The sequence below is a fragment of the Prosopis cineraria genome, unplaced genomic scaffold, assembly GCF_029017545.1.
Source record: "Prosopis cineraria cultivar Desert tree isolate PC_DT_omini unplaced genomic scaffold, ASM2901754v1 PC9, whole genome shotgun sequence".
Taxonomy (NCBI): Eukaryota; Viridiplantae; Streptophyta; class Magnoliopsida; order Fabales; family Fabaceae; genus Prosopis; species Prosopis cineraria.
This window is the reverse complement of record NW_026555340.1, coordinates 32,142,375-32,280,514: the sequence shown is the minus strand read 5'-3', so window position 1 is coordinate 32,280,514 and position 138,140 is coordinate 32,142,375. Positions and strand designations below refer to the sequence as shown.

The following is a 138,140-nucleotide window of genomic DNA, read 5'->3' as shown; positions in this document are numbered from 1 at the left end:
ACAATAGAAGATTCCCCAAATACACCTTCGTACATCAAGACCAAGGACTCAGGTTAACGGTCGGGTCTGCGTGTAACGGCGCGGATTGATTATAGCCATGTGATGCGCGTCCATTTAATTATTAAAAACGACCCTCCTCAAAAGTCAAAATATCTCAATATTCACTTCCATAATATTGTTTTAATCTCTGAAATACAATTGCCTTGATTTACCCTTAAATTATTTTATTCTTTGAGGTCAGTCCTTCAATGCATGCTTGCTGCTCCCTCCGTCCCATTTTATCGTTTTAAAGGACCAATTTTTACTTGGGAAAAAAAAAACAGCTAGTCTAGGAGCTTTAATTGATAGATGGACGAATGATTGAAATTGAAAATTAACCCGAGGAACTTAAAGCTGAGGGGATTAAATTAAAATATACTAAATTACCAATATTTTGAAAACGGAAACAACAGCAAATTGCTTTGTTAATGAATATCCATATAAAATGCAGTCCATGTTTTGAGGAGCTCCTCTAATTAAATAATGTTTTGCCCAAATAAACAAAGCAATTACTGATGGGAAAACAAGTAAGCGGATCAAATAAAGTCAACGACTATATTTCAGTTGAACTGTTGAAAAATCGAAATAATAGGAGTTGGGGGACATCAGCGCAGGAAGCAACAAGAGTGTCTTAATTTCCGACCTTTGGTTTGGGAGGGGTCTGCCTGTATATATGTTCATAGGGAAAGGTGGGGGCTGAATCGGGAAGCAAGGCGTCCCCACGGCTCTGAACCTTAGTGACGACGAACAGAGTCCAACGCGTTGCATCGTCATTCTTTTCGTTTTTCTTGGCATCTCTTTCCAGAGAGCATCACGGGGAAAAAGATACGCCAGGAAAAAGAGAAGGAAATTGATTCAGGATGTCCGGCGACAATGGCGGCCAGCAGAGGAGGAAGAGGCTTGCCATCATGGGTTTATCTTCCATCCTTCTGGTGGCAATGGTAGCTGCCGTCGCCGTAAGCAATAATAATACAGGAAAAGACACCAACAACGCCACTGACATCTCTACGTCTCAGAGGAACGTCGACACGCTTTGCCTCTCCGCACAATACACAGAGACCTGCAAAAAGAGCGTCGAGGGTGCAGCGTCCGCCAATAACAACGACATGAAATCCCTCATCAAAGCCGCCTTTAACTCCACTGCCCAAGAGATCACCGCTCAGCTAAAGAACTCCACACTGTTCCTAGAGCTGGAGAAGGACCCCACAGCAAAAAAACGCCTTGGACGTGTGCAAGGAGGTGTTCGGTTACGCCTTGAAGAGCATCAATGACTCCATCGATAAGGTGGATAAGTTCGAGCTCGCAAATCTCGGAGAGTTCGCCTACGACCTCAAAGTGTGGCTGTCAGGAGCCATAACCATGCAGCACACCTGCCTGGATGGCTTTCAGAACTCTACCACCAAGGCCGGGCAGACCATGGCCCATGCATTGAAAACGGCGTTAGAGATGAGCAACAACGCGCTGGACATAGTGGAAGGGTTCTCGAGTGTCTTGGAGGATTTCAAATTGGAAGACGCAGCCGATGTCGAGAACACGAACGACGTCACAAACAAGAGCAGGAAGCTACTGTCGAGTCCCTTCTCATCGGCTACCTCGGCAGCGGCTGATGATATTCCAACGTGGGTGAACAGCCACCAGAGGAGGCTGTTGCAGGCGGGATCAAAAGCACTGAAGGCGGACGCTGTGGTTGCTCAGGACGGGACCGGCCAGTTCAAGACATTGACGGACGCGCTCAAGACAGTTCCCCCAGACAACAACAAGCCCTTTGTCATACACGTCAAGGCTGGGATATACAAGGAGGAAGTGATCGTAGCCGCAAACACCATGAACTTTGTGACCATCGTCGGAGATGGTCCCACAAAGACCAGGTTCACGGGAGGCAAGTCCCAGAAGGATGGGTTCCAAACTTTCCACACCTCATCTTTCTGTAAGTGTCTTTAAGTTGGAACGAATCTGAGACGAGACAAGAAAGAATTATATACTATTGGATTAAATGCTGTTTGCATGTGTGAGCGCAGCGGTGAATGCCAATAACTTCATGGCAATAGACGTAGGGTTCGAGAACACAGCAGGACCGAGTGCAGGGCCAGCGGTGGCGCTCAGGATAACCGGAGACAAGGCAGTGATATACAGGTGCTACATGGACGGACACCAAGACACGCTGTATCCGAGTGCGTATAGGCAGTTCTACAGGGACTGCACGGTGTGGGGGACCATCGACTTCATATTCGGCGATGCAGTGACAGTATTCCAGAACTGCACCATAATGGTGAAGAAGGGTGTGGACGGGCAGGAAGGCGTGGTGGCGGCCGGCGGCAAGAACCAGGAGGCAGGTCCGAGCGCTCTGGTGTTCCAGGGCTGCAAATTCCTTCCGGACCCATCCTATATGGATACCGCCGCCGTGAAGAAGGGGCTGCAGATATCGTATCTGGCAAGGCCATGGAAGCCGTACGCAAAGACGGTGATCATAGAGAGCTATATTCATGAAATCTTCAACCCCAAGGGGTATGTCCCATTCACGGGATCGAACTTTCAGGATACTTGCACGGCTCTGGAGTACGGCAACTTGGGTCCGGGCGGTGATGTTGCCCAGAGGGTGAAATGGCCAGGCGTCGACGCCCACCTGCCGCGTAGCAAGGCTGCTCAGTACTATCCGGGCAGATACTTCCAGCTTTCCAATAATCTGGAAGGCGATTCCTGGATTGTCTCCTCCGGGGTCCCCTACTCCACCGGACCCATGCTCGCCTCGCCCTAGACATTATTCATTCCTTCCTTCTACTTTCCGGCCTCTACTCCTGGTTCTTGCATTTCTTCGTTAGTTGATTTGTGCAATCATTTCCCGCCCCATTCACGCTCTTTTATCGCCCTATATTCCGCCTCATTGGGATTTAGGTTTCACATCATCAATTGTTGTGAATTTTTGGAACCCTGTGGCAACGAGAACAAGAAGAAATCCACATGACCCGTTTTACGTGTCTTTTTATCAGGGGAAAATATAATGGTAGCTGGAACATATTTATATCAGTTAAAAATCAAAAAATTATAAAAATTTCATTGCAGTCTTTTAGTTCTGGATTTTTATATAAAATGACTAAATTGTCTCTAAAATATAAGATAATAAAAAAAAGTCACTCTCACTGTCACTAGCGCTGGCCACCAGATTGCCACCAGAGACCTTGCTGCCAGCGAGTCAACGAAGCTCTAGCAACAAGCCACCAGACCTATTTAATTGCATATAACAATATATATATATATATATATATATGTATATGTATGTATGTATGTATGTGTGTGTGTGTGTGTTGCAATCCAAGATTCTAAACCACTTCAATGTTATAACATAATGATGTGTTGTTAATTTTAAAAAAGTACTTCTTATTTTAATAATATTATTTGTCAATTTGATATGATCAATTACAAATTAAGAGTTTTAAAACTTCATACATTTTACTTGTTAAAACTTAAATGTATTGTTGTTAATTTTAAAATAATTTTTATTAAAACTCTAGTGAATAGTTGTGAACACCATATTTTATCCGGACTCCTTTTTAATAATAAATAATCAAAAATATGATAAATATAAAAATAAAGGAAATCCTTTTTTAGGATTATATTTTCAAAAAAAAAAAGAGAATACAAAGATATTGAGAATCAATTTTTGAAACTCAACTATCTCTAAATTTCTCTCCTTAAATTTTTTGTTTTTTATTTAAAAATATATGTTTTAAAATTAGTTCTTTCATTCCCTCAATCTAATCAATAAAGAAAAAGGGAAAGAAAAAGAGTCATTAAAGAATAAAAAAAGAAAGAAAAGAAGAAGAAGGAACAGATACATGCAGCATCATCAGGACACATGAAATACACGTACACACACACTTTTGGCTAGGCAGCAAGAAAAGCAAAGAGACAGCAAACATAAAATGCAAAAGAAGCAAAACAGAGCAGAAAAAAAAAAGCAAGTGCAGAGCATACAAATGCAACACAGAAAAGAGAACACACACGCACGTACGCTTTCGGCTAGGCACAGAAGAAGCAAAACAAAGCAAAAAAAAAATAGCAAGCAATCGGAACACATACGCATATGCTTCGACTAGCAGGAAAAAAAACAGAACCAAGGACACAGCACGCACACAGGAGACGGCACAGAAAAATGAGAAGAAATAGAGACAGAAATGCAGAAAAAATAGAGACGGAACAACACAAAAAAGAAAGAAAAACAGAGTAGAGACTCCCGTGCACACAGCAAAACGCAGCAGAAAGGAAGAAGCAGAGCAAGAGAGCAATGATTCACCTCTTCCATCCCCTATATAAGACCGAGCGTGAAACAGAGGCAGGGCAGTTTTTTTTGGCTGGAGAAAAGAACGAGAAACATATACACAAAAGAAATAGAAAACAGAGCATGAAAAACTGAAGGAGAAGAGAGAGGTTGAGGGAGGAAGAAACAGACACCAAGAAGAGAGAGACCGAGAAGGAGAAACAGGAACGTGAAAACGGAGCAGAAATCCAGAGCAGGAGATCGAGGAGAAGAGCATGAGGATGGACGGAAGAGAAGAGAAGAAAGCTGGACGTGAAAGTTGAAAACCGAGACAGAGAGAAAGAGGAAATGAGATCAGGAAGGGAGGAGTCTACTGGACTGGTGAGACGGATTTGAGACGTGCTACACATAGGTTTATTAGTCTGTTTGTTTAAAAATTTAAAATACTCAGTTTATTAATTTCCAAACAAATTTCATGTTTAAATACCTGTCTCTTATTTTTTTTAGTTCTTAAGTAAAAATCAATGCAATTGTTTTTTTCTTAAAAAATAAAAAAAGAGAGAGTATGAAAAAGAAGGATAAAGAGATTGCAAATAATAATTTTGTTTGCTATCATAACTAAGCTTAATGCAATTTTAGGCATAATCTCATTTCAAATAAAGAAAGAGTTAGTGCAATTATTAGGCAGGGTCTTTAAATATGTGTATGAAAGGGCGTATTAATATGTATGAGTATGATTTTTTTTTTTATCTCCATTAGTCCTAAAGTCCTTTATTTGTCAATAATATTGCTATACTCATACCATACGGCATTCTTCATCACGATTACATGTACGATTTCATTTATTATGACAAGCCTATTGTCAATAAATTAATGTCAATTAAAGATCAAGGCACTGCAGTAAAATTTTAAAATTTATTAATGCTTAATTAATATAAATATGCTTCAATAGTCCTTGATTGATATTTTATTGGAGACTTTCATGTATGAACCATAACCAAAAGAAAACCAAATTAAATTATTTCGATGAGCTCTTAATTCTTATTGTACACAACAAAATAATAAGGGTAATTATATGCAGTTTTCTATAATCAGAACGCTAAAATATTTTTAAATAATAATATGGTAAATCTGTGAACACAAACAACAACATTTTAATTAGAAGATATATGACACATTTGTTTTAAATTATTTTTTTTGAAATAATCACTTATTTTTTTAAAAAAATTATTTTGTGAGTTTTTATAATATGTGCTTAAACTTTTGAAAATAATCATAATAAAAAAAATAAATTTTTGATTATTTTAAGAAGATACTTTAGGTAACTTTTAAAGATAATTTAATGCGGTAGATAATAGAGAGTACTTTAAAGATGTGAGATACACAAAAACATCATAAAAATTTTAAAATAATATAATAATAAATTATTTTTATAAAAAAATCAGGGAAAATATCATAAAATAGAAAAAATAACTAACTAATAATATTCTTTTTTATGAAATCTCTAGAAAAAATCTCTTTTTATAAAATATCTAAACTACTTAAAAATAACTTATTTTTTAAGCTTAAACAAACGAGCCCATAAACTCCTTTTATTTTAATTGATAAATTTGTTAAAAAGGAGAGGGAGAATAGAAACCAATATATCCTACTATTATTATCCATAGAATAGGGATAAGTTATGATTTAATTTTAAGAGTTAAGGTTTAATTCTAACCCTATATTTATTTTTTAAGAGCATTAGGCACTTTATACTCTTAAGTTGTGCAGTTTTTTTCCTAATCTTTTTTTGAGGTTTAAAAATGCCCTTATGTTAAGAGGCTGTTAACTTTTCTATTTTTTTATGTGGCGTGTGTGTGAGGCTCACTCACAATAATAAATAAGATTCTGACCATGTCATTTGGTGCTAATTTATCCTTATGCTTTTTTTTCAACAGCACTGGTGGTCACCCTAAAGTATTTTTCTATGAGTACCGAGTACTTTGGAGTCTTATTAAAATAAAATTTAATAATTATTAGCAAAATATCAAAAAAAATTATATTTAATAATTTAAATATTATTATTCATAAATATTCATTGAAAATTTATAAATTATATTTTAAATATTAACAACTCAAATTAGCATTTTATAAATTTATATATGAATTTTTATTTTTTATATATCGATCTTTAATTTTTTCTCCAAGACAGTGTTCAAATCATTATGTCTTTTGTGCGTGTTGAAACTTATTCATATTTTTAATATTGGTTAAGTTTTTTTTTAATTTTTAGGTTATTTTTTGTAATTTTTTTAGTCAACTAAAAATCTTCCTTCAAAATATTACACTACCTAAATTTAATAATTTCTATTCATTACAATATTAGGAGTAAAATCAAAAACATTACAAATCAAGATCAACAATATGCCAACAAAAGTGGTTATTTAAAAGATATCGCCTATTTTATTAAAGTGTTATAAAAAAAGTTATTTAATAAGAGAAAAATGAAGAGATAAAAAGAAAAAAATTGTGTGGTGTAATGTTTTAAATAATAATATTTAAATTATTAAATATTAAATACATAATATTTTAATAATATTTATTAAATTTTATTTTAGCAAGACTTTAAGGTGTTCACTGTTTCTAGAAAAAGAGTTCAAAAATAAATTAGTATTAAAAGGTATGATTATGATCTTACATACTGCGTGTTGGCTCTTTACACATATCATGTTAGTAAAAAATAAAAGAATTAATAGTTTACGAGTAAAAGCAGTATCTTGTTATTTGAGAAAATAGACAGTTGATTGGTATAAGTGATCTGGGCCTAATCTCATGGACAATCTCGGCCCAAATATTCTGTGTCTCTCTGAATTCTGGACCATATGCAAGAACCGAGTGAGCAGCCATTTAGCTCGAGTTGATATATAGCATTAATGTTGGTGTGGTTTCTGGCACAATATTGAGATTCATGACAAGTTATTACAATGTGCCAGAAGAATCAGGAATGGAATCAGTTGCAGTTGGTTTTTTTTTTTTTTTGGGGGGGGGTTCACCAACTATACATGCGTTCCATGTTTCTCGAAGCGAAGCAGACACTGAGAAACATTTTTGTATAATGAATAACTACTCCGTTCCCCGCGTATTAAGCCAATGATCATATGGTTACCAAATAAGTGATGAAGCCAAAGCGCGTGGGTGAGACCCGACACGAAGTTATTTTTAAATCAACTTGTTCATCTGAAGGATCGGTCTTCTACTTCTTTAGTTAGGTGTGACTTGCCCGGGCAGTTAGAGATAAGGTGTAGCAGACCCAAGTCAAGTGGAGTCATCTTCAGCGAACAGGTTAATGTGCCAACATTCTGAGACTAACCCAACCTTTTTTAATATTTTTTTAAAGGGTCGAATGATAAATTAAAACTAATAAAAGTTAAAACTCATAACTCACCGAATGTAAGTGAAATAAAAAATAAAAGAAACCAAGGGAGACAATGTTGACTAATCACCGACACTGGGCTAAAGGAACAAAGTATGTGCCAAATGTGTTGTAGAGTAACACTCTTCTTGGCGAGACGGTGAAAGGCAAAAATTTCCATCATGCATGACATTCTTCACATCTCTTAACCTCAACCCTATTTTAACAGATTAATTGCTCGAACTTAGCTATCACCCACTGTAAGGTATGCTGCGAAGACAAGCTTGCAAAAATTAGCACAAAGAAGAAGAAATTGAATCCTCTCAAAATTGAGATTTCTCAGCATCTCCCGGCAAAATTTGTGACAAACTATTATTATTTTAACTCAAAATGATATTGCTTCAGGCCCAATGAGCTAAGAAAAAACATATAAAATCCAATCCAACTAATTCGTCCAAAACTCTTAATTAGACTAGCCTAAAATTTAAATAGGTCAAGCTGTAGGCCTTTGCAGACTTGTTTACTTATTTTAATATTTTAATAAAATTTAATTTAATTTAATTATAATTTGTTATATGTAGATTTACTCGAGGAAGAAACAATATTTATTTATACAAGTATAATATAAAAACATGAACAAGTAGTTCTGATAAGCCTACAGGCTAGGTTTTGAGTAAATAGACATGACTTGTTTATTTAAATAAGCTTAGTTGTAAGCTTATATCTAACATTTTCATTAAATAGGTCAAGTTAGGTCAAACCCCTACTCGTATGTGACCTATAATAAAAAGAAATAGCAATGACCTTCCTCCTCCGTTTAAAAATATAAAATATTTTTAATTAAATTTTACCTATCAATAAAATAGTTACATACTTTTTAATTAACCTTATTTTTTTATATTTACCCTTATTAAATACCCTATTATAAATATAAAATTATTATTAATAGGGGCACTTTTAAAAAAAAGACAATGATTACACCTTAAAAAACTAAAAATATCTTATATTTTTAAACATTCAACTCTTCAAAAAATGCCTTATATTTTTATATTTTTAACAAAGGAAGTAACTTTTAATAATAAAAACTGGGCATAAGTTTATAATTAGGATAATTTATATAAATAAACTAGACTTGTTTAGCCAACATTTAGCATGTCCTAACTTACTTTCACCCCTACATATAATCATTCAAAATGTAATTTGTTTACTATTTAAAAACAAAATATTCACATGCATTTTTTAAAGCCATGTGATGTGTGCGTTGTGAGATTTTGATCACTTGGACGTTCAGGATTTGGCCGCTGGGAAATCTTGGTTATGAGAGAATGTGGTTTTGGAGAAGAAACTGAAAATTTTGTGATATGAAAACACTGCAACTCTTCTCCAAAATAGAGAACTGCTGCACAGAATATAAGGTTCCTTATTTTGAATTCTGAAATTTTGATAATCCAGTTACAATAGAACCACTTGCATAATCACTTTTTTTAATATATTATACTTTTAATTTACACGATCCTGAGAAGGAATTTTCTCCCTGAAATAAGCATATCCCCTGAACCCATTTCTCTCTCCCGCGTCCCCATAGCGGAAAGCGTGTGGAGATTCCGACTGAAACTCTTGATCACGTTAGCGGGAAAACGACAGTCAAGAGTCAAACTTCGCTTATTCCCGTCGCGGACTCTTCGGATGCACCAATCCCCCACGCGCTAAAATATTGATTAGAATTTAGAAACTCAAGCATAATTTTGAACCAATCATCAACTTTGCACACAACTAAAGTGAAGCTGTAATTTTGAATAGTGTGACTCCTGCTGGTCAAAAAAAAAAAAATATCATGATTCGGTTCCTGTGTGATTATAAAACTGGCTCGTGAGAATATAATTAATTATATATCCGTATCTTCTCTTTTTTGGGAGAAAATTATTAATACAATTTAATTATCAATATATTTTATAATAATTAATTTTTTTATACAAAATTTTTTGTAAAGAGCATTTTGATGTTAAACTATCCACTCCAAAGTTTCTGAGAACTGTTTGAAATTATTTTTATTTTATTATTTTAAATATTGATATTTTGTAAAATATATTCTGAGAATAAAAAAATAAAAAAAATAAATTTATTCTTCAGAACAATAATTACAAAACACCTAAAAGTTATTTTTATTTTTTATTTTTTAAAATAATATTTTATTTTTTAAATATTTTTTAAAAATATGTTATCAAATAAATTTTTTTATTTTTTTATTCTAAAAAGTAGAAAACTGTTTTGCGAACAAGTTTTCAGTCCTTAATGTCCTTGTGGTTGTTATTTTATCCACCATGTCTTCCATACTGTTCCCCGCGTCTGCACGTTCGGCTCTTTCTTCCGGTGGTTTACTCTTTTCACACACAATCCTCATAAAACTCTTGTCAATAATTTCAACAATGAGCTTTGCAATACCTAGGCATATGAAACGAGAACCCTTAACGAGACAAAATATTTAACAAACTAATAGAATTAGAGGTTTTTTTTCCCTTTAAAAAAAAATCAAGATAAGCATGAAGTTCAGGAGATGGGTTATAAGAATAAGAGGGTTACAAGCCCAAAGTTCTGGAAGGGAATATCAACGAGTGCTGGACAACAAAAGTGTTATTGAATTTTGGACATATTATAGGCAAAAATATTAACAGTATAATGCTAGTAAACATGGGATGTATGCACAAAACTTATAATCGTGTACGTATAGAAACTAATTATCCCGCAGAAAGTGGAGCGAATAATGAAATGGAATATTAGTGTCGGTGTCATGCTCGAGAATAATAAAATAAAATAAAAATACACCGTTCCAATTCCAATTCCATGAGGAGTGGACACGCCTCTTGCCGCCTCCTACATCACCAGAAGAGTCAACAATGAAAGAGGGATGCACAGTGTGTTTGTTTTGAATACGATCTTTGACTTTGTTGGGAAATGGCCACGTCAGTGGCCCTGAGTCAGCTCCTCCTAGTCCACACCAACCTCACTGGCACTCCTTTCGTTCTCCCCCATCCTTCTCTTTCTCAATCCCAGAGCTGCTGCCCCCCGCCGTACACCCTGCCGTTGGCGACAGGTTTGCTTTCCGGTCTCTGCTAAGCATTCTCTTGAACGAAAGCATACGACTCATCGGCGACCTGAGAGATGATTGAGTCGACGGCGACTCGCAAGCCGACTCCTCCCCGAAGCACTCGCTCCCCTTGGGCATCTCCAGGGTCACACCCGCAAGAGACGATGGCTTCCGCCCGAACCCAATCGAAGACGACGGAGAACAAACCGTGAGGCCACTTCGGGTTTCATCCCTGCCTTCGTTCTGACACTCCGAGCACAGCCCAGAAGTCGACCCTGGTTCAGGAATTTCCGGTTCGCTCACAGTTATCACCACTTCTGGCCTGTCGGCTTCAGTGGGCTCGGGTTCAACAGCAGCCCTGCAAATGGGGCACGTGGAGTGGGTCTTGAACCACATGTCGATGCAGTCAACGTGGAAGCTGTGACTGCATTTGGGCAAAACTCGACCCGTTTCACCCTCTTCGAACTCGGACAAGCAGACCGCGCATTCAACCTGCTCGGGACGGGTCTTGGAGGAGTATACAAAGATGGGGAGAGACGAGAGTAGAGACGAATCGAGACCGCGCGACGAGGCCACGGCGGGAGTGGCGGAGTCGACGTAGAATACGAGGTGAGTGCGGCGGCGCCGGCGATGTCGGCGGCGAGCTTGTAAATGAAACCATCGAGCATAAAGGTGAAGGCAAACCATTAGGATGACTATGAAGAATAAAATGAGGATGGCGCTGAGCATAATCCTGCCGCTGAGAGCATAGCTGCTGGCATCTTCTTCATTGAAATTGGGGTCGCCGTTACCCATGATGGGAGTTTAGATGTTTGTTTGATGAACCCTGAGTGTGGATGGAGAGAGGAAGGGGATTGGGTTGTATGAAAGATGAGAGATTGATAGAGAAGAAGGGAAGGTTCTTGGTGGTTTCCGAATTGTGAAGAGGCGTTGTCCAAAGGGCTTCTGCTGAATTAAGGGAAAGCCCTCCCAGTGCTGCTATTGGATTTGGATTTGATTGGTTATATATTAAAGTTAGAAGAGGCCACAGCTTACGCGGTTTGGTTCAAATGACGCCTCTGCCCTTCCCACTCCTTCATGAAAATGATGCGCGTTTACTTAATTATATTCAGGAAATTGGTTTGCAGTTTCCTTACTAGACCCACTAAAGTATTCCAAAGTTTCAAGTTTCAACTGTTAATAAACTCCGCAGATTGTATTTTTCTTTCAAGAAAAGAAAAGGCTTATTAAACTCTCCCTTATCTACACAACATCCATGCATGTTGTATGGAAAATTTAAATCATCTCTCAATACGTCTCTGCCTACTTAATTACATCCGTTTGTTATAATTATTTATTTGGTTTATGATGTAAGATTGTCAATTTGATATTAAAAATAAATATATTATTTATTACTATTATTATTATTTAAATGCTTTGGGAAGTAGATCATAATCTTCCTTTATAGTAGTTATTACATAAATACTATGTTTATTTTAATTTTATGATTAGTAATCTTACACCATCAAATTAAATAAATAATTAAATGAAGGAATGTGATTAAGTACAGAAACGAGAATTAAGAAAGCATACCAAGATGATCCAAATCCATGTTCGTGAGGCAGTGGTCAACTTCAGTAAGCCCCCGTTCCAACTGCCAAATAGTTTACTGCTTCCCGCGCTTACTTTTTTGTAAAGTAACCAATTAAAACAATAATCTTCACTAAGATTCCTGCTTCCTCGTTGATTCCCTCAACTAATTCCGTGGCAGTTTCAAGTCTGAAATGCATGTATTGGTACCGCAGACACAAAATTAAGAACGGAATCAAATTCTTGAAATTACCGTGTTTCATGATTCTCTATCTTTCCTTATTAGCCACGGATCTTGTTTCATGACAGGAGATTTTAGGTGAGTTATAGTTATGTGGCATTATAGTGTGCCTATTTATTTGACATCCATGCACAAAGTTTAAGTTGATTGTCGTATTTTTCAGACATTCCTAGAGTCAAGAATATGGGTAAGATTATATAGATTGGACTAATTTTAAAAAAAAAACCAAAATAAAAATGAGTTTTTCTTGAACCAAACCAAAATAATTTTTGAACTATATAGGCTAACTTTAATGGATTAGGGTTAGTCCATTTAACTCATATTATTTTTTAAAAATATAAAAATTAAAAAGGAAAATATTGTAAATTCGTGGCTTTTGATGAATAGATTGGCATGATTTGACCAGCTCAATTTATATGTTTTATGCAAATATTGTGTATCAACATTTTGATATATTTAAAATGAATCATTATGTGCAAGAATATTATATTGAAATTGATTATCATTTTCATTTACATGTATCTTAAAACAAAATTGACAAATAAATTGAAAAATAAAATGGATTGATAGGAACCCCAAGAGTTAGATTGAGTTAGGATTTTTTTAATCCATATAAAAATATGTTAAACTCAATCAAATTCATATTTTTTCTATGTAACACCCTCAAAATTTACAAATCAATTTTTCATAAATTATTAATTCAATAAATTATTTTTTTTTATTGAACCCTTATCACACCCTTATCATGGTAGAAAAATTTCTACCATGATACATCCAAGACAATATATCACAAGTCTTAAAATATCTCAAAAAAAGCAATTAGAACCATGAGGGACAGACATGATCCTCATAGCATGTTATTCAAATCAGGTCATGAATCAAAAGGGACAGACATAATTCTCTTGGACATATAAATGTATTTAATAAAAAGGATTAGAGTTTACATGCTCCACAAAGAAGATATGTCTTAAGTTGGCACAAGATATATTGTATAATTCAAAATAAGAGGCAACATAAAAGATGGTGTCTCATACACCATAATTACACCTCCGGTGCTTTCTCGGCCGGACTCGCTTTTGTAAAAATATTAACCACAGGGAATGAGACTTAAAAGTCCCAGTAACCAAAAATTAATATGTAATGATGCATGCGGATGTAACTAATCATGCGATTGCTAAGTGGACACACAAAACATTTAACCGAACAATATTTTCAAACAAACCGAACAAGTATTTAATTGCATGACTACACCTTATATCCTCCTTTCGCCATGCTCGGACGCCAAATCACCCGGCCAAAGGTGAGTTGGACCAAGCAACAGGCCACTCACTGCGTCCAATGAGGGCTTACCACATGGTAATAATTAACCAAACAGAAATTCTCATTAACACCATACATTAAAATACCCTGACAAGTCATGCATCATTCAAATATCCAAACAGGAATATATCCGAACAATAATATCTCATCGTGATAAAATAAAAATAAATTTTTGACCCACTTGGCAATAATTTCAAACAAATATATAACAGTATTTATTTTCAATAATTCATAATTTTTCCAAACAACAAGACAACACATAACCATTCACAAACACACTCATTACAACACATTAATAATGGTTACCTTGTATCTTGAATAATAAGTTCCTTTTCACAACTCCTTTTTCACCATTATCTTTGTCAATATAATCTACATAATTATTTCACAATACTATATATTAATTTTACATTAAAATAAATAACTCTAATTTAAAGAATTAGAAAGTCTTACATCTATAATCCATATTAACACTAATTTAAGATTTATGCCTCATTTAACTTTTCAAATTCTTTTCTAAAATTCTCGTACCCTAATAAATTATTTTTTTATCCTCAAATCACTTCTAGTATCACAATTTCATCCTTCTATATTCTAAAAATTCGTCCAAAAATAAATTAAAAATTTTAAAATTATCCTGAAGCCTCAAATCACCTTTCTATAACCTCAAAAATACCTATTCATACTTAAATAAATATTTAATAATCAGATGTTCATCTCTACATCTCAGATTCCACATAAATTCAACTATATAGATTTAGATTTTAACTCAAAAATTCTTAAACATGAGTTTCAACCTTAAAAAATTATTTTATAATATTTATTATATCCCTAAGAATTTTAACCTATATTTTTATTTCATCATATTATCAGATTAACTATCCTATAGAAAAATCCTAATCAGAATATTTACTCTATTCTACAAAATAATCATATTACTAGAAAGCTAATATTATTTAGAAAATAACTATAAAATTAATTTTGTACTTAAATAATTTTTTAAATGCTAATCTAAACAGGAAAGTTGGAGCATACCTGAAGAAAAAAAAATAATCCCCCCTTACGAGAAGACGCCGAGCAATGTGAGAGGAAGAAAGAAAAATAATATAAAAATGAGATTTTGGGTCCCATAATTATATAAAAAAAACTATAGGTTTGAATTTAATTATTCAAACTCTTGAGCCAAAAGTTGCAATTTTTTCTAAATTGTATCTTAGCCTCTCATGCTTCCTAATGCACACATCCCCTCCTTTTTATATATGAAGGCACCTCTTCTCTTCCCTCATCTAACCAATGTGGGACTTAGAAACAACAACCTTCCACCCCCTTTTTTTTTGTTCCTTCTACCTTCTCTTTTTTTTTAACACACACATAAAAAAATTATTTATGTATTATGTCTTAACTAAATATTGGTTATGTGATTTTAAATTTAAATTTTTAAATTCATAATTAAATATCTAACCATAATATTATTTCTAAATAACCTCAAATAATATAAATTCCTATTATTATCATTTTTTCCTCAAAACCTAAATTCCACAATTTCTTTATTATATAAAAATCAGGATGTTACATCCTAACCTACATGAGCCAACTGAGCTCATATTACTAACTCTAAACATCTTCATTCATTCATTCATTCTTTTTTTTGGATAAATTAGACATTCCAGTTTTGGTGAACAGAATGCAAACTCATACTTATGGGCCTAAGCAAAGCGCAAATTAGACCTGGGCCCATCATCATCGTTGTTGTCAAAACTGTAGGTCAAAGTCCACACAGAAAAATAAAAAAGGCATAGCCCAAATGAAAATCCTTTCCCCAATTTACGAGCAATGAATGTGTATTGGATGAGGTCAAGAAGTACCTCAAAGACATTACCAAAAAAACAAAAAAAAAGTACCTCTAAGCGCATCTTGAGTGAGAAAATATGCTCTAATTTTGGGAACCAATTCATTTAAACTTTTTAATATGTAAAAAATGTGTAAAAAAGACATGTATACAATTTTTTTTTTGTATACCAATATGCAGTAAACCAATACATGCCTTGAAGCAAAATACAATTGTGGTACAGTTGGTTTTCTTAAGGTTACCATGAGGAATAAAACATCTGTTATTTAGAACAGCATTGTCTCTATTTGGGATAACTTCAAGAAAAGAGGGGTAAGAAAATTAGTGACGGCAATACTACTAGTTGTTGGTGGGACCTATGGACTCCTCTTGATGAACCATTTATGCACTTCATTTCATGCAGCATAAGCTCTATTGACTCGGAAGCAAAGGTTAACCAATTTGTTTTGCCCAATAGGAAATGAGATGTGAGAGAGTAGGCTAAACATCTTTCCAATTAGGTCATTTAGAAAATCAAGATGGTAAATCCTTCTTATGAGAGATGGGAGGACTTATTTGTTTAGAGACCTTCCTCAAATGGTTGCTTTAGCATCAAAGCGGCTTATAATTTCTTACAAATTCTTAATATCAATCCCAAGGAACCTCTTTGAAAAAAATTATGGTGCTGGCCAAATTTTAAAGGAGTGAAGCATTTTTTCTAGCAAGTGTTTCTTAAGTGGCTCCCTACTAACCTACTCAGAGCAAGACGAGGCATTTCACACAATAATAGTTGTTCTTTTGAGTGTTCTAGTGAGGAGATCAAAATACACATCATTCACGAGTGCAAAACAACTAAAGAAGTTTGGTTGAATTTAACTAACCCTTTATATCTACCTTCCTTCTTTTCTTCTAACTTACAGGTTTGGTTAAATTACAACGCTTAACACCAATTGGGAAATACTCAATTTCATCAATGACCTTAGATTGAAGTGTTTTGTTTTACATACTGGCTCTTATGGAAGAATCAATGTAGGAGAGCAATAGAAGAAAATCAATTTAATGTTGGTGAAATTAGTCAAAGTGTTAAATTCTGCCTTATGAAAACACCAAATCCCATTAGTGGTGGATTCAAACACCAAATTTTCAAGTCTATGGATGTGATCGAAGACAAATGGCACCATTCCCCATCAAGATACTATAGTCTTGACACAGATGGCTCCGTAAACAAGAAGGGGCTTGCTACATGTGAAGGAGTTATTAGAAACGATTAAGAGGATTGGATTATTGGGTTTTAAAAGAAACTCAATTTTCTACCACCCACAGCGGATGAGCTACATGTACTTATAGAAGGCTTACAATTATGAAACCATTACATGAATAATCTGATTTAATGTCATGTTGATTACCTTAAATGATTAATCTTCTTTATTAGGGTTATAATGCAGATCATCCCCTATGTCAGGAGCTTTATCAAGCTAGATGCTTTCTTTCCTCTACTGGAAATGTTCAGCTTCACTTCTCTAATGGGGAAAGCATTTGTGTTGCAAACTACCTCACCAAGGAAGCTCACAGCATCACTATATAATTTTTTTTATTGCATAAATCTTTGTTAGAATGCATGAGTTTATACTAGACTTGAAAATTCGGGTAGGCTTGGCCTGAATAAGCCTGACTCAAATAGGTCTGACTCTATAAAAAGCCTGAATAGCTAAGCTCAGCCGGAATTTCTTCGGGCTTCGGGTGGCCTAAATATTTGAATTTTATTTTTAAAATCATTCTTAATTAAATTTTTACTTTAAAGTAATTATTTTATTTATAAAAAATATATTTTTGATACTTAAATTATGTATAAGACTTAAATATATGGTATTTTAATATAAAATGACCTAAAACTTAAATAATTAATTAATATTTATCATTTTTATATATTTTATAAAAATAAAAAAATTTATTCGGGTATTCGGGGCCAAGCCCAAACCAGATTGGGCTTGGCCTGAATTTTCTTGGTCCTATTTAGGCAATAGGCTCGAACATAAAAATATCATAATTTTTTTGAGTCCGACCTTAACATTTTTTAGGCGAGTTCGAGCTAATTCATCGGGTTCGGTCCAAATTATCAATTTTAGTTTATCCCTAGATGATAGGAAGGGTTAACTTTTTTCTTTTAAGTTTTGTAATTTCTATCCAAACGTAGGTTTGTCTTGTAATTAAAAAAAAAAAAACAAGAAGAAGCTAGACCTGGGCCAGGAGTGTTATTGTATTGCAAGGCTTATATCGTATGAAACTGAAGTCGAACAAGTTGAGGGGATATTTTATTTCAAGTTATGTTGGGTAAAATAGAACATAGTGAAAAAGGAAGAAAAATGAACAGGTGAGGCAGAGAAAAAGAAATTCCATGGAATTGTTAAGGTAAGATTAGAAGTTAAGATGTGTGTGTGTCTGTGTATAATGTTTGACCCCGAAGGAAGGTGCAAAACTGTCTCGGTTATTAATCCTTGCTCGTGAAGACCAGGTCTAAACTTATAATCCGTCAGACACAACAGAGATCAACAGTTATTCGTGGAAGTTAAATGTGGAACACACCTTTTGGGAAACACAAAGCTAGCGGCTTCTATGTTTGACCCTTCTTTCCCTCACCATTGTGAGGGTTAACTTGGCCACCCAATCCAAAACCCAACCATATTCATTCTATCTATAATCAATTCGATTTAAATTCACGTTCATTTTTTAAATAAAACTAAATATTCATACTATCACACATGTATACTCTCTAATTAACCTTATTGAAAAATTTAGAAATATTGAATTAAATCTCCAAGCATCAATATATCGAAATCTCAACGTATTTGTCTATTTAATTCGATTTGTAAAGATAATATAAATTTAAGCAGTATCAATTCTATGATAAATAACATGAGGAAAAATGACAATTAAAGGCTCCACAAGAATATTAATTATAATTACAGGCTTTGAATTATTAAAATTTTAATAACAAGTTATGGTCCTTAATTGTAATTTAAAAAAATGCAAATAGTTTCTTGGGATCAAAATACACGGAGGATATTTGTAATACCAGCTGGAAATTTACAAGAATAATCTCAACTTTTTGCTATCAAAATATAAATAAATCACTTAAAAAATTAATAAAATACACTGAAAATTATTTATAATGTTAATTGAGAATTTATGATAATTAGTTGTGAAATATAAGTCAATCACTTATAATTTTTTGCTGTCAATATATAAATAAATTGGTTGCTACAAAATACACTCAAGATATATTGATAAATCTTTTGGGAAATGAATAAAAGATATTTAAGATCTTTGTAGTGTCAGTTGAAAATCTCAAACTAATTAACAAAAATATTTTATTACAAATAAAAATCATAATTTATTTTTGAGATTTTAATAACTCAGGATATATAATTATAATTAATATTATTATGAGATCTCTAATTATTATTTTTTCTTGATAACTATAGTAGAGAAAACTTGAAGAGATTTCATGTATGTGGAACTGGGCCTGATGTTAGGAATTTACAAGTATAAAGCCGAAAATTAACGAAGAGGACGTGTTTGGTCTGATTCAAGTCGAAACAAATCAATGCCAAACGAAGTCTATCAATTTTGACATTATGAAATTATTATTATTATTTGCCCAGGACATTACGAAAATAAACACCATCGTTATTTGCAGTCGATTTTGTTCAGTTTAGATCAATTGATGTTGTTCAAACCGGAACAACGTTGCTAAACTCGCAGCATAAATTTCAGCCTGATCCATAAATAAAAGAAGGTTTACTTTCGCATACACAACAAAAGTGCAAGGATCGGCACCTTAAGATTGAAAGCGACTAAACAAACTCTATTCTCCATCCACGGAACACTTTGGTTCGTTCAAAAGAGCCTTTGAATGCTCACTCCACAGTGACGAGACCAATCGGCCGAAGGTGCCCAAATTCGCATAAAAAATTAACGAGAAAAAAAAGGGGGGGGGGGGGGATCCTAAAAGAGAGCAGATCGGGGAGGAGATGACGAGAACATGTCAGGAAAAGGCAACGTTACCCCTCACCACTAAGGTGGATCGGCGGATTAGAAGGTTTAAATAATTCCCGTTCACGCGTGAAGCTAGGTTGAAGTTGTCATCCAATCAACGAAAAAAGAAAGAAAAAGAATTTCACTTCTTTTATCACAACAACTTGACATGGGAGAAAAATAGCGAGTCAGTTAAGTTACATTGTCCCGCATCCATGACTGTTTCACTGACATTCAGATGCGTTTTCTCGTGACGAGTGTGTGAGGAGAGGACATAAATGTGATTTTCTTTTAATAAAAAAAAAAAGGAGTGGGAGGAAGTAAATAAATAAAAAGGGAGCATGGGGAAGTCTCAGAGACGTGAAAAGCATTTACTAGGGTCTACCAGCGGCAGCGGCAACGGCAACGGCTTCTCCCTGTTCGCTCCTGCCCTCAACCTCACTAGTTTCTCATCTCCTCGTCCGTTTCACCCCTTCCATAGCATCTATTCCCCGAAATACCGAGCAATTAGTCACGAATGTCCGCCAAATCCCCCGTCTTCCCAATGCCAGAGCCTCAGCACTTCAGTGACTATGGCTTTGACCCCCAGATTGATTATTTTCAGGTCCATCTCTTGATCCCTCCGTCTCTGCGTGTCTTTGTGTCCTTTTCTTCTTCCTTTAATGATCCGTTCATTGTTGTTGGCGAAAGCAGGTGCTGGAAGAAGCCATGAAGCACAAGCGCGAGACTGCAAGATCCATAGACTCCATACACTTCAAGCTGCAGAAACCCATCTCTAAGGACGAGTCCGGCAAGATTCACAAGCCCAAAAGGAAGCGCTGGTGGAAAACTGCTCTCCTCTTCTTCAAATGGAGGCGCGCTCATCAACAACGGCGAGATGTGGATGACGACGTCCACCGGGCCAGGGCTCGCGCTTTCAGGGCCTCCTTGTCGGGACCCGTGTACTTGACGGAGAGCAGGAGCGGGTCGACCACACCATACCTGCCCACCAGCAGGCCATCTTCGGGTCCGCTGGCCAAGGGCGAGCTGGATATACCTTATCTGAGTCTCCGGCAACTCACAATGGAGCAGCAGCAGAGGATGTCCACCTCGGCCGTGCCCTTATACTTGGTCACTTGAGCAACCGCTCGCCGCTTTCGAACTAGCTGTTTAACCGTGTCTACAGCAACTAATTGTAGCTATCTATTCAGGGGAAATGGGTTAAATTTATGATGTGGGCCGTGGATTTATTCTCTGTCTGGTTTTTTATTTTTTATTTTTGAAATTTCGATTTTGGCTTTTGGATCCACTGGAGAATGGATGGATCCTCCTCCTCGTCCCTGTGGGATTCAAGTGTTGGTTACTTGAATTTTTGAGGAGAGAGATGCTAGTAATATCGGGTTCTCTCTGATCAAAGTCTGGTGATGAGTATAAAAAAGGGGGAGAAATATTTGAGTATGGAAAACGGAAAATAAGGGAGATGGAAAAACAGGACAAAGACGATAGCAGGAGGGTGGGACCCCATGGGGGCATGTAAAACCACCAGGAAAGAAAGGCCACAGGACCCGACCAGTGCCCCACCCCGTCCCAACGGCGACGTTTCAAGATGGAGTAATAGAAGTGTCAAAACTCAAAAGGCGAGCGGCGAGCCATACTTCAGTTCAGTGTTCAGAATTCAGAGGGAGACGTGAAAGCAGAACGACAACGAGTGCTCAGGGACTGATGGAATTTCAGAGCGAGAGTCCCTGAACCCGGGACGGTCATAGGTCATAGCATAGGCACCCGATGACGATGTCGCAACGGAGGAGGGTAAACAACTAAACATGCAGTGTGGGCCAACTTTATTAATAATAGATTGTTAATATTGATATTAATTACTATCTCGGTCCTACTATACACTTTTTCTTAATCCAAGTTTGTTGATGAAATTTGATCAAATATTTATCACCCAATTTTAAAAGTATCCTTATGCTTTTCACTCTTAATTCATGTCTTTTTATTATCCATCTTCTCAACCAACCATGTCAATCATAGTTTTGAAATTTTCTTAAAAAGTTTAATTTAATTTTAATATTTAACTGATTTTATTTTTTAAAAGTTTTAGAAAAAAATAGTAAATATGGCTTATAAAAACTAAATTAAAAAAAAAAAAAACTGAAAGGAGTCGTATAAACAAATATCGTTTATTCCGCTGAGCTGTTAAATGCCCTTGCGGTCTGCAGCTGTCTTTTAGTGACAACTCGTGTGGCGTTGGACGCTCCTTGTGCTGCAATGGGTAGAGGGATCCCACATTGAACCATTGAATTTTTTTTTTTTGGTGTTCAACGATTCATTGAATTGAATTAAAATGGAAAGTAAAAAATATTGAATTAAATTATTTTTTCTTTCCAACTAACTTATTTTTACTGATGGATCTATTTTTTGTCTAAAAAAATTGCAGATATATTATTTTCAGATACATTGCATGGTTTTTATTTTTGATATTATGAGGAATAAACAACCTGCGTTGTTTTTACATGTTATGAAATACTAGTTAAACATTGTACATTTTATATAATGCTATTATACAGTGTTTCTTGAATTTTACCCTTGCATTGTTTTTTAAATTTTAAATACAGTAAATGCCATAACAAAGATTGCTTGAAATTGGTTTTCAAATGGAAGCAATTTTTTTCTAAATGAAGATTTTTATGTTTAGTTTTATATACTTAACATATTTTTATTCAATCAAATCAAGATAAATGAATTTTTATATATTAATAACAAGAGTTTGTTATGAAATAACATACAAAAAAATCAACATGCAGTGACTCGCTATCTTAGAACGATCTCGCTTCATGCCACGGAATTCCTACTTCATTCGACCGTTGGTCAAGTAGTGACTCGTGATGTATATTTCCTTATTAAGGAAAAAAAGTAATGAGGCGTGTTTGAAGAAAAATCTGGGTAGAAATATTTGAATTTTATTTTTGGACCAATCATTTTGATATCTTTGAAATCAAGCCACTCATGCAATTGGTATAACATTAACTTGAAGATCAATGATTGATGCGACAAATGAATGAAAATGCCCTCGCGTAGTTGATTTTATAGCTCAATTGCAAATCATGAAAATTTATTTGTAAATTTTGAAAGATCAACTGTGAAAATGTTGAAAGCTTCGGATGAACACCTCCCAACCTATCAAAGGTAGATCTTTTCGTCCCTGGCCTTGGATGAGAGTTTTTGGAAGGGACTGATTACACTACTGTGGACATCATCCAGGCACGCAGGAGGGGATTAGTGGAAGAAAGAGATTTGGATCATCTGCAAAATACATCATTTGGCATTGGCTAATACTCATCTTCTTAAATGGGTGGCTCCCTCCCAAAAACACGATACGAGTAGAGGTGGACACCTCTTTGAATTAACAGAACAATGCTACTTGCGGTGGCTTGGCTCAGAATTTAGAGGGTGAATGGATGAAAGGTTTTGTTACAAATCCGGGCAACCTTTCTATTGCTGTAGCCAAAGTCTATGCTATTAAACGTGGCCTGCAATGCTCAAGTCTCGACATTGAGAAGGCGCTCATATACTATGATTCATTGGACACGATTAACCTCATTCATAGAGGTGTAAAGACTGATCATCCTTTTGCTGAAGACATAACAGAGGCGCAAGAGAACATTTGTACAGACTAAAAGATCTCACATGTTGCTCCCAAGGCAAACGGATTCGGATCCCATGCATGGACTAGGTCCACGCGTGAAATGCAAGGCGGCATGTGGCAGTTTATTAGACATTGATTATATCAATGGCTAAAATTTTGCTGGTTCCATTTTTTTTTCCTAGTGTTTATTCCCTCTTCGATTCAAAGCCCCTGGTGCAATTCTTCAATAAATCATACTCTTTTTCAGCATAGACGCAAACATAATCATCCTCTTTCCAACATATGCATAAATAAAAACATCCTCTTTTCTCAACATAAATAAAAATAAATCTCAAACATTACAATAAATGGCAATCACTTCAATTTCTTATTTTTTCCTTTCCCTCAAACAGCGTGACAGAGAAAAACAATTATACATAGAAGGGTTTGTTAACAGGGGAAGTCAAAGGAAGTAAAAACTACTGGCGTCTTCAACACCCACAAAGGTCGATGACTAAAAAAACAATGAACAACAATTAACAAGCTTCTTGATGAAATAGAGAAATGGGTTTTACCCCTAAAATGTGCCGACTAAACAATGAAGGAAGATGAAAAAGTTACTATAGTCTATGCACCCACTGTTTTATTGAATATTGTTAGCAGCATAAAGATTTTTGAGTAGATTTAGTCTTACGCCTCTCATGCTACCACTTGTCGCCATATATGCATTCCACGCAAAGAATTCAAATACAAGACAAACAAGTGTGTTGATTTCTTAGCCAAAATGGCCCGTGATTGTTCACATGAACTAGATTCTTTTGTCTTTGTAAACTTTTTAGCTAATTGCTAGCCTAACTAATGAGGAAAAAATGTGTATTGCAAATAAATTGTAACTTGTAAAAGTTTTGTAAATTATGAAAATGTGTTTAAGAATCATCAAAGCTCATTATAAATCCCGGAAGCTTAGATATAAAAGTGCACTTTTATTTATTTTTTTGTTTTGAAACCTTGATCCTTTTGACCTAATTTCTATCACTTGACAATTTTTTTGCCCTTCAATATTAGTTTTTCCTCCTCTGATGGTGGTTAGTATAATTTTCGCCAACAGTTAAAATGTTCCTAGTGGGATCAATATTTGAATTCATGGATTCATCAACAATTATTAACCCAGAACAGATAAATGAAAATAAAATACGCACCGATGCACGACAAAAGGTACTTGCACGCTATTCAATCTCATATAACATGTTATTTCCAATAATTGAAAAAAATTCAATGAATGAGCGGATAGAAAAGAATGATAAAAGCATAAAACCTGTGGAGTTTGGACATGCCAGATGGCAATGGCGACATTATTACAAATATTTTTACAAAACTTGATGATTAGAGATGGTAAATTGAACAGGGTGAACACACATAAAAAGTTATATAGCCAAGTACAGTTGTAACAAATCGGACTTCTGTGTTTATTTGATAATTGTGTTGTATAATAACAATTTATTTTACAATGAAATTAAGAAGAAAAGAAAATGAGGAGTAAGAAACCAAAGTAGTAGTCTGTAATACATTTACAAGAAAAATATTTTAAAAAAATATGTACACGATAAGTAATACGGACCGTTAATTAATTAGGTTGATATTTTAAAAATATGGAGAGCGCCTTTCAAAGGTTGAGCGGCCAACACGCTTTCTGACTATTATTTGTTGATGGGACGAAACCAGAAGAATCATTTCAGTTCTCAGGTTGCCATTTTTTCATGCTGAGCGAGCGAAGGAGGTAGACTGAACGACGAAGACGAAGAAGAAAGGAGGAGGAAGCCGAGCGACTGAACTAATAAGAAGAAGACTGAACAGTGAATGGCCGGTGAAGATGAAAAAGAAGGAGACCGTGCTGCTGCAGCGTCTCTAAAGCGGGTGTCCGTGAAGCAAGTCACTGAACGAGCGAGAGTGGGGGGCAGCGATGGTGACTGGTGAGTCAGAGTCTCACCGAATCAAGATAATGGTTTACGAAGAAATCTGAATTTTTTTCAATATAAATAATATTTTGAGCTAATCCAGATTAACTCACGGGCTCTCTGTACAATGGCTTCTTCTCAAGTATGATCCGATCCTGAATGTGGGCCTCCGAAGTCGTAACCTGCTCGCTGCCGCTTCGATAATTTTCGCAGTGAACTGAAGTATCCTTCCCCATCGTCCAAAGTGACGCGCTTCCTTGTATGGCATAGTCTGAACCGCCGAAATTTAATCTAGACTAATATTTTTATTTTTTATTTTAAATTTATATTTTTAAAATATAAAAATTGTAAAAAATTATTAATAAATATACTTATCAATCTAACTTTAGATTTAATATAAATGCTCTAAATTTAATATTAATATTTTTTAATAAATTTATTGTTCTGTTTAAAATATATTTAAACTGTCTAAAATATGTTTGAAAAGTTAATTTAAATTTTTATATTAAATTTAGATTATTTATGTTAAATTTAGATTATCAGATTCATAAGTATACTTATTAAATTTTTTTTATATTTTTTATTTTAAAAATAAAAATTAAAAATTAAAAATTAAAAAATTAAATTTAAATTGTTTAGATTACCTCTGTTTTAAAGAAGAGATAAAGGAAGCTCCTCTTTCAAAGGAGGAAGCTCAGTCCTTCTGATGGGCACAATTTTGAATTTTCACAACACACGTGATTCACATAAAGATGCTCCCCGCTTGCTCTTTTGGGCCCTTGGGCCTCGGTCACATTTTTTTTTGGGCTGAAATTCACGCTTCCCAACTTAATCGATTAATTAATATGACGAAATAGAAAAGGCAGTGAGTCCTTTACTTATATTAATAATAATAACAACACTTCACATTTTTTAAATTAAGATTTCTCATGAAAATAAGATACTGTTGATTTTTAAACTAGTGGCATGACACGCACGGGGGGTAAAAAAAGAGACAATGATTTACGGCGGCAGATGGCTTTTGCTTTTACAACGAAAAAGAAGCAAAGAAAAGCGGGGGGCATCGTCTCACTTGATTTGTATAAAGCCAGGAAGCAACCTCCAACAGAGGATGGCCAGCAAAGCAAGCGATACCCACGCGTGCCGGAGCATGGAGGGGATAGAGCACAGAACAGTAAGCGTGAATGGAATCAACATGCACATAGCAGAGAAGGGTCAGGGCCCCTTGATCCTATTCATCCATGGCTTCCCTGATCTCTGGTTCTCGTGGCGCCACCAGATCGCAGCCCTTTCCTCCTTAGGCTACCGGTGCGTGGCTCCAGACCTCCGTGGCTTCGGTGACACAGACGCTCCGGCCGCACCCGCTGCCTACACCAGCCTCCACATCGTCGGCGACCTTATTGGCCTTCTGGACGTCATTGCGCCCGGTGAAGATAAGGTGTTTGTGGTCGGACATGACTGGGGAGCCATCACTGCCTGGTATCTCTGCCTCTATCGCCCTGAAAGAGTCAGGGCTTTGGTTAACTTGAGCGTCCCTTTCACCCCCAGGAACCCTAAAAGAAAGCCGCTTGACACCTTAAGAGCTGTGTATGGCACTGATTACTATATTTGCAGATTTCAGGTGTACTTCCGACTTCCGACTTGCTTCTGTTACAACTGTTAGCATTTCCGTGATAGTGATGTGTAGGAGAATTACAACATATTTAATTTTAGTTTAAATTAGTGGGTCAAGCGCTTTATGGCATCAATTCATCACATCCTCACTATGCCCTGCCTACATGCCTGGGTTCGGGAATTTTAATTTATTTGTCATGGAAGCTTTTGATCCGAGGGGGGACATGTTCTGTCTCAATAACTACATTTAATATATTATCTGATCGACTTCCATCAAGATTGGAAGCTTAAGCTAGGGGAAGAATTCAGTTTTACTTGCCGTGTTTTTGACTCGAAGCCCCCCTTCCTTTTCCCCCCAACAGGCAGGTATTCCATTAACTTCGCCCCGAAGACAAAGCTCTGGTTAATTAATCACAGAGGATGTTCACTGGTGTAGGTTTTGTGTAGCTAGTAATATAGTTGTTGGTTGTTGCTTCATCATTACAGGAGCCTGGAGACATTGAGTCTGAGTTTGGTCAAATTGGCACCGAGAGAGTTGTGAAGGAATTCCTGACATACCGCAACCCTGGCCCACTTTATCTGCCAAAGGGTAAAGGGTTTGGACATCCACGCGATGCTCCCATTGTGCTGCCCCCATGGCTATCCGAGGAAGAATGCAACTACTATGCCACCAAATATGACAAAACCGGCTTCACCGGGGGATTGAACTACTATAGAAATTTGGATCTGTATGTCATGTACAACTTTCCTTTTAAAAGAAAAGAAAGGGTTGTTTTTTAATCCATTCTAGAATAGAATTGATGATAGCTTCTGTTGAATATTGCAGGAATTGGGAACTGACGGCCCCGTGGACAGGTGCTCAAATAAAGGTGCCGGTGAAGTTTATAGTGGGTGATGTGGACTTGACCTATAATGCGCCGGGAATGAAAGATTACATTCACAAGGGAGGGATGAAGAGAGATGTGCCGCTTCTGGAGGATGTAGTTGTGATGCAAGGGGTGGCTCACTTTCTCCATCAAGAAAGGCCCCTTGATATCAACAAGCACATCTATGATTTCTTTCACAAGTTTTAATGTTATTTCTGTTTGCATCTTCGTCCTTCACTTCTGCTTGTGTTTTCATCCTTGTCCTTCAGTTTCTTGTTGAGTGTGGGTGGTTTATGCTGATCATTTGTGAACAACTCTTGTGCTTGCTGATTGTTACAACTAAATCATCCTAAGTGACTAATCTATTATTAACGAACCTTATAGTATTTAAATGCAGTGCGTGGGATCTCAAATTAATTCGCCCTTTCTTATGTTTTTTTTTTCTTGGAAAAAGATACGGGGAAAAGCAAAAGCATCTCCCCAAGCTGCAAAGCAAGCTTGGGATATGGCACTGTTATGTGGAATAATTAAGGACCCTTGGATAAACAATCCTGTTTCGTTTTGGATTTGACACAAGGAGAACAGTACTTCAAGGATCAATGCAATGCTATGACGAGCACAAATATAAAAATGAAACTGGTTAGAAATTGTTCAACAGTCTGGTCAGCGTAAAAACTAGCCTAACTTTGGAGATTAAGACCCGAATGCTGAACAAGTGCAGATTGGCAGTCTGGCAGGGGGTGAAGGGACGCGCGTCTATTAAATTAAAGTGTGCTATGAAATTTAAATATTGATATCTGATTTGTTCTCAAGCTGAGAAGAGGCTGCATTTTTTGAATCTCCAAAAGCCATCGTTGGAAATTTAGACTCGTTGACGGGTATATGTAAAATGGTTTCGCGTCCCTGCAATTTTACACGACAGATCAGATGCTCAAATATATCATTGCCATGCGTAGTTAAAAATGGGATTCAGATCATGAGAAGCATCTTCGACTCCTTTGTTCATTCTTCACTCTTGCATGAACCAACTCTCCCAAAATGGTTCACATTCTCTCAATCCTTCAAAACCTCAAAAGAACGAAACTTGTGTCAACTTCCCCTTCGAGGTCCCTCAATTACCGAGTTCACATTGATTTTCATGCGTTACAGTTCACACCAGCGAACTCAAACACTATCTGCAATTCTGCATGTAAAAGCATCGCCTTGGTTCAGAAGAAGCGAACATGCAACAGCCCATACGAGTATTTGATATAGGCATGATATTATCTTGCTCAGGATCGATCCTTCTTCTCTGGTTTTCCCTTTGAATTTGGATTTTCTAAATTTTGATTATTTATTTTTGTTGATTTAAACTGAAAAATGTATAGAATGAATAAAACTTTTTGAATGGGGCTCGTACAATCCTTTCACTCTATCCTTAATCCTCCTCTTTTGAAATTGACCATAAATGTAAGATAATTTTGCTTCCATCCTCCGATCCCCTGGAGGAGACTGAACAGAGTTTAGAATGAATTGATCTAGAGAGTGTTGTCCGGATGTTGGTGTCCAAACAAAGCTGAACAATCCTTTGTATTTTTTGTTATTAATTTCCAGATGATGTCGATTCTTCTTCATCTGTCAAATCCATCGTCGAGCAGTGCAAAATGATAATGATAACAACACCACCACCACCACCACCAAGCAAAGTAGGGCGCTCCACCAGGTTTTGGGCCTTGGAATACTAATGAACGGATCGAATACTAAACTTTGGATCAGTTGCAAAATCCTAGTCATAAATGCACTTATTTGTGGAAATATCAGCGCACGGCGTAGCTTTTCTATGGAGTTGTTGCGTGGGTATTTCTTTTTATAAGTTAGGAAAATCATCCAAGCACAGCCCAAAATTTAAGGAGTTTAAATTAGATGTAATTTAGCTTTTATCCATTATATATATAGCATTTTTCGAGCGAGTTATAGGATATGGATGCGTTTTGGCCAACCAGAAAAATAAAAAAGTACAATAGATGTGTTGAAGATAGGAAGGGAGTACAGAGGAGGCAGGAATGACATTTGTCGACGGGGAAGGCGGCTTTGGGCGTGGAATCTTTTGTACTACGCTGGGTGCAACCACGCATATCCACCCCTAAGGGTGGCCCTCCTTTTCCCCCTAGGTAACTTCTTTTACTTTAAAATCACTGCATTACTGTAAATTATAAAAACAGTTGCAAATCATATTGTTCACGACAATAATACCATTCACGCTAGGCTTCATGCCGGGCCATCTCCCCCACCCTACCAAATCATACTTTCACGTCATATTCACTTGTCCTTTTCACTCCTTCCAACCATTCTGTTCTTTTCTGCAACCTAATTGGTTTTACATCTCATGCGTCCCAAAATGCCCAACCTCAGATCGGTTAACCGCTTCATCTCCTTGACACACAAATAGACATACACGAAGCTAGAGCTTTGATGGCTCAATAACAAGGAAGCACCTCATGAATATAAAGGGAGAAGTTGAGAGTTCTGACCCTGGAGGGTTTGTGCAGTTTGCGTGAATTCTCTTACCATAGTAAAAGGTTGGTGTCTGTTTGCAAAATTAAATCTACACACATGAAATAAATGCTGGTCCTTCATCATTAGGGTGGGTTACGATGCAAGATTGGAAAGAATGCAACAAAGAAAGAAAACATGGATCATTTTTGCGGAAGAAGCCGATTGTGATAAAAATTCTGGCAGTTGAAGGGAAAGCTAAAAGATAAACGCGCAGTCAGTGTCTCATTAGTCTGTACTAAATGGACTAACTCTGCCAGCATGAATACTGTTCATCCACGTAGGACATACACGTATACCATATGTATTTTGAAGCAATACCATCCCATACAAGATTGCGAAGAAATGGAGGATTAAAAAGAGGCGTTATATTAATCGATAATGGCGGAACAGAGGGCAGGCGCTAGTACATGACGAAAAGGTTTAAATTATAGGGACGCATTCTTCCTGGTTCTTGGTGCACGCACTTGAACAGAAGGAGCTGCTCCTTCGTACCATGATACCTTTTCCCCTCAGCAACCGCATAAATGCAAACTAAACCCCGCTACGTGGCGCTCAACCGGCCCGCATCAGTCAAATCTTTCTTTCTCACTGCTGAATAGCTGTAACTACAGCGGAACCCACCCACCCCCTCTTCCGTACAGTCACCCCCCTTTCTCCCCTGCTCTTTATGCACTGTTTCCATCCAGATCCACCCAGCTCCCTCGGTCATCGGCAGGAACTATGGTGGGTTTGAGTATTGTGTTGGAATCCCAGAGAGGTGTTATTCCCACCAACACCCCTCAAGTCATCAACAAAACCGCCATCTCCATCCTCCACAACGAGACACCATGCTCTTCAAATTCCAACCGCTCCGCTTTCCTGGACCAATGCTTTCTCTGCAGGAACAGGCTCTCCCTCGAAAAAGACATCTACATGTACAAGTAAGTACTGTTCTCTCCTCGCAAACCCGGGATCTTTTATGGTTCATTGTGGATGTCCGCGAGCTTATTTTGCGGCCTTGCAGGGGAGACAAGGCCTTCTGTAGCCAGGAGTGCAGGTGCAAGCAGATGTTCATGGACGACGACGACGACGAAAGCATTGACATAGAAAATTGTTCTTTTGCTGCCATCAGACCCCGGTCTGCTTCTTCGCCCACTTCCCCGGCCCCACGCTATCACCGGAAACCACCAGAAAACCGAGCTGGCGGTGGCTTCGCTTACTGAGACTGGGAGAAGCCTTTTTGTCTTTTTTTCTGGCAATGACATTCCAGTTTTGCCCTCGCTTTATTTTGTAATGGCCCGTCCTTTTGCTTCCTAGTATGAAGCCAACACGCCCTTCCCACTTATCATCGTCATCATCAATTTCCTTTGGCTCAAAAGCTATGAAAAGTTGAAACGTGAAGCGCACTCTATTCTTGTGGCCTGAAAGTGAAACCGTAGGGTTACTGGAAATATATTGTGGGACAGCCAAAGGGAAGGGCACTCATGGGACCTTGAATAACAGAGAACGTGACTTTTGTTTAACCCTTCAGGGGGGGAGTATGCATGATGCGAGATGCGAGATGCGAGAAGCAATTTAATCCTTAACTAATAATGATAGAGATGGTTGGGAGGGGGGGTAGTCTTGTGGGAGGGAATGGTGTTTGTTTTTTAACCAAAACGACGATGCAGAATAGTGCTTTGGGTTTTCTGTCTCTGATGTGATGCCAACTCTACCTGTGTTTGTCGCCTTCATTCATTTGGCTCATTCCATATTTTCACAAGCTAAGTTATCATCTTTATTCGGCTTTTTTTTTTTTTGTCAATTTTCGGTTTTGCTCCATAACTGGTACATCTTCATGCAATAGGTATGTGTGTACCGTCGATCTTCCAAAATATTTGAATTTATGTTTAGTTGAGGACAAGGGCTTTAAACATAATAAAAGCAGGATATATGTAGACGCACACATATTACCACCTAAGATAAAAACTAGTCTCAGGTCGCTGATGGTTGGAAATCACCCTCTTGATCATTGCTAATAGAATAATCATTTTCACGTGATTACAGGCGGCAAATAGCAAGTTGAATCCCTCGTTATATTTACCCATGTATGGACTTTTTAAGAGAAAATGTTTGAATTATTGACAGTTTAACGTGTTGGAGAAATATTGGTAAATCACAACTGTAGAATCGTATATATGCAGATTTTTTACCGTTCTTTGCCTCAACCACCTCATTTTAGGTTGTACTATGGTATGTTTCATCAATTATAATCTTTTTTATGTTAAAAAAAAAAAAAGTTCGTCAGTACTCTGAACTGTTCATCATTTACAGGTATGCACCTCTCCCACTTTACCATGGTTTTTAATTTTTCAGCACATTGTGTAAAACGTTTTTCTTACCTTCACTACTCTGCATTTAGAGTCAATAATTCAAGATAATTTAAATAAGTTTAAAAAAATTTAGAATCCAGCTTAAAAAGATTAGGCAATTTGACCGTGATACTACCAAAAGGTCAAATTGCCAAAAAAAAATTGTGTTTTTTTTTTTTGTTTCCGCCTAGCCTAAATAGGGCAGAAAAAATTCAGGCTAACTTTGATTTTGAATAAAAAATTGAATATCAAAAAATATAATAAATATTAATTAAATTTTTAAGTTTTAGGTCATTTTATACTAAGATATTATATATTTGAATGCATTAGTATATATCTTTTTTAAAAAGGTAAAAATAATCATATTATCATATTTTTATTATTTTTAATCTACAAAATATTTTAGATTAATATCTAAAATTTATTTCAGTATTAATTTTTAAATTTTAAGAACTGGATATTTTTTTAAAAAACTTGAGGATTTTTACATCATTTAAGTATCTAAAAAAAGATATTTATATTTTTATAAAAAATATTTTTAAAATAAAAGTTAATTAAAAATAAAAAAAATGATAATTCAAATATTCAGGTCAATCAAAAACCTAAACAAGTTCAGGCTGAACTTAGTTATTCAAGCCACCACCCATTTAAATTACCAGCTCCAACGGCAGTAAGTGCTGTCGTTTTGAGGGAAGACATGGAGGCAAGGGATTAATTTGAGATTAACAGTGAAACCGTTGTTCATAACAGGCGTCTGCATGTAATGTAATGACGAAGAAGGTGCGCATGTGAATGAAGAAACAAATGGAGGAAGAAGACGGGGGAAGAATGAGAAACAAGGGAATATGATATCTTACCGATGCGCCAAAAATGAGATATCCAAAGTTGGAGCAGGGAACCACGTAAGCAGCACCGACCACAAATCCAGTTAATGATGGAACTTAAGGGAGAGGGGTCTCTCCATTTCTTTTCTCTCCATTTCCCTCCACTTCTCCCATCCCCATCATTCATTAATTTTGTCATTTAAAAAAATTATTTAATAAAATAATTTGAATGATGGGGATGGGGAAAGTGGAGGGAAATGGAGGGGAAAAAATGAAGAGACTACTCTCCCGAAACTTAGTAACTTGAATATATAAGTTTTGTCATCCAGTGTCAAAATTGTAAATACCTACTTTCAGCAGTGGAGCAAAAAATCTTTATTGAAAAAAATCAGGATAATAAAATATATATGATAATTAAAGAAAAGTTAAATCTATATATATCACCAACATAAGATAAATATTTTAACTTATATATTTATATTCAATTTCACACATATAAAACAAATAAATACATATTCATTTTTTTAAGTTTTGCTCATCAGTTTTTCACGTTATGAAAATCATTAGTTATTATATCTGTGATAAGCATTTTAATGATTTCATTCTCTATATAAATTATCATAAAATTAGTAAAAATTTTGTCTTCCTTGTGAGCATTAAATGATTTAAATGTATAATTAGAATTTAAAGTTTTATTTAATGTAATAAGCTTTATTACTTACTTGTTGAATTTATCATTTAATTCTTTCAATTGATAATTACTGTAAATAAATATATTAATACAGCAATGATGCTCAGTTATTACAAAATCTTTACATAGATGAAATCAAATTATATTAAAATAAAACTATTCATATCATAAATTTCAATAGCTTGATTATAAAAAAAAGTAATTTTGTTATAAAAACACCTTAACCATAACCTTTTAACTTTTAGATAGATGATTTTATGATACATATCAACCACATAACATTCAATATATTTTAAAATTTTTAAAAATTTGCTAATAATGATTCTCATAATTTTTTTATTAAATATTAAATGAAAGTAAAATAAAATGACATAAATATTTTAAGAGCATGTGTAATATTATTTTTTTTAAAAAAAATAAGTAGATCCCATAACAACTATATTTTTAAACTATTAAAACAGTTGCACTATATATACTGTAAAAGACTATATAATAATTAAAATAAGAATTTTAGTGTTTCAAAATTTATATAATGTGTCAACTTAGGATATTAAAAATATATAATCTCTATATTTTATTAAAAAAAATTAAAAAGTTAAGGAGAGTTGTGGTCCTTATGGATCCCTCCTCTCTCCACCTCTGCCTATCTTGATTTCTGTCATCACCATTAATTTTCTAGTTAATTGTTTCCTCTTTTGTTTATTATTGTTGCAATTCACTTGCACTGCCACACTTTGATCTATTTCAACGGCCATTACTCTTTCACTTGCTTCTCGTTCAATCCTGCCTGAAGATTTGAGGAGAGAGTGTACGCATTTGAAATGTTAATATTAGCAAATAAAACACCCGGGTTTAATCGTGAATAGAAGCATAAAGAATTCGATGATAAAATCAAATCAAGCTTGTCTAACATGTAAATTTATTTAGCAAATGGGCTGTAGCACAGAGGCGGTGTGTACAATTTTCTCTTTCAATTAAAGCAGAGGGACCCGTGATTCCTGTTTCCTGATGCAGGTCTTGTGTGTTTTAAGCAGACTGACCGACTAAAGAGTGACGGTCACAACGAAGCAGTATATCTGAATCGCCAACAAAAGAAAGATTCCTTCAATTCTCAATTTGTGTTCTGTCGATTCTCTTCCTTAACAGAGCAAATGGTAGCGTCAGCCTTTCACCTCACCTTCGCTTCATTATTAATGCTTCTCTACTTTTGCAGCCACATTTTGTACGCGTTCTGCAGAGTTTTTCTAAAAGGCTCTCGTGTTAAGCCGTAAAATCATTCTTTGGACCCTCGTGATCAATAATGTGCACTGGAAAGGAACAGAGACCTTCAAGACTTGAAAATTAAACCCACAGATTTGAGGCATCACTCGCATTGAACAAGTATCAACCTTCATCTCATAGCAAAGCAAGTTCCCAAAATATGATCGAAGTTTCAGAACCAGATGACATAAAAATAGATTAACGGCACTTGAATGTCCCCAAAGCATGCAAGCCAGCGGACGTAATATAATACAAACACGAGTTATAGCAGCATATATATTCACAACGCCTTTACAATTCCTACCAGCTTCTTTGTCGCCATAGCACGGTATGGCTTGCTGGATTTAAGCAACCACTAACTTGTTGGGGTAAGCCTTAAAAGTACCTTCAAACTACATCTGAAATATACTTTTGTAAAATTCAACAAATAGTTAGATTCTCCAAATGAATTTTTGTCAGATGTAGACTAAAAACTAAACACACACTAGATTGCATGTAATAATTAACATATAAGACTTGTATCTGACCGTATAACAAAATAGAAGGTGGCTTTGAACTTCACGGGAAATGTAAAGTGAGCTGTTGGTGATAACATGGCTTCAAATTAATTATATACAGCTTATTAAATTGGTGGAGGCTTTAATTTTTTTTTTCCCTCCCCGTTGAAGAAAGATCATATTGCTTGTTGGAGATAGAACTGGATTGGGCTGTATTTGACAATATTTGTCTAAAGGGCATCATTACTCGAGGCTAGGCCCAAAAACTTTGGGTATGTTTAACTGGGGAAAAAAACGCTGGGCTGCGGAACTCGGGCTTATCTTTGCACAACAACTATGATGACCCAAAAGAGCCCATGTCACTCGAAACAAGTCGAAATAATTACAATATCGGACCCAGGTTAGATGATTTGGGGGCAGTCTCTCTCCTGCAGTTATCAGCTTTTGCGCTGTTCAGCATTGTGTGTGTGTGTGTGTGAATCCCTCGAGTGCTAACAGCCTTTTTTGTCCATCCTTAAAAGAAGCTCTTGCAAAAAATGTATAGTTAAAAAATTACGGTGTTAATTGGGCAAAAACTGGGATTGTGGTTGGAATTTTAAACGTGGTCATGTTAGGAGTGGCCATCAAAACTACTGAAATAGCGTTGCGGTGAGAGGCGCGGATTAATGGCGTAGCAAAACCTGTCCATTGGGCAGATCCTATGCCAGTTTTCTCCCTCACTTCCCCGTTGCTGCTGATAGAGTATTTCACGAGCAACATGAAAGGTTGATTTCGTTGGTTTCTCTCCGACGATTCATCGTATCCAATGGAGAACGCTTGCTATGAGAGTGAAATTGATGAAGCTTGCTTGTGCCCACGCGCGCGCGCACACAAAAACAGAGATCAAGGCTTTCTTGGTGCTTTTTATATATTCTGAAGATAAAATAAAAAAAAAATCTATAATTTGAAGATGAGGTCCGACAGATAGGGATGATGTTTATGCAGAGGGTTGCCTTTTTGTCCATTATAAAATAATTTATTCGAATGATATATGAAGAGCTCCGCGTGTCAGACTCTTGAAAAATATAAAGCAGTGTCAACATGCAGAAATATAGTAAACGAAAAGGCACCGGAGTGAATAAAATAATGGAAAAATATCAATTGTGGACTGCTTGGAGTTTTTTTATACCAAAGGATGATCTTAAAATTTTAATTTTTTACCACACCCCATTGATTCTTAATTAAGAGTAAATTTTTATGAAAAATGATTTATTACCTCTCTTGACAAAAGAGAAACAATTAAATATAATCTAATTGTTCAAATGTGTTATTATCAATGATGAATTGTTTGCTATTTTTATAGGGTGAACACTTATTCATTAAATTCATGCTATCAATTTTTCAATTTTGTTGAAGTTTGAATGTGTTATTATCAATCATAAATTGATTGTTACCAAAATTTGGATGGCTTGTTGTTTATATAGACTGAACACTTGTTTCATTAAACCTGTATTATCAAATTTTTAATCTTGTTTAATTTGAAATGTGTAGCTATCAATCACAAATTGATTATTGTTAAAATTTGAATGACTTGTTATTTTTATATGATGAATAACTATTCCATTAAACATGTGCTATCAATTTTTCAATCGTGTTAAATTTCAAATATATTATTGTCAACCACAAAGTAATTACTATCAAAATTTGAATAATTTATTCATACAACATAGGTACTCATCTTGTATTGTCAGTTTTTAAATTTTATTAAATTTTAAATGTGTTGTTATTAATTATGAATTAGTTATTGTCAAAATTTAAATGATTTGTTGTTTATATAAGGTGATCATTTGTTATTTTAAATTTTAGGAGTTGTTTGGTTATTTTTTATAAAAACTCATTTTCAACAAGAGATTGAGGAGATGGAGTGACAAATACCTGTAATGGTTATTTGGTGATATTTGTCCTAAAATAATTCGAACGAGAGGATAAGTTAAATAGATGACATTTCAGGGCGGGACCGATGATGAACTTGAACGTGCAGCAACAGCGCCAGCAGAAACACTTTGTGGTTCAAACTGGTGATCTGAAGCTTCATGTCCCCTTGATCGCTCTCTCAACCCTTTGTTCATTTCTGCTCGTCAACGTCACTATCCAAACGCCTCATCCCATGTCTTGTGCTCTTGCTTCTTCCTTTCTACACAAACAGTATACAAGTTATCTATATATATATATATATATATACTTTTCCTCGAAATATACACAATTAGTTTAATTAAGATGAAAGAAAAGGATTCCTTTTACTCGGGTTGCACTTACATTCCACGTCTCCCGCCTCTTTAAGTTTCACCCAACCACGCGTCTCTCCTCTCCGTCGATACCTATGGCCAACGAGGCAGTGCTTGTACTCTCGCATACATAAATGCGAGTAATTATACGGAACATGGCTCCGACTCTTAGCCATACCTCTAGGTTGTTACTCACAAACTCATCCGGTTGTATTTATAAATAATTTTCATTAATTTCATTAATATTAATATAAAAAATATATAAAAAATAAAAGTATATAAAATTTTAATATATCGTTATATAATAAATTTAAAAAATAATGCTATGCTATTTTTTCTCTGTTATAAATGATAATTTTAAAAATATTTTTTAAATATTAATATTGTACTGTAATTTATAAATGAGATTCAATAAATCTTTTAAAATATGATTTATAACTCTGTGCCTATAGTTACGCACTGCCGCATTGATTAGGTGGAGGCTTAGGGCTGTTCCATTTTCTTGTTTTAGAATTTTATTTTCTAATATATTTCAAAACAAGTCAAAAAAAAAATGAACTCGATTATGTTTACTTGAAGACAGTTTAAGTTAAAAACATTTAGTGTGTGTTTGGAAAACTTTTCCAACCTAGGTTGATGGCTCCCAACCTAAGTTGGGAGGCAAAAAACCCATTGGCACATGTTTGGAATAAAAGAGAAGACTAACGCACGTTGAAGCAAAATGGACGTTTTGGGTGAAGCTCATCTAAGGAGCTTTTCACTTAGCGTTGGGCAGGGAAGACCACATTAGGGGTATTAAGTGCCTTTTAAAATTTTGTTCTTCCCTTTCTATCCTTATCTTCACGAGAGTTTGTTTATTTTTTAGAGTTCTTCTATCGTTTCCTTGGTTTGCCAGTCTTCAAAAATTCAAAAGCTTCATGGATTTTTTCTTGAGCTGGACCTACTCTTAAGGATTGAAACCTTGCTTGAACTTCTCCTTCAAAACTCAGCACTCATCTTGTTCCTAAAGTTGCTCTAACCTCAATGAGTACACCTCTGATGAAGAAGCAACAAGAGCCATTGTCGTGGTAGTCGCAAAGATCAGAGGGAATAATTGTCTATTATTATAATTTAATTATATAATATCTTGTTAGGATATTAGTACAATTATGTATATATATTGTTGGCAATTTATAATAAAAAAGACATTGAACATAATTAGTTTTTATTTTATCAAACAATTAATTAATATTTTAGATTAATTAACTAAATCACTTTATGCCACCTAAATCAAATTACTATATACACACACATATTTTGTTGGCAATGTTAAAAATTAAGATTTTTTATTTGTCAATGTATTTTTTATTTGTATTCTAATTATTTAAAAATTTATAATTTTAAGTTTAATATCTTTTCTTAAAAATATCAAATGAGTCACAAAAATATATATAAAAAATTTTATGTCTATTTTTGTTATTATACGTTTCAAATAACTTTTAAATTAAATCATCCAAACAAGTTTTAGTTTATTCAACTGACTTTTGAAAAAAAATATTCAAATATAAATCACGTTAAAGTCACAGACTTTTATTATAACCTCAGTTTACTAACCTCACTTGAATCTTAACTTTAATTATAAATTTTTTAATTCAGACACACAATTAAATTAGAAACGCTAGCTCAAATGATTTTTTTTATTGTTCTAAAAATAGTTTTCGAAAACAAAATCAAGTAGATAGTAAGTTTGACTGTAATTGTATGTATTTAGAATTTACTAAAATTTATAATTAAAAGGACTCAAGTGGAGGACTCGATATGTTAATATTGGAATAACCATACACTCCACCCACATTCTACGTCGGCTTCTGGCCACAGGGGACAGCCAAACTAGATTAGTCGATTCACTAATTATATTTCTTCCGCGCTTCTTCTTTTCTGTTTATGCCTATAATTACTGGCTCCCTCTACTAGCGCGCGCCGTTCACTATGAAACACGAAGCTGTTAGATTCAATTAAAAATTACATAAGCCAATACCCACATCAGCAGCAACATGGCATTGTCTCCTGCAATAAATTAAACCAGTTTCCCGTCACTACGTCAAGTCTCTCTCTATTAATTTTTTTATTACGTACACTTTATTTTGTCCTGGCTAGAGACAGGTGCAAGGAAATTTCAGATTTTGGAACAACAAAGCGAGGAAGAAATTTGAGGCTGCCGTGACCCGACTACATATAATATTAAACAGCAAAAGTGCGCGAAATGTCCGTTGAGCGGCAAAGCAGTGAAGTACGGTTTGATTATATATATATATATATATATAATGTTCATCATGTAGTGGATAGCGTATGAGCCCCTGCTGCCACGCACACAAAATTACTTTCCATGTCCCCTGCTCTCCATCAAACGCGTACGGCCACCTGCATTCCATACTCTTTCCTAGCCTTTTCCCCCATATATCAGTTCTCCACAAATAATCAAGCTGGCTTCTTAATATTACTGATAATTATTAATGATGATGGTGATCTGGATATCGTGACCTTTTCTTTTTCGTTTTCAAATTTTCTCATCTTCCTTAGCGTGAGACATTCGACCACCAGTGACAATACAACACGGCCCAAAATAATTTGAGAGATTGGAGACCTTTGGGTGACCCGGTTTTGGTGAGACTGAACATCAATTTCATCTGCAGATGTTGGATCGGTAAGAAAAAGAAAGAGGAAAAAAACAAAACAGAACAAAACAAACTTGTGGAGGTGTTGAGGTCTGCGGTTGTGATTGGCGAAGGAGTTGAACTTTTACGCGATGGAAGATTTGCTGCGTTGGTCTAGTTTGTTGGGCGCTTAACAGTGCAAGATTTGTTCTTTCCCATCACCAAAGCTCAAGGTCAGGTTATTATCGAGTCATCATTATCATCTCACAGTGAGCATAAAAGCCGAAAACACCATGGGTGGCGATCATCATCATCGTCTGCTCGCGCTTGTCTCGTCTCTTGATTTTTCGCTAGAATTTCAACCCCGGCACCCCATGCATGTACAGTCAGGAAAAAGACAGCACATACCTGATTGAATCTTAATTGCGTTTATCAACAGTTGATGATATTGCACTTGAATGAGAGCCATTCATTCGGAAAGGAGACGAGACGAGCTGGCGTAATATAATATAATAATTCATTAAACAGAGAGAAAGATGAAAACAGAGAAAGGGTGGGTGCGAGAGAATGCATTGTGCATGTAATTGGAAGGGAGCGAAAAAGGCCAAAAAAAAAAGCGTGGGGGGGAACTGGGAAGAGAGGAGTAGAGTCTTTTGGAGATTCTTCAGCTTGGGGGCTGTACACTTCCACACAAGTCTCACCGCTGCCACAATGCTATGTCTCTGAAATTATCATGATTATAATATATTTACTCCTCGCCCTGTCCCTTCTTTTCCCCTCTCTTGTCTCTTTCACTCTTTTTAATTCACTTCCCTCCCTCGCCTCTCTCCTCCACGTGCTCTGCCTCTCACTTCCTCTAATTCCAACGCCATTTCACTCCTTCCCTCCCTATCTCTCTTCTCTGCACCTGTGGCCCGTGCTTGTGGGGGTGGGACTGTGGAAACAAACACCTGCAAGAATGATCCCCGTGGAAGGAATCAAAGGTGGTGGAGCGAGAGTTGGCGCTGGCGAGGACGACATGGGCGATGGAATGCAATGCAGCGACCATCCTTACAAAAACAACCCCGGCGGGATCTGTGCCTTTTGCCTTCAGGAGAAGCTCGGCAGGCTTGTTTCCTCCTCCTTCCCTCTCGCCATTCGTCCCTCTTCCTCCTCCTCCTCTTCCCCTTCTTTCAGATCCGATATGGCTCCTTCTGCCTCAGCCACTTCCGCTGCCCCTTCCTCTTCTTCCCTCTCCTTCTCTGCTCGTCCGGCGTCGGCTCTCAAGAGTGGGGCAAAGGATTCTCGGTACCACCAGTATTACATCCGACGGGCCCGCCTTCCTTTTCATCTGGCCAAGAAAAAGAACAAAGCCTCCTCTAACAACTCCTCCTCCTTCTCATCGGCCGCGCCTTCTTCTGCCTCTGACATCATATTCAAGCGAAGCAAGTCCTCCGCTGCGCCCGGGACGGGGAGATTCTTGAACGATGCTGGGGACGGTGATATAGCCATCGAAAGCTTCAGGCCCAGAAAAAGAAATGGGTTTTGGTCCTTTCTTTATCTTCCGTCTAAATCCTCTGCCTCCGCAAAAAAGTTGGATACCAAGAGCTTCGGGGACAATCGTAACAGCCCACGCGTTTCAACAATCACACGGGCAATTGCGGGGTTGAGTTCTGTGAAGCAGAAGGACAAGTTCTTGTGTGCCGATTTAGGAAGAAAGACCGACGTTGGGGGGGAAGAGGATGACAGTCCCAATAGCCAGCCCACAGCCTCTGTTACGTCCTTGGAGCGCAAGGTCTCGAGATCCAGATCTGTTGGGTGTGGCAGCAGAAGCTTCTCCGGTGACTTCTTCGAGAGAATCTCTACCGGATTTGGAGATTGCACTCTCCGGAGGGTGGAATCCCAACGCGAAGGTAAGTCGAAGGCTGTGACGGCCACCGCCGTCATGAACCACCACCACCACCAATGCATGAAGGAAAGAGTGAAATGTGCTGGCATATTCAGTGGGCTCATGATGACTTCGTCCTCTTCATCGTCGTCGTCTTCCTCGTACTGGGTTTCATCCTCTGCGGATAATCATGTGAACGGCAAATCCGCGGCTGTGGCCATCTCCCACGGGCGGACAAGGAGTTGGGGTTGGGCATTTGCGAGTCCCATGAGAGCTTTCAGTACCAAAAACAAGAGGGATATCATCAGAGATGCTTCTGATCATAAGAACGCCGCGACGCCAAAACCAAATTTGTCCGATATTTCTTCATTGCTTTCCGTCGGAGGTTGAAACGCAGGGGAGATCATACGCGAAAAGGAAACAACACAATACACGAAATGGAGCGGTCTAATTTAAACAATACAAATTCCTCTGTTTATTACTCCGTTGTTTATCTTGTCCGTGACTTTCTTTGAAATGTAATACTTGGTAGAGGGTCGCATCTTATCGTTAATATTCAGGTTATGGAAGCTGTGTATGGCGCTGTGCGGAGGGTTTAGATTTAGAGAAAGGAAAACAGAAGTAAAGAAAACTCGCATTACAATTCGTTGGTGTCATGTGTCGTAGTTCTGCTTTCCTGTGACTCTGGTTGTATTATCATTATCTGGGGTGTTGTGTTGTGAAATTCATCAGTGTTGAGTGAAAGTTGAATGCGAGTACAGTTAGAGATCACATGCAGACACATGCTTGTTTGGGTGAAGGCGTGAAAGAAGAGAAGATGCAGAGATTCAAAATGGGAACGTTGTTGAAGGTGGGGATGGTGTAACGTTTTAAAAACCGAAATAACTTGCGATCGATGTGGGGGTGCCGGGATGCTGCGTTTGTTTTCAAAAACAATAGGATTGGATGGTCTCGTGGTCAAAGAGAACATGGTTGGAGCTGTGGTGGTCCCCTGGATCGCATTCAATGATAAGATCTTGCAGCGTATTGCATTTATATTAAAACCTTATAGGATCCACCTAACTGCAGTCCTCCTCATTTTTTATGACACTTCTTCGTTTGACTAATCCATCTGCTCGGCTTTGTATGGAACGCTAGCTGTTTATTGTCGTTTTGTGAAGAGCATGCAGCCAAGTTATACGCTGTAATTTCTGTTATATATATATATATATATATATAAAGTTATACGCTGTCATATGAATTTTTACACTTAAATGCAGAAGATAAATGATCTCTTTCCTTCGCCCCCCAACATTTGACGCTTATGGTTTCATAAAATCCCTTTTTTTTTTTGTATTCGGAGAAAATCTTTTTTAACATGTCAGTGATTTGTTTTCATTTTTCAAGTAAAAGCTAGGGTGGATCTACTGACAAAGAATTGTTTACTGATTTGCGAGAAAAATCTGTTTTGTTGCACGAGAGAGAATGGAGGAATTAATGATAATTTTAGTAGTGTTCTGTTCTGCATTTTGAAGTCACCAACTTCTTTTATTTCAAATTATTTGCCATGCAAGGCTTGTCGTTCTGGAATATTTGGTTGTCATTTTTCTAATTTTAATGAAATATTGCTTGTGGTTTTTTGTGTCTTATTTTGACATTCATCCATGTCATTCCATTTGATGAAGAAAGACAACATTCAGTGCTGGTATAGAATCCTCTGCGTAAAAGAAAAAATCAGCAAAGAATGATTACATTTTAATATAATTTAGGTCATTCAGTTATTTTGAGGCCGTGGGGAGGTATAATTAACAGAAATTGTATCGTTTTCTATTTCATGGAAGTGATGAATAATATATTTGTTATGGAAACAAAAGAAAAATGAGGGAGGAGGGGTAAGGAAAGCTCTTTTTTTTTTGCCCCTTCCATTTCTGCAATTTTCATCATTCAAATTACTTTATTATATAATTTTTTTTAATGATAAAATTAATAACTGGGGGATTAGGGAAATGGAGAGAAATAGAGGGAAGAAGAAGAAAAGATCTCCTGCCACGAGGAAAGCCGCACCTGAAGACAGGGATAGTCGGGATGATAATGAATGACTGCACCTCTTCAACAGTTCCCATGGGCAATGTCACGAAGATCGATTTACATTTTAATTCCCACAGCTCTCGCTTTTTCTTTTCTATTTTTTTTTTTTGCAAATATGAAATAATCCAACACTTACGAAATTATTTGATTAATAAAAATAAAAATAGCTATACTCATAAATTATCAACAAAAAAATATGCTCAATAGTAAATATTTTCTCAGTCCCAAATTATAACAAACTTCTATACAAAATTTACATATCTATAAACTTTATTAAATATATTTAACAAATTTTTTAAAAAAATATAAAATTTTAAAAATACTCTTAATTTAATATATTGAGAAGAGAGATGAATAAAAATTAAATATAAAAAAATATAATACTAAAATAAACTAATTTACTGAATCTTAATATTTTTAAAATGTCTTATATTTTAGGATGTTAAAATTTTTTTAAAAATATCTTGTAATTTAAAAAAAATACTTAATAATATGTATTTCTTTTTGGCATGAATATTGCGTCTCGATGTGCAAAGATACGGGTGAAAACAAGGGTGGGCAATAAGCTTGTTATTTTAAGTAGATATGACAATGCCTGGAGCCCTTACAAAGATTTGGTGTGTAGCTACAATTTTGTTTTGATCAATCGACCGGGCATTTTATAAAAAAAAATAATAAAATTTTTTGTACAAATAACCCATATTATAAGATTAAGTAAAATAAATAATTTATCCTTTCTTAAACTTCAAACATGACTTTTTTATATTTAGATTATAATTAATTTACAAAACTATCCTTTTTAATATATACTTTTTCAAATATTAGGAGATTTAAAATGCAAAAAATCTCTAAAACTATAGAGATGAACATGAGATAGCGGGCAGTGTGAGTGAACTACAATCACGACAGAGAGAGAAAAATGCAAAGTGAGATACATCAATGGTACTAAATGAAATGGAGCACGCTAGTAAGAAAACAGAGTTACATATTCATGATTTTTTATTTTATTAATTTAGGTATTTAATTCTCTATAATAAATTAAGAATTCAAATTTTTTTATGAAATATATTTGATCTATTTTGAATAAATAATTATGTATTTTTTATCTTTTTAATTTGCGACACTACATCATTAATATATGACTATATATCAATTATAAATAAATTTATATCTAATTATCTAATTATGTTTATCTACGATAGTATATCAATGGTATATTATATCATCGATATATAAGTCATATCAATAAAAACTTATCAATTTGTTTATCATTGGTATACAACCATATATCAATGATGCAGTATTGCAAATCAACAATAAAGTTTCTCCTTCAATATCTAATGTCCTTTTCATAATATTTGGGAAAAACAGAGAGGGAAAGAGAGGAAAAATTCTGTGATAAAGATGGTGATTCAATTAAATCAAAGCAAAAATTCTTATAAATAAAAGCACCATACGAGATATAAATATGATGATCTAAGAAAATTATATCAAAAAATTTGATAAAAAAATATTTAGAGATGATAAATTAAAGAGAGAGCATGCATAATACTATTTTTGATGATAAAAATGAAATATTCAGTCAGTTAAAGATTAGTTAAATCATATATATTATATTTTAATAATAAATTTATTTTGAGAATAGAAAAAAAATACACATCTAATTAATTTTATAAATGAGCCATATTCTAAAATATTTAAAAACTTCTTTCATAATTTATAAAAGTTGTATTTTTTAAGGTCATTAAATTAATTTTCTTTAATAATAATAATAATAAGAGAAACGGGGGCACATGCGCCTCTACCGCAAGCACATATATCGGATTTGGGCCTCGTCAACTTTTTAAATTATTGTCTTCAATTATTTTGTCCATTTCAGCTGCTCCCGGTTTTTCGCTTAGCAGACGATCTATGAGGAACCCGTACCTCAGTCTATTGCGCAGCCCATCTACTAAATATATCAAAGCCAGATTCAGGCTAATGTGTGATATTCTCCAATTATTTATACTAAATTTAATTTTATTTTTATACTTATTTTTTAAAAATATTAGGCATCTTATATTTTTAAGTGAAATAATTTTATCTTTAAAGTCTTTCGAGAAATAAAAAATTATTTCTTTTAATCAATTGTTAACTTTGCCGTTTTCTATTAATATAAGATGTGATTGGGATCCATGCAGTGATATATAGTATTGTAACCATAATTTTTAGTGTTAATTTGTTCTTGATTTTTTTTAAAGAGGTTAAGCATCCAAAAGTATTTTTCTAGAAGTGTTATGCACCCTGAAATCTTATTGAAATAAAATTTAATAAATATTGTTAAAATATTAAGTATTTTAATATTTAATAATTTAAATATTATTATTTAAAACATTGCACCACCCAATTAAATAATTTAATATTTTTGATATTTTGAAATTTTGAATTAAAAATGAAGGGAACGAATCTCTAAATTAATGAAGAAATTTTTTTCTTATATTTTCATTTTTTTCTTATTAAGTAACTCTTTTATAGCACATTAATGAAATAAGGGATATATTTCAAATAAATATCTTTGTTGGCATATTGTTGGTCTTGGTTTATCATTTTTTTTTATTTTACTCTTAACACTGCAACATACAGATTGCTAATTGATAAAAAAATTATAAAAAAATGACCTAAAAATTTAATAAACGTAATTGATATTAAAAATATAAGTTCTGACATGTATAAAAAATTTAACAATTTAGACGTCATTTCAGATGGAAGATCAAAGATTGATATATTAAAAATAAAAATTTCCCTATAAATTTATAAAATGTTAGTTTGAATTGTTAATGTTCAAAAAGTAATTTATAAATTTTCAATGAATATTTATAAATAATAATATTTAAATTATTAAATCTAAAAATATTTAATATTTTAACAATATTTATTAAATTTTATTTTAATAAGACTTCAATGTATTCAATGCTTATAGAAAATTTTTTTAGAGATAAATTAGAATCAAAAGGCATGTTAGAGTCTTATTTATCATTGTGTGTGGCTCCATGCACATGCCACATTAGTATAAAATGGCAAAGTTAATGGTCTTTGAACAAAAGGGCTTTTTGGAAACTTAAAAAATACTTCAAGGCAAAAATTGCCTTTTTTAAGAGTATATAGTGCCCTATACTCCTAAAAAATAAGAATATGAATAAAATTAAACTTAACTCTTATTTATAAGAAAAGATAAGAATTTTTTTGTTTATAAGCACTTTTAATTATAAATTTTTCTTCTTTAACTCCATTTAAAGTTAATAATAAAAATTGTATTATTAAAATATATATATTTAATATAGATTAAGTTATGAAGTATAAAATTGTCAGATAAAGTAAATAAGTTTTAATTTTTTTTTACTTTTATTAAGCACATTAGAAGTAATTTACAAATAAAATATCAGTATTTATCATCACGTAAATTTAAAAATTAAATTAATAAAAAGATTCATATATTTTTAGGCCAACGGGCTTTGTCTCCTTACTTTTAGGCTGTCTAAGGCTATTTGATTGGCCGATGAATCCACAAATTTCCCCCGTTTTCTTTTATTTTGATACAATAAAGTCTGGGTAAATTGAGTATCACCAAAATTAAAAGTACGCTTCCAACCTCAAAAAATATAAATTATTTATCAATAAAATTTTTTTATTAATAGCGACCTAACTTATACGTTATGGATCAAATTTCTTATAAGGTCTTTTATAACCGGCCCAATTCAAGAAGTTGTAATAACTAGATGGGGGTCATTAAATTAAAATAATTAATGTATATCCGTAATTATATGAATGAGCAACAAAAAGATATTATTTAAAGGGCAGGAATGTTATAAATTCTCCACCCTAAGGAAGAAAATGATCGACTCCGTATTTCTGTTTCTTTCTTTTTTTTTTTCCTTTTTAAGTTGGTCTGCATGCTGTACTCGTTTTATAGTTAATAATATTTGCCTTTGACCGGAAAACAAGAAAAAGAAAAAAATGATCCACCAAAGAGTTGTTTAAATATTTTTAACCTAAAAAATCTTTATCATATCCACAGTTATATCTTATGAAAACTTGTCAATTTTCATAATGAATGCTCGGAGTTTGATGTTGAATGTTTGTCAAGTGAATTATACACAGGGTTTAAAAATACCTACAAAAAGGACGGAGGGAATATTAAATTCCAATTTTTCTAATATGTCCAGAAATTGACACCCCACAGGGCACATCGATAGAATTTGCATCTAAATTATAGGCACACCGATACGCACTCTATCTGGTCCGGTTATTGTGGGTCACAATGAACCAGACAGATACGCATCCTTTGTGAATATAATTCTGTATTTGCTTGTTTAGAGAGCAGGAGTTATCATCGCGTTGTGAAGTTGTCAGCTAATACAGGAACGACATGTTGTCATGGAACGTAGACAAGCACGGAAATTAAATTTGAATCCAACCAGAACCAAAACACAGATAAAAGAATAAAATCTGCAAGCATTGAGGTGCAAACATTAGAACTCTTATACCGAAAAGTTGTTATATCGGTCATGTGTAACCTAAAAACAGTAACAGCGATGCAAACAAAGAAACAAGCATCATATAACATTGAAAGGATCGATCATTCCAAGGAGTTAAGCGGAGTTGGGGGATGATCTCATTTTGTGGTTCAAGAGCATGAGCCGGAGCTCGGCCGGGTCGATTTCAGGGGAGTAATTGATGGGCCTGTAATAACCAGTGACGGGATCCGGAATCCAAGCAGAGGATGCTTCCGATGAATTCTGTTCGGTCGCCGTCGCCGACGGGTCCTCGAGCTTGCCCAACCTGCCGCCGCCGCTCAGAGGGGCATGGGATGCCGATAAAGAAACCGCATAGCCTCGCCGGTGAAGAGCGGGGCAAAGAGCGTCGGAGACAAGGGACACCAGACGTGCCGAGTGAGAGAGAGAGCGAGCCATTGTGGTGGCAATAGCGGCAGCGTTACAACAGTCGCCACCGGCGTTCTCGCAGGTCTCGCTCCCTCTCTGTACGGGTAGGGTTTACATGTTCATTCCGTCTTTTATAGACAGCGTGAGGCGGCGGACGCGTTCCCACTATTTATTTCTTCATAACAAAGGGCCCAGTTACCTTGGTAGCCTCTTGTACCGAGTTATTAAATTAAAACAAGGCTTTAGAGGAATAATTTAAGGTAAAAATAATTATTGGAGCGAGGCTTGTCAATTAGTATCATTCAGATAATCAAGCCAGGCTACATCATGAATATTAAATTAATTCCTCAGCTAACGTTGATCCCCTGTCAAGAAGGTCCGTGTACAAGCTGGAAAACCGTGGCAATTAATTCTAAAGTTTTTAAATTTGTCATTATAAAATTTATAATAAGCTATTACGAATTATAAATCATGCGATTTATTCTCTGATTTTGTAGACATATCACAGAACATGACTAGTTTAGATATTAAAAGTTTCAAATACAGCATTTTCCTGTAAAAAATGTAAACACGGATCATATGATTACATGGCATGATAATTATATAAGTTTAATTTTAATCGATGTATGGAATATCAAATATATGAAAATTCAAAATTGCATTGTTTATGGACTGTAAATAGTTGAATGTAGCTCAGAATCTAGATACGTATATTCCGGCAAATAGAGACTGCGGACAACATATTGGAGATTGTATGGTGGCTTATCACCTTAAAATTAGAGATTGTCTTGGCGCTGTGATTTCACATCTCAATGTTTCTCCAACAGTGCTCGAGAACGAGAATAGCACCTAACAGAAAGTAAAAGCAGAGGAGGGAGCCAGGACTCTTAATCGAGAGTGCAGAATAATTTAATAAAAAATTAATATTTTTTAAAAATAATAATAATTATATTAGGATTAAAATTATAATAATATAAATAAATTCATCACCATTTTTTATTTTAAAAAATTATATTGAACAGGTTGATATAATTTTTTATTATAAATATGTTCTTCAAATTTTATTTGTATTATTAAAATATTATATGTTTATTAAGATTTTAAACTTAAATATTTTTTATTTAATTTTTTAAAAAATAAAACATTAAAAATAAGGAGTATAAAGTTATAAATTTTACATGTTTCACTTATATACGTTGGAGGACGGCATTTTGGGGCGTGTTGGGATTTGAAGGGCCATTGGAATATTGCAGATGGAGCACGTGATTTAGGGCACAACACAGGCGGCAAAGGCTGCTAAATACTTGTCCTTGCCATATTTCCCGAGCCCCGTCGCACATGTAATCGCTCGCTCCCAGCCACTCTTAAAAAGGAAGCCATGCTTCTTAAGTCTTAACGTAAACCATCTTTCATTGCTTTGTCCACTGTTCATTTCATCTTAAATTATAAAATATTTTTTAATAAAATTTTATATATTAATAAATTTTATTAAATACATTTAACAACTTTATCTTTCTCAAATAAAAATATAAATTTTTAAAAATATTAATCATTTAATATATTAAAAAAGAAATAAAAATTAATTTTAAAAAGAAAAAAAATAATATGAAAATTGATACATTTAATAAAACTTTAATCCATTCAAAATTTTTTATATCTTGAAATGAAATTTTTTTTAAAAGTGCTCTATAATTTAAAATAAAAAAATATTTAATGAACTATTTTAGAAATACTTCTTGATCACATTCCAAAACATTCATGATTTGCAAAGGCAAAAATAAAATAGCGATTCAATTTTAAAATAATTAACTTACTTTTAGTTGGACGAGGTAGGGAGAAATGATTTATATATAATTATACTTTCATATCTTAAATATTTCCACCTTGTGCAGGAAATCTCGCCAACCCAATGCCCACTGCCCACCCACCCCGATGGCTCCTGGCAAAGGTACGGTATGGGATGCGGGAACCAATGCAATCATGACGCTGATCGGCACTACTGGCCCGCTTTCTTGATTCACGCAACCTCTTTCTTTATTTTCAAGGATTCTTTGGGCTGGACATTTATTTATTTTTTTTAATTACAAGGACTGGAGTCACAGGACATTCTTCTCCATCTGCGTTTGGCAATTCGCAGCAAAAGGGGTGTACATTCTTTGAAATTGGCTGGAATTGGGTTCATGATATGTCCCAATTCCTTTTATTTGGGCCGTAGAGTAAACATTTTTTTCATTATTGTATTCCACGGCCATGACTTATTTTAGAAGCCACAAAAGATGATCCGTAAAAACACAGCAAAAAACCCGAGTGTCGGAAGTTGAGGCCTCTCCGCTCATAATGACGATTTTCCGGAAGCACTGAAAGAATGCTCAGCTCCTTTCCTTTCCCCACACACTTTTCTTTTCTACCCAAGGCCATGTAATCGTGACACTAATTATGAAAACAACGATCCACCATTAATATAATATATATGTGCGTGCGTGCGTGCTTGCCCAAAACAAAAGCGACATTTACTTTCAATTTCACGATATGGCTCTCTCCATCCAAATGTTGATGCAGCCAGCCAACAAGGCGGTCGACCTTATTCTATCGTCTTCCCTGCACTCAGCGATGGTACTAGCTTTTGCAGTGCTGGCAGTTTTATACTTGGCATACAGAAGAAAAGTTGAAATTTATTTGATAGACTATTCCTGCTACTGTCCGCCCAGTTCTTATAGGCTAACCAAGTCCATGTTCAAGGAGAGTATGGTTCATGACAATATGGATCCAGACTCTGTCGCGTTCCAGTGCAAGATCCTGGAAAAATCCGGTTACAGCGAGCAGACCTGCATTCCTCCGCCTCTTGCTTGCATTCCCAAAACAAAAGCTCTCTCCTCGGCCCTTGAGGAGGTCGAAACAATCATGTTTGCGGCAATTGCCCACCTGTATCAGCAAAGCAACATCAACCCGAAGGCCATAGACATACTAATCACTAATAGTAGCGTCTTCTCCCCTACTCCATCTCTCAGCGCCATGGTGGTCAACAAGTTCAGAATGCGAAGCGACATCATGAGCTTTAATCTCTCGGGCATGGGATGCAGTGCTGGCCTTATATCGGTCAGTTTGGCTAGAGACTTGTTAAGAGTTCATCGCAATTCTCTGGCTCTAATAGCAAGCACAGAATGCCTTAATCTAAATTGGTACACTGGTAAAGTCCCGTCCATGTTGCTAACTAATTGCCTCTTCAGAATGGGAGGAGCCGCCATATTGATGTCGAGCAGGGTCCAAGATAAGCATAGGGCCAAGTATAAGCTGAAGCACATCGTCAGAACAAGCAAAGCACGGAATGATCAATCTCATGGTTGCATCTACATGGACGTGGACCCAGACAACGAAGTAGGGGTGTCCATATCAAAGAACGTAGTCAATTTTGCTGGAGACGCACTGAAGACAAATATAGCTTCATTAGCACCTTTGGTTTTTTCGTACAGGGAGCGATTCATATACGCATTTTCCTTGATTTGTCATAAACTAGGGAGTAGGAGAGAGACGAGCATCTATGCACCGAATTTCAGCAAGGCTTTTGAGCATTTCTGCATACACGCAGGGGGCAGAGCTGTGATTGAAGCCATTAAGAGAAAGCTGAGGTTGAGGAAACAGGATGTCGAAGCATCAACCATGACTCTTCATAGGTTTGGGAATACGTCGTCATCTTCAATTTGGTACGAGCTGTGTTATATTGAAGCAAAGGGCAGAATGAAATGTGGGGACAGGGTATGGCAAATTGCCTTTGGCAGCGGGTTCAAATGTAATAGCGCGGTGTGGCAGTGTTTGCGTGATGTGAATCCAGACACAGCCAATGCATGGAGGTATACTATTCGCTCTTACCCTGTACAAGACCTGATATTCTGAGAATCAATTGGCCTCAACATTTGCTGCTCCCGGTCCATTTGACTTCTTTTATGGCCCTCCCTTGGTGTATTAGGCTGTTTTCTGTACCGCCAATACCTTATATTTTAATATCTTTGAAAATAAACACTGTTTTTCCCTTTATACACACACACACACACACACACAGAGATAACAGATGGAACTCTTCCAGTTCTTGTCGACTTTTTGATTGAGCAATAACCTCACGTCCGGACCGTAAGCCCTTCTCATCATAATGATATAAAAAAAAATTCAATTTAATGCAGTCGTACCAATAATCACGATTAAAAAGAGAGGGAGAAGGATGAAAAAAAAAATGGAGAAACTCCTCTCTCATAAAAACCCATCAACTCCGGCATATTGTATCTACAGCAGATTTGAAGTAAAAACATGGCATATCTTGTTCTTATCAATTATTTTCTTTTGTATCTGATTACCTTCTTCTTCTTCTTCTTCTTCTTTTTTGAATTAAGAGGCAGTCACTGACGTAATGAGATTGCTAAAAACTAAAAGGATTTGCTGATCAAATTTTCATTGACTTCATTCTAGCCCTCTAAATTGGTTATAGTGAGAGCTATCGCAGCTCAAAGGAGCTATATTTATTACAAGAGGAGCCTCGCTAAATGGGCCTGGAATCATTTGGGGCATTCAATATATTTACTCAGAAAAGACTTTTTTTTTTTTGGGGGGGGGGGGGGATCTGAACAGGAGGATATAATGGTCTTACCGGGATTGAACGCTTGTAATGTACAGGAGAAGCAGGGCAAACAAAGTGGTAGATTTGGTCGAGGTCCAAGAGAATGGGCTCGAGGAAGAGATTTGATCGCAGAGTCTAATCACTTACATTATCAAACTGATGTATTTGTTTCGTTCAAAGAAGCTAGCCTGAGATAAAGCTGGTAAGGGAAGGAAAATAGCCAATGCTGTGAGGGGGAGGACGAGATAGAAAGGAAGGGGTCTGAGAGATATGGGGGCAAAGCGAACTTGGGTGAAGAATGAAGAAGAGAGGGTGCAGAGGGCGCGCTGAAATCTGAGACCCTGCATGAAGTTTGGCCTTATATTCGCTCCAAGGTTCTTACTAATTTATTCCAAAGTCACGGCCAATTGGTCGTGCATACTTGGCGTCGTCCCAATCAGCTCGTGCAGTAAAGTGGCAAGATTGAGAATACAAGAGTTAAACATTAAGCAGTGGAATTTCTGGAATGATGTACAAAACCATCCCCACATTGAGAGGACTGGCAAGCATCTAATATTATAATCACAAAATTGTCCCCAACACTTTTAAACATATTTTACAAAAGCTGTCGTGTTGCCTTCCTACTCTTTTTCGCTGTGTTAAGATCCATGTCTCATCTATATTGTTGAAATGATTATCGCTTAAAAGTTTGTCATCGTATGCAATTCAGTGTTAGTGGACTTGCAAGTTTTTTGTTTAATCCCTTCCTGTAGGCTTATCGATCAATGGCCATAATATAATGATTTTTTATGATATTTTTTTAAATAAATGATCAACATTATAGAAAGCTTTCGTATTTATTATCACATTTTTGTTGTACACAACACACACACATTTTTTATTTATTTATTTTGATAAAAATATGGGACAAAGCCCTTTATTTAACCAACTCAAAAATATCGCTAGCGGCATGAGCACCCACTAAGTCACTGTATAATTGTTCGTGGTTGAACAATAAATATCAGGCGTGTCAAAGACATTGGATCTCAATAAATAATGAAAGAGGTCCCGAGTTTTCTTACTACAGTTCGCTCGAATGTAAAAAGATAGTAGGTTTTGGTAAAACAAGTGTGTAATTTTATTGAAGTGTTTGAAAATTACAGAATAAAAACTAAGAACTAAAAAGGGCTAGTAAATGTAAATTATGCGAGTCTTGATCGAGTGTTGGCTAGATTTTTCTGTTTTCCTTCTTTCTATTTATAGTGTCTGATAGCAGAAGTCTTTTTCTTGAGACTTAGCATGTTCTACCAAAAAATTAGGAATCATGCAAAACTTATGGCACGTTCTCTCTGTTTTGATAAACAGCCCGTTTTACTGAACTACTTAGGCGTAGATTTCGACATTATTTAGGATCGTATCTTCATGCCAACAATTTGATATTTGAAGTTGATGGGATTTTGGCATGTTTATTTGTCGTGGACTTTATTGAGCTTAGGAATTGGCCTCTTTTATTTATATTGATCCTGACGTTTTGATAACTCAGCCCAACTAATCTCATGACTTATTTGAGTGACGTTTCATGTCTAGTCCAAACAACAGCAAACAGAAAATTCCCTCAGGAGGAATAGACAAATAAACATGATCAAACTCGTCAAAAAGTGATAATAAAATAAAACGACTCCAAAACTTCGTCAAGGAAAGATTATACATTAGATAAATGATTGTATGTAATTATGTATTAGATAAATTATAAAATTACTATATTATAACTGCGCGCTCCCGTGCGCGTGCATGTGTGTATATGATAAAAACAAGATAATGTAAAAACATTAAAAATTTCTAAATAAAATTTATATAATATGTGGTTATAGTTTTTAAAATACATTAATCTTACTGATTTATAACATGTAGACCGAAAAGGCAAAAAGAATAAGAATTCATTCACATATTCTCATCTAAAGTAGCTCGTAAGGGTAATATCAGGGTGGGATGAAGAGTTCAAGTGTTTCTTTCTCACATACCCTTGAGTTGAACTAAGCGACCCCTCATTTTAGTATTTCATTGCATTGAAATTTATTTGCATTTTTTCTCTCGCCCTTATTTCGGTATTTCTATCCAAAATAATGGTCAATGGAGCAGTAAAAATGAAAGTGAGGTGTGAAAAGTCCAAACCCGCTTACCGAAGGAAGCACGAATGAAGTGGATGGGCTAATCCACATCATTTTGAGGCGTGGATCAGCCCAAAGGGTCCCGCCCACGTTCTTCTCTCGTTTCGTGCACTGCAGCAGTTTCAGTCCAGTTTCCGCACCATCATATTCAGCCATTCCAAATTCAAATTGAAATCTGCTTCCTTCATTCCTTTCTCCCATTGTTTCAGTGCTCGTTTCCCCCATATTATTTATGTTCACACCCCCAAAGCACTTGCTTAGCAACTTCATCGTTTTCCTATTTTGATTGCTCCCAGATTTGGGGTTCTCTGTAAGATCCAACGTCAAAATAAAGGAGCACACCTATCACCAACAGCACAGAACAACACTCTTGCCGGGTCTCGCCGCGTTCGATCTGTATCAGAAGCTTCCAGCCCCAGTATGATAGAAGAAAGACAAGGCGGTGCTCCTCATGGCATCCTTTTAGCGCTGGTGGTGGCCATCGTTGTCATTGTCCCTTTCCTTCTGGGCGATCAGGGCGAGGCCATCACTGAAGCCATCTCCGAGCTCCTCAGCCCCCTGGGCCTCCTCCTCCTCCCCATTATCCTCCTTCTCACCATTCAGTTCCTCTCCTCCGATCGCGGCTCCTTCATCTCCTCCCTTTTCTCCACCGGCGAACCCGATACCATCCACCGGGTCAGCGGATCACCCGTCGGCGTCGCCCTCTTCCTCCTCCTCATTATTTTCCTTCTGTACAACCGCGTCTCGATCTTCGGCGGCGACGATGATTCCGGGGACTGAAGATCGCTCACGGATCTGTGTTACCGGGTCCCACAGTGTCTGAACTTTCCTTTATTTATTAATTTGTTTAATTACACGGTATTGTGCTGTTGTATGTACGCATTCTTGGTTTCGATGCAATGATCACTCCGTTTTGTAATTTACGGGCAAATTCGCGGACAACGGTGGAAAAGAAGCGTGGTTACGAGGCTATTGCGGTAATTACCATCGGAGAAGCGTGAATGGCATTGCTTTTAGTTTATTTAATGAGGGCATTGAATTTCAATAATTAAGGCAGGTGAGTCGCTTCTCCCACCGACTTGCTATTTTCTCATCCATGTTTTGGAGCGAGGAAGGAAGGGATCAAGGATCTATTTATTTTTTTTTTTCCTTCATTTTTTTTTTACTTTTTTCATTTCAACCACACATATTTTATTAAATAAATTTTTTAAAATTATAGAATTAATGAATGATTGAGATAAGGAAAGGGAAAGGAAATGAAGAAAAAATAATGGAGAGATTTTCTCCTAAAATGAGAGGGGGTACAGTTAAAAAGAGATTTCATTTCATTCATGGATTTTGGGGGGATACACACATAGTTAGTCGGTATTGGTGGGGAAGAGGGATCCAAAATAGAGAGATGAAGTGCAGGACATGAGCAATTGACGATGCTCAGATCCACAGACCACGCCGTTTCCTCACACCCCTTCTCCATCTCGTGCTCCCTTCACTTCACTCTCTTTACTACCAATCCTCCTCCCTTTTCATAACCAATATTATTAAAAATTTAATTCTTGACTATGTGTATAAAGAAACACTTTTATTGAGAAAAGTAAAACCTACTTTAGTCATCTCTACACCAACATGAGAACCTTGGAAAGAATAGCCTTAATTCAACCCTAAAAATATCCTATGCAGGGTCTACTCACATCTTCCCCCGACAAAATACAGAAATTGCCAGTTTTTACTTGTTCCAGAGGCCCTGAGGGAAGAGATTAATAAACCTTTCAAGTTCACATCACTCACATCTCGTTTCTTTTGCACATCGTAGAGGATGATGTCTGTTAGCAAGTGTTTCTCTCAATTTTTTCAAAAGCAAGATAGTCCAATTTGGCCATGGACAAATTTGGTCACATGTTACAGTACTACCATGCTGCGTTCTTTACCAGATTTAACTCCATGCCCATGCTAGTGAGTCTGTTAAATGTTAATCAAGTAGAGATGGTATATGCCAAGAACACAAAAAGTGTAAGATGAAAAAGGCGCTCTTATGCTCTTAGGCTTCAAATTAAGTCAAGTTTCTAGATTAAGCAATATTTACGTGAACTATATTTACATCAATCTTCTAAGTCCTAACCTTGGTTGCAGGCCAGGTTTTATCTTAGATACAGACTCTTCTAAAAAAATGAGAAAAAGAAAACCAATCAACACTACAAGTTACAAGAGGAGAGAGAGAGAGAAAGGTCAGCTATTGACTTCACTTGTATCAAAAAGATCGAGGCTTCAATGCCGCATTGAGCAAGGGAGTTGGAATTCTTTGTGATGTTAATTTTCTTCGTCAGAGTCAAAAGATTGTCTTTTCCTCAAAGATTCTATAACATCCGAGTGCCGATCACTTCTTGAACTAGATACAATCGTTCGAGACTTGACTTTAGGCACACTCAAAGAACTTAGCGCCGGTGTCCTTGTTCCCTTGTTCACTTCCCTAAGCACAGCACGAGCTGTTGCTGCAGCCGCTGCATCTGCCATTGCAGAAGCAACTTTTTTACTGCTCTCAGGTTTGTCTTTGAGCTTACTTCGTCCATTTGTCTTGGTTAGAATCTCAAAAACTTCAGTTGATTGATGTGTGCTTGATTTTGGCATGGTGGCAACTGCGGCTTTGGCCTTTGCTGCTTCATATTTTTGCATGTCATAGATAAGCTCTTTCTGTAGCTGCTTGTCAGCAACTAATATGTCATCAATTTCATTTTTGTAATCCTTGAGGAGGACTCGCAAGCACTCCATGAGTGATCCTGTGAGGGGACTATTCTTGCTTTCTAATATGCGTTTTAACTCTATAAAGACGGGGACTGTGTTCTGAATAAGACCCTTCTTGACAACTTGAGTTATGATCTTCCCTCTTGCTGCTGATCCATTATCAGTCCCTACTTCCTCTTCAATGTCTGCTGATTCAGTTGTTGATGAACGCGTGGATGAGATTCGGATCTCTTTGCAAGCGAGAATATGAAAGGCATCCTGCTTCCAGTATTAAACGTTGTAATTCTCAACACAACAAACGGGGGAAAAATTCTTTGCAAAACAAGACAATAATAAGCGAATCCTTACTTCCATCTTTATCTATGGATGTACTGTTACAAATACAGTATAGTACCTGTAGAACAGACTGTGCAGTTACATCTTCTATACTGAGCATTCCATCAGAAGCTGCAGCAAGAATCTCCGCGCATAACTTGGCAAAGGTTGCTAGTAGGTGCTCAGGAGCCATTTGTTTTAGCAAGGAAACATAAATGTGCATCCTTTTGGACCTTGAATTTTCATCGCTGCCCCTGAAAAAATTCAGACTTCATATAAGCACAACACAATTACTCTAGTTACCTTGGCACTTATTATCTCGGTACCACTTCACCTGATGGAAAATAGTCGGCTGTCTTTTCCTGAACCATGGGATTCGTTATGCCCATTATGGGCGTGGCAGTCGTTCAGAACAAAAATGGCCTCCACAAAACTGTTATATGCTAGAAGAGGAGCCTTGACTGTTGATATGTACACAATAGTCAAATCCAACGACCTGATTTTATACTATTGTGAGCATGATTGATTGATGATCAAGGTAAACCTTCTCACCTTTCAAAATATTACCGAAGAGAAAATCTGCCAGGTGTCTTATCTTTTCTGATTCGTCAACAAGCGACAAAAGAAACCGAAGGAATAGTACTCCTCTCCACTTCACGTAGTCCCTCTAAATAAATCAAAATTTTAGCATATAGTGCTTTCGTTTTTGAGTGTTTCTCAATTTATTTCCTCCTTTATTCTTTCAAATGACTATAACCGGTCAACTACCGTGATGAAAGGAAGCGTCATACAGAAGGTGTCTCATATAAGCAGAACAAACCTGCAACAATCTGGCGAGTAAAATAAAAGTCTGCCTTCTCACGAGTTCACAAGGATCACGGAGACATCTCGTAATCTTTGGTATGTAACTGAGAACAACCATGAAGAAGTAAGAATTGCAAACTATTTGCTAGAAATTGTCTATTCAGCATACAGTGAATGCACTTCTCCCATCCCACAGTAAAAGTTACTTTCTCTGTTACAGTCCCCTTTATTTGTCAGTTCATAGTAACTTAACCTGCAATTAGAGACGGCTTTAAGGTGATATCTTACACGACTTACCAATCAACAAGAGCAGTGTATCGAACACAAAAATCTGCCATCATCACCACTAGGTTGTTGCGAAGGGCTGCAGATTCACTCTTTTCAAGCTCCTGCAAACGCAGTTTATCAGATCAATTTGGAAAAAAGGGGGCCATATGTTCATCAGATCAGGAAACAATGGCAGGTCATTTATTCAACCTGTACAAACAGAGGTATATAACTCTTAGCCAGCTTCCCGTCAGCGAGGCAGAGCTTCCCCATGGTTAGCCACCCTTGAATACACAAAGAAGGGGCTGTCTGCTTTAGAGAGGTTGCAGGGCCCAATAACTTATTTGATTTAGGATCAGAACTCCCTGAAGTGATAATTGTGTGTAACAATGGAACCACAGTGCTCATATCAGCAGATGGGCAAACGAGCACCAAAGTGCCGATTGTGTATATTGCTGTAACTGCTTCTGGCAATGACTTGGACAATGCCGTTGATTTCCTGTCCCTTCGAGTCCCAGATCTTGGTGGTGTGAAAAAGCTACTTTCTTTGTTTTTCCCTGAATGCTCTGAAATAAACTTCTCAATTATTTTCGAAGCTCTTAAGAGAACTTGGTGAACCCATTTCATGACCAGTCCTTCCGACTCCGGGAGATTTGAGGCCTTTCGTTTGCACAACGTTGCAAGTGCTTTTACGTGAGCATCAACCTATCAAGCAGTAGAAGCAATTCATTCCAGTAAACTCTCGAAATTTTATGCTGTATATTACATGGTCATGACCTTTTCACCTTTTCCGCCATCTGTTTACTTTTCCATTTATGCTTAGCCATTCTGATCTATGTGTATGGGTGGATTCTTTTTGCTCCTTCGTTACGTTTACCGATTAACATAGTTCATGAAAATCTCTATTTCTGTTAATCGTTCATAACAAATCCAAAATTCAAAGAGTAACGTTAACAACCATACGCTGCAAGGGTGATTGCTTTAGAAACAAAGCTGATCACAGAACTAATTCTAAAGCTGATCACAGAACTAATTTTGCATGGTCTGCGGGATATTTTGGTCAGTCAACTTAGAAAGGAATTGTGTTCGTGTGTGTGTGTGTGTTCTCCTTGGTGTTCCGCACTTGAGCGTTTTAATGAAGTAACTATATTTCATATGCAAAGAGATTGGGCAGCTCTTCTGCTTAGAAGCTGTATAGGGCTTTTGGTAATTTGCTTAGTTTAGTTCTTTTCTTATCTGTCATGCTTCAAGGACTTCTTATCCTTCGTCAAATTGCATTTTTCTCTTCTCTGATAATATTTGTTCTTTTGGTAAAAAAAAAAAAGAATAATAATATGCGCCATCATTTTTTAACGTGAACCGTGGGGGTATGATGAGCCCCATGCATAGGCATCAAAAGCAGGAAATTTATCTAGACCTGGCTTAGGGTTTTCATGAGAACAATAGGTAATGGAAATTGACACCGTTTAAAAAACCGTATGAACGTGTTTGTTTCAAGGCAACCTTCAATCTAGCTTCTATGGAATTGGAATTAAACTGTGCCATGCATGCTGAGCAGTGAAAAATTATCACACCATCTAGTTTGGTAGTCATGAAGTAAACTAAAATGGAAGCGTGTGACAAGTGAATGATAAAATTGGTCAGTGATGCAACTATAATGATTACCTCTGTTGAATGCATGTTAAACTCTTCAATCCGTTTAAGCAAGTTATGGGCCAAATCAGCCGCAGGTTCAGAAGGCAGCTCCACAGAAACATTAGAGATTGTTTGTAATAGGAAAACTCGGTCACTAGCCCACGCAATAGAATTTCGTTCTGAATCTTCTTCCTCTATGAACGCATCTCCTTGATCAAAGGGGTTCCTACACTCGTCTTCAATTACATTTTTGTCATGAAGCTGCCAATGATGATGAAGAAACTCCCAGTCAATTGCTTTTGAAAGGTATGCCGACATCTCTGATAAAAGAAACCAAGCACCAGGCGGGGCTATCCATTTCTCTATTGGCAAGGATTGACTCAGCCAGATGGACTCTGACAGTTTGATTATATTTTGAAGTGCAGCAACAAGTTTGTTCTTCAAACGTTTCTTCTTGCCTAGGTTTGTGCAAATTTTCTTCACCCATGGGGTCACCTCTGTGTCACAAATCGCTCTCAGAAGATACAGGACATGCTCAGGAAAAAGCATCTCCATCTCAGTGTCTAAACCTTTTCCTTTCTTTCTTGCATTACATATGGATCCACTATATGAAGTAGCAGATGCAGCCTGAGATATCCGATCCAAAACCAGCTCTAGAAACAAGTTCTCACATTCTTCTTGAATGCTAGATTCATTATCAGTTATTAGACGAGGAACTGAATGTAACCATTCAGTTATTACTGTCTTATCTGAGAATGTTCTGAAAGCCTGCATGGTGAAGGTAAATTGCATAAAATTAGTCGTCGTCAGTTATAAGTAGAACCACGAAAAGGAAATGAAGAAGACCATTTTAAGGAGGTAAATTGGGAGCTAGGAATTTAACATTTGGTAAACAAGACTTTGAGCTAATATATTTCTTGGCTTTCTAAAATTTAGGAAAAAATTTCAGAAGGTTTCTCAAAAAACCCTCAAATTATCCAAGGCAGCGTGATAAACTCCAAACCAGTTGATATTACAAATGAAGTTGTGCCTTTGACTGAAATATAGCTCATTGTAATCCGCTGAGCAGAGGAACCAACCAAAGATGGTAAAATTTGGGGGGGGGGGGGGGAATCCACCCAAAGAAAGCAATGAGTTGAAGAAAGCATTTAGAAAAAAAATTTCCACACATGCTGCATTTTAACCGCTGTAAGTTTTTCTATTCAAATTCTTTACCAGGAAAACTAGATGCCCTCCGTGGGTAGAATAAATGTTAACAAATTATAGCATCGCAGAAATACCTACTAATTCAAAAACACACACAACAAAAAACACACTTCGCAATAAACTCATTTCAGCCCAGAGATTGGTGACTTGCACTATCCTGGCAAGTAAGCCTTGCAGCTCAGTTCGTTGCTCAAATTATCATTCCATTCCAAGTCGTTAAAATGTGCGGCAGCCTTCTGACTTTTCCAGGATTTGCCTTAAACATAGAGCAGCAAAGAAGTGATAGGAAGAAATAGATTGGAGGATACGAAGAACTACCTCTGAAAGAGCTCCAATTGCTGCTTTCCGTATGCTAATAAGTGGGTCCGAACAAGCCATGCCCATTGTCTTGAGCACCAATTCATCAACGGCACCACCAAGAAGAGTAGTTAACTTGGTAGCAAGAAGAAGAGCAGCCTTCCGGACAGCTGCCTTATCATCCATACACCTTCTCCTCAGAATATTATTTATCCCAGCATCAACATTTTTATCGCTAACTGTAACAGATTCCATAAACTTTTTCAAAACCACCACACACTTCACATCACTTGAAAGAAACCCCACCAGCTGTGCTAAGTTTGATAAAGCTCGAGCACGTATTGCAGCACTCACATCTGAACAGCGCTTCACCAATGCCTCCAAGCAACACATTCCCCATGGTTCTTTCATTTCATTTTCTGAATTCACACCCAATGGATCTTTCAACGACGTAACTAGATTACAAATAAGATCAACTGCCAAAAGCCTGAGGTTTGATTTTCCATGAGCCATCTGCACCACGAATTTCACAAATCCAATTTGGTCCTCGAATGCCATGACACCAACAATTTCCACGATGGACTCCACAGCCAAAGCTCGAGGTTCTGACTTATCCGGAGCCTTGTGGGCCAAATACCTTGGAAAATTAATCACGGCTTTTTTCACTCCACCAGACACCCTAGTTAAGCTCATCATTTGGCTCGTGACGAAGCCTAAAGCGAATGTTCTTGCTTGTGATTTGGGCATGAGAATCAGTGATGATAATGACTTCAATACCTCAGCCGCTGTGTTGTCAGGGTCTCCATGTTCTGGCCTTAAAACTTCCCTCAGCACTCGCAAGCACGTATTTGCCAGTTGGTTATACTGACCGACATTTCTACATAATTCAAGAGCCAATACTGGAACCTCAGCCACTGTCTGAACCAAAGACTTCAGACTATCAGAAAATCGATCCAAATGAATCAAATCCATCACGAGTACTAACTTTTCCAATACAGGAAGCAAAACCATCACATCAAACTCGCAGTCTTCACCGTCGTCATCGCTATTTTGTGAATTTCGTACATCTTTCCTGCACGCCTTGCGTCGCCCACCAGGCTTCCTTTTCCGATAAGCGGCACTTTGGGAACCCGTGGTCGGCTCATCGGGATTGGAGTGGCCTGCTGGCCGATGCTTTAAAGACCGACGAATAGAGCGAAGAAAAGAGAGAAAAGACATCGGAGTAAACAGAGTGAAAACGGGAGCATTCGGGGACAAAAGCAAGGAGAGGTACACCTTGGATGCTGAGAGTGAAACGTTGGTGGGGCCTGAGTCCATTGCGGAGGCAATTGGCTGGATGAGCAGTGACGGGGATAGATTCTTGGATGAGAGCTCATCGTAGAGGCGTTCCAAGGGTTCTGATTCATTGGCATTGTGGGTATCGTCGAGAAGGGATTCGAGATCCAATAGACTTCGTTGGGAAAGCGGTGGTGGTAGGGGATCACATCGGCTGTCATGGTGACGGAGTTCCTCAAGCTCTGTGATTATGCGAGATATTGTTTCCTCCATCTTTTACGGATGCGTCATTCGAAGCCTCGACAAGCCAAGTTCCGATCCCTTCCTCCCTTGTTATCCCCTTTCGAATTTGAATTTTCGCTTTCCCGCCAAAAAGGGAAAGCCAGACGGAAATGACGACTCCAGCCCTGAATGCAACAGTGTAGAATTGTTGATGGTGGAGATTTGACGCCCTGTGTAGTGCCACCGACTCAATGGATTAGTGTGTATTTTGTTGTTGTTAAAAGTTGATTTCGTCAAAATTTATTCAGTAAAAATCAATTATTATAATAAAATTTATATTTAGATATATTTTTTAAATTATTTTTATGATTTTTTAAAAAATTATATTTAAATAATAAGTTATAATTTGATATGTTTTCACAATTCATTTTAAATATATTAAAATATTATTTTATAATGTTTTATAAAATATATAAATTGATACAATTAAGTAAATCATATCTGATATGATTTATATTCACAAATTTTTCTCTTTTTCTCTTTTTTTTAATTTTTTTAACAATAATATGGGTTAAATGGGTTAATCCTGACTCATCAAGGTTAACTCATATGATTTATGGATTTTATAGTTTGGGCAAAAAAAAATTCATTTTTATTTAAGTTACTTTTTTTCGATCCAACTCGATCTTTATAACCGGTTATTCAAGTCAATCCACATAATCCGACTCATATTTAAGTCAATCCACATAATCCGACTCATATTTTCAGCTCTACTCTTGTCAATAAACCCCTCCCCTCTCCCTACATCGTCTGCCTCTTCCCCTTATCTACAAACAACCTTCTTCAAACACGGCGGCGGCGGCCTTCTTCTTTGAGCCCATGGACGTACCTTCTTCGTCATCTTCGAACATAATGGCGGTGGCTATCTTGTTTTTCAAAGCCGTCAGTGGTGGCCTTCATCTTTGAACTCACCGACTACGACCACCTCTTCCTTCTTCGAACTCACCAGCAACATCCTTCTTCATCATCAAAGTCATTAATGGGAGCCTCCTCCTCCTCATTCAAACTCACTAGCGACAGCCTTCTTTATCTTTAAACCTATCAGCGGCAGTCTTCCTCCTCTTTTCCGACCTCTTCACCGCCAACCTTCTCCGAACTCACTAACAGTGACCTTCTTCAAACTTACCAGCAAAAACATCCTTCTCCATTTGAAATTACCTTTTCTTCTATTTCTCATTTCCAGGTCTATTTCCAATCTTTTCACTGTTTGATTTTTAGATCTGATTGTTGTGTGATCTTCCAATTGATGTTGATTTCAATTTGTTATTAATTTTTGAATTAAATGATAAAAATATTCTGAAATTTTTTCTTCAAGAACACTGGCATCCTAAAGTTTTTTTGAATATTTTTATTTTGAAAGTTTAAAAAACATAACATTTTTAGTTTACCATTAAATATAAAAAGCGTTGATTGTTAATTGAACTTTGGCCAAGATATTTTGACGATTTTGCTTTCACTTGTTTCTATAATCTTTTAATCTTCATTTTTATTTGTTAAAAAAAAGTTAAAGAATTTATTGAAAAACAAAAGTAGAGATTAACCCTAGAAGGAAGGAAGGAGAGAAAAAATACAAAAATATCTTTATTTAAACTCAATTTAATGATTAATATTTATGATTTTTAATGACAGGATGAAAATGTTTTATTTTTAAAATTTCTAAGATAAAAATGCTCTCAAAAAATTTAAGATGTTAGATGCTCAAAATCAGAAAACATTTTCAAAATATTTTTACCATTAACTCTTGATTTTTTTCTGAAAAGGGAAAGGTAGGAAGGAAAGTTTATATTTGTTTTTCTGGGACCAAAGTTAAAATAGTTATTTGATAATTTATGGGATATTAATTACCAGTACATATCAAATAAACACTAGTAATTAATATTATATTGCATCGCATCACATTACTTTACAAGTATGTGATTGAATCAGACTGGGCCCTAAATATTGTCTAAAATCCATTTGATTGCCTTTATCGTCATTAGTTGCATGTTGAGGATGATAATCAGAAATTTACTGACACATGTGCTCCCCCATGAACCATCACACGTTTTGGTTCAACACTTCTAAACAAGAAATTAAAAACTTGTTTAAGTAATGCTCAAAAACACATTAAATCATATTTGGGATGTGCTTGCATTAAATTTAATAAATAATTGGATATTTCAGATATATTTTCACCATATACAAATTAAAAATCAAACACACACACTAAATTAACAAAAAAAAAAAACACTAGCCTGAAAAATAAAATCAATGTTATATATCTATCCTCCTATCAAGCCTTAACACGATAAAAGAATTTGAAAGTGATGGTATTTCCAGCTTTGCTATTCGATGTGTTGGCTACGACGATTTAAAACCACATTGAATTGCACGATTGAATTGGCTAGACTGTTGACCAGAGTCGTTAATGACTCAATTTGAATAAAAAAATTGTTTTTATAATTGAGTTGGATTGGATCAAAGTTGAGAAGCTATTAAATCAGAAATTGAAGTTTAAACAGAGTTTAAAAAATTTTACAAAAATAAAAAATTTAAAAATTAGATCTTACTAAAAGCCAGCTTTATTTTTGAATAATTTAGATGTTTAAAATATGATTTAAGACTATTTTTTTAAAGATGTTAATAGTTATAAGTGCAATAATACTTTTAAGCTTGCCATGTCTAATTTAACTAGGATTCACTTATATTTAATAAGTTATAAAATTATAATTTATAATGTTATTAATTTACAGCCATATTATATCATTTTATTAACACATTATATTTTTTTTCTTATATTTATTTTGTAAATACATTAAACTATAAAAATTAAAAACTATTGACTTTTTTGGTTCAACATCCAAGATGGTTTTTAAAATATTGGTTGCTTAGCAAAATATATAAAAAATTTTATGCAATAAAATTTACAAAATTATATAATCAAATACTGAAGCTTCAACATCTATTTTTTGTTTTGTCTTGCTTTTTTCCTTAGGGGAGGTTAGTTTTGACACTTTGACTTTTTAATAGTAATTCTTACCATGATATAACATTGGAAACCTTTTAGCAATTAGCACAGATTACCTTGGGGTTCCTCTTATTCACTCAAGAATCACCAAGTCTGCCTTCTCTCATATTACCAAGAAAGTACGTGCTCACTTATCAACTTGAAAAAACATATTTTTATCTATGGCAGGGAGATTAGTCTTAATTAAATTAGCCCTCAATGCTTTACCTTATTATCAAATGCAATCTACCCTCCTCCCAAAAGGGGTGTTGAAAGAGATTGAACAATTTAATTGTAGTTTCCTCTGGAGCCAAAATGAAAATTTTAGGAAAATGCATCTAGTATCCTGGAAGGACATTATAAAGAGCAAAAAGTTTGGCGAGTTAGGACTCAGAGACCTTGAAATCTAAAATAAAGCTTTCATCGCGAAGATTTGCTAGGGTTTACTAAAAAATCAAGACTGCTTATGGGTAAACTGTCTTAGAGCCAAATACAACTGCGGTTCCGAAGAATTTCCCACTGTTGTCAAGTTTAAGTCTTCTTCCCTTGTTTGGAAAGCAACCACTGTAGTATGGGACACATTTCTTACGGGGGGTTGGAAAGAAAATACATAATGGCGGATCTACTAACTTTTGGTGGGACCTATGGGCACCTTTTGACAAGCCATTAAGTTTTCTTACTACTATAAACCTGGATTTGATAAACCATACAGCAACTGTCAGTGATTTTGTGTTATCTTTGGGAGCATGGAATTTCCTTGAATGGTCTAAATACTTTCCAGCTCATGTAATCAATATCTTGAAATGCATAAAACCACCATTTTCTACTTCCAATGATGTGTTGTGGTGGAGACCATCTCATGATGAAATATTCTCTATGAAATTTGCTTATGCCTTCATCTCAAAGTCTGAAAAATGCTACAGTAGATCCCTTTTGGAAAATATAGAAATGTCAGCTACCTAAGAAAGTGAAGCTATTTACATGGCAAGTCACCCATGAAAAAATTCTCACAAACTCTCTTTAGGCTAAGAGAGGCCTTACTTCTTCACTTAAATATCCTTTTGAGCATCATAGTGAGGAGAGTGCCATACACACTTTGAGAGATTGTGAGAGAGCAAAACACATTTGGAGAGCCTTGATTCATCCTAACTATATATCTGCTTTTTTTAGCTACGACTTGCAAGTTTGGCTTAGATGGAAATCGACTCACAACTCAAGCGTTAAACAAGTACAAAAATGGCACTGGTTCAAGACTTTTAGTCAAATCTGTTGGCTATTATGGACACAAAGATGTAGATTTATATTCGAAGGCAAAGGTGCAAATCCTAAGGAGATCCTTCATTGTTGCATGCATAACTTGATGGAAAGCACCACAAAAGACAAGCTCAATCATAAGATTTTCCTAGCATCTGAGCTTGCAATAACTTTCTGGCACCCATCTCCCCTAGGTGTGATGAGAATAGATGTTGATGGTTCGGTTCGAAGACACCTTGAAGTGGCCTGTGGAGGAGTCATTCGAAACAACAAGGGAGAGTGGATACTAGGTTTCAAGAAGAATTTAGGATCCTATCCCTCAATAACCACAGAAATTATTGCTATCAAGATTAGGCTAGAAGTTGGTAAGCTCTACAATTTCAAGAAAATCCAACGGTTTACTAATTCACTAGAAGCCCTCAGCTGTCTTTGGAGAGAACATTGTCTTGACTACCCATTGCAAATAGAAATTATTGAAACTAGGGAGCTTCTATTCCATTATTGGGAAATTGAGATCTTTCACTGTCTGCGAGAGGTCCTGAGATGTGCTGACATCATTGCTAAAAACGCACATGATGATATTTTTAATACAATTGTCCTGCCCAGAATTCATGATTATCGCATTGGGATGTTTCAAAGTGATTTACAACATTTGGTAGCTGCTTAGGCTTAGCCTTGCTGTTCAATGTTTTTTTTCCTTGTACTTCCAAGCTTTTGCTTGCCTTCTTAATAAAAAAAAAAAAAAAGCAATCAGCACAAACATTGCACTTAAGGAAAATCCTCGATTCAGTAGACCAGCCCATGAAAAAGCTAGGCCCAAAAATAAAAGGCATAGATTGAGGCACTAGCTAAAAAAAAAAACATTATATACTCTAAAAATACAAATTAAATTTTTTAAAATTTAAAAGTGTAATTGATTCACGTTAATATATAAAAAATTTATTATTAATATATAATGAATTTATCTTTAAAAATTTACAAAAAATTTATCATTAAATAATATATTATTAATAAATATAATAAATAAATTATAATATAAAATATAATAAATATTAAATTATTTATTTAATTTAATTCTATAACATGAGTTGTATACATAAAAGTTCGAGGCAACAGGCCAGATCCAAGTCCAAATTACAAAACTTGCAGGTTGAAAGGGCATTTGGGAAAAAGTAAGACCCATAAACGTAATTTTAATGTTCAGTATCCCCTCCCCCTCCTCGGCCAAACCCTCGCCTATAAGTTCTCCTGGGCTATCTCTCCCCAAACCCTCCTAGTTCCCTCGTCGCTTCTTGTTTCTGTCGCTCCTCCTTTCAAACTGTTCGGAGCTATCCGAGAGTAACTCAGCGAAGATGTTGGTTTACCAGGACCTCCTCACAGGTATCCTTCTTGCGTAATGTTCTTTTGGATTTTATTAATTCTCTTCGTCCTATGGTTTTCGTTATTGATCCCTTGACTGGTTTTTTCTCTTTCTCATATGCTGTGAATTGTTCGCCTTTCTACTAGATTCTATATGTGACCATTATTTTATACTTGCACGAGGTTGCTTGTATTTTCTGGTTTTTTATTTGTTAATTGTTTATTATATGATGCTGTGTTTCTACTGATTTCTTTTGGATTTATTCGGAACGCCGATAAATGCATGATCGTCTCCGTCTATGGAACTTTTGTTGATATTTGAACCTGGCCCCAATTTTTTTATTGACGGTCGATATACATGGTTTGAGGCGATCTGATTCTTAGATTATGTTCTGACTAATTATAAAATATATCAGTATTAATACAGTGATTGTATTGCACGGATAAATTTTGATTTTTTATGTGCTGTAGCTTGTGCAATCTGTTGATGCAAATCAATTTTCAATATTATTGTTAATATTAATATTAATTCTAACATGCCGTTTGCCTGCTCGCAAGTTACAATGGTGAATCAATATTTGATGCGGGAATTTACATATACTATCATCTTTCTCGTGATTTACGTGGAACTGATCATGTTCTTCTAGCTGCCTTTTTTTTTTTTATAACAAGTTTCAATACACTGTTGTGGGCCATTTGGAGCTTACAACGGTTGGGTTGCGCATGTAAATACGGCCATAGTAATTACTAATTCCATTGCGTAGGTGATGAGCTTCTCTCGGACTCGTTCACATACAAGGAAATTGAGAATGGAATGTTGTGGGAAGTTGAGGGGAAGGTTAGTTGAATTTTTTTCCCTCATTGGTTCAAGATATTTAAGCTTGGGGTTGTTTATTTCATGGTAAACACAATCTTTTGGCTTACAGTGGGTTGTTAAAGGAGCAGTTGATGTGGACATTGGTGCTAACCCTTCAGCCGAAGGTGGACAAGACGATGAGGGTGTTGATGATCAAGCTGTCAAGGTTGTTGATATTGTTGACACATTCAGACTTCAGGTTTGGACGGCTAAAGTTTCCTTCTTAACTTTCTAGTCTTGGCTGACTTGTTTGGCGTTGTTCAGAGGATAATTATTTTGTTAATTATTCATTGTAGGAGCAACCTTCTTTTGACAAGAAGCAATTCCTTGTCTTCATGAAGAGGTACATCAAGTTGTTGACCCCAAAGCTTGAAGGAGAGAAGCAAGAGCTGTTTAAAAAACATATTGAGGGAGCAACCAAATTCCTGCTCTCCAAGCTCAGTGATCTTCAGTTGTAAGTTCTTTGTAATCTGTCAGCAGCTTTTGGTGAACCTATCATAGTTGATGTACTGATGCTGGGTCTTATTTGCAGCTTTGTTGGCGAGAGCATGCATGATGACGGTAGCTTGGTCTTTGCCTACTACAAGGATGGTGCTACAGACCCAACATTTCTTTACTTTGCTTATGCCTTGAAGGAGGTGAAGTGCTAAGCGTCGTGCTAGCTATAAAGCTGGGAGCTCTAGCTGTAGTTCTAGCCTTTATCTAATTTTTTTCCTTCTGGTTTTGCTTTCACATTCTGCATTAAGTGGTTTGAGACCTCTGGGATATGTTGTTGTGGTATTATTGTGATTGAATTATCAGATGGTTATATATGCTAGGCAGTTTTGGATTATTGATAGGCATCCATCGAATGATTAATAATATTATTATATTGGTTCCTTGTTTGAGGCTTTTTTTGGCTCCATGCTCTACAATAGTGGATACATTTATCCACATGCTCTAATCAACCTACTATATTGTGAGATGTGAGGTTTGCTTTTTTGGGCCGGGAGATTGATTGAGATATCTGTTTCACACGCTTGAGTATTCCGGCTAGATATCACTTTCGAGCTGCATGTACAAGTTGAAATGAACTGGATCTTTTCCCGCGACCTGGTTTTTAATTGGGTGATGCTTATTGAGTTAGGGCCTGTTCGGATACTCTCTGGAATCAATTTTAGGATTCAAAACCATGATTTTGAAAACATTTATCCGAACACCCCTCATTTTCTGAGACTTCATTTCCTTTCCGAAACTCCATTTTGGATAAGTTAAATTTTTCTCCATTGGTGAATCGATTCGGCTTCTCCAAAGCCCCCTTTGTATTTGCAGTGCAGCAGCAGTGCCCCTTCTGTTTTGTAAAGCGAGACGACGGTATTTTTGCTGTTCTTCTATCAAAAAGAGGATTTGACCATTGGAGGGTGGGGTATAGGAAAATCATTCGTGGGAACTGGTTCGAATGCAGCCTTTTCAAAGAAAATTTATTTTTAAAATTTCAACTATGTATTTCTTTTTAATATAAAAATAATCAAGGGGTATTGAGATGCTTGGAACATAATTAATATATTAATTTATTTTCATCTAGAATAATTTTATCAATAATATATTATACAAATGAATATAATTTATATATTTAAAATTGATTTTGAAAAAATTATTCAAACATCTTTAATTTATCAAAATCAATTTAAAAAACATTATTCAAGCATCCTCACGTTTTGTTACTCAATTTTTTTTAATTGAAATTCAAATACACCTTTGTACAGGTGGGTTTTTACATGCCCCTGAATTGGTCTTGACCATGTTCAATGAAGTGTTCTCACGTCGGTCACGGCCAAATTAGTTTTGCCACGTGCCTGTAGCTCCTAGTCCCCTTCAGGGATGTCCCAGTACAGTGGCAGAGCATTTTGGAAAATGCACCCCTCATTTTTTAGAAAATATTATAAGTAACGTATCTAAATTTTATAATTTTATATCTGAACTTTTGATATTTTACACCCTAGACTGAATAAAAATTATTTGGACTTAAAAGCTTGTTAAATATAAAATATTTTAATTATTTATATAAGACGTGGAGAGCACATTTATATAAATAATTATGTCAACATGTTCTATATAATTTTTAAAAATAAAAATGATATCGATCTAGTTACATTTTTTATAGTTTTAGTTAGTGTAATTATTACTTTTAATTATTAAATTATTTTTTTTGAAATATTTTTTTATTGAATTATCTTGCACTCCTGGTTTCGGATCTTGGTTTCGGTAATGTCCCGATATTATGCATGTCCGTGATATCAACTCGTAATACCCATTCTTAGGCTCTATACATCTTTGTTGGAGCGGCTAATTTAATGTGGGATTGACCCAAAATGACATTTTTCCGTTTTCGATATTTGACAGTTCTCTATATTGAAAACCTAGGGGCTATATGGTTAGCAGCCGAGATGCTGAAGCAATCTTCATCACCATGCTTGTCTCTATGGAATTGTGCACGTAAAGGCGGTTTTACTTTTTAGTAGTGCCTTCTGGCTAGAGAGAAGGAATCAGTGATTCTGAGTACGTTGTTCATGGACTTGAAGTGAGTTAAGTTAGAAACCAGACTACGATATTGAGAAGCAGAAACAATCTCAACTTCACCAATAACTTATAAACCTCTTTAGGTTGGGTTCCAAGCATGTAAAGATTTCAGATCCTAGTCCTAATGAAATTCTTTCACATGTACCTTAACCACAACTAAAATTACTTGCAAATATATAATATTGTGCAACTTGGCACGAGAATTCAGTTTGGCCATACACTATGGCAGGCCAACAATAGAACTTTGAAATTGAATTTTTGCCTTGCCTATCACATACCAATGGCTTCATCAATACAAATCTCAATAACCTTTGAAATTGCTACATACAGAACACGACATTCCAGAAAACCCAGTTAGGGTTAAAAAAAAAAAACCCAAGTATGAAACTAAACCAATCGAGTTGGTCTAATTGGCACATTAAAATCCCCCCTTCCCCCAAACCAAATAGAGCATGAGTGTTAGGGTCACTCAGTCTGATCCAACCCAGATTTTTTTTTTTACTTTTCATTTTCATTTTTTCCCGGCCGCCACCTCCCCTGTTTTCTGATCTTATTCTTCAAACCCCTCACTAGTTCACCCCCTTCAACCTTGTGAGGCGTGAGATCCAGACTTGAAGCTTCATCAATGTTCACAGGTGGTGTTCAGTTTTCCACACCATTTTCACTGTTTTATAATCTCACGACAAGCTGGAAGAATGAATCAAAGGGGAAGAAAATCATGCTGTTTGTTGGGTCCCAGGTTTTTTGAGTTCGACAGTCACAAAGTTTGAATTTAAATTAACGACTAAACGTTACCTAATTTATCTATTAATGAAAATCTGATTTATAATTGTGCTACCATGTGATTAATTGATTGTAATGCTTAAAAATAAACCATGATCATATTACATGCACCTGTGAGATAGTTACGCTGTGGGAACCATGTTGTAACCCCATCTACATCTAACTAATGAGAGTTTTGCTTGAGCATTGATAGATTATCAACTCCTGATTAAGTTTTGGCTGAGCCTGTAATAAATTATAAAATTCTTCAGCATAAATTTAGCTGCAATTTTGCTCTTCCACTCCTATTTTTCTCTTGCTGCTTTATAGGTTTAGGTTAATTGCATCGCAAATAGCCAACTCAACAGTGAAAATCTCAGTTATTTAGTGTGTGTTTAGATTAAAAAATTTACAATTGACATTAGGATTTAATTGAAGTTAACAAGCTAAGATTAGAGAGAAAGTCAATTAATGAAATGTGCTTATGTTTAGACTTTGGATACCTTTTTTAAAAAAAGTTAGTTAGATAAATTAAATTTTGTTTGGATGATATAATTTAAAAGTCAGTTGAGATTTTTAATGAAAAATAAATAATTTTTTATATATTTTATGACTAATTAATAAATAAAAAATAACAAACTTAAAATTATAATTAATAAGTAAAAACTCTTAAGTATTCAATTATGAAAAGCTAAAATAAATTCATAAAATTCAAAATATTTAACTGATATTATTTATGAGTTAATCTTTAATTATATCATAAACACGATACATTTGTTTTAATGATTTCAATACAGTTTGCCTTTTCAAAAAAGAGAGAGAATATTTAATACTTTATAAAAAATAATAAAATGATGAAAAATATTAAAGGGTAAACTTCACTGAATCATTTTGTTATTTTAAAAAAAATATTAAATATTTTCTTTGTTTTTAAAAAACAAACTAAATTGAAATTCAGAGATCCCAATTTAAAGGATTTAAATCCAAGAATTTAAACACTAAAACATGAAAGACTAATAGACTTAAAATAGCATGAATTGGTGTATTTTTATTATTAAAAAAATTGTTATAAGTGACGTGAGCATATAAGAATTTCCCGTAGCCTTCTTATTCGTCCCCACTAATTTCTCTCTCCTCATCTTTTGCAATTACTTTTTTGACGTTGTTGTCTTGCCTGTTTTTGGACGAAAATACAAGGAAAAAACATCCGAACAGTAAACAATGGTTGTCACCAATACCGACGAGGAATGCCCAATGCAAAAGGCCAGAGCCTGGAAGCCAGCAAAGATAACTCTGTGGAAAAAGCTCACTTGGATCTTAACTTCGGTTGAAATTTTTTCCCATCCAAACAATAGTTTTTGAACTTTTCACATCCTAACTTCAATTTGGACAATCCTAATTTAAGTTAGAAGTTATATTCAACACACACACTTAATTTGGTGGATCATTGTATTTATGCCAATATTCAGCATTTGCTTCAGAGTAAATTTCATAACAGATAAAACAGCCTTTGCGACTCAGTTTCTATACGACAACTGAGAGGCGGTATGCTGCTTTACAACGCGGCTTCTTCACAATCATCGCTTAGCACATGCAGCGCCTGTGCCGCAAAACTCATCTCATAAAATACAATTTCTCGTCCATAAAATTATAATCGTGAATTTGGAAAGCCGGCCTTTGTAAATTAGCCTTTTTAGTTTTTTTTTTTCAAGAAAAAAGTGATGGGAAGAAACATCAATGCCATGTTTGGATATACATGAATTTGAATTTGAGCTAAATTTATTGTTTAGATAATTAAAAATGTATGGATTTGAATTTAATCCATACCTAAATCCAAATTCTTCCTTAATTTTTTTTAATTTAAAATCCTTTCTAAACCCTTATTATTTCAAATCATAATTCCAGCTCTTTTGTAATTTGATTCAAATACATGAAAACTTGATTGACCTACCAAGAGTAATGGGACCAAATCGTCAAAGTTCACAAAAACAAGCTCCCATTGTTGATTGGGATAGAACAACAGACTCTCATCGGGATCAAACTGACGGCTACGACAGGGATCGGACAATCAACTTCTATCAGGACTAAACCGACGGTGATGGGATGGCTGACTTCCACTGGGATCGGACTGACAATGATGACGGGGATTGGATGGTCGACTTTTATTGGGATTGGATCGACAAGGAGGATGAAGACCAAACCGAGGGGGAGGATTAGGACTAGACAGCCGACTTCCACCAGGTGAGGAACGAACGGCCGCCTTTTGTTGCCATTGCCTTCACTCCGGTGGCCATCAATCAAGTTTGGTGCAAGTGAAAGTTGACCATCTAATCCCTGTTGATCTGGTCCCAGTGGAAGTCAATCGTCTTATCCCCGTCGTCCTCTTTGGTCTAGTTCCAATAGAAGTCGGCCTTCCGATCCCCATCGTCCCCCTCACTTTGGTCCCCTTCATCCTCGTCGATTTAGTCTCAGTGAAAGTTGACTGTTCAGTCCCCATCGTTGCTATCAACAAGTCCTAGTGGAAGTCGATTGCTTAGTCCCCTTTGTTCCCCTCGATATGGTCTCTGTCAATCCAGTCTCGATAGAAGTTAGCCTTCAAGTCCTTGTCATCACCATTGATCCGATCCCAGTGGAAGTCGGAGGTCCTGTTCTAGTCGTCACTTGTGCCATAGTCCCAATTGGCTTTGTTTGTCTAATCTTATTGGAAGTTGGCTATTCGAATCATCAAGCTTTACCAATCTTCCAAGTTTCTTTTAAATTCAAATATAAAATATAAAATATAAAATTTTACTTTACATTCAAATAAAAAATTTTAATATTGTAATTTTAAATTTTTTATATCATTTAAATAAAAAGTTTAGAATCTTTAAATTTTAAATGTGAACTTTCAAATATAAGATTTTAAGTCTAAATTCTCAACTTAAATTCATCCATCCAAGCACAATCTAAGGGTTTATTTAGTTTTTGATATTTTCAAAAATTATTTTATAATCCAATTTTTAGAGTTGTTTTTCAAAATCAAACAAAATAAAAATTCCTTAGTTATGTTAATTTTTTTAAAAAAATTGATTAATTAAAAACATATTCAATGTATTTGTGATTAACTTAATCTCTCTTAATTTTCATAGATGCCTATATTTTTTTTACTATAAAAAACATCACTTAGCTTCCCTTGAATCATCATCGTGATTGCAGGCGAAAGAGATACTCCACATTGCCTTGATTATTGGTCTGCATCGTCACATCAAATTTTAGACGAAGAGTTTGGTTCACGTGACATCACTGTTATGTCAACTTAATCATTACAAAATTATGACAATCACTGTTACCTTAACCTTAAGCTTGCCGGGAACTCAAAATGACGTTGCACAAACTGCCACTTGCATAAAGACATGAGATTGTACTCAAAAAAAGCCAAAGAAAAAATTATTTAAAGGATAAAATCAAGGTCGTAAACAGGGGAGCAAAATTAAATCTCAATATGAAAAATCAATGATAATTATTCTATGTGCTCATTTATTTTAGTTTATTTAAAAAAAACACTCAATTCTTGAAAAAAAATCTTTGTGAGTTGTTATGATATTTATTCAAACTTTTAAAAATAATTAAAATTTAAAAAAATGGATTTTTAATTTATTTAAAAAACTACTTTGAATAATTTCTAAAAATAATTTAATACGATAGATAAGAGAGAGTATTTTAAAAAGGTGGGATACGTAAAGATATTATAAAATTTTAAAATAATATAATAATAAAACATTTTTATAAAACAAAATCAATCAAGATATCATAAAATTTAAAAATAAATAACTAATAATTATTTTTTATTATTTTAACTAAACACAAAATATTATCTACTTTTTATAAAATCTCTATAAAATAAATCTCTTCTCATAAAATTTCTAAATTATCTAAAAATTATTTATTTTTTAATCTAGGTTCTATGTCTTAACCCCAACGTTTCTTTGAACATTCTATGTGATGTTACGTTAATTTAATTTGTGATTACAAGGAAGGTGAAGAAAAGGAATAAGGTCAATACTGCCATGTATTTGTGAGACCATGTATATAATTTGATGCGGTTAACACACAGATTTGATTAAAAAGTTGATTGAAGGGTTGGAGCTAGGGGCAAAGCCATGTGAAACGGAAGGGGGGGTTTACAGGAGCCATGTTATATCAATTTTGATTACCGGAGGTGTGATGTGGATGAACGATTGGAAAGGATGGGAGAGCTGATCTTGGTCAAAAAAAAAAATGAGGCTTTAATTCAAGATTAGTGGTTTGTATTAGTTGGATCTCAAATGATCTCATGCTTTAAGCAAAAGCAATCGCCTTTGCTCCAACAGAAGTGTACCGCAAGGTATGAGCATGACAAGAAGTTAGGCACTCTTTCAAATTAAAACAAAAGAAATCAGTAGTCATCTTTGCAATTCCCAATCATGACCCACCATGATCACAACAAAGCACCCTTTATATATTCTTCAATTCATTTTTTTTTTTGGGGGGGGGGGGTGGGGGATCCCACGTTTGCAGATTTAAAGGCACATGCTTTATCCTATTATGGCTTTTCAAAGGGTATTCTATGTCATTCACTCTGCTCTTTGACCTTCAGCGGAGGAAGCAGATAAAGATATAATATCGCAGAAAGCAGATAAAAGCTGGGAATATAATATTGCAGAAAGGTTATCTCCCAAAATACCACATCGTATTATGTTAAGCAGTGCATTGGTGTCGTCATCATAGATTTGTTATATTATACGTCCTTTTTGCTTACTAGGAAAAAAAAAATAGAATGAATTAAAAAATAAAGATAAAAATAAAATAATTAAATAGGATAAGTGAGCACATTCATAAAGAAGAAGGAGTAATTTAATTTATGGGATTAATAATCATGATTCATAAAATTTTTGGATGGTATGATGATTTCCATATTTATAGCATGTATTGATGAGTTTTATCATACTTATCATGAGAGAAACATGATTTAATTTATTTTTATCTTATTTTTTAATCAATTTCATTTCATTATATTTTAATAACTAAATAGGATCTTAATATATACTCTTAGTACTTTTGCTAATTAAAATACAACCATCTGATCTTACTGATTACTTAAATATGATAAGGGTCTGTTGGCCATCATAGGAAATGGTTAAGATGTCCTCATGAGCAGCCGGGCAGTTCCTACTTTTACCAAGTGTTGATAAATACTTTCAACTGAACGATGAGATCAAGAGATCCTGTACTTTGGACATCAGGCATTTTTCCTTCGTGTGGCATCCATTGTACAGTGTGGGTCAGGGAAAGGGGCATGACATTTATGAAGCATCTTAATAAACTAGTCAATTAAAACCCTTCCCAACAGATTCTTTGTTCATGTTCCGCTGATTTTTGTTTGGGAAAGCAAAGTAATATGTATCACCCTCCGCTGGGATCATCATTGCGGTGTGTTCATTTCAGCCCTCTTATAGAGCCTAAAAGATAGAATGGAATTAATTAAAGAACCATAGATATTGCCATGCGCAATTTGCTTAGCCAAATAACATAGAAATAATTGGCAACAACCATTTGATTCAATAACATGAGCTTTTCACTTTAATGCAAAGTATTGCGAGTTTTATCCTACACAAAAATGGGTGAGGATTAAGTTAAATGAGTATGTATTGGTTAGTTAAGGGTATTGTGTGTTGTGTGTTAGGTAGATGAGTATCGCATGTGTCCCTCTTTTTATGGGGAAGGGTTAGTTAGGAAAAAATTCCCAAAAAAGAAAAAACAAAAACAAAGATAATTTTCTTTTATCCTTATTTTTATAATACAAACATTAACTTTTTTTTTCTGGTAACTTGCAACATTACTACAGATATTAAAAAGGATCCATGTAAAAACTTAAAGCTCACCAAAAATTTGGATGGATGAAGAGCAAAAAAGGAATCCAGGTAATGAGCAATAACTTGGAGGGGAACGATGAATTTGGATGTTTGAAAGATACCCTCAGCCTCAGGGACAGATACAGTGTTACAGCTTAAGTTGCCGTCCTAGAGAAGCCATCCTCCTGGTCCCATTCCACATCATCATCATTTCCCCTCCTAGTTACTAATTGATTAATTATTATTAAACATCTAAACAAAAGATTACATACTTGAATGGCCTTGGATTAGCCCTCAAATTACATTGACTTGCCACTCCCACAAAAATATCTCTCCAGAAATTTATTTATCCTCTCTATTTTGAATTATAAAATACTTTTAAAAAAAAATTTTTATCTTAAAATATAAAACATTTTAAGTAGATTAATATTTTATTAAATACACTAATTATAATATTATTTTTTTATAATTAATTTTCGTCCCTTCTCTTTTCAATACATTAAATAATGGATATTTTTAAAAATTTATATTTTTATTTTAAAAAAATAAAATTATTAAATGTATTTAATAAAATTTATTAATATATAAGATTTTGTCTAAAAATATTTTATGATTTAAGACGGAAAGAGTACTGGGTTACTATAGGTTAAGTTCCATAGCGATTAATGTCATTGCATAACCACAGATGAAGCAACAAAACATGAATGTATTCCTTTAATAAGATTATCTCATTTTTATATTTGAAGAGGGCTCCTGCATGACCTCTTTTTGCCTGCTGGTTTTGATTCTCACGGCTTCTCTCATCTTCAATGTTCAAACTTACCTGCGTCGGTGTTATTAGTTAGTTTCCATTATATTTCGTTAACCATTAAAATAAATGATGATGATGATGATACATAATATCCAGCCAATTAATGTTGATACTAATTAAATATTAAATAATTAAATAAATGATCAAATGCCTGGGGACCAAAATCAAAAACCGTAAGCCGGTGGGGGCGCGGTTCTGCCGTCGAGGCCTCTCTGAATAGACGCAACTGAGAATTAGCAGAAACGGCGAGGGCATATTAGTCTTTCGGAAAAGGCTCGAAGTCCGTCGTAGCCGTTTAATAATTTTGAAAAATATTATTTAAAATGATTTTTCCACGACAGATTCTCACATTTTCTCAAAGTATATTATTGATTTGAAGGCCTCCTCTCGTGTAATCTCTACCCTCATCGCGAACCCCATTTCTTCTGCACTCGGATGCACTCAAAGCGAAATTTGGAGAGCGTTCGGCTATCTTAATTGATCGGGGGCTTCACTTTTTCATCTACTTTCAGATCTGATCGCAACCCAACCTCGACTAATCTCGAAGCACCGATCCCGATCCCATTCGTATTGCGCTCTTCGTTTTCATCGCGGCCGTTATTTAATGTCCGCATAAATGATTAAGTTTGACATTTTCCTTTTTACCTTTCTGGAGTTTTCGGTTAAATTCTGAAACTCGATACGGTTGAATCGCAGATTTGGTGGATTCTGTTTTGAGCAATCACTTTCATGTTCTTCATTGAATTGGATTTTCCCCTTCACTTCTGAGTATTTCTAATTTCTTTCAGGTCCGATAATTTCCTTCGGACTTCGTTGGATGTCTACTTTACCCTTCCTTTTTTATGATTTGTGTTGTCAATATTTTTTTCTGGCGAAGGTTGTGCCTAAACAGATCTTGAAAATTGGCGCCCCAACGACGTTCCCAGCGCCACATGGGTGGTCAGATGCAGCAGAGCAATGCTGCGGCGACTGCTCTGTATGACCACTCTGGCAGTGGGCCTTTGCACAATGCAGGGCCTGCCGGTGATGCCGGTGATGCGGTCATGGCTCGGTGGTTGCAGTCCGCCGGTTTGCAGCATCTGGCCTCTCCACTGGCTTCTACTGGTATCGATCATCGCCTCCTCCCCAACCTTCTAATGCAGGTACTCATTCTGGGGAAAAGAATTTCTTTACATTCTCATTTGTAACTAACTAGTAAAATGTTGCTTTTTCTGTAGATTTTTTTTTTTTTTGCAAAGAAGATAATACTCGTTTACCCCCTCTTTCAATTTTTTAAGCTAATGATATTGTTGCAGGGTTATGGGGCACAGTCGGCTGAAGAAAAGCAGAGGCTCTTTAAGTTGATGAGAAACCTCAATTTTAATGGGGAATCTGGTTCAGAGCCGTATACACCCTCTGCCCAAACCTTTGGCGGAGTAGCTGCATCAGATGGGTTTTTTTCTCCTGAGTTCAGGGGGGATTTTGGAGCTGGGCTCTTGGATCTTCATGCAATGGATGATACAGAACTTTTGTCTGAGGTATGGTTCATATTTTGGCACAGAGCTGTTTATCTTTGTGCTGAAGCCTGATACGATGTTAAGAACTTTGGGGTATCAGGATCAATCTTCTACCACTTGGTACAAAAAGTTAAATCTTGTAGGAGAAGGTGGGGATTTTTTTCCAAACTTTTTTATTTGTGATTGAAAATGGTAGGAATGAGAAACACCCAAGCGTATCCGGCAAGGCACTACTATCATGCTAGGGAAAGTAGAAGCCCGTGGATGGTTTTATTATTACATTCCAACAATGTTCATTGTGCCCATCCATTTATGAATTTATTATTATTTCTTCTCACGCAAGTAATGTATGTGTCTGCACTTGCATATTTTGTATTGTTTCTGATTTCTTCTCTTGTCAGCATGTTATTTCAGAACATTTCGAACCATCACCCTTCATGCCTGGAGGTGCTAGAGTATTTGAAGACGGTTTCAATCCAGTTAACAGCAAGCAAGAAAGAGGAGAAGCAGATGTAGATGCATCAGTTTCATTACCAATGAATGAAAAAGACAGTAATACAAGGGAAAATAATGTCGCCAAGATTAGAGTTGTGGTATGTTGTCATTGGATGGCATCATCTATGTTACTTAATTACTAAAGTCTGGCTTTAGTTAACTTTTCTTAAGTAAAAAAGTTGACTTGTTTGAGACATGATGCGGGCATAGGAGTATTTTCTTTTTCTATGTAGTTTAATTTGTTCTCATAAATTTAATAGTTGATTGTGAAGCTCATTATGGTTGTTAGGCAATAGTGAGGGCTCAGTTGATATATTTCTACGACAGCAACGAAAGCAACTATTGCTGCTAGTAGTGTCACCATTATTCTCCATGGATAGTATTTTGCTAAAATTTCAAGCTTTTTGTTAAGAAATTGATGGGCAAAATGGAATTTGATTAATCATTCCAGTCACAAACTTAAATTCAATTTTTAATTCACGAGCATTTGAAATATGAAACGTTGTTAATTTTATTTTTGTATACTGAAACATTTATAATTTTGATGTTAATTATAATAATTATTCTTCTTCTTTATGTTTTGAAATATTTGTTTTTAATGTTTGTTTTAGGTCCGCAAAAGACCTTTAAACAAGAAGGAGCTTGCTAAGAAGGAGGATGATATTGTAACTGTGTATGACAAAGCATATTTGACAGTCCATGAGCCCAAACTAAAGGTTTGATTTTGCGCTTTTCTGAGGCAAACCATCAAAACTATGCGGTTAAGAATTTAATAATTGCTTGTCACAACAAAATAATAATAAGCTTTTTGTGATATTCTTAATTCCATCTGCTGTTCAAAGATTTGATTGTTTCTCTATCCTGTAAGGTTGATTTGACAGCTTATGTAGAAAAGCATGAGTTTTGTTTTGATGCTGTTCTTGATGAGCATGTTACAAATGATGAGGTAAGGAATCTGCAACCAAATATTTAGTTTTACTGTGATTATAATATGATCATATTTGCTTCTTGATCATCATTTGTCTTGGTATATTGTTGCTGGCATTTAATGTTTGTAAAATCCATCGCTTCTCGCCTTCTCCTTGTCTTCTTGGTTTTGGTCAGTTAGATTGAACCACAGTTATTTTGCATGCTTTGCACCATAACAGGTGTATCGGGAAACAGTGGAGCCAATTATTCCTACAATTTTTCAGCGCACCAAAGCTACATGTTTTGCTTACGGTCAGACAGGTGAAGAATCTCCTTATTCCTCTTCATATATTGAATACACTCCGTTATAATTGCCATTGGTATCTGATTTTGCATTGAAATCATTGTAACTTTGCAGTATTGTCATTCCATGCATGGTTTATCCCCCCTAATTCTTGTTATGTCCTGTTGGCATGTTATGTATCCAAGCAGTTGTTACTGGCTCCTAGATGTGTTCAGTAACTGAGCATTTGCATTGAGCCTCGTTCAATCGTGTTCCTAGCAAGCATGTTTTATGTGGACCAATTTGTTTAACATTTTATATTTTGATAAATGACAACCTGTTAGAAGGCTATGCATAGCATTTGCCTAGACTCAGTAGGTAAAGTGTTTGATGGTAGATGCAGTTACGTATGTCATGCAAGGTGTGAAGTATCAATCTGCCTTTCAAACCAATTAGTGTGCACTTGTATTAAAGGAAGAACTTGTAGTGGTTGGAACTATATATGTTTATCATTCATTTTCAATAGATATTCTTTGTTTCTCAGAGTTTCATTTGTGTATGTAATGCTTAATGTTCTCTTTCAGGAAGTGGTAAAACCTACACAATGCAACCTTTACCACTCCGAGCTGCAGAAGACCTTGTTAGACTGTTGCATCAGCCTGTTTACCAAAATCAGAGATTTAAATTGTGGCTTAGCTACTTTGAGATATATGGTGGAAAACTCTTTGATCTTCTTAGTGACAGAAAGTGAGTATTTCTTATGCTGTGTTATCTGGAATCTTTTATTGTGATTTGATTGTTCACATTAACAAACTTGGTGTACTTGGTTAAATTGATAGATAATTTTAACGATTGTCCATATTACAGTTTGTATTTAAGCATTCAGGTTGCCTTTAAGATCTTATATGTATATGACTGCTTCAATTTTGTGATCAGGAAATTAATTAGATTGAGGTTTTTAATGTTTGAATTAAGGTGTCAAATTATTTACCCAAGTCACTTTAATCATTTTGATGTCTAGGAACATCATTCTACATTAAGCATGCATTTTTCTATTTCTTGTTGTATTTGCATGTTCATGAATCATCCATTTTTGTCAACCAAAATGCATACGCATTTGTCTTTTTCTTTCACAGTGTATTGACCTGTAAGTTGTGCACACTTTTGACTACAAACTGTTAACAAATCATTGCATGATTGTTTGTTTCCTTTGAATAGGAAACTTTGCATGAGAGAAGACGGACGACAACAAGTTTGCATTGTAGGGCTGCAAGAATTTGAAGTTTCTGATGTACAAATTGTCAAAGAATTCATTGAGAAAGGGAATGCTGCCAGAAGTACTGGATCCACTGGTGCTAATGAAGAGTCCTCCAGGTCACATGCTATCTTACAATTGGCTGTGAAGAAGCACAGTGAGGTGAAAGAGGGTAAACGGAGCAATGATGGAAATGAGGCAAAAGTTGGGAAGGTTGTGGGGAAAATTTCTTTTATTGATCTTGCTGGAAGTGAAAGAGGTGCTGACACCACTGACAATGATCGTCAGACACGGTACTTTGTCTACATTAAATAAAAATATCCTATTAATTTTTCCCTTATTTGAAAAATCAACTGGTAGCAGTGTTGCCATCTGGAATTCATTTGCAAATGTCAAAACAGAAGAAAAAATTAACATGTGTTAGTGTGATGGCTTTGTCTGTATCCGAATTAGTAATTTAATTTGTATTTTCTTAAAATTGGTGTGAAGATGGATAGGCATAACTTCCTGTCTGTTTTCACTTGTTTTCTATAGTAGCGAATCACTTCATGTCGTGACATTATGCATCTCTACAGGATTGAAGGGGCAGAAATCAACAAGAGCCTTTTGGCTCTGAAGGAGTGCATTCGTGCCCTAGATAATGACCAAATTCATATTCCATTTCGTGGAAGCAAACTTACAGAAGTACTTCGTGACTCTTTTGTTGGGAATTCCAAGACTGTTATGATCTCTTGTGTATCTCCGAATGCTGGATCTTGTGAACACACGCTTAATACCTTAAGATATGCAGATCGGTATGAGCTTCCCCATAGTATTGACTGTAAAAACTTAATGATAGGGCACTTTCCTACACTGTTCTTGTCTGTACTTTTTAACTGATTGGTCATTATAATATGAGCAGGGTTAAAAGTCTGTCAAAAAGTGGAAATCCCAAGAAGGATCAGGCCTCAAATCCTGTACCACAATCTTATAAGGAGGTTTCATCAATTTCAGTTCCAGCGAGTACCAGTACAGAGGATGTCAATGATCAGCGTCAAGAGGTGAAAACAATGGAAATAGGTAGAAGATTGGTGGATAAGGAAGTTTCTTTACACAGCTCTGCTGCTGAAGTTGACAAACAGCCTTCAAATCTTCCATCAATGTATATGTTCAATGGGCCAGAGGACAAAGGCGTGGCTTTGGAGAGGGAAAGGTCTGAAGCAAAGAATTCTATTAATGATATCATCAACAATCAGAAGATGAACTCTTATTCCCAAAACTCAATTGATATAGATGAGAAAGTTCAGAAAGTATCTCCTCCTCGTAGGAAACCTTCTAAAGAGGAGAAGTCAGAAAGATCTATAAAGTGGCTGAAAAGGGATGCTAATGGGTCTGATCTACTGACGACAAACTCCAAGCAGCAGAGCACTGGGAATTATAGCACAAATACTGTTGGATCTAGGCAATCTGAAATGGATTTATCTCCTGATGGGAATATCAATGCAATACTTGAGGTTCAACTAAGTGAAATTACTCTTTCTTTGCCAATGTTCGCTTGAATGTAAAACTTATTCTCGCTTTTTGTTAAAACTTTAACTTAATTTTGCAGGAGGAAGAGGCATTGATTGCTGCTCATCGGAAAGAAATAGAGGACACGATGGAGATTGTTCGTGAAGTAAGTGATTGTTTTTTCTTATAGCTAAACGAGTCTGTCTGTAATTGCTTGTTAGGTTATGTCTAGATTTTAGTTTCAAAGTAAGTTCGGATAAGTTCAGGATTTAATGTGGGATCATCATAAGATAGAGGAGTTAATTCCGTACACTTCCTCTGCTTTTAAGCCATTGCCAACAGTTTTCGGAGGTTATGCATGCATGTCTATATATATAGCTTTAAACAGGCACACCAAGCCAGTGGAGAACTTTTTTTTCTTTTGAAATGCTGCAGGGTTCTTAATGAATGCTGCTCTGTGCTTTTTCCCTTGGATTCTCATGCTAGAAATGCCCGCCTATTATTAATGCCCTGCATATCCTTAAATATTACTTGGGTACTTTGGCATGTTGTTACTGGCTATTATTTTCTGTTGTTGCCCATCTAATTATTCCTTCTGGTTTATTAGGAAATGAAACTCTTGGCAGAAGTAGACCAACCAGGAAGCCTTATTGACAACTACGTAGCCCAATTGAGCTTCGTGCTCTCTCGCAAAGCAGCTAGTCTGGTTAGTCTTCAAGCTCGTCTTGCGAGATTCCAACATCGACTAAAGGAACAGGAGATACTAAGTAGAAAAAGAGTACCTCGCTAAGAGCCTCAATTTCTGTTATTCAACTTCCAGCTGTATGTTATCAAATGTAATTTTTCACATGTTTGTTAGCTATTTTTGTTTATAATAAACAATTCATTTGCCGGATGTTCAAGTTAAATTTCCTTACATGTAAATTTGTCGTTAGTGATGGTGCTGGTCCTCGTGCAGTTGCCAAGTTGAAGCAATGTATGAATGCCCTCCCTCATGATGTTAGTAGGGCGGCATAAGAAATGAAGTATAGAAATATAAAATCCACTTGTTTCCGTTCCTTCCTTCCTCTTTAACAAAAATATCTTGGAATTTTTTTTCGAACACTTAGTATTCTAAATTTTTGTTTGGAGTAATTTTGTTTCAGTACTTTCAAAAAAGGTGATTTTTCATCTCATTAACTTTAAAAGACGTTGACTATTAAAAGTTTCATTTGACCAACAAAGTTGACACATGATCTACACTTGAAGCTTCTATCTATCTGTCCCTTCTACCTTTCTTCCTCTCCCTTCTCACTCCACTCTTCCTCCTAGTGCCGAAAACGTTCAAGACTTCGGTCACTAGAAACACTCCATCATCCCCGCTCTCTTCAAGATTCGTGACCTCCCTCAATAATTCATCTTTGTCAACAGCCAAAGCAAGTGATATGTTTCATCTCTCCTCTTTTTCGTTCTTAAATGTCCACTTGGTTGCCCAAAAAAAAAAAAGATCAAATTCAGGCTTGATTCATGAACGTCTATTTGTTATATATGTTGCTTCGATGGTTTTTTGGGTCACGAAATTATGGAGTTTCTCTCAGGGTTTGGTTTTGGTAACAATGAAGCAGATAAGTGAAGCGTCTCACTCAGGAGAAGAGACGTCAAATTTTCTAGTCCATCAAAGCTCTTGGATTCCAAGTCTTCGCTCAGGTTCTTCTTTGTCATTTGCCCATTTAGTATCATCCTCGGCCTCAGATTCCTAGCCTTTGCTACAGGGTCTTAGTAGGAAAGAATGTCGAAGCCATGGACGGCGATTGGCAAATGGATGGTAGAGGAGGAGGCGGAGGAGGAGGAGGAGGTATTTCGGATTTGCGTACTAAATGAAAAAACCATGAATCAACTAGGTTTCATAGGAGGTGGATTCTGTGTGATGGGATTCGAACAAGGAAGAAGAGTCGAAAATAAGGATCGACAAGGAAAAGGAAGAACAGTGTTCAGAACATCATATGATTTTTGCCCAAAATGAATGCATGAAAAAGGACAAAGAAACAGGGGAAGGAGCTCAGCAGACTTGGTGTAACAAATTAAATATAAAAGAACAATAGATTTTCACTTATTGTTATGTTTTCATTCACTTGTTCTTCATCCACATCTGCTTAGGTCGCAATATAATTGTTAGAAATTTTAAAAGTAAAAAAGAAACGAGATGAAATTAGAAGTAAAAATGAAATATTAAAAAAAATAAATTTATCTTTATTTTTTAATTGATAAGAAGTGAGAACGAGGTATGAAGGAAGAGAATAATAAAAAAAAGTGACAGTAAAAACGTAAAAAATAAATGAGAGAATTAGAATAATTAAAAAATCAAATAACTCAAGTTTAAAAGAAATTTTAAATTACAAAAAAATATAACATGAATTTTGAATTGAATAATTCAAACCCATATATTTTTATATATTTAAATGAAGAATTTGTTTAAAAATTACTCTCTCCTTTTAAAACTGTAACGCATTTTTTGAAGAGTTAAATGTTTAAAAATGTAAGATATTTTAAATCTTTTGAGGTGTAATCATTATCTTTTTTTTAAAAATGACCTTATTGATGAATGACTTTATATTTATTGTAGAGTGTTTAGTAAGGATAAATATAAAAAGATTGAGTTAGTTAAAAAGTAAATAATTAATGAATAAAATTCAATTAAAAATATCTTATATTTTTAAACGAAAAGAATAAATTTTTATATATTCAAATACAACAATAAACAACTTGAAAATCACCTCCTCCAGTTGAGAGAGACGGCTGGCCACCTGTTTGCCACTCCCTTTCCCACTTAAATCACTCCTTCGCGTCCCAGTCAAAAAAGTTGTACGGAAGACTTGATACTGCCATGTCACCGATCGCCGACTAACTTGATTCTGTTTAAACTCTTAACGCAAGTGGAAGGGGGCAAGCTTCCAATTTCCAGTGATCACCATAAAAATTAAAAAAGAGAACGTAATTTGGAACAACCGCAGGCCGTATGATCCAGAATTACCGCTCATCATGATACATGATCAATTGTGGTGTTTTTTTTTTTTTTTGGGCTCAACACAGGACCAAGCCGATGCCGCCCCAGAAGCGGAGCCTCTAGAAGGAAAATGAAACCTTTGTTTGAACAAATATAATTTATTGGCCACACACCACCTGCAATATTTCTAGCTCATGCAAATCGTAGTTACAACTAGGGAAGTTGACGGAGACTAGACAACTGAACATGATGTAATGACATCTCGTCATTTATAAGCTACAACAAACACTCGAGATAACGACTACATTTATTATCAACACATCAGGCGACATTTATACAACTTATATTTCCGCAAGTGCTGTGTGGTGTTCATGCGTCTTGGCAAAGTATTCATAAAGATGCATGCGCTACTTGATTCTGGTTCCTCTCCTCCTATATGATTTTCGACAAAGAAGTGAAAACTATTTTTCTGGAAAGGTAAGAGAATTTAGCTATTTGACGCTCACAGAATCACAAAAAAGCATTGATGGTTTAATACGAGGCAGGAAACTCCGCTCCCTTAATTTAAACGAGCTGCACGACAGCAATTATTCGAAGGGCCCCATTTTGGAGAAGATCGGCGAGCTCGTCAAACAGCAGAGCAGTTCGCCAACCCCATCCTTTAGGAGCTTTAGGTAGAAGAGTGCCTGTCTGTTTAAAGCTTCCGAACACCATCACTTCCCTTTTTGATGGGCAAATCAACTGAATATCAACGCAAAGCAAGCCCAGAATTATTATTCAGATCTACGATCCTCAATACACTACAATTGATAGAGCAATAAATTCGCTGCAATTATTAGCTCCCAACTTCTCAATTTCATTTTTTTTTTTTGTTTGAATCATTGATTTCTACATTAAATAAGAGGCATCTCGATATCTTAAAATTCAAAAATAATAAAGATTTGTATTTTTGACGATTTTGTAAAGAAAAATATCATAATTACACAGCTTTATTTTTGAAAAATCATAAAAAAATACAAATCTTTACCATTTTGGGATTTCAAAATATCCAAATATCTCTTATTTTATATAAAAGTCAATAATGCAAAGAAAAAAAAGAAAAAAAACATTGTAACTTAAGACATTACAAGAGATATTAGAGAAAAGCATATTAAAAGCCAGCTCCAAATATTACCTGATAGCGAGCAGTCACCTTTTCTCGAGAATCCACGTACATGTGCACCTAAAAATCATATTTAAAAAATCAACCATGAAACTAGGTTGAGTTTGTTAAAATTAAAATCACCATTTTGGGTTTCGGCTAAAAAAGTTCAGCCAAGGTCTGAAAATCAATCATCAAGTTCGTTTCGCTAGCCATCACACCATAAGAGGCAAATTGCATCCTCCTAGAAATAAGGCAAGTGACTGCTAAACACCCATTCACTTATAAAATAAAGCATTTCATGTATTTAAAAGATAAACATGATGCAACTAACCGTTTATTATATTTCCTGTCTACCAAAACTTCATAGACTGATGCAGATATGTGAGAACAGGTACTGAGTTATGTAAATGCACGGGAACATATTATTTTTTGTTAAAATTTACTAGAGTTCCAGATTTTATACTCGTGAGATATCACTCATTTCATGCTCACTCAATATATCTCAGAAAACAATTGTCAATTGTCCTCATGCATCGCCCTTCTTTTTTTTTTTTTTTTGGGGAGGGGGGTTTGTGGGGATCTAGTTAGTTAAATACAGAAGGTCTTGCTCACCTTTCTATGTAAATCAGCAATTTCTGCTTTCCGACGGTGAAGAAACAGCCCTGTAACGACTTTGATAATTAGTTCCCTAATAGACAGCAGATTTTCTCGATTTCCATATGAACATTAATTTGAATCCTCACAACATTACCGAGAGTTCTCCGTCCCTGGGGGTCTTCATCATTAAAAGCCTGTACACTGACCTGAAAATTCAATCCAATAAATTTTATTTTACCGGGACTTTGCGAACTCAGGCTTGCATGAATGACAATTGATTGAAGTTCCAGTACCTTCCACAAAGAACCAGCATAGAACACTTCCGGAGAATGCTTCACCTGACCATCACCAAGCCTGTGCACATCCTCAAATTGTACTCTGTAAAATCAGCAAGGAATTTACCGGAATTTGAGAAATTTATGCAACTCATATAAAAGAATTAAAAAAAGAAAAGGAGCAGACAAATCAAAACATAGTGAACAAAAACAGCTGAAACAAGAATATATGAATTTATCATTTGATGAAATAATTGCAACTGAAAACAAAATAAAATAACAAATAGCAAAAGGCCCATAAAATCCCCCTTGGATGACCAAAAACTTCAATAAAATCAGATCCTATTTGAAGGAGACATCAGATATCAGACTAAGAAGGCCAATGATGGCTGATGGGACTCCTCAGCCCATGCAGCCACTGCACATAGCAGGATACACGAGGGAGTGAAAGAGGGAATGGAAGATGGGAATGATGGTCCCACAAAAGTTTGATGAATCCCACACTACTAACCGCATCAACAGAGAGGCTCTGAGCAAGAAAATGTCAGGAGAAAGACACCCTTTTAAGCGAAAGAGGGAAAAAAAGGTGAATATCATAGATAATAATATTGCAAAGCATGACCCAGGAGGAGAACTAGACCTAAGTATACCTGACATCCAGGAAAGTACTAGAACTAGGTATCAAACTAGCCTACAAAACAGATTTCAACATATAAGCTACTTTCTTTTCCGGTTCAATAGTAGCAAAGAACATAACTCACCCAAAACGAAAAGGGGGGAAATGGCTTAAAGGTGTTTTCAAATCCAATGAAATAGAAGAACTACTAGCGTTCTCCCATTCTATTCCCATGGCATGTTCCGGTGCCTCTAACATTTGCATGGGAATACCACCAGTACTTGGGCCTCCAGCAGCAGTTCCAGAGATTCTGCTTCGCATACCAGTCTCGTATCCCCTTTGTGTCATCTCTCCATGTGCATTGGTTCCACTACTCCCTCCCTGGCTTAGCCCAACCAAAGCTGTCAACCCATCTCCAGACATGTCTCCATTGTGGTCAGCTTGTGTCTCTGAATCATCATTAGCTGCGGATTGTGGGTAGTTTCTGTTGCCAACACCAAATGGCACACGAGAAAAGACAAAACGTGTAGGTGGTGAAGCAGATGTTGGCACAAATGTAGTTCCCCGACCAATACCTGCAAGCCCATCAATAGCACCTCTAACATGCACTCTTACAGGTCTAAATACGCCACTTCCTTCACTTTGGGAAGACTCAGCAACATATATGTTCCCCAAGCTCCCAGAATTGTTATTCTGGTTATGTTCTTGCATGTAGTAACTAGGAGTGCTAACTCCCTGAGAAAATGCAAATGGCTGCCGGCAAGTGCATGCTGCACTCACAAGGCAACAAGCTTTGCATGTATCAGCAGCAATTTCTTGCACCCTCTGACTAAGAAGCATCTGTTTGAAAGGAAACAGGAGGAAAAAAACAGAGAGAGAGTCACAAGCAATTTTTATAGCAACAATTTCTATGCTCGAAATGGTAACTTGATATAAGTTTTAAGTGTTAAGTGCAATACTAAGTTAATAATAAAAAAATTCTGACAAACCTGCAGCCAAAGGCCATCATTTACAGCTTTGCAAGGGAAACCTAATTCTTCAAGTTGCTTTCTGACATTCAGAAGCGCCTCAAAAGACATATTGCAATATAAAAGAGAACCCCCTTCAAATATATTTACAAATGCTTCATGTTCATCCCCATGAACTCCATACTTCCCTTTGGAGTGAGCTTTAAGTCGTCTTCCACCAACTACCCGGCCACCCCATGGAAAAAGAGGCACACTGTATCTTTCCCAATCACTGGATGAGAGGCCATTGCAGAAAGAATTTGACCCTTCCTCAGATGGCCCTTCAATAGCCACCCCAGTTGCTCCAGCACCAAGAGGCATCTCAATGTAAGAACATGATGCTCTAATCCCATCTTTTTCTGACAAAAAATTACTGATTGACGAAGGCCCTTCCATGTTGCAAGCATATCTAGGTTCCAAATTTGATGAACCAGCAAATGATGTTGCTTGTGCCAGTTGATTAGAATCAGAATCCTCATTGTTGAAGCATGCCACACTGTCCACAAGTTCAACTTGCAGATTATGAGCAATGGCGTCCTTTACATCACTTTTAATATTCAGACGCCCTAGATCAGTTCCCAGCCTATTACTTGTGCTGCTATCAGCTCCAATTTTTCCTTTAATATTATCAGAATCAGAATGAGTATTAGTAGCTGACTCAGAACCAGAACTTCCTTGCTCAGGATGCTCAGCTTTCCAGTGGGCATTTTTTGCCACGAATGTGTGTAATGCCAATTCAAACCTTTTACATGAACAAAACAAGTGTTAGATGAATCATAAATTCAACCTGCTAACCACAAAATCCAACTAGAGGCTCAGAAACTACTTACCGCTTCTCTTCACTCGGTATCCACAGTTCATCAGAGGTCAGTAATGCATGTAGTGTTTGAGAAGAAAGTTTTGGAAGCACCTGGAACAAGCAATAACGCAAGAACCTGAATTGCCCACACAATTAAGGAAATATTACCCATCCCCTCCAATTTCCTTTCCTCTTTAAAAAAAAGAAAGAAAGAAAGTAAATGACAATGGTAATATTCAACAACAATATCCTAAGTTTAAGAGTTAGATCACTCAGAGGACATGAATAAAAATTGAGTTATGGTATTAAGAAAAAATAAGTGTTGGAAAAAAATTTCTTAACCAATATTTAATGGGCTACAAGAAAAGAAACCATAAAAAATTAATTAAAAATTGACTTCAAAGAGACCTCATGTTATCAATTAGCAACAGCAAGCTTAAGAGATAAGCACTGCTCCTTCCCAATGATGTTTAAGCTAACTTAATCTTCATATCCGATCAATATATAACAACTACCCCAATCCACCAGGTGCAACTTCGTGAACCTATGTTCCTCATTACCTCGTTCAACTCCATGCCACCACTTTGACAGAGGTAGCCCCAACAAGCATTTCTAACACGCTCCCCATGAATGCCATAATCTTGGTTTTCAGCAAATACCTAGTCCACGATCATATGCCAACAATTATTAACCAACAAACTTCTACGGTATACAAGCATTTCATAAAGTGGTATACAAGCATCTTGAACCTGATAAGCCAAGAAATTTGAAGTCCACAGCTCAGATATAATGAAGTCTGTACATATTGCACATAAGTCCTGCATGGATTTATAGATTTGTCTGTCAAAAGAAACTCTTAACAACTGTAAGAATGTAACTAAACAAGAACCAACAGTAGAGAGCATGTAAATAAAAGAGAAGTCTGGCATGACTTAAAATATTTTAAATTTTGAAGATAAACTATGACCCTTAAAGTCATAATGTAAACATGATACCTGGAGGTCAAGAAAGGATGCAGCAGCAAGAACGCGAAATGCATTACTGTCACTAAGCTTAGGGTGGTGCCCGTAGAGATATGCCAAAGCCATTGTCATTGCCTCATTATTAACATTCTTATCATCAACATGCAGGGTCAAAATAGGAGCACTGGCTTCTTTCCATGGGCCATGAAGCATATTTCTGACAGACACATTAGACAATAACCACTGATGTTTTCAGGCCAACAAATAAGGGAATTCAATTTAGTTATTATATTGTGTGTGAATTCATCATTAAATGCATAAAGATAATGGAGCAAAGAGATTAGGCATAGAAATATGTTCATATGCCAGAAGAGAAGCAACATTCAAATATTCTCATACCCATCTTAAAATTCATTCAAGGCAAACATATGCAAAGGGTTAAAAAAAATTCACGCTTCATGGTGCTATTTCAGTGCTATTTATAGATTCTATAACCGCCTTATCCTCTGGATTTTCGAAAATTTTTGCCATTTTGCAATAGTTATGATCAACTTATCAGTATCATGGCCCATCATGTCATAACAGTTTACTCATCATTATCAGTGCAAGTATCACAGTGCTATGGTGATGCAGATAGAACAAAAATAGTTATAGCATTAACCAATTCAGTAACAGTGATCATTGGCAAATATAAACAAGTAAAAGGAGTTGACTCAATAAGCATAGAAAGTTAAATTAAAAATAACGAGAGGGGGGGGGGGAGAACACCTCAAATGAAGGAAATTGAGAAGAGGTCGTTAAAAAAACGGAAATTTCAGTGGTAATTTACATTATTGTTACCTGAAGTAAGAGCTCCGAGAAAGGATAAGGCGATGGAGGTGATAAGTGGAACCCATCGCATGGAGCACGACGTCGGAGAATGAGCAGGAATTGAAGCCTTCCATTTGGATATGATCGCAGAGCGAAGTGAGGTTGCAATCAAGAGCTCGTAGTTCGGAGCTGCTCCGATCGTTGTCGGAAAGCTGGGAGGAGGGAATCGTCATCTCTATCGGTGGTGCATAGGATCGGGGTTTAGGGAATTGAGGGTCCATGCTCATGAAATGAATGGGGGAGGGAATTCCTGAGCCAGAGTGTCAGAGAATGCAACAGATCAAAGACATCATCATGATCAACGTCTTCCTACTTCTGGGTTCAAGTAAGAAAAGAAAAACACATCCTCACACGCACACTTTGCTTCCGTTTGTTGTTCGTCACCAACAAAGTGCACCACTGAAGCCCCAAAACCATCGACACTGAAACGGTGCGTTCAGCCGTGATTCGTGGATCTCTGGAAGAAAAGAAACATGGGCCTGACATTCATTATTTTACATTAATTTTCAGGGTCTTCAATTGTCATTCTTCCGAGAAACATTGGCCTGTAAATTTTCTAGCCTTTTCTTTACCAGGGATTTTCTAGCTTGTTATTACTAAAATATTGTAAATATATGATTCTTTTAATTATATTATGTTCACAATTTTATTCTTGCAAATAGTTAGTTAACTTTTCAATATTCTACCTTTTGATATCAAACTAGACCTTAGTTCACGGTCAGGAAAAAATAGACCTTATTTGTCTTTTGAAGACATCTTAACATTTTCATCATTTTATAATTTATAGTAACATACCAATTTTCCAAACACTTCTATTGTTTTTAATTTGAAAATTTGTTGAGCTTGGAGTAAAATTACAGAGACCTTCTCGATTAAAATTTATTCGCACCCAAAAAACTAATATTGCCGGCAACTGGAAAACGAGAAAAGTGATTAACCACCAAAGACGAAATGTTAATTATTTCATTACCATAGTAGCCCATAGCAATTAGCATCAGTATTCTATGCAATTATAAAGGAAAATTAATTTAATATCAGCCACTTGAAAGCAAAATACATTTAATTAATTACTATAACAATTTTTAAAAATATACAACTTTATCGATTAAAAAAATTAGTGTATCTATTGAGTGCTTGAGCATGAAAAACATACAATTATTTTGATTTGTTTTATTTAATCGGCCAATTCTGTAGAAACTAACAAGTAGTAAATCATGTATTTTTATAATTTCAATACAACAATTAAACCATGCATTTTTGAAGAAAATAGTCTTATATTTCTAATATTCAATTATCAAAACCCATGCGGACAATTTCGGCTGAAAAAGGATAGAGCTCAATGGTAGCCCGGCCTGCCAGGACGAGAGATGAAAAAAAATGGAAGAATGATAAATAAATTATTTTAAAATAAATAAATGATAATTCCATCCTATAAAATGTAATAATACATTTTGAGTTTAAAAGAACACGATTGTTATTAAAGTTTTTGATGAAAATAAAAAAAATACTTCTTAATATAAAAAAGTGAAAAAAAGTTATAAAAAAAGGCTATAAATATTTAAACCACTTCAATCAATTATTGAATTAGATTTATAAATTTTAAAATTAAAGTTATAAATAAAAATTTTTTGTTACACTTTGTTAATTGAAAAAAATAGTGACAGAAAGTTATTAATACTTAAATTACTTTAATCATTTATTAAATCAAAAATGTGAATTATATAATCAATTTAAAGTTGTAAACAAAAAAAAACTTTATCACACTTTACTAATTAAAAAAAATGAAAAAAAAGTTGAATTAGATTTATAAATTTTAAAAAAAAAATTTGTTATACTTTTTTTACATTAAGAATTTTTTTTTATTTCATAAAAACTTCAATGACATCAGGTCTCTTCAAATTTAAAAAAGATTATGACATTCTGTAAAATCAAATTATTATTTCAATTTCAAAGAGATTTATCTATTATTCCCTCAGAAAATCCAAGCGCATCTCATCCTTCCGGGTTCCAGTTCCAGCTTTTGAAATGTTACCGTTACGCAAAAGCATCAACGTCTCTTTCCCATTTTCAAATTTTGAAGTGAGCTTTATACGTCGAAGGCGAATGCTATTTGATTCCTCATCAGACTCAACCCAGCCCCCCGAGTTTTATACTGTGCCACCACTGCTTTTACTCTGTTGGTATTTCTACTTCAGTCTTCTTCGTCTATTACCATGCCACTCAGACCAATTGATAACGCTCTTCCGACGACAACAAAGGGGCCTAGGAAGCAATCGAAAGTTGTTCAGCCGGCCACCAAACAATCTGAACGTCCTCTGAATGACGAAAATCAGACTCCGATCCAGCCATCCGGGGATGCTGCCATTGATTATATCTCCTCAAAGGATCTTAAACCTATATTCGACCCTGAAGCAAGGATTCAAGTAAGTTCTAGATTTGAGTGGCCACAGAAAAAAACCACATCGTTTTTTTATATTGCCGCTAATTCTGTGATCAATAGCACTGACTCTCGAATTCTTTGAAAATCTAGGGTTTAATCGAAGATTTGGATTCGAAAAATTGGCTCAATGTCTGCGAGGCTTTGAACGATGTCAGGCGCTTCGCATTGTACCACTCATCTCTTCTGCTCCCGGAATTGTAAGTAAACTGTTCAGATATGGGTAACTTGTTCACAATTTTTTGTTGCGCACGTTGTCCATTTTAGCGTGGGTGGTATATATACTTGGGTTTCTTGAAATATATGATGTGAAATTGTAAAAACAGGGGGAAACTTGCATCGGTGGTGGCGAAGACAATGAAAAATCCTCGAAGTGCTCTATGCAAAACCTCTATCATGGCCGCTTCTGATATTTTCAAATCCTTCGGTGATAAATTGTTGGATCCCTCCACCTCTGATGCATTTGATAGCCTGGTGTGATTCACTTTCCTATCATTATCTTACTTTCGTTGGTTGATGTTGTTAATGGATGAAATGGGATTAACTGAAGAGTTGACTCTTAACAGCTGCTGCAGCTGCTGCTAAAAGCATCTCAGGACAAACGGTTTGTGTGTGAAGAAGCAGATAAGGCTCTTACCTCAATGGTGGCTTCAATAGCCCCTTTTCCTCTGCTTGAGAAACTGCGGGCATATGTCAACCATGGCAACCTCCGAGTCAGGGCTAAGGCCGCCGTATCACTCTCCAACAGCGTCTCCAAGATGGTAAGATTGCTGCACAATTGAACAAACTATGCTCGTCGTTATCTTCTGGGGTTATTATTACACAGTGCAGTGAATAATGTTCAAAGTAAACGACATGACATCAGGGGCTCGAAGAAATGAAGGAGTTTGGGTTAGCAGAGATGATTAAAGTGGCGGCTGATTTGCTGAATGATAGACTGCCCGAGGCGAGAGAAGCTGCAAGAAGAATAGCAACTTCTATGTACGGGGCACTTACAAAAGACGAGGATCAGAAGCTGGAGGCGTGGCAGAACTTCTGCCAATCAAAATTGCCAGCCATTCACGCTCTATCAGTGTTCAAAACAGTTAATCCTTAGAGGATACAGGATAGTGCTGTATCTACTTTACTTGTAGTTGCTGGCCTAAAGGCACTTTTAATTCGGGTTGAGAATTTCTTTACCCGCTATAAATGGGCTAGGAAATTCGCAGCATTGCGACCTGACTCATCATAATTTTAGTGACGAATTATGGCTCTCAAACCCAAGCCTTCTAAACAATTATTTTTAATTTAAATTGGTGTGATTGTCTTTAAGATGTGGTATCTTTTCACACTTTTAAATGGCATACTGAATTTAAGAACTTTTACAAATATGGTTCATGTTATAAAATTAAATCAAGTAAACAAATTAATATTTATTATATTTTACATTAAAATCAGTTAATTATATTTATTAATGATATGTCGTTGTATGCTAATAATAAATCTCTTATAAATTTTTAAAATTTTAATAATAAATTTTTTGTATATCAATAATAAATTTTTAGTCCATTAATGTAAACTAGCCACAATACTAAATTTTTGGACAATAAGCTAATTTATCCTTGTATTTATCACATCTCTACACCGCGGGAAGCTTGTTTTAAGTTTCAACATCCATAACTATGTTGTTGCTAAATTTCTTGTATTTGAATTTTATGATTGAGCTTCCATTTATGTAGTGATAAAGGAATCTCTCCACTCATCACTGAATTCGATGGCAGGCACAATTCTGGCTAGTTCTCTACACTACTTTTATGCAATTGAAGACTATCATGCCTATTTAACGAAAACCTAGTTGGCTCTAGCTATCTTGCAGAGGACACGAACACACCCGAATCACATCGTAATAAAGCTTATGTGTAAAAAAAATAAAGATTCTATGCCAATAGAGTCGTGACATCCATGACCCAAGTCATTAAATGGGACACGTTAAGGCAGCCCAAACAACTATATATTGGCCCATAAGATGCCCAATAGGCTCGAATGAAAGACTTTACTGCATACATGAGCCATCAAAGAAAGTACAGGACCTCAAACCCGAATCTTGCAACGACTAATTTTAAAGTTGCGGTGAGTTTCTTTAAGATGTGTCTTTCCTCGAGTCTTTGTCCATTTATTCTATCCCTTTATTTTTGAACAATCATTCCTTAATCCTAACAAGTGTCATGTTTCACTCAAACTTAAAAAAGCCCATGTCATATACATGTTTGAGTACCAAAATGTAACTGACTCGATGACCCATAATTTGTGTCTTAAAATTTCAAATTCTGCATAAGAACTTTATTGTTAAAATGAAATTTGTTTATGTTACTAAATTGCCCATTGAACCTGATTTGAGTAGGAAGTCAAATAAAGTAATAAGATTCATGAGCCTTGAGATTTTTAGTTTAAGTTGTAATGTATTTTTATTGCTCTTGCTTCTTTTTGGGAAGCTATTCCCTATTACGTTTGAGTCAATATAAAAAGTTCTACATTAGATATAATTTTGATTAATAACTAATATATAATAAAGTGAAATAACTCATAAATTTGATGATTAGTTTTTGAATTAAGATATAATATCTTTTTATTTTTTACTAATTTGTTTTCCCTTATTTTTAAGCGTTCGCTTTCCATGCCCAATTTAGCAGTGGCAAGGACTTATGTGTCACACACAATTTTTTTTTTTAATACAAGGCCATGGTAAAAATTATGTAAAAAGACTAAGATCACGTCAAGTCAAAAGCCATAAGGCTCTTCCAATCAGTAGGCGGTCTGTCAAATAAGATAATATCAAAATATTTTCTAAGAATCCTATGGGCTAGAAGATTAGCACATCTATTACCTTTTCTATGAACATGATTAAAAGTGATATCCCGGTCTCGTATGGTGAGATTCCTTATATTTTTTATAATAGCTAAGAGAGGGTGATTATAAGAGGGGTTACAATCAATGACAGATAGAACCTCCATAGAATTTAAGTAGACATTTACTTTGTCTTTGGTGGACTTAACATTCCAGTAAAGGTTCAGTCCTTCTTATATCTTTGTGAGTTCAACAATGTCACATACAATTTGAAGTATCCATAAACTTAAGTTTTGAGGCTCCTCGCTCCCTCCGCGCGTGCGCAGGGGCACTTATCTGCATTAGCAAATCAACGGAAATAAGTAACCAAAGCAGTTTGATTTCCTAAGCAGGAAAAAAAAAAGATACTTTGATCTTTCATTGAAATTTTAGTTCATAAAATTGTTCAATGTACATTTCACACAAGGACAAAACCCCAGTGCCAATTTTTGAAGACTATCCTAAGTTATTTTCCCACTCATAAGTTGAGGGAAAGAAGATAAAAACAAGCATATTGTTTTTTTTTAAAAAAATTGTTAGATAAAAAGTTCAGTTTTTGCAGTAAAACAAAATAAAGGATTTTTTTGATGAAATTGATAAAGCGCTCTAGTTAGATACCCAAAAAATAAAGGAAAAAGGAAAAGCACTATACATGGGTTGTTTTGTTGTAACTAAACTATCGTCTTTATTTTTCAGAAATACAATTAGAGTAATTCTTATTTGCCCTAGCACGTTTTCTTGTCATGCTCACAAGATTCTCGTCCTAATTACAACAGAACTGTGTGTAAAGGCTACGTGGGGGAGAATAAAGACTAGGACTGGCCTTCGAAAATCTGAGACGAGATAGACCGGATTTACTCTTCGTAGTAGCAAGCATTCTTTATAGTTGTTAAGACAAAAAATGTACATTATAAATGCCCCGGTCAAATTTAATATCTTTATTAGTAGACATGGAGAGGAAATGCCCATGTGAGTTGCTGCGGCATAACAGCAGCTCAAGTGGATTTGAATTGACAAATGAAAACTATCAGACAGCCTCGCCATGTGGTTATGTTCAGGTATTACCCAAAGCATGCTCTGTCCACGGCTCAACCCAGAAGAATACTAACTACAAATGGTGTTCCATTTAATTTGTGCAACAAACGACTAAACCAGATAATGAAGTTGTAGGCCAGCTATTCGATTAGCGATACATGTTGCTCCGTGTTCTTTCAGTTTACACTGGCGCAACTATTATACTGACTTATCTGAACTTCTGAAGATTGCATGATACCATCCCTTTGCGTGCACTATCTGCCAAAAGGTAACGAAAGTGGACACAGATTCAGATTCAATGCCTCCCTTCACAAGCTTCTCTAATCCCATTTACTTAAACGTAATTCTGCCCGGCAAATTTAAATCTGGTCAATATCACTACATGATTTTCCCAGACTATATATAACAGCACTGGCTGGATTCCAGGATCAATAAAATCTAGATAAATACGACACTCTCCAACCCAGTTTCCACGTGTCTGTATCGTCTCCATATATACACACATGGCGTTGCCTAATGGTTCAAACATCATTACTCGAGGGAAAAGAGCCCAATCGTTCAAACATGGAGCAACCTCACAAGGGCATAGTTTTGAACCAGAATAACTCACACTGTTGGGGTCTTCATCACACTTCTATAAAGAATGAGCAAAATACAAACGGCAATCAACAAATAAAGGAACTTACAGATATAAAAGTGGCCATGGTGCAATTATTCCTTCCAATTATACAGCAGACTACCCGACGGCATAAAGATGGCTATTGAATACAGGATAGACACAGATGAAGATTTTTTTTTTTTTTCAAAAATCAATATCACTCAAAATACTAAAACAATGATCGGTGAAAATAAATAAATAGAAAATACAATTTTCAACACTATCGTAAGTGATCAATAGCAACACATTACACATTGAATTGTACTAAATTAAACAGAGTATAGCAGCAGACAGATGGTGGGAAGCAATACTTGTTCATGACGCTTATCACCATCTCTCTGGAAACCGTCAAGAAGTGGCCAACTTGATAGCTTTGAAAGATGGATGCAGCAATCCAAGCTCATCCTTCACATCGAGTGGGTTGCTGGTCTCATTTCTCACTCTCTTTACTCTGCGACTACCAAGTGATTTGTGGGTGAAGCCATACATTTGCAAAATCTGGTTGTCTCCAAAATTGTAGGCTCGGTCCATCTGTCTCAAGCACCTCTCAACGGGGTAATCCCCAAATTTTCCACAGGGCTTGCAACCCACAAAGTGAGTCACAAGAGGCCACCGATGATCACCAAGACCTGGATGGTAATTTTCAATCATTTCTTCATACCGATCAACCAAAATACCCCAATATCCGTGCAAATAATAAGCATTCTCAAGGTAAACCTTGTCACCCCATTTGTCCCTCTGCTTCGCTAATATATAAACCATAGCAGATTGGTCATCAGCTTCAAATACAGGCCGATTTTTCAGCTCCCTGGTGAGGATTTTCCCAGCTTCGTCTCTGATTTTCCCTTTAGGACCCATGGGCGCCCAGGTATCAAGAATGTCCAACGACCATTGACAATTCCTCAGGAGGAAACTCCCAGTGTTCAGACCGATCCAATTCTTCTCATCGTACACCATTTCATTCCAGCCGTGCATCACAAAATTGTGATCCTTGTAGCGTTCCCACGGTACCTCGAACGCCATATCAGTGAACATTGCGTCACTGTCCATCCACCATAGAAACTCAATCTCCGGATGAGACAGCAACAATTTCCGAATCAATGGGAGCTTGGCCCAGAATCCAGCCATTTCAGCATCGAGAAGAGCCATATTGTAGAAAATTTCAATCCCATGTAGCCTACAGTAATCAATCTTGTTCTTAATTGACTTCAACAGGTAATGATCCCCCACCGGATTCTCGCACGGCTTGGGTGAAGACCCAGTAACAAGAAGCACCCTGGGCTTATTAGGTCCGATAAAATTCGGGTAATCTGGGTTGTTTCTCAACCACTCGGCACGCTGTTCGTCCCAATCTGAAATCTTGGGGCCGAGACTGTAAGGTGTATTTGGATCACGCTTCTCGTCATCGCCTCCCTCGTCGACCAGAATCTTCGATATATCGAAGGTCGCGTAGTTGTTGGATTGCGAAGAGGCGGAGTTGTCGGGTTGAGCTTCTTCGAGGACGCGATGCGGCTCAACGCGCCGGCCACGCGAGTACAAGTGGTCACGGATCTCGTTGAAGTCTTGCTCGGGGGTGCCAAACTTGCCGGCGCCAATGGTGCCACGCAGAACGACGACGGTGAGGAAGAGGCAGAGGAAGGTGACGGTGCCGTGGCGGCACGCCCTCTGGATCTGACGGAGTCGGCGATGTCCAAGACACCGTTCCAGCATTATTGAGTCGACTCGGCCGAGATGAACCGCCGACACAAACCCTCTTGTTCCAGCTCAACGAGGAGGAAAAAATAGGGGGAGAAGGGATTGCGATTATTTGGCAGGGTCTTGGGTCCAAATGAAATTGAAATGCAATGAAATGAAGGTGGTCAGGTCACTCAGGTGGACGCGGGATGGGGTGATCAAGATCGTAAATATGGTGAAAATTATGGTTTATTTATTCCCACAGAGGGATAGTCGGTGGAGCTCAAATGCGCAATGGCCCACGGATTCAGATCAAGCCCAAAGGAAATGAGCACGGAATGTTCCTGACAGTGTGTGTAATATATATACTGTTGTTACACATCCCTTCTTTGGCGTTTTTTATTATCTTTTACTTGCCTTTGGTTGGTAAAATTTAGTACTGTCCTTTTTTCCACCCTCAAGAAAGTATAATTATAATTATTTGTATGTTGCAATTTAAAATATGATCTTTATCCACGGTAAATAGAATTTAAAAAAAAAGCCAATCAATCATGTGGACCACAAACAGTAGAGTAACACTGGTTTAGGATTATTTTATCTATTTGATGGTTGTGATTTTTATATTTATCTAAATTCAAGCGATTTTTAATTATCTCTATCTCTCGATTTTGTTTTGAAGTCAACAGCTTGTACCCAAGGCTAGCTCCAGATCCGAGCATTTCCCGAGTAACGTGGAATTATTATTAAGCAAGAATTTTTTCTCGCTTTCACTTTTTGTTTTGAAGTCAACAGCTTGTACCCAAGGCTAGCTCCAGATCCGAGCTTTACCCGAGTAACGTGGAATTATTATTAAGCAAGAATTTTTTCTCGCTTTCACTTTTTGTTTTCAGTTTCTGGAGAATCAAGTGATTCTCCCCCAATATTTCTTTGGCCCTTAGGTTTTTGAGTTGTACTGCTGCTTGGTCATCAATATATTGAAGTTCAAATATAAAGCTACAATTGATTTTTATATTCTCATACAATTAATTTTTATATAGCATAAGATGAATAACGATGAGTCTAAAGCTTCATGGGACCGGAAAAATATTAAAATATTTATTGACATATGTTTAGAATAGGCTCGAAAATCACAAAGAAATTGTGGTAGTTTCACCAAAGTAGGATGGCTAAATATTATTTATAGCTTCAATGAGAGGATTGGAAAGAAGTATGGCAAACAAGTCAAAAACAAGTGGGATAATATGAGAAAAGAGTGGGTGCTTTGGGATAACTTGGTTTCAAATGAGACAGGATTAGGACGGGATTACGCAAACAATATGGTGGATGCTTCAAATGATTGGTGGAAGAAGAAGATATTAGTGTGATGCTATTATGTGGGGCTATATATTTATTCTGTTTATTTATGTATCCTGTAATATTATGAGTAATTTATGTGCAAGAAAATCCATTATACGAAGCAATAAAAAATAAAGAATTACATTTTGCCAATTAATTAACTGAGAATTCCAAGGTACCACCACCAATGGACCTAGAGCATGGACACCTTCAAGTGGAGTTTTGACTAATGTTTACAATAGGAATGAAGGTGAGGATGAAGATGTATATCACCCAAGTATGGTAAATGAGGGCATTGATTTGAAAGAAGGTTCAGGAGATAGTTATGAGATTTTAAAAATTACTGAAGTAAGTAGTGAATTCAATAGAGTAGTTTTGAATGCTTCTTAAAGAATCTTAAGTGGAGGTAGTGGTAAGAGGAAGAGGGGTGAAAGCAATAACAATAGAAAAAAAAACAAGTTACCCAATATAAGTCAAGTGGCAGATGCAATGAGTGTGATAGCCCAAACAATAAAGGAAGGATCTCAATAGGCCAAGGAAACATCAATTCTTGAAGTTATGTCTATAGTCAAATAATGGGAAGAAGTTGCAATTGACAGATAGTAGGTTTCACAATACATGTCACTCTTCGTGTCTCGAGAGGCCAGGGTGATGTTTTTGATCACGAAGGATGATAAAGAAAGTGTATTGGAATGGTTGAGATATCAGTATTATGAGAATGGTTGATTATGAGGGTTTTAAAACTTGTTATCTTACTTAAAGAGTATCTGACACGTTTGTATTATATTGTTAAATTTAACTTATGCAGCCCTTTGAACTACTTCTGTGTTTTTTATATATGCTATTGAAGTATTATAATATTGTGGAAAAGTTATTAATATTTGCATGGGTAAATTATTCAGATATATTTATAATTAAAATAAAGTGCACATGTTATTTATGTGTTTGGCTACAAGTAGCAAGATGTATGGACGAGTCATCTAACAAAAGGTTAAAGAGAGCCCAAAAAGTTAGTGCTTTCATTGGATTGTATGCAGCAAAACATTTGTATGAAGAACCATGAAGAAATAGTGAATAAATAGGTCATTCGTGGGTGAATGAAATATTAAAAGGACACCCAGTCCATTGCTATGAAGTATTTAGAATGGAACCACACGTGTTTCATCAATTATGCAGTGAGTTGACATGGCATGGACTGAAGGATACTAGGCAAATGAGAGTATAAGAAATGGCTGTAATATTTTTAAATATAATTGGACATGGGTTGGGAAACAAGATGGTATAAAAAAGATTTCAACATTCAAGATAGACTATTCATAGACATTTCCATGAAGTTTTAATGGCTTACTCGAAACTTGCAATGAAATATATCAAACCACAGGATAAGTCCTTTCATCGTGTATCAAACAAGATACAAAATGATAAGTGATATTGGCTATTTTTCAAAAATGCAGTTGGAGCAATTGATGGCACACATGTTCTCTATGTAGTCACTGCCAGTAAAAAATCAAAATATATTGGAAGAAAAGGAATCCTTATGCAAAATGTAAAGCTGTGTGTGACTGGGACATGTGCTTTACTTTTGTCTTAGTTGTGTGGGAGGGCATTACACATGATACTAGCATTTTTGAACGTGCTCTGACAACTCAATCAATAAACTTTCCATATCCGCCTTTAGGTATGCTTGTTTATTCAATTTATTTATGTTAGACTATTCAACTTACAAACATTGATAATAATCTCTTTTTTACAAAGTAAATATTATTTGGTGGATATTAGTTATCCAACACCAAATGAATATCTTGGTCTGTATAGATGGGAATGCTATCATCTCCTTGATTTTAGAAGACAAATTGGATTGGATTTGTAAACAATAATAAAGTCTTTAATTATTTTCATTCAAGTTTACAGTGTACAATAGAAAGAATATTTAGAGTTTGAAAGAACAAGTTTGCAATTTTATGCAACATAACTAGCCACAACTGTGATATACAAGTTCAGATTGTTGTTGTGTCAATGGTAATACATAATTTCATTAGAAGATACTCTAATTTTAATTTTGATTTTATGTGTCATGAAAGGGAAGATCAGGAAGACCATGAGGATCAGTAAGACTATGACATTGATGAACATTTGTCCTTACCATCATCCATAACATCTTCTTCATCAACTATGACTAATATTTATGATATCATTAGGGATCAATTTGTATGCAATTATCTTCATTAGTTGTTGTAAAATTGATATTTGGTATTTGAGAATTAAATCTTTCTCTTTTATTAAATTTATTTTAACTAAAATATATTGAGTTACTTATTTACATAAATTTAAATTTAAATTTCAATATTAATATAATTTAAATTTTTTAATTAATTAGATATGTAATTTAAATAATATATTTCACTTCTTAAATAAAATGTAATAACTTTAATAATATTATATACAAATTTATTAATAATTTAATTTTAAAAGGCAATATCTTTTATGATAATTTATACAGTTAAGATTAATTTTAAATAAATTATCCAAATATTTTTATTTTTATTAAAATTAATTTTTAAAAATAATATTTAAAAAGTTATAACATAATTAATTATAATTATAATTTATTATTTAATTAATTATTTTTATAATTTATTATATCTTATTAAAATTCAAATGGGCACTCCATTGTTGGGTTAGACGAGGGTCCTTATGGGCAGGCCTTCATCGCCAACGTTTCGGGCACTTGAGGGCGCCGCATTAAAAACCGAAGTCCCAACCCGCCCAAAATAAGAAACTAGGTTTTCGTCATATAAGAGTCCTTCAGCTTCAAAACTCGCTGTCTCGGCTGCACGCCTGTTTCTCCGCCTCCTCTGGTACGTTTGCCCACTCTCTGCAATCTTGGTTGCTTACTTGTTGATTTATTCACCGATTTTCGGTGTTCCACTGTGTTTTCCTCCTTGGTTTGTTCTGGGTTTTCTGTTGTTGGGGGGAACGATGCGCGACACTTATCGGACCTCAAATACTCTCGGTTTTTTATTTTATTCTAGAGTTTTAAATTCTGGTTTTTCGAGATATTCAGCTAAATTTTGAAACGTTGATGATGTCACAGTAATACCATATAGCCTAGATCTGTTTGAACGTTACCGACGTAATAGACTGTTTTCGTTCTGGATTCCTATGCGACGTGGATGCCTGAAGTTCTTCGTGTTTTCTTCCGTGTTTCTAACATTTCATATGATTTATTTATTTGTTTGTAGCTTCGTGGTGGTGCTTATTTCGCGTCTATCGAAACGTTATCGAGTTTTGTAAAAATGAAAATGAAAATCCCTATTTTACGCAGAACATGACTGATAAGTTTCATTTTTTTTTTAATATTCACCATGCTTGAGTGTTTATAGATACTGCGGTTAACTGGGAATTTTCAAACACCAAGTACTGTTGTTTCAAATTTATAAATGCGCCTATTTTTCATGAGGACATTAACCTTCAAACTCATTTGATAATGGTTTTTAACTTGCAGAAGACATAATCTTTAACAATTTGTACTTTCGTTGTATTCTATTTTGAGTCAGGTTCCTAGATCCTTAACAAAAAATCTTTTATACGCTCACAAGAAAGATGCAGAATGAGGAGGGACAGATTACTGAACTTTACATTCCAAGGAAATGGTATGTCTTTACATTTTCTTAATTTGTTGTTGATATTTGTGCTGTGGTTTATTCTTTGATCTATGCGGGATCTGAACTAATTAGTGATTTTCTTCAGCTCTGCAACAAATAGATTGATAACGGCAAAGGACCATGCCTCCGTGCAGATTAACATTGGGCATTTGGACGAGAATGGTATCTACAATGGTCATTTCTCCACATTTGCTCTATGTGGTTTCATTCGTGCCCAGGTCAGTATAATTAATCTTACCAGTTTTGTAACATGTTCAGGAATTGTATAAAGGTTGAATATAAACAGATTTGTGCCCTAGTAGTAAACGTATGATTGTTTTCCCCAGTAATTGTCTGAACGTTGGCAACTTGGTTATGTGGATTTATCTTCCTATGGCAACTGAAGATTCCGATAGTCCTATAACATTCTTTTGATATTTGATTTATGTTATTTGATATTTGAAGATTCCCAGTAATTGGATTTGTGTTATTTGATATTTGAACTCCATCTATCCCATTCTTTTGCTTTTTCATAAAATTAACATAAAATTTAATGATTGATGACTGAGCAGATGTTGGATTTCTGGTGATTTGGTTGCATTTATGTGAAGGTTTGGAAATTTAGGCTGTTGAGATGTATGTTATGATTACCTGATATCTGTCTAATTTAAGTAGCAAATCATTGATTGCACTTGAGAATTCCATTTCATGGATTCAGAAATAAAAAAATTGTGTTAATCTATGTATCAGTGCGATGAACTTGTGCCTCATTTGGTACGGTGGAAATGTTTTTGATGGAAATGAAAAGTGGAAATGGATATGGATATGGAAGTGGATATGGGATTTTAAAATATGTTTGGTATGTTCATGGAATTCAAAAATTACTGTTATTAAATATTAATATTAAAAATATGAAAAGACTAAAATGCCCCTCATCCTAAAAAAATTTACCCCAACCCAAATCATCCGAATCGAAGCAAAGTTCTAGCAGATTCCAGGTGCAAGTAGAAATCAATCAAATACATTTATGCAAAAATGAAGCAAAAATTGTGATCCATCAGAAATTGCAGATGCAGCCTCCATTAACGATTGATTCAAACAGGTGGAAACAAGGGATGGCACGAAGGAAGATGATGATATTGTTGAGGTTTTGGAAACTGATTTCCCATGGCGATGTCACTGCCATTGCTGAAGCAAGGGATGGCACAGAGGAAGATGATGACATTGTTGAGGTTTTGGAAATTGATTTTCGACGGTGATGTCGCCGCCATCACTGAGGACTTCCTTGGATGCGATGGGGTTTCAATCGCCGACCAAATGGTTTCGAAAGGAAGAACTGACAAAGTGAATCAGTGAAGAACAAAACCCATAGCACCCTCCATGACTTCTCTCTACAAATTGATAAGAGAGGGGGATGAAGACAAAACGACAGGGAGCAGTGGAAGTGGAATCAGTGAGGGAGGAGGTCATTGATGTTGGTGAAGGGAATAGAATGAGTGATGGCGGTTGAGCAGCGGAGTTGTAATATCACGCTCCACTGTCGGCTACACCAATTCCCAGCCAAAAAAAATAAACAAGAAGAAGCAAACTCAAATTAACATTCACCTTCAACATTAAAAACCACCATCGGACCCATTCCAGAAATTGCCACCTACCTTCATCACCTAATCCATTGGAATCATTCCAAACCAATACACCCCATACTAAAAAAAAAAATGGCAAACCCATTTCAACACCCACTTCCATCACCAAACCAAAATTTCAAATCCCAACCTTGTCAAACCTCTCTAGGTTGAGGCCATGGGTTCATCTTCATTTTTCAAGCTTCAAAAATCAGATCTACATTTTACGCCAAAAAAAAATCAAACAATCATCCATCAAGAACCAAATTTCATAAAGACCAACAAAAGAAAAAGAGAATCGGAGCATCACTATAAGCATCGACCAAAGCAAGGGGTTGTAGATCAAAATCAAAGCAAATGACTACAAGCGTCGACCACAAGATAAAAAATCGAGAGGGAGGGAGGGAGTTGAAAATAGTGTGAGATGAGTGCCGTTGAAGACCAAAGTTGATGGCATTGTTGCTGTTAGGTAGGGATGGTGTTGATGGCCTTGTTGCTATTCGGAGCGGGATGAGTGTTGAAAATGGTGGTGGGGTGGAATGTTGAAAATCTGAGTGGGGTGGAGGGGCAAATCTGTCTTAAAATTTGATTAGTGGTACAATTCTATGGAACTCATCTCATTTTCATGGGTCTCTTCATGGAATCCAATTCAACCACTTTTGGTGAAATTCAATTCCATTTGGAAATCAAATTCAGGCATACCAAACTAACATTTTTTTTTTCAATTGCATATCCATTTCTAAATCCATGTTTTAAATTCTAGCGTATCAAATGGAACCTTGATGCTTTTGATGTCATTGTAGTGGAGGGTTGCCCATGGGACATGTGGTTATATGGCATGCTGTGATATTGATAATGTCATTTAAGGTGCATGTCTAAGGCGAGTCTTGTGATAACGTTTTTTTTTCCAGGGAGATGCTGATAGTGCATTAGATCGTTTATGGCAGAAGAAGAAAGTCGAAGTCAAGCAACAGTAGAAGTGGATGATAAGTTTTCTTTTAAGTTTTGTTGTAAGGGATGTTTGAGAATTATTGTTGAGTTTTTGTTAGTTTAGCTTTGAATGTTGCAATACTTGATTTTTCTCCTCAGCGGTACCAGCTAAAACTAAATGTCCTTTCTGTCTGGCTAATAGCGATGCATTTGGAAGTGATTTGATAATTGGTCGGCTTCCTCCTGCTGTTGGTGCAGCGATATGTTTATCAATCTGTATGGTTCTGGTTTGGATAGCATTCAGCTAGAATAATGATTGAACTAATAATAGAAATCACATGATAATGGGTCTCAATGTACTTGTTTAAGTACCAACGTATCTGGTTTTAGGTTGAAAATCATCCTAAAAAAACAAAAAATCATAGTTTTGATAGTTTTCATTTGCAGTTACACAGCTAAATATGCCATGAGTTCGTTTGAAAAAAGTCGTACGCTGCATTCTTCCTGCCCGCCAATTTTAGTTGGAAAAAAACGTAACGGAATATGATCCCTTCTAATAAAGAGGCATATATTACACAATATTCAAACCAAAAATTAGTTCGTCCACAGTTGGTGGCCTCTCCTGACTAATCAGAACATGTGATTAAAATCCTCACCGTAAAGCGTTGTACGCTGAAACTACATCCTGTATTTGGGGGACATCGTTGTTCTCTCTCTTGAATGGCGCGGTAGCAATGTCCATGAGAGAGTCCTGAGTCTTGAAGCTAAAAAATGTTCGCAATTGGCAACCGTAGAAAATACAACTGAGTGCGTATCTCTAGTTTTATCATTTGGGAAGTGATGAGATTTGGTTGCCTATAACGTACGTAGGTCCTTTTGTCTTCTCTCCAACTGCTTAGATTAAACTAAGACAGTTCATATTTTATCTTAACGTTCGATATAATTTGATTTTAAATTTTGTAAAATGCGAAATGAAAAATAATTTCTAATTGCACTTAAAATTAAAAGTAGTTTTTTATGTAAAAAAAAGAGTATAAAATATAAATTGTTTAAATCAAATTTAAATAATACACACTGGTGAGATTTTCTTGGTGCACATGTTGGGGTTAAAAAAAAAAGAAAAAAGAGAAAAGGAACAACGCTGGATGCTGGCTATTTCGAGCCACACAATTTCAACCATTCCTTACGGGGGTTGAGTGAACTATACACGTAGCAAGTCACAAAACAAACCTAGTTCGTAATCACCTATACAATATTCACACGAAATATCAATACCATCGTCTTCTTCAAAGGGAGGCCATCCTCTTGAAATACTGTGCAATCTCCGACTGTTATCAAATTTATGAAAATGGCACAAGGGTCTACGATCCCGAACCACACGATTTCTCACCCACATGCTCCAGATAAACTTTTTTACCCTGTTCCTACTCCTTCTAATGCACTTGGACATTCTCAAGAAACGTAAAAGTTGAAGTCCCTGTTTTCTCTGCTCTTCATCATCGGAGCATATCAGAATCATACCATATACGTACTTTGCATCTTTATGGCCCTTTTGGGAAGCCAGCCTTAAACTCTCAAGACCTGACTTTAAATTTAAAGAACTGAAGTATTCCACCATTCCCTCTCTGTATAAACTCTCTGAATTTCCACTTTCCTTGCAACGTTTCAAAAATGAAAACTCTTTCTCTGTAATAAACCATGGAATTACCGGAAACTTCTCCAGAGATACATGTTCATATACATAATCATCGTCGGCGGCATGTAGGAATTCCCTACAGCATATTTTAGCCTTGTAGAGGTCAGAAACCGAACCAGAGGCAACCCTCGCTAAAACTTCCATTAACAATTCTTTTGGAAGAACTTTTATCGTAGAGGATGACCGGCGAGTTTGTTTTCTATTGCATGCGTTCCTTGCTCTTAAGTCCGCCATTGATGGAAGATTTCAGGTTTTACTTTTCTACAACTTTCTTGTGCTCTGGAGAGAAGGTTCAAATTTTTATAGAAAGGGTTTCCCCAAGAGTTGGCTGTAAACTTCTCTTCCGCTTCTTTCCTTCTCTATATATAGCCATTTTACACGGTAAGTTCGTGGATTGGCGGTTGGACCAAGTCAAAGTCAATGAAGTTTTAGAGGAAGTAACTGGGGTTCGCTCCACGTTTTATAAGTATATTTATGCAATACCAATTGTTCATGGTTCAGTCAGAAGATCGCAATATACTTTGTCGACAGCCGCCTCGCACTAATAATATTACCGAATACCGACCGATCCGGTATTCCGTAGTCCGTTTCCCATTCGGCGAATGGCCATGGATTTGAGTCCTACCAAGCTCGACTATTACGATGACATGTGGAAGCTCCAATCTGCTGCCACACTCCTTTCCCACTTTAAGGTTTTATGTTGCTTCTGTTTTGTGTTGGAAACGCATCAAAGATTAAAATTTATTTATTTTTTTCCTGATGCTGTATTGAGAATTAACTTCTGGTATTATTATTGTTAATTTCCCTGATTTTTTGTTTTTTCGTTTCGTTGAAAGGGAGATGACGGCAGAAATGCTTTGATATTAGATCGCACAATCTTTTATCCGCAAGGTGGTGGCCAGCCAGCCGACACTGGCTTCATACGCGTTTCTGGTTCAGACTGCCAGTTTGTGGTTCAAGACGTTCGATCAGAGGATGGAATTGTAAGTTCGAATGTGAACTTACTAGTTTGGTTTATAATCTGAGGTTGTTTAACTAGTTTGCCCATTCTTGTAGGTTTTCCACTATGGATTATTTGAGAATTTGGGCCAGGAATTTGAAAACAAATTTGAGACGGGAAGGGAGGTCACGCTTTTAGTAGACGATAGCAGGCGAAATCTGAATTCCAGGTATTAAACTTTGCAATGCTGGAATTCATTTTGCATCCAGATAATCGAACTTCAATTTAAGGGGAAAAAAAAGTATGACAATGGTATTTTATCGAGGTCGAGTCTGCTTGTGGAAATCCATCTGTGTTAAGTTGTGCGATCCCAGTAAATGATGGTCTCAATTTAAGAGGGGGTCGTCGCATTTGGCATACATCATATGTGATATGTCTTCTTATCTTCTGAATGTACGATTATTAAATTGCTTGTAAGACAATTTATAACATTCCTTGGTTCATTCTAATACTCAAATCATTTATTTGTTCATATAGGTTGCATTCAGCTGGCCATGTACTTGATATTTGTCTGCCCAGAGTAGGATTGGGTCATTTACAGCCTGGCAAAGCTTACCATTTTCCTGATGGGTGTATACTTTACTTGTTTCTTCTTCTTTCTCGGGTCTATGATTAGTATTTGTATTCCATGTAAATTGTAAAGCTATCTACATATAAAATATGGAACCTGAAAAGGGTCGGAAGTGAATAGTGGTTGTATTCAGCCTGATTCCTTTTTGCTTTATGCCTTTCACTTGGCTGGCTGCAGCATTCCAATATACAAACTGACAAGCAATAATACATCAGTCAGATCTTTGCTTTTATGGGGAAATTCTAATCATTAGAGTGATTATTAGGAGGAATAACCACAACTAGTTGCTTACTGTTGTACCTCACACAATTACTTTCTTGAGAATTCGTTCATAAGATGCAAAAATTACTTGCCACTTCCTGCTATATTGTCACCAGGCCTTGGGTAGAATATAAAGGAACAATTCCACAAAATGAAATGCAGAACAAGCAAAAAGATTTAGAGCTAGAAGCCAATGGCCTAATTTCCGTGGGAGGAAAGGTAAGTCTTGTTTTCATAAATTGCTTTTTAATACACACATGAAACTCATCTGGTTCTCAAACTGCTGATTTCACTGCCTAGGTTTATGTTTCTATATTACAATATGATGAAGCTGCTAAACTTTGTGGCGGTTACCTTCCTGATTATGTTCACAAGGTTAGTTTATCAATATATATACACATGATTACAATCATATTGAAAATAATTGTGTCTTACTCTTGCACTAAACAAGTTGCAGGTTTTGCTATGACCATTAATTTGTGAATTATTTTTTAAGCTAAAAATAAAAGTTGCCAGCTATTTAACAGGATGGCTTTCTGCTTTTGTGCCTATGAACAGGCCCCCCTTTTTCCTTAAATGAGTCAACATACTTCTATACTAAATATGTTGTTTGCACTGCTTCGTATGCAATAGATATTAATAATGTATTTTGATGATGGCAAACAAATTTTGGATCCTGGACAACAACAGACGTCTAAGCACTGTCCTTGCTTGTTGTATGCTTCTATTATATAAGCAGTGAGTTCTTTCATTAGTTGACACACAGCAGTCGTTATCTAACTCCATTAAATGACTATATATTTGACTACATGTTACATGAGATCGAATATAAAAAAAGGTTGTTACGTCTGGCACATTCTGTTCTGAATTTTTCGGGTACTAATATAATTGTGTTTTGATATTAATGCACCGACTCTGGCAGGGAAGCACACCTCGCATTGTGAGGATTGGAGATAACCCTGGCTGTCCCTGTGGTGGTACACATGTTTCTAATCTCTCAGATATCGTGGGCATTAAGGTCCGAAACCTATCTCCTTCGTTGATGAATTAGTTATTCATAAGTGATTTGTGATTCAGTGATGATGTTTCCAACATCCCCCCCCCCTTAAATCTCTGTGATTTAATTCTGTTGAGGGGATGTGGTGCTATTTCTCTTAATTGTCTTTGTATCGGCAGATGCATCTAGAAGAGGGACGGTGAACATTGTTCCCCATAACAGCAAAACTTTCCACGCACGTTGCAGTCATTCATGACTTATTGTGACCTTTATTGTTCATGTTTTTTTTCTTTTTCTAACTTTGAATGTTATTTTGCTTTATTTGTTAAGCAGTGGACGAGAGATCTTTGTCCCGCACAGACTTAACTTCTGATTGGTCATATTTTGTGGCGTATTTTTCTTTTGTTTTGTTTGATTGATGTGGTGTAAATTGTACAGGTTTCTCAAATTCGCTCAAAGAAGGGATTAACAAGAGTCTTTTACAATGTCGAGTCCTAATCCTATGCACTCAGAATCAGCCATAAAGTGAGGCCAACTTTCCGTCCTGGCAGATGGCTATGGACTGCAGAATGATGTTTTACTAAAATACTAGTAATTACGTGTAATGTGCTGCTAAAGTTTAACTTTTGTGACTAGCTGACAAATGTTGTAGTCCACATATCTGGCTGTATCAATTGTTAAATGAGTTCGTTCATACACGTCGTGATCATTATGAATTTGAATAATGTCCATTTTCAGCTAAAAGATTAATGAGCGGTCTCGCACCAAACTAAATGGATGGTAGTGGCAGGTCTTGGTGCATTCAACTTCCCAACAAATATGAGGATGCAGATCTAGAGAACTTGGTGGTCCACACTAATTTGCGTAGAATGCGTAATTTAGACTACTTTGTTTTCCTGGTTGCCATCTATTTTTATTTTGTTTATATGACATGGGGCCGAATAAGGGTAATCACCTTGACTAATTTCTCTCAAAATTGAAAACCCACTCCAATATTCTTAAATCAGTGTGCAAGACCAAGTTTGCCCCACAACCCAGCAACTTCTGGGGTTTTGTTTCAAAGTGAGCAAAACTTAACACAACTCACTCTTTTTGAAGTTCAAGGAAGCAATTCCTTAGATATTATTGCAGAGCAAAAAGTGTGATAAGAAGCTAGGAATCCGGGGAGGCTTTAGGAAAATTTTGTTTTGGAACGGTTGGCTTTGGTTTGGCCAAAACACTTTAGGGAACAAAAGTTAAATAATTAATGGAACCAAACGTTGAACCGTTCAATTCATACGCAGCATCTATACATACCGAACAATAATACAGCATGAGCATCCTATTCCAATTCCCTAACATGGTTTACTCGTTAACATTTACCAGTAAAATTGCCACAAACATCATCATCAAAGAAGTTCATATTCTTACTCAATCCTCCCTCCCTCATGATCTGAATGAAATATAGAGAATTTGTCATCTCACAACGCATCTAAATCCAAAATAGGTCTTAACGAGATGAAGAGCATTTGGATGGGTTTTAGGTTTTACTTTAGCAAACGTAGGGGCAACGATAGAAGGATAACACGGTAATTTCACAAGACAACGTCATTTTCCACAAGCTGCAATATTAGATTTATGAGAGTACAAGAAATGTGCAAGTGTTCGTGTTGGAGTGAAACTCGTAGAAGACCGGACTTTACCGGTAAACAGGGAATCGACAAACAGACCAAAATGTGAGCCATGGAAAAATTCCTCTCAATTTAGCGGAGACCCTTCTCTACCATCCAATGCCCTCACGTAAAGCTCCGCTTTTGGGTACCACTTCGATACAGATTCTCCACTCACACATCTTTTCACGCTCCCACATCAAAATTTCCTCTGAGAGCTTCTCCTGCTTTCTGATTTGCTTTTACAATGCAAAGTCACACTTTCATTCCCTCTGCTTCATTCTGCTTCTATATATATGCACGTCGCAGCATGTATGTTGCTGCATTCTGATTTCGTCGTCTCTCTTGGCTCCTTGTGCCTTGTTGAGGATCTACTGGTAAGTGGGATTTCCTTTTTTTTTTCTTTATGTTTTGTTTTAGTAACATTTATGCGCGAGCTTCTCGTTCATTCTTTCACTTTTTTTTTTTGTTTATTTTACGAAATTGTTGTCTTTTGGATTGACATAAAGGAAAAAAGTGTGTATGGATTTTTTTTCGTAAAAATACGCTAACGGCATTCTAATAAGAAGCTCTGGGTTTGTTGAAAGAATCATTCGATGTGAACTGTTAACACAACGAGCATCGGGTAATTTTATCTTGAGTTTCTTATGCTCTAGTTTTTGTCAATTGTCCACTTACTTCAATTGGCAATAGGTGCGGTCTCATGATATGGATCACTCTCTCTGAAGCTTTGGTTCTGACTTCTGAGAGGGAGAAAGTGTGGCAAAGCAATCCATTAAGGTTTGATTGACATAGCGCCGTGTTTATAGAATTCAGTGTCTGTCTATCCATTTTCTTGGTGCAACGGAGAGATCTTTGGGCTCCATCCAATCATGACTTAATCAACTTTCTTTCTTTTTTTCCCTTCTTTTTCTTTCTTCCTTTTCTTTTCTTTTCTTTTTTGTTTTTGGGGGGTGGTCTTTGTAAAATCCTAAGGTCTATATTCTGGTTTAATTATCATTATTGACATCTCATTGTTTTGTTCCTGATGGGAAAACATTTCTGTGTCTTTTGTTGGAGAGGAATGCGACAATGGCATCCACACCAACTCCTGTACAATCTGTGACAGTTGGCTTTTAGAATATGACTTAAGAGATGCATTGCTTTACTTTTCTTTTCATTTCTTTTCCTTTTTTTTTTTTTTGTATAAAGAATGTAGAAAGCTTTGGGAGTAATGAGGTTACCGGAGCTAGATCCATCTAGGACCACTGACGCTTGTGTCCAGAGGAGAGGTCACTTGAATCAAGGCTCTTGGTCCAAAAGTGTACTTAATAAATATTTAGATGTATGGAAGAGCTTTGCTGAGCATGGTTTTTTTCCCACTTCTCTATTTTTGTTTTATTGAGATGATAGTTTCGCACCAATTATGAGATGCAAGCTTTAAAATTCTATTGAATGGACACTTTGCTTTGTGGGCATCTCTAAGGTATATTGAGCAGGCCATTTTTCAATCTGGAGATAATATATTAAAGTTTTCTGTCTGATAAAATGGCTGTCTTCGTATGGATTATAAGTATTTTTCTAATATGGTTCAATAACATGTCATAATCATATCAAGTTCTTCTACACATTTATATGCCTGTGGTATTGATGATGTTTGACAATGGATTTCTTAAAACAGGAGATCAAGCATGCTTAGTCCTGAAGGAGAACTTCAAATTAGTTTTGGCTATCAATGTAATAGCAAAAGAGGTATCCCTTTTGAGGTTGCCAAAGGCAATAACATCCAACCCGAAGTTCACAGAACAAGCAGTTTCTCTTGCTTTTCTGGTGCAGCCTTGAGTGCAAATGCTACGTTAGCCAACACAAACATATGCAATGGTGTGATGGGGGAGGAAATACTCCCAACTTGGGACTCACCTAATTCATTCCGTAAGGTACCCTCTTCTCCAAGTCTTTCAAGGTTGGATATATTATCATCTTCTCTCCACAGTAATTTGTCAAACTTAAGTTGCAGTCCATCCACTCCAAGCGATATGCTTGATTATGAGTCTTGTACATTAAAATCCATGAGTGCTCCTTCCAGGAGTGAAGGTTTCCTTAATGCTATGGAAGTCCAAGTAGCAGGGGGAGCTGCTGGTGAAGATAGAGTCCAAGCAGTTTGTTCTGAAGAAAATGGCTGGCTCTTTTGTGCAGTTTATGATGGCTTTAATGGTAGAGATGCTGCGGACTTTCTGGCTGGTATTCTGTATGACACCATTGTATCTAACTTTAATATGCTGTGTTGGGACTTTGAGCCAGACTCCATTAAAGCTTATAATGATGTGGGTTTGAATAGATCCTATAAGTTGGATGATATTCTCATTGTTCATGAGGAGCAATCTCTATCAAAACTTGGGGGAAACAGCAGTTCTTATCTTGGCTGTTTGGCGAAGAATAGCCTACCTTCTAAGGTAGGAGCGCCTTATGAATCATTTTCAGATGGGGTCCTTGATAGCCTTGAACGCTCTCTTAGTCAGGTGGAGAATGATTTCTTGTACGTGGTTGAGCAGGAAATGGAGGAACGGCCAGATTTAGTTTCTGTTGGATCTTGTGTTTTACTAGTGCTTCTTCACGGGAATGACTTGTACACACTTAATTTAGGTGACAGCAGAGCAGTATTAGCAACAAGTAATACAAGTGGCAAACTCCAAGCTATCCAGCTCACAGAAAGTCATACGGTTGAAAATGAAGTTGAAAGAGCTCGACTTCTGGCTGATCACCCAGATGATCCTAAAGCCATTGTAGCAGGAAAAGTGAAAGGAAAACTGAAAGTCACTCGTGCTTTGGGAGTAGGTTACTTGAAGAAGGTGAATATTTAATTGGCAAAAATTCGAAGTTTTGGACATTTAGCACATGAAACTACTAATTAGAATGCTTGAATGAAGTGTTAGTCATTCTTACTGGGTTCGCTGATTCCTAAACACATAATTTGTCTGACAACGGAAAAAAACACTGTCCTGCCAAAAGTAGATTTGATTTTTCTTGTTATCTTCTTTGCAGAAATGTCTGAATGATGCACTGATGGGTATCCTTCGAGTCCGAGATCTTAGAAGCCCTCCATATATTTCCGCTCAACCATCACTGAACGTGCACAAGATCTCAAACTCTGATCAATTTGTGATAGTAGGAAGTGATGGCTTATTTGACTTCTTCAGCAATGATGAGGCCGTGGAGCTTGTTGAGTCTTATATCTTAAGCAATCCATTTGGCGATCCAGCTAAGTTTCTTATCGAGCAACTTTTAGCAAGAGCAGCCAATTCTGCAGGTCATTTTGTGAAGTCTTATCCTAAATTTTTTTCATTCAATAGCGGTAAGCTAGATAGAATGTGTCTTGTTTGATGAATAATTAGAAGTTAGCTAAGCAAGGCTCGTGCAGGTTTCAGCATGGAAGAGTTGATGAATGTTCCGGCTGGGAGGAGGAGGAGGTATCATGATGACGTAACTGTGATTGTTATCATTCTTGGGATGAATCATCGGACTTCAAAGGCATCAACTTGCATCTAAGCTTTCTTGAATATCAACTCTTCCATTCTCCTTACGAGGGGAAAAAAAACCTTGCACCTGAGCTTTCAAGTAGTATTTCCCAGGGTCTCAAACGTGTATATATATCCAGTATTAGAACCCAAAATCATCATGCCTTGTTATAACTTATATGCAAAATTTGTTTGGCGGGTATCATCATTTTGTTCGAAAATTCGAGAAATGTACAAGTGTGTATGTGTTTCCTAAAGCATGCTTGAGAGATATGTAAGTATCAAGATTTATGTCTAGATATGGAAGTGAGTAGAAAATAGGATATGGACACATTTTTTCTAATCCTGTTTATTGAACACTCTAAACACGAATAGAATCTAAGTTGTCCGTACCTCGAGCCAAGTTTTCATTGTAGTCTTAAATTGGAAGTCCAGAAAAATCTTCGTGCGTAAAAACAAAACTAAGATCACTATGATGTGCGACGAAGAAAACCAAATAACGTTTGAGTATTTCTGGTCATTGTGTGTGGTGTGACTATATGCTAAAATGTTACCGCTAAGATATCCTTCATTGTATTAAGCACGTACTGTACGGATCCATTAGTGTTCAGAATTCAGCTAAAGACTAATGAATCTGAGATTTTATTCATGTGCAGACTCCTTTTTTTTTTTTTTTTTGAAGTCCCAGCCTCAAGTAAGTATCATCTACCATACTGAGAGTTCTTGTACGTTTTTTATTTTTTTTTAAATGCGAGACCACTTGCTCCATCTTTTTACAACAATGGACCCATGATTGTTGCTTTAATGCTTTTTGCACTTTATTTTCCTATTGATGTTCGCACTAGTTTTGGTCCTCAACCGAAATTACTCACATGACTGCCTCCACAACCTTTAGCTGTCGGTTCATGGGAGATCAGTATTTAAACAGTTAGCTTAAATCGTTCATTGAATTATGTTATTGACTGGTAAATATAAACAAAAGTGTAAGGACACGTCACTTTGAATTGGTTATATATGTTAAACGAAAAAGAAGATACATCAAGGTTTTGGCTTATGAGGTGTAAATGCGATGCCCAAATGGTTGGCCTTAAAACGAGATTTGGCTAACAAAAAGTGGCCTTCACTGACCACAGTGTGATACGTGCAATTACGCTAAAGATGGACTCATGGGTCAGTTGCTTAAATCAAGCACTACCATTTGTTTTTCCCCCCTCTTTATGGCCAATATCGCATTTTGTTTTCAGAATGACAAATTACTAACACTTGTATTCTCCCACACACAGTCCACAGATTATTCGATTCAACAAATTGGGTCTGAGGAGGACAACATCTGCTTCTGACCTCAGTGCCGCACGTCAAACAAAGGATAAGTACGTTTGGTATGAGATGCCAACACCCAAGTCATCTCCTTCTCATCATTCTACATCCACGGAAAATGCTAATGTTGGTTTCTCATCCATATCAGTAAGCTCTACTTCTGTGATAGAATCTCGTAATAACAGATTATTTTTCTCAGAAAATGAACATTTCCACACTAATATCAGATGGGTTATTTGTTCCATGACAAAAATTTAAACTTTTTCTTAATTTCCTTTGATTGCAGCGAAGTGTGAGCTAGAAAAGTTTTAAATCATACTATTAAAAACTGGGTTAACTCAACTGATTGAACTGATAAACTATTAAATCAGTAACTTCACTGTTTCACTAAAATGCTTTGTTCATAAATAGTTTGATTAGGATTGAATTATAATTTTAACAATTAATTTCTAAACTAGCATTTTAACCGCTTCAATGACCTATCCAATCTTTGAAACCTTGTTTTAAATACAGGGACCTAGCTTGGTTATCGTTAAAATATAATATGCCCATAAAGTATACAATAGTATTTTAAAGTGAAAAGTACCAGATATGCAGTTGTTGAACCAATTTATAAATTCATGAGTTGTGTAGAAGTCCACGAAACCCCGCAAACAAACAAGCCAGCATTCACGGGTCACTGGATGCTGAAAAATTAATGCAGTCCTGGCTCCCTACAATAAATGCTATTTAGCAGTAATTATTTCTAATTATATAGCCTTCTCCACTGGCATCATACAGTACATATTTCTTTCTTTCTCAAGTGTGCTCAACTAATCTTGTAGCCTTGAATAATTAGATCTTTCGCTTGGTAGCATATGGAGTTATTAGGCTTGCAAGTGTAAAATTTCTTCTGACTCACACAATGGAAGCCTCTGAATCAGTTTCCAGCATCTAACTTACACTCTCAGTCCCACGTATCATTCTTCCTTTTCCCTTTTCACCAGCTATAGATTAGTTCTTGAATCATCAAGGATAAGCGAATGTCAATCTTCATTCTTTTTCCTTTTTAAGGTAAAATGTCAGCCTTCATCTGTTGAATTTATTAGCTAGTATTTTCTAGCATTCTCCTTTTAAATAAAAGCTCTTTAATTTGAATATGGTGTCCGAACACTTTATCACTTGCAGAGACTGAAATATGAGATCTCTTTACGGGGCAGTCAAAGCTAAGTTTGAGTGGAATATAATAAACAACTAGGCCATGAAATATGAATGAATAGTTTTTGTCGGGGACGCTTGAGATCATATGAACGTCAAAGTTACCATATTAAAACACGTCGATAGAGATCCGGTTATAGGGAAGACTAGATCATGTACACCGGTCCAGAACCAGAATAACCTAAAGAAAGTGTAAAATCAACCCTTAATAATGTCCCACGACTTCTATTTCCCTAGGTTACAAAATCAGCACTCCAAAACTATCTCTGGCCATTTTCTCTCCCCTCCCAATCCTTCACAATTCACATAATGGAGCATCCATTGGCATTTTCATCGCTGAAAACCTCAAAGGAAACCGTCGGTGCTAATTGCAGCTGATAAATTTCATGGTCTAGGCCTGCTTGCATGTAGGGCGATGATGGAACATAGTAGGAAGAATGGCCACCCATCCTTCTTATAGGATATGATCTATAAGTCGCGAGATAAGCCATGGGAGGATAGTAGTTTTCAGGGTGCGGGTATGATTGCTGATGTGTCGGGCCGAGATTCGTTTGCCCGAGAGTCTGGGATTCAGTATGTGCTGGTGCAGATACTGAATTCGGGCCATTGTTAACACCACCACCGGCTTTCTTTTTCTTCTTTTTGCCAGAGCCCCCTCCGCCACTTTTCTTGGCAGCGTCTCCGCTTCTTCCGCCTTTATGGCCGTCCGCTGGAGTCTGGTTACCGGCCGGAGGAGTAACCGTTGTGTTGGCGCCAATTTTTGAGTCGCTGCTTTTGCTTTTGTTGTTCTCACAGTTGGCTGCACTTGCAAGTCCCTTGCTTTTGTCGGAGTTGGGGTTGAATTCGGATTTATCAGTGGAATGGTTTTCCACGTTTTCTGGTTCTCTCTGTTCGTTTTTCTTCTTTGCTTTCCCTGAGGATTTTCCCTTTCCGGCCACACTTTCGGGCCAAATTTCAGCGTGTTTACCCGCCTTGATCAGCTTCCCGATCAGGAGGTCAACGCCAACACTTCCGGTGACCATTACTTTCTGTTGCTGTTGGTCAATTGTTGTTGTGAAAACACCTGTAAACGCAACGGGTTCAGTGAAATCTCTGTTATTGTTACCATAATAAAAAGAAACTGCATGTGAATGAAAACTACGAATAAGGATTTTGGTTAACTCGGAGAAGTCAGGAGCTTGAAAATCTACTAATCTAGTCATGCATGGGGGAAAAACAGGGAAGAAGCGAAGCAGAGGTATAATACTGAAGAAAGAGTTGAACTTTCAAGTCAATTCCCTGTTGAAGCGTATCCAGAACAGACAAAAAGAGGAGAAGAGTTTTCCGTTTAAGCTTAGCGTGTTAGTACCATCAATTCTCTGCAGAACTTTCTTGACTTTCTTCCTGCAGCCTTCGCAGTGGATTGGAACTTTCAAGAACCATGTCTGAGAAACAGAGGGACGAACAACTGAGTTTCAGACTCGAGCAGACAAAGGAGCTAAATTTAGAACAGGTGGTGATTCTTGGGTTGCAATTACCTGATACTTCAAAGTCTGAGAGGCAGCTTCAGCAGATTTTGCATCCATTGTACTGGAGAAAGAGAAAGTAAGCGACGTTGCAGGAATGGCGAGGACCGGAGCAAGTGGAAGCTTGAAATTATAGAGAGGCAGAGGAAGAAGGGCTTAAAAAAAGAAGGGAAAATGCCAAGAATGTACTCTGTAATATGTACTCCGCAGGGGAGCAAAGTGCGCAGGCCAGGATGGCCATCAAAGCATAATGAGACAATGACAGAAGAACACATCGTTTCCATCTTTTTGCAAGTTCACCATTATTCTACTCTATTATTTCTCCTATACATATGCTCCTCCCCTTTATTGCCCAGGACACTTGAGCATTATTATATTGTTTTGTTATTCTTTTTCATTTATCCCGCCCCTGATTTTTTGTCCATTATGGATGTTCCAAGCTCTTGTTTTCTTCTGATGGCGAGTGATTTGTTATCTATAAGAACCTGGCTGTTATTCCTCCAGATAAGATTCTTGTTGCTGAATTAAAAATAAAAAATGGGAAGTCCTCCTATGAAATATATTAAGTTGGACGGAGACTAGGTTATCTTGCCACTCGCACCTGCAAAAATTTCCTTTATTTGCATGAAAGTGGACGAATCAAAACAATCTTTTTAGGGTTTGACTGACTGAATAGGACCAGTCCGCCTCCCTAAATTTGGCCCCCATCATTTTCTAGGAAAATTCAAATAAAAGGAAAGGACGAGGGAAATAAGGGAACCAAGGAATAGGAGAGAGGACAAGGTGAAAAGCGCCAATGCTGTGGTGCACCCACAAGGAAGAAGGAACATCTCATTAATCCCTTCATGTCACCTACTTGTCTCCAAGCAAGGCAAGGCAAAGTACTAGTCTTCTCTCGACTCTCCAGTAAACTTATTCCCAGCTAATCTATCCCCCCATGCACCAGAAAATAATCAATTTTAACCCCCGAAACTTGCAGTTTGGCTGGTTTCCTTGTCTTGACATCAACTGTTTATTTTATCCAAGTTTATGTGAATAAGAAAAGCTGGCGGAGATTTGGGGTAAGAATATAAATATTGTTGGTTTTAGAGGTAAAAATCACTTATGATTAGAAGTGCAAAAATGGACAAGTCAGGCTTTTATGGGCTCAAGCCTTGAGTAAGCTCTTCAAAAAACGATCAATTTTTAAAATTTAATTTTTTTAAAAAAGATTTAAAGCTAAGCTTGTAAGCTTTTTTTATTTTTAAAAAATTAAATAAATACGAATCTAGATATAAAATCTTAATTAAATTTTAAAATAAAAATAAAAATTTTTAATTTAAATTAATCTTATTAAATTTGATAAATATAAAAACTTCTATATCACAAAGCATAACATTAATGCCTATAAGGTTGGGCCTAAAAGTCTAGCTTCATAAAAAAAAAAACCTCTAATTCTTCAAGCTTCAATCTTTATCTAAATAGAATTTTTAAATTTAACCCTCTAAATTCAACCCTCATTCTTGATTTTACAAAAAAGTCATGGTATCACATAAATGTGCATGCCGTCACAGTTCTTGTCTTCCCTCCCACAGAAATGCACTTTCCAAACACACGCTCTCACAAAGCGTTTCTAATCTTCCACCAATCAGTTAAGCAAGCATTGGGGGATTTTTAACACGTTTATCGAACAATAAAACGGACCACGTAAACTTTTATTTATGTTAAATCTAAATTTGAATTGTGTGCATGAGTATAAATGTAGAATGCACGCATCGGAGTCCCGGGTTGCATTTCATGTGGCGTAGGTAGAGCGATTTAAAGTATCCATCAATCATGACTTTTGCTTCGGGCTTCACAACTGAGCAAGGAGAGGTATACATGCGAATCAACATTAACTGATGTATCTTTGTTGAATACTACTCCTTACGTCCTATTTAATAAGATATTTTTTTAAAAAAAATTACATGAACACCAATAAAATTAATGAAATATAATTTGAAATCTTACTTTTTACAAAAAAAAAATTCTTCATTTAATGAGAGAGAGAGAGAGAGAGAGAAATATGTAAAGAATGTAACAATAAGAGATCATTTTGAAATAAATTTCATTAATGAATCTATCTTTTTAAAATAAAACATCTTATATTATGGAGCATTAAATTACTCAAAAAAAAAAATCTTATTAAACGGGGCCCATGAAATTTTAACATTTGAATCATAAGTACATCTAAACCAAGCCCTTGCTGCTTTCCAACACCAACTTGTTTCTTCAACCAGAAGTTCACTTCGCCAACTGACATAGGCAACGTTAATTATCATGCAAATCATTAAATGATGAGGGATCTCACATTAAGCCACCGGTACATACACGTACCTGAACCTCCCGTATTATTATTAATGCCATCTGATCTCCAGCCTGACACAACCCCAATCCGTACAACTCATGGTTGGTTCGACGTCAATTCCAGATTAAACTTTCCTACCATTTCAAATTACTCAATACTTCATCCGATTTTATTTATAAACTATTTATATCAAACACATCAATATTAATATAATAAAAATATAAAAAATAAAATAAATAAAATTTTAAACATAATCTTTAAGTAAAAAATAAAAAATAAATTAATTATATAATATTATTTTTTCTGTATCTCTCTCCCCCTTACTTTCTAAAGGTAATCTAAAGATTTTAATTTAAAACAAAATAATTATATTAATAAATAACTTATAAAGTAGATTAAATTATACTTTTAAAAAATGACTTATATATTGAACCGGAGGAGTACAACCCATCTCCTGCCCTCACAAACTACAAAATCAAGTTCATTCTCGAAACTTGAACCCAGTGATGCCAAATTTCGCTCTCTGCAGCCATGACCTTGTTCATCAACAGCTAAGTACCAGAGCTAGAGGCAGAGAAAATTGGCATGAGAGAAGCCTGAGACGAAGTTAGGAGAAAAGAATTGGAAGGACTGCGAGTAAAACTTAATTGCCACTAAAGTAAAGAACACACGTTTGGCTTTATATTTCCACATGAAAATAAATGGAGTCAGACCAGTATACCAAACAAGGTATCAGGCACTGCGAGTAAATACGAATTGCACATAATGAAGGCAGAACAGCAAAATTTAGTATTGATCGCATCAAAAAATCTGCTGGACTCATTCTAACTTGACAAGCACAACATAGAACTAAGAATACAAAGACACAGTTGCTCATCCATGTCCTCTTAGCGTATGCATTACTAATTGCAAATACAGATAATGCCCATTTAGTTTTCAGTTATTTTAACAGTGTCTTCCTTGGCCAACACCTCCTTATCTTCCTTCTCAATTTCTTCAGTCTTTGTCTCCTTTGACTCTGCTTTCTCACTATCTCCGGAAACATCATTTAGCTGCAAAACAGCATAAGCATTTTACTAAGCTTGGCAAGCTCAATACTGGAAGTAAACCATACAATTCCAAGAGAAAATTTCAAAGACAACACATTGCCAAATTCAGAGAGTTACCCCCAAGTTTCTTAAACTAGCGGTAACATCCTCTTGTTGTTGCTGAAGGGTTGTCCTCAGGTCTTGAAATTCCTAGTTTTGATTTTGCAAATAAAATTCAAACAAATTTCATTTAAAGAAGAGCATATGAGAAGAATGAAATCACACTTACTGTTCGGAGTTGCTCCACTTCAACATTGAGTGTCTTCTTGAGCTCAGAAAGCTCCTGCATGACCCAAAGAGAATGGTTGAGTGTTGCAATACCACACAAAAAAATAGAAGAAACAATAGATAGATTGAACCTATTACTTCCATTAGATTTAATTCTCACGATGAGCAAATTTTGCAAGCTGATAACATAGACAACAACAGAAATAGCCAAACCATAATGAGATGCTCGTAAATGATGACCATGGAAAATCTTTAAATCTAGGGTAGTCATAACGCAGTTATCACATGCATAACTTCATATATTAGGATAGTAATATTACACTACAGGTTTTTTGTCAATTGCAGTTAACCATGAGCGTCAAATGCCCATTTGCTGGCTTCTCTTCAACTTTCATTATCTGAGCAAGCTGTTCATCAACTATGGGCACCATTATATTAGAAAAGAAAAAGTGTAGAACAACACCATTAATTTAACCTGAAAGTTCCAGACACAAGATCTCATTAAATTCTATCTAGTATTCATATTACACCCATAAAGCTTTTCTTTGAGATGCTAGAGTTGCACCATTGAAAAGGCCCCGTTGAATCAATTCTCCCAGAATAAACACGGTGCATACAATTTCAGCAAAAGAACATATCGTATGTCGATTTATAGATGTTATTCATCATTTCCTAAATCAGCACCATTGATGTTTGTTTGTTTTTTTTTTTTTTTTTTGGGGGGGGGGGGGGGGAGGGCGGAGGGGCGGAAAGAAAGAGTCCGAGCACAAGACTTCAGATTTAGACATGCCATATGTCATATGTCTATATAGGCTGCAAAATATGCAACACGGAAGCAGTAATGTGAATTATCAACATATTAAAACAAAACTATACAGCATAATGCAGCGTTTTGCAGAGATTTGCCATCACTCACATCACGATAGACCTTCACTTGCGTGTCCAGCTTTGACCTCCAATTATGCAAATCCTAGTGACCAGGAAAAGAAGGAATCGGCATAAAAAAAATAAACAACAAATCCACGAAAGGTAACAATTAAAATGCATATAACAGGTTCAAATCGTTAGCTTTTGGACATAATATCATAACAATACTTCGGATTTTGAAAAGATCCGATAAATTTCACCTGTTTCAAGCTCTGAATTCTGTTAAGAAGCTCCGTTCTTGACTGGTTTAGTTCCTGTAATTGGGCACAGCAATTCGAAGAGTCCAAGATTGCATCAAGCTAAATGGTTTTTAACTATCATTTTGGCTCATCTAGCTAGATGACCTTAAAATAGAACCAACAAAAAATAAAGTTGCATATGTTTTGTTTTCTACCATCTCGAAGCACCAAACCTTGACAAAATGTGTAGATGGAAGTCTCTACTTGACGGATAAACCAAAAGTGAGAAACGTACCGCGATTTTGGATGAAATCGGAGCCGTGTTCTCCATCGTCTGAAAACAAAATAATAATAATAATAAGAAGAAGAAGAAGAAGAAGAAGAAATTAAAAATCCGTAATAAAGACAAACTTTCGATTCCTGAACAACGAGAAGCTGCAAGTCTCTTGATCCCTGGCAAAAATGGTAAAAGGGGAAGAAGATAAAGCAGGAGAAAGGAGTTTACAGCTGATAACGGGGTAGGAGTTGCGGTGGAATCAGGGGAAGCCATTAGCGATCGAATTGGAAAGTCCCGAAAAGTTCAATGCAAGATTTCTAGGGTTTGCTTTGAACAGTGCGTGGTACTACAGCCCTGTAAACTCAGAATGGGAGATGGGATTGAAACTCGGGAGACAGCGTAACTGTGCAAGTAAAATTGCGAACAGAAGAACTCAAATTTGAAAATGGATGATGAGATATGCTCCTCGGCGGGATATCAGAAATTGGGGACAATGAAGTGGTGATAAGTGATAACTTGTCCCTTTTTCTTTTTCCGAAATTTTAACATTACTGAGTGGAGTAGTGGTGGTAATTTTGCAAAATAAAAAAAAAAAATCATTCATTTATTAGTATAAATTTTTCTTTTTTGGTAAATGAATCAGTGCAACTGCGCAAAAAAGGTTGAATAAAATTAGTCTATATCTGAAAATATTTAAGAATTTAAATTTTTTATGAACTCTGAAATAATTAAAATTTTTGACATCTTCGTTATGGAATTTGTAAAGCTATGGTTGTTTAGTGTAAATTTTCCAGTTTTTTCCCACCTTTCTGCAACTGTGATGCTTTAATGAATTAAACTATTCATTAGTGGAATTAAAAAGTGTATTAATATTATAACTTTGAGGTATATATATTAAAAAAATATATATAGTTAAAGTTCTAGTGATATAAATTTTAATGTTGTTTCATTGCTTCACTAATTATATATACATGTAACAGTGATCCCTTTATTTTCAGTTTACATGCTTGCTCAGATGTACTCCTCACACCTTCTCTTTTAAAAGGAAAGGGGATTTCATTCAACCAAAAGGTTATACAGAGAAGATCTTGTATATATTCAGAAAGACTGATTCACAAAATAGTGAAAATAACCATGAATGGGCTATAAAAGGTTTGCGTAACAAGCCTGTGGTTTTTTTCTTGCCCTAAACAAGATTGTATTATATCAACAAAAAAACAAAGAGTTTACAGAAGTGAAAAGGCCAGAATCCAAATCACACAAAACCCTAAATCTAAAAGCAAAAATAAATAAATAAATAAACAATACAACCACTACAAACCTTAACCGAAAATGGAAACAAGAAGCTAGCTGCACCATTTTTGTCATAAAAAGACACACAACTCAATAAACAAGCCATAAACAACAAAAGAGGGGATCTATTAAACCACCATATCGGTTTATTACAAAACCTCCAATACTTAAACACATAATTAATACATATTTAATTTTAAGGTAGAGCTACTATAGTAATTTCAACTAATTTAATTAATCATAAAAGGGATAAATGTGCAAATTTATCTTAGAACTTTCCCTCCAAAAACACCTAGGATCCTCAACTTTTTTTGGAGCAATATTGCCTTGAAACTTTTTAAAACTGTGCAATATTACCTTGCCATCAGAGTTGACCATTTTGTCTAACTGAACTTGCCACATGGCACTTTTAAAAAAATAAAAAAAATGATAAAGGTGTAAATTTACTTTGAAAATTTTTCTCCAAAAGTGCCTGGTATCCTCAACTATTTTAGGAGCAATGTTGCCTTATTGTTAGAATTGACCATTTTGTTTGACTTTACTTGCCAAGTAGCATTTTTAAAAAAATTAAAAAATGCCATCCCCTCCCTCATTGTGTCTCGATTGCACATCACTTTCCCTCCTTCATATTTGACCATTCTTCTCGTCTTCATTCCTCCCTCTTCCACCTCGACATTTGCAAGACAAGAGCTAAATGAGAAGCCACATAGCCGTCGCCTACTAAGTTGTTACTTCTCCCTACTTGACGTTGGTCAATATGAGTTTTAAATTTTGTATTCTTGTTTTTTTGGATATTTCATGTTGTTCTTGAATTGTTGGGTTCTTGAATTGTGTTCTTTATTTTCTTCCTCTCTGGCCCTTGTCTTTGATTGTTTTTTGATATTGAAAATTTGGGTTTAAATGTTTTTCTTGATTGTTTTTTTATATTGAAAATCTAAGTTTGATTTTCCACCTTAGTGTTTCGAGTTATTTTGCATTTTTAGTGTTATGGATGAAGAAGACGAAGAAACTAATGAAGACGAAACATAGCTCTTTTTATTTTTTTTAATTTTTAAAAAATGCCACATGACTACCACGTGGCAAGTGAAATCAAACAAAATGGTCAACTCTAATAGCAGGGTAACATTGCTCCTAACAAAAAGTTAAGGATATCAGGCGCCCTTGGAAGAAAAGTTTCGGGATAAATTTGCACTTTTATGATTTTTAATTTTTTAAAAATGTCATATGGCAAGTCCAGTCAAACAAAATAGTCAACAAATAATCAACTCTAACAACATGGTAATATTGCACCATCTTAGAAAGTTCCAAAGTAATATTACTCTAAAAAAAGTTTAAGATACCAGATGCTCCTAGAAGGAAAGTTTCAGAGTAAATTTGCACCTTTACCTATCATAAAAAATGTCATGGAAAGAAAAGGGTTAACTTTAGCTATATAAAATCTCAGAAGGCTAAGAAAGAAAGTCCTGCAGAGATAAGATCCCATATTAATCTTAAAACTGAGTTTAAAAGATCATTTGACCATTATATATCATAGTGAAAAGTGTAACATCTTAAAAATTCCCTTAATTAATTAAGCTAATGAAAGGGTAAATATGTAAATTTAAGTATAAATGGGTTTGAGAATAGTTAGAGATGATTATTGGGTTTGGCTTTAGCTTTTGAACTGGGTCACCCAAGCTCAAATTATAGAGAAATAAAATTAGATTTTAGCTTAATGCATTATGCTGCAGCGTAAAAATTTAAGTTACAGCATAATTCCCAAAATTAGCTTTTTAAAAACATGAAAAAAGGCCTAAAATAAGGAGAGATTGCCAGAAACAGAGGGAGGGCGACAAAAAGAGTAATTGCTTCGCTACGGCAATAACTTTTAGGCATTTTAGAGGTGATTAAAGCTTGATTTCACTTAGGTATGCCTTCCTTATCTCCCTCTCTTCTCTCCACACATTTTGGTAGTAAGATTTGAGGTTGAGACATAATGATTTTTAAACCTAAGGCTATGGGTTCTAATCCATTAGTTTAAATGAAATTAATGAAAGTTGTTTGAGTTATCTAAGCCTAAATATAGTGATTTTATGTGTCCGTGAGAGTGGGCTCTTAATTATGAATGAAATTATGCCCTTAAGTGCCATAAATGATAGTGGTTGAGATAGGTGGCTGCCATTGATGTTGATTAAGGATTGTGTCAGTATTAATTAGAGCTAATAAGAGTAAATAAACCTAATATAGTGATTAAACTCAAGAATTGAGAGTTTTTGATGATTAAAATATTTAAATTTAAGAGTTAAAAGTAAGTAATTTGTAACATTGATGATGATTTTGGGTTGTCAAATGACATATTAGTGATTATTTAAGTTGTTGAGAACTAAATAAAATTAATGAAAGTTAATGAATTCATTGGATGTGAGATTGAACTTATAGCTAAGAAATTTAGTTATTAAAGTATGAAATTAGATGTTGAAAGTGGCAATTTTGATGATTATTAGTGACGGATATTAATGTAATTATGGACTAATCTTACAAAGCACTGGTGAGCTTGAATTTAGCTCAGAAAGCAAGTTGTGATTGAGGGGTAACATTTGACTTCTCAAAAGTTTGAAATAATCGGGAGAAATTTAGCTTGTACATTTGGTTGATTAATTGATTATATATGAAAAGTTTTATTTGAAAACCTTGATATATTATAAAATTATATTTGATGCAAATTATGATAATATGAACAAGTTTATAAGATGTGATAAATCAATGTGAATGACATTTGTGAGAAATATATATTATATATGATTGTTGTTATAATTAAGGTGTATAAGGGTGCCTATGAAAAAGGAAAATTGTAAATTGAGACTTGCGTTGAATATAATTATGTTCGTAATATTGATAAGCATGATGGATGAGATTGATGTCAATAAAAGTTACATGCTATTAGTGAGTATGAATGTGCATGCTACATATTGAATATTTATGCATAGTATGATTATATGAGGTAGGAGTTCACCTATAAGAAGAAAAGTAGATGTTGTAAATTCACGTGGTATTAGCGACTTGTGATTTGAATCATAAACTAGCCAGACTACTAACCATTAGAATAAAGAGATAATCATTGTCCCATTGTTGTATAAGGTGTAATCACCTCACACTATGATCATCATTAACTAGTATCGAGGTAATTAAGGGACTAAACTCAAAGGATTACCAAGTTTTCACAATTATGATTAGGAGAAGCAAATTTAAACTATTTACCATGGGATCCCAAGAAATACAACATTTAAACCTCTCCCATCCACTCTCATTGTGCTCAAATCAGGGCTTTAAAGCAATGTAAAAGCTTGAAATTCAAATAGGATTAAAGGTTCAAAATTGTGATTTATGTAGAAAATGGCACATGCACTGCGGCTTGTTAGCCCTGTGCCATACGTCATAACATGAGGCGCCATGCACCGCGATGCATTACACAAAATTTGACGACAAACTTTTGCTGTCACATGACAAAACAAGGATAAACTTTTGACACATTTCAAATCTCCGTTCAATGTTCAATTGGGATAGTTTCGATATTTATACAAAGCTTTCTCTTAGCTCTAGCCAATAGTAAAAGTTGTACACTCAAATTCATTTTGTACAAAAAGTTAGACACTCAAACCCATTTTCACTCCTTTTTTGCAAAAACTCATAACAATAGTGTCCAGACTCACACGCAAGTACCAAAAGCCTGCACTGGCTATCCAATCACACTCAATGGGCTCTATAAGACTTGTACAACACACCACACTTAACTAAATACTTGAGTAACACAAATTCACCATTCAACCTCAATTTTCATAAACACAAAGGGGAGAAATTGCTTGCACAAAACATTCATTTTCAATCCAAACCATTCAAAATATACATAACACTACTTGCACAAGTATTTTTGCCTTATTCAAGGTTTACAACTAAAACTCGCAAATCCATTACACCAAATACACAAGTTATAGAAAATAATATTGCAAGTAGCTAAAAAACAATAGCATATGACTTAGTTGGTAAATTAACAGTCTTAATACACATAAAATAAGGTGAGGAGGCATACAAATAGGATTTACACCAAAACCCTAAGTCTCAGTATGCTTTCCCCATTCTGGATTTGATGAGCTAAGCCCTAAAAATATTAAAATTGAGGGGTGAATACAACTACTCAGTAATTAAGTTTTACCTAATCTATACAATTGCATAACAATTAAAAATATATATAAATGGGCAATAAACACACAAATATAGCACATATGATAAGCATAGCCACGATTAACAATACTAACAATCATGTGACTAGGCCTAAAGTACGTGTATCCATATTTAATGACAATACACAATATGAGGTCGCAATAATACCAACCATGCACCCCGAACGCACGTTGGATCACAGTAATAGCAACCATATGACCGGATTTAAATGCATGAGCAAATGTTAGCCTTATATCCTCCTGTTACCTCTGACATGAAATTGTTGGCTATTAAGTGACTAGATCATTTAAGGATTAACCCAGCCTTCTATTCGTGAAGAGCTATCAGGCTAGGGTTAATTCACTCACTTGTGTAACAAGGTTTTCCCTAACACTAACTACCATGGGGTGTAATACGATTAATCTAACCTCTTCATGAACTTGTAGAGACTAGTTAAACTTAAGTCCTTTATGGAACGAGAAGGACAGTTCCAAATCAACTATGGGATAAGGGCTATCTCTCAATTCCAACAGTCAGTGCTAAGGCAACTCTTAATTCTAACAGTCATTATCAATACCATGTGGATTTACCAAACTACTCATCTCCCTAGGTGAACTCCTGCTAATGATCATGTTATGCACATGTTAAACATATTATGCACTTGCGACAACTAATGCCATTTATCTTATCACATCATATATACAAAAGTCTCTCTTTCTCCACTATCCTCCACATACCTTTTAGAACATACTCATGTATTCTCAATCATCATCATTATTCACATGTTGTTGAACACACATATTATTTTCAACAATATCACATCCTCAAACATGCCAAATTTGT

At 35.9% G+C, this 138,140-nt stretch overlaps 21 protein-coding genes across 31 annotated transcripts; 13 read left to right on the top strand and 8 right to left on the bottom strand.

The window, feature by feature from the left end:
• The first annotated feature begins 1,396 nt into the window (after positions 1-1,396).
• On the top strand, positions 1,397-3,022 carry LOC129319168 (pectinesterase/pectinesterase inhibitor-like). Its single transcript, XM_054964152.1, has 2 exons — positions 1,397-1,966; positions 2,058-3,022. The coding sequence occupies exons 1-2, from the start codon at positions 1,399-1,401 to the stop codon at positions 2,792-2,794; spliced, it is 1,305 nt and encodes a 434-aa protein (XP_054820127.1). The 5' UTR covers positions 1,397-1,398; the 3' UTR covers positions 2,795-3,022.
• Positions 3,023-10,298: 7,276 nt separating this feature from the next.
• Positions 10,299-11,818, bottom strand: LOC129320593 (RING-H2 finger protein ATL2-like). Its single transcript, XM_054966117.1, has one exon. It carries the CDS (start codon positions 11,563-11,565, stop codon positions 10,687-10,689), a length of 879 nt encoding a protein of 292 aa, XP_054822092.1. The 5' UTR covers positions 11,566-11,818; the 3' UTR covers positions 10,299-10,686.
• Positions 11,819-20,072: 8,254 nt separating this feature from the next.
• LOC129320760 (uncharacterized) lies at positions 20,073-21,616 on the top strand. Its single transcript, XM_054966344.1, has 2 exons — positions 20,073-20,367; positions 20,457-21,616. The coding sequence occupies exons 1-2, from the start codon at positions 20,281-20,283 to the stop codon at positions 20,880-20,882; spliced, it is 513 nt and encodes a 170-aa protein (XP_054822319.1). The 5' UTR covers positions 20,073-20,280; the 3' UTR covers positions 20,883-21,616.
• Positions 21,617-26,373: 4,757 nt separating this feature from the next.
• On the top strand, positions 26,374-28,222 carry LOC129319336 (uncharacterized). Its single transcript, XM_054964369.1, has 3 exons — positions 26,374-26,946; positions 27,426-27,667; positions 27,766-28,222. Exons 1-3 carry the CDS (start codon positions 26,437-26,439, stop codon positions 28,010-28,012), a joined length of 999 nt encoding a protein of 332 aa, XP_054820344.1. The 5' UTR covers positions 26,374-26,436; the 3' UTR covers positions 28,013-28,222.
• A 2,604-nt stretch (positions 28,223-30,826) lies between these two features.
• On the top strand, positions 30,827-32,074 carry LOC129319232 (FCS-Like Zinc finger 15-like). Its single transcript, XM_054964233.1, has 2 exons — positions 30,827-31,260; positions 31,344-32,074. Exons 1-2 carry the CDS (start codon positions 31,061-31,063, stop codon positions 31,540-31,542), a joined length of 399 nt encoding a protein of 132 aa, XP_054820208.1. The 5' UTR covers positions 30,827-31,060; the 3' UTR covers positions 31,543-32,074.
• A 9,563-nt stretch (positions 32,075-41,637) lies between these two features.
• Positions 41,638-43,477, top strand: LOC129320440 (uncharacterized serine-rich protein C215.13-like). The gene has a single exon (XM_054965899.1). It carries the CDS (start codon positions 41,798-41,800, stop codon positions 43,094-43,096), a length of 1,299 nt encoding a protein of 432 aa, XP_054821874.1. The 5' UTR covers positions 41,638-41,797; the 3' UTR covers positions 43,097-43,477.
• A 5,790-nt stretch (positions 43,478-49,267) lies between these two features.
• LOC129320924 (late embryogenesis abundant protein Lea5) lies at positions 49,268-49,811 on the bottom strand. Its single transcript, XM_054966608.1, has one exon. It carries the CDS (start codon positions 49,720-49,722, stop codon positions 49,402-49,404), a length of 321 nt encoding a protein of 106 aa, XP_054822583.1. The 5' UTR covers positions 49,723-49,811; the 3' UTR covers positions 49,268-49,401.
• Positions 49,812-52,089: 2,278 nt separating this feature from the next.
• Positions 52,090-53,707, top strand: LOC129321001 (probable 3-ketoacyl-CoA synthase 21). Its single transcript, XM_054966721.1, has one exon. The coding sequence runs from the start codon at positions 52,222-52,224 to the stop codon at positions 53,581-53,583; it is 1,362 nt and encodes a 453-aa protein (XP_054822696.1). The 5' UTR covers positions 52,090-52,221; the 3' UTR covers positions 53,584-53,707.
• Positions 53,708-56,468: 2,761 nt separating this feature from the next.
• On the top strand, positions 56,469-57,430 carry LOC129320203 (uncharacterized). Its single transcript, XM_054965488.1, has one exon. The coding sequence runs from the start codon at positions 56,866-56,868 to the stop codon at positions 57,223-57,225; it is 360 nt and encodes a 119-aa protein (XP_054821463.1). The 5' UTR covers positions 56,469-56,865; the 3' UTR covers positions 57,226-57,430.
• Positions 57,431-58,458: 1,028 nt separating this feature from the next.
• LOC129320202 (uncharacterized) lies at positions 58,459-65,424 on the bottom strand. The gene is made up of 9 exons (XM_054965487.1): positions 63,727-65,424; positions 62,233-62,970; positions 60,778-61,272; positions 60,598-60,689; positions 60,317-60,404; positions 60,049-60,163; positions 59,831-59,957; positions 59,576-59,750; positions 58,459-59,439 (listed from the first exon to the last, which is right to left on the bottom strand). The coding sequence occupies exons 1-9, from the start codon at positions 65,251-65,253 to the stop codon at positions 58,750-58,752; spliced, it is 4,047 nt and encodes a 1,348-aa protein (XP_054821462.1). The 5' UTR covers positions 65,254-65,424; the 3' UTR covers positions 58,459-58,749.
• Positions 65,425-70,725: 5,301 nt separating this feature from the next.
• On the top strand, positions 70,726-72,597 carry LOC129320529 (translationally-controlled tumor protein homolog). The gene is made up of 5 exons (XM_054966030.1): positions 70,726-70,882; positions 71,626-71,699; positions 71,788-71,916; positions 72,014-72,171; positions 72,250-72,597. The coding sequence occupies exons 1-5, from the start codon at positions 70,855-70,857 to the stop codon at positions 72,365-72,367; spliced, it is 507 nt and encodes a 168-aa protein (XP_054822005.1). The 5' UTR covers positions 70,726-70,854; the 3' UTR covers positions 72,368-72,597.
• Positions 72,598-82,012: 9,415 nt separating this feature from the next.
• On the top strand, positions 82,013-88,703 carry LOC129320530 (kinesin-like protein KIN-13A). 4 transcript variants are annotated; one of them, XM_054966033.1, is made up of 14 exons: positions 82,013-82,286; positions 82,416-82,483; positions 82,597-82,861; positions 83,015-83,236; positions 83,617-83,808; positions 84,322-84,426; positions 84,579-84,656; positions 84,859-84,940; positions 85,487-85,649; positions 86,121-86,450; positions 86,733-86,951; positions 87,059-87,650; positions 87,746-87,811; positions 88,253-88,703. In XM_054966033.1, exons 3-14 carry the CDS (start codon positions 82,652-82,654, stop codon positions 88,433-88,435), a joined length of 2,442 nt encoding a protein of 813 aa, XP_054822008.1. In that variant the 5' UTR covers positions 82,013-82,286; positions 82,416-82,483; positions 82,597-82,651; the 3' UTR covers positions 88,436-88,703. The 4 variants fall into 4 exon arrangements, with proteins under 4 accessions (XP_054822008.1, XP_054822010.1, XP_054822006.1 ...); XM_054966035.1 differs by having other exon boundaries at positions 82,416-82,507; XM_054966031.1 differs by having other exon boundaries at positions 82,013-82,325.
• Positions 88,704-90,875: 2,172 nt separating this feature from the next.
• On the bottom strand, positions 90,876-97,340 carry LOC129320603 (uncharacterized). Its single transcript, XM_054966131.1, has 12 exons — positions 96,869-97,340; positions 96,062-96,245; positions 95,816-95,884; positions 95,627-95,725; positions 95,098-95,177; positions 94,250-95,009; positions 93,406-94,100; positions 92,663-92,747; positions 92,524-92,575; positions 92,385-92,434; positions 91,803-91,850; positions 90,876-91,369 (listed from the first exon to the last, which is right to left on the bottom strand). Exons 1-12 carry the CDS (start codon positions 97,123-97,125, stop codon positions 91,193-91,195), a joined length of 2,556 nt encoding a protein of 851 aa, XP_054822106.1. The 5' UTR covers positions 97,126-97,340; the 3' UTR covers positions 90,876-91,192.
• A 1,671-nt stretch (positions 97,341-99,011) lies between these two features.
• LOC129320865 (uncharacterized) lies at positions 99,012-100,646 on the top strand. The gene is made up of 5 exons (XM_054966520.1): positions 99,012-99,321; positions 99,429-99,535; positions 99,662-99,809; positions 99,902-100,096; positions 100,201-100,646. Exons 1-5 carry the CDS (start codon positions 99,112-99,114, stop codon positions 100,429-100,431), a joined length of 891 nt encoding a protein of 296 aa, XP_054822495.1. The 5' UTR covers positions 99,012-99,111; the 3' UTR covers positions 100,432-100,646.
• Positions 100,647-102,296: 1,650 nt separating this feature from the next.
• On the bottom strand, positions 102,297-105,785 carry LOC129320742 (xyloglucan 6-xylosyltransferase 2-like). Of its 3 annotated transcripts, none has more exons than XM_054966319.1 (2): positions 104,202-105,785; positions 102,297-102,494 (listed from the first exon to the last, which is right to left on the bottom strand). In XM_054966319.1, the coding sequence occupies exon 1, from the start codon at positions 105,598-105,600 to the stop codon at positions 104,239-104,241; it is 1,362 nt and encodes a 453-aa protein (XP_054822294.1). In that variant the 5' UTR covers positions 105,601-105,785; the 3' UTR covers positions 102,297-102,494; positions 104,202-104,238. The 3 variants fall into 3 exon arrangements, with proteins under 3 accessions (XP_054822294.1, XP_054822296.1, XP_054822295.1); XM_054966321.1 differs by lacking the exon at positions 102,297-102,494 and adding an exon at positions 103,151-103,578; XM_054966320.1 differs by lacking the exon at positions 102,297-102,494 and adding an exon at positions 103,151-103,490.
• Positions 105,786-109,605: 3,820 nt separating this feature from the next.
• LOC129320157 (40S ribosomal protein S21-like) lies at positions 109,606-113,323 on the top strand. 2 transcript variants are annotated; one of them, XM_054965389.1, is made up of 4 exons: positions 109,606-109,757; positions 110,457-110,552; positions 110,650-110,782; positions 111,646-113,128. In XM_054965389.1, exons 2-4 carry the CDS (start codon positions 110,503-110,505, stop codon positions 111,733-111,735), a joined length of 273 nt encoding a protein of 90 aa, XP_054821364.1. In that variant the 5' UTR covers positions 109,606-109,757; positions 110,457-110,502; the 3' UTR covers positions 111,736-113,128. The 2 variants fall into 2 exon arrangements, with proteins under 2 accessions (XP_054821364.1, XP_054821365.1); XM_054965390.1 differs by having other exon boundaries at positions 109,613-109,757; positions 113,077-113,323.
• Positions 113,324-113,892: 569 nt separating this feature from the next.
• LOC129320156 (F-box protein At2g35280-like) lies at positions 113,893-115,164 on the bottom strand. The gene has a single exon (XM_054965388.1). It carries the CDS (start codon positions 115,023-115,025, stop codon positions 114,297-114,299), a length of 729 nt encoding a protein of 242 aa, XP_054821363.1. The 5' UTR covers positions 115,026-115,164; the 3' UTR covers positions 113,893-114,296.
• LOC129320155 (uncharacterized) lies at positions 115,101-118,318 on the top strand. The gene is made up of 8 exons (XM_054965387.1): positions 115,101-115,483; positions 115,628-115,774; positions 115,848-115,960; positions 116,269-116,361; positions 116,740-116,842; positions 116,924-116,998; positions 117,546-117,641; positions 118,059-118,318. The coding sequence occupies exons 1-8, from the start codon at positions 115,394-115,396 to the stop codon at positions 118,116-118,118; spliced, it is 777 nt and encodes a 258-aa protein (XP_054821362.1). The 5' UTR covers positions 115,101-115,393; the 3' UTR covers positions 118,119-118,318.
• A 944-nt stretch (positions 118,319-119,262) lies between these two features.
• LOC129320152 (probable protein phosphatase 2C 40) lies at positions 119,263-123,106 on the top strand. Of its 3 annotated transcripts, XM_054965382.1 has the most exons (5): positions 119,533-119,646; positions 120,461-120,593; positions 120,930-122,097; positions 122,291-122,555; positions 122,667-123,106. In XM_054965382.1, coding segments are annotated over exons 2-5 (1,563 nt in total). In that variant the 5' UTR covers positions 119,533-119,646; positions 120,461-120,591; the 3' UTR covers positions 122,795-123,106. The 3 variants fall into 3 exon arrangements, with proteins under 3 accessions (XP_054821355.1, XP_054821357.1, XP_054821356.1); XM_054965380.1 differs by lacking the exon at positions 120,461-120,593 and having other exon boundaries at positions 119,263-119,646; XM_054965381.1 differs by lacking the exons at positions 119,533-119,646; positions 120,461-120,593 and adding an exon at positions 119,747-120,049.
• Positions 123,107-125,361: 2,255 nt separating this feature from the next.
• Positions 125,362-127,081, bottom strand: LOC129320154 (heavy metal-associated isoprenylated plant protein 35-like). Of its 3 annotated transcripts, XM_054965384.1 has the most exons (3): positions 126,795-127,081; positions 126,626-126,701; positions 125,362-126,340 (listed from the first exon to the last, which is right to left on the bottom strand). In XM_054965384.1, the coding sequence occupies exons 1-3, from the start codon at positions 126,840-126,842 to the stop codon at positions 125,580-125,582; spliced, it is 885 nt and encodes a 294-aa protein (XP_054821359.1). In that variant the 5' UTR covers positions 126,843-127,081; the 3' UTR covers positions 125,362-125,579. The 3 variants fall into 3 exon arrangements, with proteins under 3 accessions (XP_054821359.1, XP_054821358.1, XP_054821361.1); XM_054965383.1 differs by having other exon boundaries at positions 125,362-126,701; XM_054965386.1 differs by lacking the exon at positions 126,626-126,701 and having other exon boundaries at positions 126,795-127,079.
• Positions 127,082-129,767: 2,686 nt separating this feature from the next.
• LOC129320642 (uncharacterized) lies at positions 129,768-132,309 on the bottom strand. The gene is made up of 7 exons (XM_054966182.1): positions 132,036-132,309; positions 131,826-131,864; positions 131,552-131,605; positions 131,341-131,394; positions 130,426-130,479; positions 130,275-130,346; positions 129,768-130,160 (listed from the first exon to the last, which is right to left on the bottom strand). The coding sequence occupies exons 1-7, from the start codon at positions 132,078-132,080 to the stop codon at positions 130,038-130,040; spliced, it is 441 nt and encodes a 146-aa protein (XP_054822157.1). The 5' UTR covers positions 132,081-132,309; the 3' UTR covers positions 129,768-130,037.
• Between the last annotated feature and the right edge of the window lie 5,831 nt (positions 132,310-138,140).

What these genes read in the sequence shown, in the direction of transcription:
- LOC129319168 (XM_054964152.1), top strand. Translation starts at nt 1,399, where the DNA reads ATGCAGCACACCTGCCTGGATGGCTTTCAGAACTCTACCACCAAGGCC. An exon ending in TTTCCACACCTCATCTTTCT is followed by an intron (nt 1,967 to 2,057) that starts GTAAGTGTCTTT and finishes GTGTGAGCGCAG; the next exon opens with CGGTGAATGCCAATAACTTC.
- LOC129320593 (XM_054966117.1), bottom strand. Translation starts at nt 11,565, where the DNA reads ATGGGTAACGGCGACCCCAATTTCAATGAAGAAGATGCCAGCAGCTAT.
- LOC129320760 (XM_054966344.1), top strand. Translation starts at nt 20,281, where the DNA reads ATGTCCGCCAAATCCCCCGTCTTCCCAATGCCAGAGCCTCAGCACTTC. An exon ending in CCCAGATTGATTATTTTCAG is followed by an intron (nt 20,368 to 20,456) that starts GTCCATCTCTTG and finishes TGGCGAAAGCAG; the next exon opens with GTGCTGGAAGAAGCCATGAA.
- LOC129319336 (XM_054964369.1), top strand. Translation starts at nt 26,437, where the DNA reads ATGGCCAGCAAAGCAAGCGATACCCACGCGTGCCGGAGCATGGAGGGG. An exon ending in ACTATATTTGCAGATTTCAG is followed by an intron (nt 26,947 to 27,425) that starts GTGTACTTCCGA and finishes TCATCATTACAG; the next exon opens with GAGCCTGGAGACATTGAGTC. An exon ending in TACTATAGAAATTTGGATCT is followed by an intron (nt 27,668 to 27,765) that starts GTATGTCATGTA and finishes TGAATATTGCAG; the next exon opens with GAATTGGGAACTGACGGCCC.
- LOC129319232 (XM_054964233.1), top strand. Translation starts at nt 31,061, where the DNA reads ATGGTGGGTTTGAGTATTGTGTTGGAATCCCAGAGAGGTGTTATTCCC. An exon ending in AAAGACATCTACATGTACAA is followed by an intron (nt 31,261 to 31,343) that starts GTAAGTACTGTT and finishes GCGGCCTTGCAG; the next exon opens with GGGAGACAAGGCCTTCTGTA.
- LOC129320440 (XM_054965899.1), top strand. Translation starts at nt 41,798, where the DNA reads ATGATCCCCGTGGAAGGAATCAAAGGTGGTGGAGCGAGAGTTGGCGCT.
- LOC129320924 (XM_054966608.1), bottom strand. Translation starts at nt 49,722, where the DNA reads ATGGCTCGCTCTCTCTCTCACTCGGCACGTCTGGTGTCCCTTGTCTCC.
- LOC129321001 (XM_054966721.1), top strand. Translation starts at nt 52,222, where the DNA reads ATGGCTCTCTCCATCCAAATGTTGATGCAGCCAGCCAACAAGGCGGTC.
- LOC129320203 (XM_054965488.1), top strand. Translation starts at nt 56,866, where the DNA reads ATGATAGAAGAAAGACAAGGCGGTGCTCCTCATGGCATCCTTTTAGCG.
- LOC129320202 (XM_054965487.1), bottom strand. Translation starts at nt 65,253, where the DNA reads ATGGAGGAAACAATATCTCGCATAATCACAGAGCTTGAGGAACTCCGT. An exon ending in ATATACCTCTGTTTGTACAG is followed by an intron (nt 60,690 to 60,777) that starts GTTGAATAAATG and finishes CTGCGTTTGCAG; the next exon opens with GAGCTTGAAAAGAGTGAATC. An exon ending in TACACTGCTCTTGTTGATTG is followed by an intron (nt 60,405 to 60,597) that starts GTAAGTCGTGTA and finishes GGTTGTTCTCAG; the next exon opens with TTACATACCAAAGATTACGA.
- LOC129320529 (XM_054966030.1), top strand. Translation starts at nt 70,855, where the DNA reads ATGTTGGTTTACCAGGACCTCCTCACAG. An exon ending in TTACCAGGACCTCCTCACAG is followed by an intron (nt 70,883 to 71,625) that starts GTATCCTTCTTG and finishes TCCATTGCGTAG; the next exon opens with GTGATGAGCTTCTCTCGGAC. An exon ending in AAGCTCAGTGATCTTCAGTT is followed by an intron (nt 72,172 to 72,249) that starts GTAAGTTCTTTG and finishes TCTTATTTGCAG; the next exon opens with CTTTGTTGGCGAGAGCATGC.
- LOC129320530 (XM_054966033.1), top strand. Translation starts at nt 82,652, where the DNA reads ATGGGTGGTCAGATGCAGCAGAGCAATGCTGCGGCGACTGCTCTGTAT. An exon ending in TTTTGCTTACGGTCAGACAG is followed by an intron (nt 84,941 to 85,486) that starts GTGAAGAATCTC and finishes GTTCTCTTTCAG; the next exon opens with GAAGTGGTAAAACCTACACA. An exon ending in ACCTTAAGATATGCAGATCG is followed by an intron (nt 86,952 to 87,058) that starts GTATGAGCTTCC and finishes TAATATGAGCAG; the next exon opens with GGTTAAAAGTCTGTCAAAAA.
- LOC129320603 (XM_054966131.1), bottom strand. Translation starts at nt 97,125, where the DNA reads ATGAGCATGGACCCTCAATTCCCTAAACCCCGATCCTATGCACCACCG. An exon ending in TTCCCCCCTTTTCGTTTTGG is followed by an intron (nt 92,748 to 93,405) that starts GTGAGTTATGTT and finishes CTGATTTTACAG; the next exon opens with AGTACAATTTGAGGATGTGC. An exon ending in TTGCTGATTTACATAGAAAG is followed by an intron (nt 91,851 to 92,384) that starts GTGAGCAAGACC and finishes TATGATTTTTAG; the next exon opens with GTGCACATGTACGTGGATTC.
- LOC129320865 (XM_054966520.1), top strand. Translation starts at nt 99,112, where the DNA reads ATGCCACTCAGACCAATTGATAACGCTCTTCCGACGACAACAAAGGGG. An exon ending in ACCCTGAAGCAAGGATTCAA is followed by an intron (nt 99,322 to 99,428) that starts GTAAGTTCTAGA and finishes TTGAAAATCTAG; the next exon opens with GGTTTAATCGAAGATTTGGA. An exon ending in CCAACAGCGTCTCCAAGATG is followed by an intron (nt 100,097 to 100,200) that starts GTAAGATTGCTG and finishes ACATGACATCAG; the next exon opens with GGGCTCGAAGAAATGAAGGA.
- LOC129320742 (XM_054966319.1), bottom strand. Translation starts at nt 105,600, where the DNA reads ATGCTGGAACGGTGTCTTGGACATCGCCGACTCCGTCAGATCCAGAGG.
- LOC129320157 (XM_054965389.1), top strand. Translation starts at nt 110,503, where the DNA reads ATGCAGAATGAGGAGGGACAGATTACTGAACTTTACATTCCAAGGAAA. An exon ending in CTTTACATTCCAAGGAAATG is followed by an intron (nt 110,553 to 110,649) that starts GTATGTCTTTAC and finishes GATTTTCTTCAG; the next exon opens with CTCTGCAACAAATAGATTGA. An exon ending in GTGGTTTCATTCGTGCCCAG is followed by an intron (nt 110,783 to 111,645) that starts GTCAGTATAATT and finishes TGATTCAAACAG; the next exon opens with GTGGAAACAAGGGATGGCAC.
- LOC129320156 (XM_054965388.1), bottom strand. Translation starts at nt 115,025, where the DNA reads ATGGCGGACTTAAGAGCAAGGAACGCATGCAATAGAAAACAAACTCGC.
- LOC129320155 (XM_054965387.1), top strand. Translation starts at nt 115,394, where the DNA reads ATGGCCATGGATTTGAGTCCTACCAAGCTCGACTATTACGATGACATG. An exon ending in CACTCCTTTCCCACTTTAAG is followed by an intron (nt 115,484 to 115,627) that starts GTTTTATGTTGC and finishes TTTCGTTGAAAG; the next exon opens with GGAGATGACGGCAGAAATGC. An exon ending in GCTTACCATTTTCCTGATGG is followed by an intron (nt 116,362 to 116,739) that starts GTGTATACTTTA and finishes TATTGTCACCAG; the next exon opens with GCCTTGGGTAGAATATAAAG.
- LOC129320152 (XM_054965380.1), top strand. Translation starts at nt 119,390, where the DNA reads ATGCCCTCACGTAAAGCTCCGCTTTTGGGTACCACTTCGATACAGATT. An exon ending in GCCTTGTTGAGGATCTACTG is followed by an intron (nt 119,647 to 120,929) that starts GTAAGTGGGATT and finishes TTCTTAAAACAG; the next exon opens with GAGATCAAGCATGCTTAGTC. An exon ending in GAGTAGGTTACTTGAAGAAG is followed by an intron (nt 122,098 to 122,290) that starts GTGAATATTTAA and finishes TCTTCTTTGCAG; the next exon opens with AAATGTCTGAATGATGCACT.
- LOC129320154 (XM_054965383.1), bottom strand. Translation starts at nt 126,479, where the DNA reads ATGACTAGATTAGTAGATTTTCAAGCTCCTGACTTCTCCGAGTTAACC.
- LOC129320642 (XM_054966182.1), bottom strand. Translation starts at nt 132,080, where the DNA reads ATGGCTTCCCCTGATTCCACCGCAACTCCTACCCCGTTATCAGCT. An exon ending in AAGTGAAGGTCTATCGTGAT is followed by an intron (nt 130,480 to 131,340) that starts GTGAGTGATGGC and finishes TGGGTCATGCAG; the next exon opens with GAGCTTTCTGAGCTCAAGAA. An exon ending in CTAGTTTAAGAAACTTGGGG is followed by an intron (nt 130,161 to 130,274) that starts GTAACTCTCTGA and finishes GCTGTTTTGCAG; the next exon opens with CTAAATGATGTTTCCGGAGA.